Source organism: Podarcis muralis, chromosome 17 (assembly GCF_964188315.1).
Source record: "Podarcis muralis chromosome 17, rPodMur119.hap1.1, whole genome shotgun sequence".
NCBI lineage: Eukaryota > Metazoa > Chordata > Lepidosauria > Squamata > Lacertidae > Podarcis > Podarcis muralis.
The window spans coordinates 2,551,268-2,673,163 of NC_135671.1; the positions used below are offsets into that span (position 1 = coordinate 2,551,268).

General features: G+C 45.5%; 1 protein-coding gene across 1 annotated transcript; it reads right to left on the reverse strand.

Annotated features, from left to right (window-relative positions):
* Positions 1-20,452: 20,452 nt before the first annotated feature.
* TBX15 (T-box transcription factor 15) lies at positions 20,453-120,512 on the reverse strand. Its single transcript, XM_028712600.2, has 8 exons — positions 120,016-120,512; positions 76,810-77,023; positions 58,204-58,305; positions 55,199-55,370; positions 53,200-53,367; positions 50,963-51,027; positions 39,747-39,844; positions 20,453-23,565 (listed from the first exon to the last, which is right to left on the reverse strand). The coding sequence occupies exons 1-8, from the start codon at positions 120,218-120,220 to the stop codon at positions 22,781-22,783; spliced, it is 1,809 nt and encodes a 602-aa protein (XP_028568433.2). The 5' UTR covers positions 120,221-120,512; the 3' UTR covers positions 20,453-22,780.
* Between the last annotated feature and the right edge of the window lie 1,384 nt (positions 120,513-121,896).

Sequence of the window (121,896 nt, forward strand, 5' to 3'; positions counted from 1 at the left end):
AGGGTAAGGATTTGCTGAATCGATTATATAAATGGGAATACAAAAAGGGGAGGTGTGAGGATGTCAAGAAAATAAGCAAATGAGTTTATAGATATTGAAAACTGGATTTGTTTTTATTCTTAGCTATTTTGTTTTTTGTATTTTGTATGTATTTTCTAGGTTTTTTTATAATACTTGTATTTTTTTTTATTTCTCTCTATTTTCTATGTTTTCTTGTTATTTTTGTAACCCTTTGTTCTTATTTTTTATATTTTGTAAATTTATGTCTTTCCTTGAAAAAAAAGGTTAATAAATATCTTATAGCTGTTGGGGACTATTTCAAAAGCACAAACAACATCCCTTCCTCACACACACATCCCCATCCCTTCTGCCCATTACCCTGTCTCTACGTTCCTGTAGCTGTACCTCCGGATCTGCTTCCATTTCCCTTCATCTGGTGGCTTTCAGAATAATCTCATCCACCTGTTAGACCCGAGAATGTCATCTTGAATTTACAGCAGGGACTGGAAACAGGATGCTCCAGAAAAAGAATTTTAATTAAAGTCCTCTAATTGAATGCATACTTCTCAGCTAGGAAAAGCAGCTGGCGAGAGAGAGGGCCGGTGGCCTCGCCAACTCACCCACTGTGTGCATTTGCAAGAGAAGCTCTTGAAGCGGGCAGCAGAACAGCAGCTCCCAGAGAGGAAACTGCACGCATCCATCTCAAGTCTGTCAAAGTTCTCTGTCATATTCCCTGCCCTCCACCCCTCGCCGCCTTGCCATAGTCATTCCTGCAAGGGCAAGTCCTGTCTCACAAACATATTCGAGTTCTTTGAGAGTGTCAGCAAGCATATAGATAGAGGTGACCTGGTTGACATGCTGCGCTTGAACTTCCAAAAGGCTTTCAAAGTACCAAAGGCTCCCCAGAAAGTTTACCAGTCAAGGAATAAGAGGAGAGGCAGACCCTCCAAGCGTCCCTATTTTCCAGGGACAGTCCTGGATTTACAGGTTTCTGATTTGATCCCAGAATGTCCTGCTTTTCCTTGTTGTTGTTGTTTAGCTGTTTAGTCGTGTCCGACTCTTTGTGACCCCCTGGACCAGAGCACGCCAGGCACTCCTGTCTTCCACCGCCTCCCGCAGTTTGGTCAGGCTCATGTTTGTAGCTTCGAGAACACTATCCAACCATCTCATCCTCTGTCGTCCCCTTCTCCTTGTGCCCTCCATCTTTCCCAACATCAGGGTCTTTTCCAGGGAGTCTTCTCTTCTCATGAGGCAGCCAAAGTCTTGGAGCCTCAGCTTCAGGATCTGTCTTTCCAGTGAGCACTCAGGGCTGATTTCCTTCAGAATGGAGAGGTTTGATCTTCTTGCAGTCCATGGGACTCTCAAGAGTCTCCTCCAGCACCAGAATTCAAAAGCATCAATTCTTTGGCGATCAGCCTTCTTGATGGTCCAGCTTTCACTTCCATACATCACTACTGGTGCTTTTCCTTAGGACAAACCTATTTTCATAAGAGAAATGTTGGAGGGTATGGAGTTATGTGACACCCCCCCCCCCCCGAGTCAAGGAGATAAGTTACACTACAAGCTTTAGAAGACATCTGAAGGCAGCCCTGTATAGAGAAGTTTTTTTTAATGTTTAGTGTTTTAGTATGTTTTTATATAATGGCAACCTAGTTAGATGGGTGGGGTATAAATAATAAGAAGAATAAGAATCAGAATAATTAGAATAATTAGAATAGGAAATCCCTATTTCCATCAGAGAATGTTGGAGGGTCTGGAGAGGACCTCTCCTGGATCAGGAATTGGTTGTTGCAGGAAATTTAGGAATAAATGGACAGGTGTCATTTACAGAAACCCGGATGGCTTCTGTAAATCTGGAACTCTCACTGGAAAATAGGGTACTTGAAGGGTCTGAAATGCTCTGCACTTTACTAGTGCACCCCATTCGCATGCAACTATTTCTGGTTCTTCTGCAACTTCTTTTTAAACAGAATACTCATGGCAAAGATTCCCTCTGTGAGGTTCAACCGGTGTGGAAGTGAGCTGCAACTGTGCTCCATTTTCCCCAGACAGAAAGCCAGAATTGTATCCCTTGTGAACCAGGGCACAGAAGCTGCAGTACAAATATTCCCAATTCAGACTGTAGGCTGTCGCTGTACCATAAGAAACCACAGGTGCTGGGGTTCCGGTGAGAATTAAAGATCCAAAAACTTTAAAAGAAGCTTGATTGTCTGCCTAGGAAGAAAGCAGGGAAGGAAAGATTTTGACTAAAATGTGTATGACAAGGCCGTGCATTCCAGACAGCTTTTGTCTGAACAAAAAATCGTTTTTATGTGACTTTAAAAAAAGAAAGAAGCAAAAAACAAGAAAAATCTCTTAAGTTCAAAAGATCAAGTTGCATTTTCATTGATGTTGGACTTGTGAGAGCTGCTCCATCAATCACAGTTGCCTTAAAAAAAACCATTAATGGCCCCGAACGTTGGAGATTTCCATATGGTTTATCTTTGTAACATTGGGGCATTTTAGCTTGAAACAGCGTGTGAATCTGTCAGTGTCAGAACCAGATGCTCAGCTTCTCTTTATATATCCCTAATAATGGCCAGAGGGAACCCTCAGGTAAAATACAGATAGCCATTTCATGGCAGAAAGCCATCCCCAGGCAGACTGCTCACTCTTCCATCTAACTCAACACACGGCCTATTGAACTGCCCACTGTAAGAAGCGTCAACTGGTGCAGTGGAGGCTATAAATCAGCACATTGCTGGAGCTTTGAATCTTGCCTTGGCTCTGAACTCACTTAGCTTCTCTGAAGCAAACAACTCCCTCTCTCAGCTTCAGTCCCTCCTCCTACAACATGAGGGTCCTGATGCAGACCTGGTAGACAACAACCCTGTGAGGCACTTAAATGCATGTGGAGTGCTTTGGATATTTGGAAACGGTATATATTTAGCTAAATATTACCACCAGCTGGTTTTGAAATAGAGAGGAAGCTAGTTTCACATCCCCCTCAATTTCTCCTCCAGATTTTCACTTGTGTATTTTGATAGCCGCATCATTCCTGTTTGTTGTTGTTGTTTAGTCGTTTAGTTGTGTCTGACTCTTCGTGACCCCCTGGACCAGAGCACGCCAGGCACTCCTGTCTTCCACTGCCTCCCGCAGTTTGGTCAAACTCATGCTGGTGGCTTCGAGAACACTGTCCCACCATCTCGTCCTCTGGCATCCCCTTCTCCTTGTGCCCTCCATCTTTCCCAACATCAGGGTCTTTTCCAGGGAGTCTTCTCTTCTCATGAGGTGGCCAAAGTCTTGGAGCCTCAGCTTCAGGATCTGTCCTTCCAGTTAGCACTCAGGGCTGATTTCCTTCAGAATGGAGAGGTTTGATCTTCTTGCGTCCATGGGACTCTCAAGAGTCTCCTCCAGCACCAGAATTCAAAAGCATCCATTCTTCGGCGATCAGCCTTCTTGATGGTCCAGCTCTCACTTCCATACATCAGTACTGGGAATACCATAGCTTTTATTATACGGACCTTTGTTGGCAACTGATTTATAGCAACACGTTTTCTGATTCTAGGGTACCTGTTGAGCTAGGAAGTCTAACAAAGGGCTCATCCACACTGACCTTTCCTCCTCTCTTATTCAGGCATGGTCTCCACTTTAAAACTCAGTGTCTCGGGTCTATGGAACTTTGTTGTGATATGTGATTGTGGCAGCAAGACTTTTATATGCACAAAGATGGAAGGACCCATTATTGCCAACAATGGAAGAATGGCTGTGACAACTAATGGACTTAGCTGAGATGGCGAAGCTGACATGTTTAATCAGAGAAAAGTCAATGGAAGTCTTTCATGGACTTTTTGCAGGAAAAAGAAATAGTGACATTTGGATTTGAGGAGTGAAGATAATCCTTGTTTATAGAAAATGGCAAAAAAAGAAATTTGATATTAAGTTTTGCATTTTTCTCTATAAACCCTAATAAAATTTATTCGCCCCCCCCCCCAAAAAAGCTCAATGTCTGGGTGCCTTTTTTTTTACACTCTGGAGCTTTCTCCATGAAAACCCACTCTTTAAAGGGGAAAACTCAAATTGCCCCTTTAAAGGGGAAAAGTCAAATTTTTGTGGAAAACTCAAATGGCCATTTGCTACAAATCAGCTTTAAAGAGCAGTTTTTTTGTAGAGACATGAGCTTTAAAGTACAGATCATGCCTGGAAAAGCCCTCGGTCTGAGAACGGTGACTGGCCCAAGGTCACCAGCTGAGTTTCATGGCTAAGTAGAGATTTGAACCCTGGTCTCCTAGGTTCTAGTCTAGCTTTCTGGCCAGTACACCACACTGGTTGTCCCTGGGGTTTTGTGAGATAAGTCTCTTAGGAGGGCATTTTACTTCTGCCTCGATAACAAGTGGCCAATCTGGAAACATCTCAAATGCCCTATTTACTACTTCATGTATCACAACAGCACATATTTTCAAAATGTGAAACACATTTCATCATTGGAATTTTACCCTCCATAAGTGGTTTCATTTACCTAGGTTACTGCCCTACAAGGTCCCCAAAGCATTTTTCCTTTTTGTTAATTGCAGCTTGCCCAAGATCTATCCAAAATTTATTAGCACAATTATATATATTTTTTGCATTCTCGAAAGGTTCTCATTAACCTTTTAAAGTTCTTTGAGAATATCATTAAGCATGTGGATAACGGTGATCCAGTAGAAACTTGTTAGTACAGTGGTACCTCAGGTTACATAGCTTCAGGTTACAGACTCCGCTAACCCAGAAACATTACCTCGGGTTAAGAACTTTGCTTCAGGATGAGAACAGAAATCGTGCTCCGGCGGCACGGCAGCAACAGGAGGCTCCATTAGCTAAAGTGGTGCTTCAGGTCAAGAACAGTTTCAGGTTAAGAACAGCCCTTTTGTAGTTACAGTGGTACCTCGGGTTACATATGCTTCAGGTTACATACGCTTCAGGTTACAGACTCCGCTAACCCAGAAATAGTACCTTGGGTTAAGAACTTTGCTTCAGGATGAGAACAGAAATCGTGCTCCGGCGGCACGGCAGCAGCAGGAGGCTCCATTAGCTAAAGTGGTGCTTCAGGTCAAGAACAGTTTCAGGTTAAGAACAGACCTCCGGAACGAATTAAGTACTTAACCCGAGGTACCACTGTACTTGAACTTTCAAAAAGCATTTGAGAAAGATCCTCGCCAAGACTCCTGAGCATAGATGCCAACTCTATGGGGCTGAGGACAGCTCAGGACTCCCCCCCCCCCCTCAAAAATATATATATATGCAGGGACAGGGCTGAGCCCCACCCCCTCCCAATCTGGAGGGGCCTCCCTAGGACTCCCCTGCTTTGAGTATGACTTAGTTCTCTATAACCCAATGTTTCCTGCTGATCTTCACAATAAAGGAAATTTCGCCTCCTTTCAGTGTTGCTTTTTGAAAACACAAAAATATGACATCGCAAACAGTCACCATGGTGAAGAAAGGTGCGAGTAACACAGTCATATTAGAAAAGAAACATCCATTTGAGTGCCAAGATAAACAAGACATTAATGGGACAACTTATGATGATGTGACTAAAACCAACAATGGAGACCACCAAGGTCTCAAACTATTTCCCATGCCCAGACTGACAGTTCTCAAGAGACTGTTTTATCATTTGGCTTTTCCAAAATCCCTCACGCCTTCAGATTAATTCCCCTCCCACAAAAAACAAGCTGCTCTTTTGATAGCAGTACTGTATTTTTCACTCCATAAGACACGCTTTTCTCCTCCTGAAAAGTAAGGGGAAATGTTTGTGCGTCTTATGAAGCGAATGCTGCAAAGAGGAGGGACGTGTGAACGGCTCCTCTCCACTTTGCTGCTTTAAACTGAGCCACAGAGGAGGGAAGGAAGAGGAGCCATGGCTCCCGTCCGTCCCTCCTCCGCAGCTCGCTTTAAAGCAGCAAAGCGGACAGGAGTCGCCTGCTTTGCTGCTTTAAATAGTTTAGTACATCATTTGATTCAGAATATATTTTTTCCGTGTTTTCCTCCTCTAAAAACTAGGTGCGTCTTATGGTCAGGTGTGTCTTATGGAGTGAAAAATATGGTATTTGTGTTGCCAGTTATCTAAGTACCTTTCAGTACCACCTCCAGTTCTGTTTATATACTTCATATCCACATATGCATGGAAGTCAGTCATGAGTATCTGGACAATTTTGGGCATCTCTCTTTTTAAAAAATATATATTGATTTTTATTAAATTTTTCATTTTAACAATCCAATCAAATCACATTAAATATCCCAAATTATACAAATACATATCATATAGTCTGAATATACTGCCAAATTATAAATTTTTATTGGGACTTCCCATCCTTCAAGTTCGGGGGGGGGGGGCTCTGATCATCTTATATCTCTACTGTCTTGAGTTTCCAATAATTCCTTTAAATCTTCCTGTTGTTAACCTTCCTTCTTTCATGGCCTCTGAGCTGTTTCCACAGGCGAGTTGAAGTAAGCAATGATGTCCTTCTGTGTGAATTTTGTATGTTTGACTCTCCTATTGTTACAGCTTGTAAGCCTATTGTTGCAGTATATCCTCACACACTGGTGTTTATGCCAAATCAATCCAAAAGTCATTTCGCTCCTGGCAGACGCCATCTTCTCTCAGTTCTGATGAAATCAAATCTAGGCATTTGCTCATTAATTTTCCCAGACCGGTTGCATCAACATTAGCCTTTCCAGGGGAGATTTGCGAAATCGGACTTTTGGGGCATCTCTCAAGCCTACATTCCAACATGTTCGCACTCCTGTCTGAGCAATGTTTACACTGGCTTGGTCCATGTCCACAGAATGGAAGATGGCTGGATCCCCTTGGGATGTGCTCTGCAAAGAACTGGCTTCAGGCAGCAGGTCCGTTAGCAGACCAACTCTGCGTTACAAAGATGCCTACAAACATAACATGAAAGTTGATAACATCAACCCTGCAGTGTGGGAATTCCTTGCAGACGACCGCGGTGCCTGGAGACAGATAGTGTGCTGGTCCCGGGGGTAAGGTACCTTGGGTGTAGCAGAGTCCACACGAAGAGGGGCGAGGTCCGAGGCAGAGAGCCAGGCGGGGAACAGGAACGCTGGAACAGGAGGCTGTGCAGGGAACAGGAACACCGGATGGTCGGGAACAGGAAGCCGAGCAGGGAACAGGAGTACCGGATAGTCAGGAACAGGAAACCGAGCAGGGATCAGGAACACAGGAAGGTCCGAAGCCAACAACGACGTTGCTCCCGCAACCTGGGGCCGGGCTGACTGGGCTTTTATCCTCTTCTAAGGCCAGGGGCGGTCCCAGCCCCCAGGAGCCCCGCCTCCTCTGGCCTTAAGGCGAGCACTCCTCCTGGGGGCAACCAGTTCCCTTCGCCTCTCTGCTCTAAGCCTCTGCAGATCAGGAGAGGCCGAAGGGTTACTGGGCCCTGGAGGAGGCTCACCTGTGGCCACTGAGTCGTCAAGCCTCTCTGGGGCCAGAAGGGCTTCACCTGGGGCCAGCTCCTGATGCACTGCCACAGGTGCAGGCTCTTCAGCATCTAGGCCTTGCCCCAGTTCAGCCGGCCCTGGAGGCGGGGACTCCTGTGCAGGCTGGGATTCCTCTGTTTCATCCTCCGAATCGGAATCCCAGGCCATCACACCATCCCCCCTCCCAGGCCCCCCCCTCAACCGAGGGTCCGGACCCGGCTTGCTGGGGTACGTCGCATGGAACTCTCGGAGGCAGGCAGGTGCGTGGACGTTGGCCGCTGGTTCCCAGGAACGGTCCTCCGGTCCGTACCCCTTCCAGTCAATGAGATACTGCAGCATTCCCCTGCGGTATCGGGAGTCCAGGATGCGTTCCACCTCGTACTCAGGCTCTCCCCGAACCAACACTGGCTGCGGTCGGGGACGGTTCGGGTGGAACTCGTCGGGTGGGGCCACCGGACTCAAAAGGGACCTGTGGAAGACCGGGTGAACCTTCAGGGTTGCGGGTAACCGGAGACGAAATGCCACAGAAGAGACTTGGTCTACGATAGGGAACGGGCCGGTGAAGCGGGCGTCCAACTTCCGCGAAGGTCGAGAGGGGTGGAGGTGGCGAGTGGAGAGCCAAACCAGGTCACCGACGCGAAGTTCCGGCCCCACCTGGCGGTGGCGGTCGGCCTGGGCTTTGTACGCTTCCTTGGCCTGGTGCAGTTGCTCCACCAAAAGCTGTTGCTGGGACTGGAGCTCTTGAAGCCACTCCGTCACCGCCGGGACCGCGGATGTCGGCAGCACCTCTGGAAACAGCCGTGGATGATAACCATAACTGGCCTGGAACGGGGTCTGCTGGGTGGACGCATTCACCGCGTTATTGTAGGCGAACTCCGCCAATGCCAGGTGGTCGACCCAGTCATCCTGCTGGTAGCTGCAGTAACACCGGAGGTACTGCTCCAGCACCGCGTTCGCCCGTTCCGTCTGGCCATCGGTCTGTGGGTGGTAGGCTGATGAGAGACAGACCTCCGTCCCGAGGGTCTGGTGCAATGCTCGCCAGAACCGGGATGTGAACTGAACACCCCGGTCGGACACCACGCGCTCAGGTAGGCCATGCAGGCGGAAGACATGCTGAAGGTACAGCTGAGCAGTTTCCTTGGCTGTGGGTACCGATGGACAGGGAGCGCAGTGCACCATCTTGGTGAAATGGTCGGAGAAAACCAGAAGGCAGGTACAGCCACGAGACGAGGGTAAGTCCACTACAAAGTCCAACGAAACCGTGTGCCAAGGGCGCGGTGGAACTGGCAATGGCTGAAGTAGGCCGGGGGGTCGCCCGGTAGGTCCCTTGGCGCGCCGGCAGACATCACAACCAGCAACGTAGCGAGCCACGTCAGCCTTCAGGCGGGGCCACCAAAACTCTCGACTGACCAGATGGGTGGTCCGATACCGTCCAAAGTGCCCCGCTGCTGGGGCATCATGGGCCATCCGAAGAACCTCCAGCCGTAGTGGCCCTGGCGGGATGTACAGACGACCGTGGTGCAGCAGAAGGCCCTGATGCAGGACCAGCCCCGGATACTGTGGGCTGGACCCTTCAGCCAGCTCCCGGAGTCGTTCCTGGGCCCAAGCGTCGACCCACTGCTGTTCCTGCACCCGAACCTGCAGTGGCTGCGCCTCCTGGGTGGCCAGGAATGCAGCCGGAGGTAGGATCGTGGTGGGTTCTGCTTGCTGTACCGTGTCTGCGTTGTCTTCAGGTTTCCGGGACAGGGCATCCGCCTTCTGATTCTGAGAGCTAGGGATGTAGCGGATCCGGAACTGGAACCGGGAAAAGAACAACGCCCACCGGATCTGTCTTTGGTTCAGCTTGCGGGTGGTCTGGAGGTACTCCAGGTTCCGGTGGTCGGTTCTCACCTCCACCGGATGTCGTGCCCCCTCAAGATGGTGGCGCCAGACCTCAAAGGCTACCTTGATGGCCAGTAGTTCCCGCTCCCACACAGTATAGTTACGCTCCGCTGGTAGGAGCTGGCGGGAATAGAAGGCACAGGGTAAGAGTGGCGCTTCAGGACCAATCTGTTGAGACAAGATGGCACCGAGAGCCGTACTGGAAGCGTCGGTCTCCACCACAAAGGGTCGAGAGGGGTTCGGATGTTGTAAGATTGGTGCCCTCTGGAAACAGGCCTTCAACCCCTGAAACGCCTCCTCTGCCTCCTTGTCCCAGGAAAACGGCGTCTTTGGGCGCAGTAGCCGGGTCAACGGGGTGGTGCGATGAGCATCATCAGCGATGAAGGTCCGGTAGTAATTGGCGAACCCCAGGAAACGCTGTAGGTCCTTGCGGTTCCGGGGTGCCGCCCATTCTTGAACCGCTGTCACCTTCCCCGGGTCCATTTGCACCCCATCTGGAGAGAGCCGGTGACCAAGGAAGTCCACAGTCCGCTGATGGAACTCGCACTTGCTGAGCTTTGCGTACAAACGGTGCTCACGCAAGCGCTGCAGCACGGTCCGGACATGTCCCTCATGGCGAGCCGGGTCACGGGAGTAAATCAGTATGTCATCCAAATACACCACCACGTACTTGTCTAACAAGTCCTGAAACACGTGGTTGATGTAGCGTTGAAACACAGCAGGCGCGTTGCACAAACCGAAAGGCATAACCAAATATTCGAACTGCCCGTACCGGGTACCAAACGCTGTCTTCCACTCATCCCCGGCTCAGATCCGAATCAAGTTGTAGGCCCCCCGGAGGTCCAGCTTGGTGAACACCTGTGCCCCTTGCACCCGCTCCAGCAGCTCCGAGATAAGGGGCAAGGGGTACCGGTCTGGGACGGTAATTTTGTTCAGGGCTCGGTAATCATGGCAAGGGCGGAGTTCCCCACATTTCTTCTTAACAAAAAGCACTGGTGCCGCTGTAGGCGAGGTGGAAGGCCTAATGAACCCACGCTCCAGGTTCTTGCGCAAGAAGTCCTGCAAAGCCTCGCGCTCTGGCTCTGTTAGGGAATATAAGCGACTCACTGGTAAAGGCGCTCCGGGTTGGAGGTCTATGCCGCAGTCAAAAGGCCGATGCGGCGGCAGCTGGTCTGCCCCCCGTTCCTCGAACACGTCCTGGTAGTCCTGGTACACGGCTGGGAGCATGGGTGCTGCCTCCTCTGAGGGCGCGGCCGCCAGCGTTCCGGATTGAGCATGGGAAAGCTGGCCGGGGCTCCATCAAATTTCTCAGGCAAAGCCACTGGGTACTTGCCCGGAGCCGGGGCGTCGGCCCCAGGAGCCGGTAGGGCTTCCAAGCGTTGCTGAAGTGCCACAACCGCGTCACTGAGCTGCTGCACGGTGTGAGTCAAGGCCTGGTTCTCCTGGGCCAAAGCCACCAGTGCAGCCGCCTGTTCAGCCATGGCCTCTGGCTCTTCCCGAACGCACCCCTACGAAGGGGGAGTGCGGGTGTGGCGGGAGCAAACTGTGCTGGTCCCGGGGGTAAGGTACCTTGGGTGTAGCAGAGTCCACACGAAGAGGGGCGAGGTCCGAGGCAGAGAGCCAGGCGGGGAACAGGAACGCTGGAACAGGAGGCTGTGCAGGGAACAGGAACACCGGATGGTCGGGAACAGGAAGCCGAGCAGGGAACAGGAGTACCGGATAGTCAGGAACAGGAGACCGAGCAGGGATCAGGAACACAGGAAGGTCCGAAGCCAACAACGACGTTGCTCCCGCAACCTGGGGCCGGGCTGACTGGGCTTTTATCCTCTTCTAAGGCCAGGGGCGGTCCCAGCCCCCAGGAGCCCCGCCTCCTCTGGCCTTAAGGCGAGCACTCCTCCTGGGGGCAACCAGTTCCCTTCGCCTCTCTGCCCTAAGCCTCTGCAGATCAGGAGAGGCCGAAGGGTTACTGGGCCCTGGAGGAGGCTCACCTGTGGCCACTGAGTCGTCAAGCCTCTCTGGGGCCAGAAGGGCTTCACCTGGGGCCAGCTCCTGATGCACTGCCACAGGTGCAGGCTCTTCAGCATCTAGGCCTTGCCCCAGTTCAGCCGGCCCTGGAGGCGGGGACTCCTGTGCAGGCTGGGATTCCTCTGTTTCATCCTCCGAATCGGAATCCCAGGCCATCACAGATAGTCAGGTTGTGCATCCATAGCAGTGACCAAGAAGAGGAATGACCGCTGGGAGGAGTGCAGAGAGAAGAAAGGCCATGGTGCAGCTGCAGCAGCACAAATGCCTTCATCTGCCCCAGCTGCAACAACACATGTCTCTCCTCTATCTGTCTCTACAGCCACAGCAGGCACTGTAACTTCCCAACAGTTTGATTCCAACCTCAAAGGCACACTCCTTCCTTGTCTCCCGAGATAGACGGGTGACAACAATACGTTTGTTGTTTAGTCATTTAGTCGTGTCCGCCTCTTCGTGACCCCCTGGACCAGAGCACGCCAGGCCCTCCTGTCTTCCACTGCCTCCCGTAGTTTGGTCAAACTCATGCTGGTAGCTTCCAGAACACTGTCCCACCATCTCGTCCTCTGTCGTCTACTTCTTCTTGTGCCCTCAATCTTTCCCGACATCAGGGTCTTTTCCAGGGAGTCTTCTCTTCTCATGAGGTGGCCAAAGTCTTGGAGCCTCAGCTTCAGGATCTGTCCTTCCAGTGAGCACTCAGGGCTGATTTCCTTCAGAATGGAGAGGTTTGATATTCTTGCAGTCCATGGGACTCTCAAGAGTCTCCTCTAGCACCATAATTCAAAAGCATCAATTCTTTGGCGATCAGCCTTCTTGATGGTCCAGCTCTCACTTCCATACATCACTACTGGGAAAACCATAGCTTTAACTATGCGGACCTTTGTTGGCAAGGTGATGTCTCTACTTTTTAATACATACAAGATATGTATTAATACATAATAAATGCAACAATACATACGTAGCATATATTTAAGAGTTCTCACCTTGGTCTTACTCCCAGGTATGTATCTCTAGAGTTGTAACCTAAACCATTTAAGAATAAACAAGCATGTTTGTTGCGATATATATTTTTTTAATGGTGATGTTTTAATGTAGAATTGGCAGTCATTTCTCATGATTTTTTAATAACTAGCAACTTCATAATTACTGTATTTCCAGAGCAGAACCAATCAGCAGATTATTCCCCACTGGGTGTCCACTGGCAGTCTGAATGGGGAAGCAACTGAGCAGCAGGTGGTTCAGAAATGTTGCCATGGTGCCAATAATGTGGTAGGCTGTGCTGCTGTGGCTTTGACACTGCATAGCAAGCTAGCAAAGGAACAGCTGTACGAAAAGAATACTGCTCTGCCTGGACAGAGTCAACGGCGACTCTTTCGCTTGTCTTCACAAAGATTCTATTAAGCAACAACTTGTAACTAAGGAAGTTACATGTAAATACTTGTAAATAAGGAAGAATTGAGAATTCCTGTGGCACCTCGACCTGTAGCAGATGCCTCCTTGTACAGTGGTACCTCGGGTTACAGACACTTCAGGTTACAGACGCTTCAGGTTACAGACTCCGCTAACCCAGAAATAGTACCTCTGGTTAAGAACTTTGCTTCAGGATGAGAACAGAAATTGCGCTGCGGCAACAGGAGGCCCCATTAGCTAAAGTGGTACCTCAGGTTAAGAACAGTTTCAGGTTAAGAAAGGACCTTCAGAACGAATTAAGTTCTTAACCAGAGGTACCCCTGTATATGAAGCTGCCATCCTGAAATATATCAGTGTAACCCAGTTTAATCCAACTGAGTTACCCTGATATATTTCAGGATGGCAGCTTCTCATACAAATGAATTATTGCACCCCTCTGAGAACAGCAGCCCTGTGAGAGAAATAGGAGTCTCCTAACAACTCTGAGACAAGGGACGCGGGTGGCGCTGTGGGTAAAACCGCAGTGCCTAGGACTTGCCGATCGTATGGTCGGCGGTTCGAATCCCCGCGGCGGGGTGAGCTCCCATCGTTCGGTCCCAGCTCCTGCCCACCTAGCAGTTCGAAAGCACCCCTAAGTGCAAGTAGATAAATAGGTACCGCTTTATAGCAGGAAGGTAAACAGCGTTTCCGTGTGCTGCGCTGGTGCTGGCTCGCCAGAGCAGCTTCTTCACGCTTGCCACGTGACCCGGAAGTGTCTTCGGACAGCGCTGGCTCCCGGTCTCTTAAGCGAGATGAGCACGCAACCCCAGAGTCGGTCACGACTTGCCCGTACGGGCAGGGGTACCTTTACCTTTACCTTTAACAACTCTGAGAACCCTTGACAAGATACACTTCCCAACATTCTTTGGGGGAAGCCATGACTGTTTGGTTCAAATGTATAGTGCGGGTGAGCAGCAGAAGCCAACAGAACGTAACCAGAACCCATTTGAATGAGTATCATAGAACTGTAGAGTTGGAAATGACCCTCTGTGTGGGGCTACCTTTGAAGGTGACCCAGAAACTACAACTAATCCAGAATGCGGCAGCTAGACTGGTGACTGGGAGTGGCCACCAGGACCACATAACACCAGTCTTGAAAGACCTACATTGGCTCCCAGTACGTTTCCGAGAACAATTTTAAGTGTTGGTGTTGACCTTTAAAGCCCTAAACGGCCTCAGTCCTGTATACCTGAAGGAGCAGCTCCACCCCCATCGTTCAGCCCGGACACTGAGGTCCAGCGCCGAGGGCCTTCTGGCGGTTCCCTCATTGCGAGAAGCAAAGCTACAGGGAACCAGGCAGAGGGCCTTCTTGGTGGTGGCGCCCGCCCTGTGGAACGCCCTCCCATCAGATGTCAAAGCGATAAACAACTACCTGACATTCAGAAGACATCTTAAGGCAGCCCTGTTCAGGGAAGTTTTTAATGTGTGACATTTTAGTGTATTTTTGGTCTCTGTGGAAGCCGCCCAGAGTGGCTGGGGAAACCCAGCCAGATGGGCGGGGTACAAATAATAAATTATTATTATTATTATCTAGTCCAACCCCCTGCTATGCAGCTGTCCCCTGCAGGGATTGTACCTGCACCCTTGGCATTATCAGTACCACGCTCTAACCAACTGAACACTGTGTCTGCAAGTGTTAAAAATGGCTGAAAATACCAAGGACACACGGACACATGAGAATGAACACAAAATTTGGTAACTAGGTTCAGCTCCGCTCTGTTTGACATACAGTTGCATTTCTTCCTTTTCCCTTCTGTTCTTGTATTGTAAAAAAAAGGCAAAGGCAAAGGACCCCTGGACAGTTAAGTCCAGTCAAAGTTGACTATGGGGTTGCAGCGCTCATCTCGCTTTCAGGCCGAGGGAGCCGGCGTTTGTCCACGAACAGGTTTCTGGGTCATGTGGCCAGCAGGACTAAACCACTTCTGGCACAACGCAACACCATGACAGAAACCAGAGCGCACGGAAACGCCATTTACCTTCCCACCACAGCGGTACCAATTTATCTACTTGCACTGGCGTGCTTTCGAACTGCTAGGTTGGCAGGAGCTGGGACAGAGCGACGGGAGCTCGCTCTATCATGGGGATTTGAACCGCTGACCTTCCAACTGGCAAGTCCAAGAGGCTCAGTGGTCTAGACCACAGCGCCACCTGCATCCCTTATCTTGTAGAGTTACTTTGTCATCAGTTGATGTGACAAACCACTGAATGTTAAAGGGGAAGTAAAACTGGGTAGTTGTGAAGTGATGGGCAATTTATCAAAGGGTATTGCAGTACTATAAACGTTTATATATTAAGATATAATGGAGACAGTCAATGCTGCCGCTGATGCTTTTTTCTTCTTCTTTATCCTAAAATCTGTGGCTATGTTTGGAGAAAATGGCCAAGCTGCTTGTGAAGGCAGAGTTCACCTAGATGTATGGGGCTTGGTGGGAGCGCCATAGGCAGCTGTGGTTCACTGAAATCTTCATGGCTCCTGTTTCCTTTCCTAGCCTGGGAGAAGCATTAGAGCGAGATATTTAGACATCATAAATAATCATGTTCTATTTTAGCTGTTAAAATGCGGGGGGAAATGAATAATAGTAGCAGAAAACTGAATTTAAGAATCTCCCAGCGGTGCAATTGTAGCAGCAACTGATGAAGGGGAAATATAGATATTACAGCTGGGCGAATGGAGAGTATTTCTGGGCATTACACTCAACTTCAATTGAACTGCAACTGAAGATATACACTGACATATACAGTGAGGCTCAATGGAGTCTTTAGTCATGTTGCCTTGTCATGGAACAATTGAAGAGAGACCCCCCGGCCATTTCCCTGCACATACAGAATTGGTCCCTTGAGAACACTTTCCAGGATTTAGAACAACATAGTTCGAACTCCCCGGTGAAATTAGGAAATTAACTATCCAACAGACTAATAAACTTTGTTGCTATGGAGTTTCCCCCTGGAATTGAGCTTATAGTTGTTCTGCTGATGGTTGTTCTGCTGATGGGAAAGAAGATTCCACCTAAACATTAGGAAGAACTTCCTGACAGTAAGAGCTGACAGTAAGAGTGGAATTTGCTGCCAAGGAGTGTGGTAGAGTCTCCGTCTTTGGAGGTCTTTAAGCAGAGGCTTGACAACTATATGTCAGGAGTGCTCTGATGGTGTTTCCTGCTTGGCAGGGGGTTGGACTCGATGGCCCTTGTGGTCTCTTCCAACTCTATGATTCTATGATTCTATGATTCTATGATTCACACATTGGAAGCTGATATTGACCCTCAGCCACTGCAGTCAACAAGTTTCAGCGATGCCAGCCACACCATTTGAAAAGCCCTGACGATATCCGCATGACGATATCCGGACTGGCAACCAGAGCCTATTCCAGGATGACGGCGTTCATCTCTCAGATCGGGGAAACGACATTTGGCTTGCTGACATAACCAATAGTCTTAGGAATTGGTTGCAGCTGTGAGGGTATTGGCGGCGAGCCGTTTGGGCTCGGGTGGCGGCTAGGCATTGGAATATGTCATTGGTGCTTGGGAGGGCTAGGTGTGGCCATCGCCTACCCTTAAATTTTGGGTATTCCATTAAAGGAATCCGGCGGTCGTGGATCCTGTCCGATGCCTGTGTGGTGGGGGGCCATGGCACGACCCTCGGTGACATCAGGGGAGATCTTATAGTTGTATTAGCATCAACAGGCTCCCCCGACTGATGGTTAACCCCTCTTCAGGCTCACCCCTCTTCGAGTGGGTGGAGTGAAATCTTCCGTGGTCCAATGCCTAAGCCAATACCTTCTCACATGCTGTAATCAATAAAGTTGTGGCCTTTTCTTGCCCATTAACCTAATATACTGTGTCCACGTGTCTTCATTCCCCCAAGCGGGGAATTGGGTCATCAAATCGGGTCACTCTTAGAGAATATTGGGTCTCAGTGAAAAATAGAAGACCTGGTTCAGGACTCATAGACCGCAATATCTCAAGGACCGCCTCCCCCCATATGAACCAACCCAAACCCTATGACCAATATCATCATCATTTGAGTCCCTTCTTTGTATGCCTCCTCTGCAAGAGGCCTGGAGGGTAGGATCATGAAAATGGGTCTTTTCTGTGGTGGCTCCCTGCTTGTGGAATGCTCTCCCCATGAAGGCTCACCTGGCCCCTTCATTGCATATCTTTAGGCATCAGGCGAAAATGTTTCTCTATAGCCAAGTCTTTGGCTGATGGGCATTCTATGTCCTTTTAAATGTGTTTGTGAGAGGGAGGGTATTGTTTCGTTTTTGTTTTTATTATGCATTTTGTGTTCTCGTTTTGTATTTTTATGGTGCAAACCGCCCTGCGATCATTTATTGTTTCATTTTCTCTTCCTGCAAATGCACAATGCTTAGAAATGATTAAGCAGTATAAAAACGTCTTAAAATAAAAAAGGATGGTGCACACCACCCAGCAATGAAGTCTAGTCAGTATTACCATCCAGGAGCTGGCAGTGAAGTTGCAAGCAGCAGTTGCAGGGGGGGGAACGATTAACCCTTTCCTTGTGGACTTGTTTTTTGCTGCTAAAATCACACAGAGAGAGCAGGTTGATGTGTGTCATTCAAAATCCAGTAAGTCTATTGTTGGGGTGGCAGTATTCCCGTGGCAGTAGCTGCAAGACGTGGTTAGCATTGCAGAGGGTGAAAGGACGACGTGTGTTTGAGTGAGAACATTAGCAGCTGTCCTTTGGGATCCAGTGTCAAGGACCTGTGAGATGAGAAATGTCAAGCTGGGATCCAAGCAGGGACTGACTGGAAGTGACTGGGATGGCCAGGGCATGTGTAACTGCTGAAGACTTTGGGTAACTTAAACATGGCGGCTGTTGCATAGATTGGTTGATTGAATGAATAAGCAGCATGAGAAGGCAAAACCGAATATTAGCACAGAGAAGGTATCTTTATATCCATCCCTTTGTCACGATAAGTTTGTTCACAGCCCTTCTTATGAGCAATGATGCACCAAGTGGCCCCTTGAATTCATCTCTAGCAGCTACTTTCGTTTCCATCTACTGTGTGAAGCTACTGTGACAAAGGTTGGGCTTGAAGGATCTCTTTGGGCACTTGCCATTTTATCTCCTAGTTTCGGGTGCGTTGATTCAGCCTTCACTTGGTCTACTTTCTTTTTTGCTGGAATCCCTGTGATCCAATGGCTTATTTTAAATAGATAAAGCAGAATGCAGACTCAGTATCTCCAAACAGTCAAAACATGAGCTAGTTAGTACTGAGTGATACTGAGTGGATCAACTAGTTCAATTAAGGTTCAACTACTCCAGCCTTCTTTGCAAGAATCCCACCAGTACAAGTTCCCCTCCCAACCGGAGAATGATCTAATTTCTTCTCCTCCACCCACCCACCGTCCTAGGTGACACTCACTAAATGCTTCTATGTGGTGCTCTGACACGACATCCACTGAGGTCCAGCTCTGAGGGCCTTCTGGTAGTTCCCTCGCTGTGAGAAGTGAGGTTATGGGGAACCAGGCAGAGGGCCTTCTTGGCAGTGGCGCCCTCCCTGTGAAACACCCTCCCATCAGATGTCAAGGAGATATAGAACCACACAACTTTTAGAAGACATCTGAAGGCAGGTCCTGTATTAGGAAGTTTTTTATGTTTGATGTTTTTTTTATGTTTTTGTATGTGTTAGAAGCCGTCCAGAGTGGCTGTGAAAGATGGGTGAGGCATAAATAATAAAATTATTATTATTATTATTATTATTATTATTATTATTATTATTATTATTATTTATCCCGTGTAGGTACGGGCTGCATTTAGCTGGTGCAAACACATGGCAAGGATCACCAGTCTAGATTTCCATTCCAGAATTAGCACCACAACAAGACAGCGTGTGTGTCGATTATTTTATTTTCACCCTTTCTTCCTAACATTTTTACCCTTCTGTTGCATCCTTCACAGACACAGCTTCCCGGACATGGAATAGATTCCCAAAGAGAGGTTCCTATGGGGCTGGAGACATGTTGTCATAGCACCAAAACCTTCCATTCCTCTCCTTAATTCCTGATGGCTGGATTTGTGTGTGCTCTCTTTTTCATGTTAGCCAGTCATATTCTCAGAACCTCTTGGAAGTGCCACAGCAATCAGAAACCCATTTTGCGACTGTTTGGAAGAGGGCCTTTAAGGTGGTGGCACCCACCATGTGGAACAACCTTCCCTTGGAAATATGGAGTGAACTGACTGTTCTGTGCTTTCAGCATATCTGTTTGCTCAAGCATTTCTGGGCCATTTACATTGAATTGGCACAAACCACCAGCTATGGGGGATACTCTGCTGGAGTGGATATTGTCTTGTTATTCATGTTTGTATTTTGGCTTTATGCTGTTTTAAATGTCACCTGTTGCTTTATGATTTCTGTACACCACTTTGCAATTTTCTAAACAGTATGGATAAGTGCTTCAAAATATATAAAGTGCATGTTATAAACTTAGACCTTATTACCAAGTGCTCGGTCAATTATAATACAGTGGTACCTTGGTTCTTGAACGTAATCCATTCCGGAAGTCCGTTCGACTTCTGAAAAATGTTCAGAAACCAAGGCATGGCTTCCGATTGGTTGCAGGAGCTTCCTGCACTCAAGCGGAAGCTGCGTTGGACGTTCGGCTTCTGAAAAATGTTCAAAAACCAGAGCAATTACTTCTGGGTTTTCAGCATCCGGGAGCTGATTTGTTCGTCAACTAAGCCGTTCAAGAACCAAGCTTCCACTGTATAGATATTCAAATCCAAATATTCAGCAATCTTCTCTCTTACAAAGTATTTCAATTTAGATGCTGCTCTTATTTCTTTGAAAGCAGTTGCCTTAACTGATTTCCTGATTGCCCACCCCAACGCCAGCTTTCCTGTACTTTTTCAGACAAATGACTATGAATTTGCCCTGTCTGCTGGTCCATCCACCCAGTCATAGGAAGAATAGGTGCACTGTCAGCTCTCCTGTACTGTGAAATTAATAGGAACTGTGCAACTGCACATCTGCTAATGCACAGCTCCCATTCTTCATGCAGAAGATTGTCCCGGAAGAGAAAATATCATTTTAATGGCCTTTTCCAACCCTGTAAATTGCTCTGATCTGATGTTCTGTTACAAAGATAATTCTGCTTTATGGCTGGAATGGTGGCACTGTGGGTTAAACCACAGAGCCTAGGACTTGCCGATCTGAAGGTCAGCGGTTCGAATCCCCGCAACGGGGTGAGCTCCCATTGCTCAGTCCCTGCTCCTGCCGACCTAGCAGTTCGAAAGCACATCAAAGTGCAAGTAGATAAATAGGTACCACTCCGGCGGGAAGGTAAATGGCGTTTCTGTGCGCTGCTCTGGTTCGCCAGAAGCGGCTTAGCCCTGCTGGCCACATGACCCGGAAGCTGTACGTTGGCTCCCTCGGCCAATAAAGCGAGATGAGCGCCGCAACCCCAGAGTCGTCCACTGGACCTAACAGTCAGGGGTACCTTTACCTTTTATGCCCAGAGAAGGTCCATTTGAATGGTATGAAACCCACCCAACCATAGAGGTGTTTGACAGCTGTATTTAAAAGCTGTCTTTTAAAAAAATAAAAAGGGGAAGGGAGGATGAATTAGGCAAAACCATCCCAGCACTCTGGAACTGGACGCCTGCATGATTTCCAGACGGACAAAACACAAAAGGAACAAAGGTTTATTTTGCATTAGTTATGTGCTTGGCACCTACAAACAGAGTCCCCTGCAGAGGGCAAATCTTTATACATTTTCTTTCTTAATATATATTTTACATACCCATTTATTACCCTCTTTTAATATTCATAATATTGATTCCCCTCCCTCCCCCACACGATAGAGACATAAATACACTTATCTACAACACATCAAAACAAATCTCTATACTGCAATTTCTGTATTCTGTTGCTCGGCGTTTGGACTTCCACACGACTTTAAAACTTCTTAGCACGTGCTCAGCATCACTTGTTTGCTTACTTTTAAAAGAGCTGAAGGAAAAGGAAAACCAGAAGAGAACAGTACTTTAGAAAGAAAGAAAATTGGCCATGACTTGATGGTCCAATTGGCAAGCTGGACAGGGGATAAGAAGACTTTCCCCCGATGTTAATAACTAGCTTTCCCTGGTGCATGCAAGATGGCTGGGGTTAGGCTGCATACTTTCACAGAACAGGCCTAGCCTCTTACAGAACTTGTCATTCCACATTATCACTGTCTGGAGACTTCCTTCCCTTCCAGTTGACTCCTCTGAGTGATATATATTTTAAGCATGCCTTGCTATGGCTTTGCTAATGTTACTTAGGCTATCAATAGCTCAAAGGCACCGAACGTACGTACAATTACCGTATTTTTCCGTGTATAAGCAGTGCCTTTTGCATTAAAAAATAGGAAAAAATTGGGTGTCGTCTTATACACAAATAGTGAATGCAGAGGGGAGATGTGCAATTAATGGCAGCAGCAAGTAGAATCATAGAATCATAGAGTTGGAAAAGACCACAAGGGCCATCGAGTCCAACCCCCTGCCAAGCAGGAAACACCATCAGAGCACTCCTGACATATGGTTGTCAAGCCTCTGCTTAAAGACCTCCAAAGATGGAGACTCCACCACACTCCTTGGCAGCAAATTCCACTGTCGAACAGCTCTTACTGTCAGGAAGTTCTTCCTAATGTTTAGGTGGAATCTTCTTTCTTGTAGTTTGGATCCATTGCTCCGTGTCCGCTTCTCTGGAGCAGCAGAAAACAACCTTTCTCCCTCCTCTATATGACATCCTTTTATATATTTGAACATGGCTATCATATCACCCCTTAACCTCCTCTTCTCCAGGCTAAACATGCCCAGCTCCCTTAGCCGTTCCTCATAAGTAGGAGATTGGCAGCAGCGATTGGGTGGGTGATTGATGGCTGCAGCAAGGCCTGCTGGCGATTGGCTGTGGCAATTGGGCAGGCGATTGGCAGCTGCAGCAAGTGGGCAGGTGGACTGGTGGTGGTGGCGAGAGGGCAGAAAATTGGCAGCTGCGGTGAGGTGTGCAATCGGCAGTGGCTGTGGCAAGCAATCAGCAGTAGCGGGCAGGCAGGTGAGCGATTGGCAGAAGTGACCTCCCCCCCCCCACAAAAAAAGCTAAACAACTTAATTTCTTAATTTTGGGTTTAAAAAAATAGGGGCCGTCTTATACATGGGGGTGTTTTATACACGAAAAAATACGGTAAACTCCGTTTCCCCTTACGCAGCATTTTCAACACAGAATCTTGTGCAGCAGAGATCCTCTTTTTTTGCTACCAAGCATGTTTAACAGAGGCCTTTCCCTGCAAAGTTAAAGAAACCCTTTTTTAATGGTTTAAATCCTCCCTCGCCCTCTTTTCGATGGCACGCTTTCGTTAGGAAAATTATTGTCGTCTAGGGAGAGCGAAAGGCCCCCAACAGCAAGAACACCAAAAAAAATTACTCAAGGAAGAGAATGCCCACTTCAAACACAATGTTCTTTTCCTACAGTGGGTGAGAGAAAGCCGTAGATTCAACTTAATGACTGTAGATGACAAGATAGGGAAAGATGGTGATGTTACAACAAGGGCCTCTTACTGGCAGTGCAGATCTAGGAAACGAAGTCTTGTTGCTTGCAGCTGGGAAACAGAAGGAACAGCACACCCACACTGGACTTCCTCTGTTGTGAACAGTTCGCACCAAGTTCAGATAGTTAATGCATATACTATATAGGTCTCCCCACCCCACCCCAGGTTTTCCGCAAACAATGCCATTTTCTTTGTTTATTATTTTTTTTAAAATCCATTAGGAACAGAAGCCACTCAGTTACATGACGGTCTTGATTCCAGTCTGCTGCTATCAGGTTCTTTGGGATCTAGCTAAGGATGGCTTGTGTTTCCATTCATTGTTCACAAACAAGTCCTTTTTCAAAAGCTGAAAAGAAACAGGGATGAGATCTCCCATAGAAATGACGAGATCCTCGCTCACTGTCGACCAGGATGGTGGCTCCAAGCACCAGTTAAACCATGTGCACTGACATTTGTGAAGAGGACCCTGGGACAGCCCCGTATTGTCTATTATCGCAAGCATTGGCTGGGGGTTGGCTGTTGCCGGGAGGGCTGATCACATGCATCCCATGATCCATTCCCGTCGACAGGTATGGCCTCTCTCCAAAGGCCCCGTTGGAAGGCGAAGAGCAAAGTAAAGTGCTTTGGGTGTTGGCCAGTTTCTCGGGGCTTCCTGCCAACCTCGGAGAAGCTGGGAAATTGTATCCATACAAGTTGTAAGGGTTGTGAAGGGAAAAGGCATTGTAGGAGCTCTGCTGCATGTGGCCGCCGCTAAACATATGTGAGGAAGATGAAGTGGAGGCAGGGTTGCCAGCTTGCATGACGTACTGGAACTGCGAAGTCGGGAATGACCCCAGCTGGCCACCGTAAGCTTCCATCTTGCCGTTGCTGGGCAGCGAAGGAGGAGCCGGCATCCCTGAGATCAAAGATGGAGTCCGCTGAGGCATGAAGTTTTCAGAGGGCTGAGTGGCAGGCGCACCACCGCTCTGCAGCCGGTTGTATCCACTGTCGCCCAACCCTGGGTAGCTCTGCAGGGCGGCCATGTTGCTTCTTGCGCATGGAGGATAATCAGAGAGGTTTAGGTTGCACAGCTGGCTCTCCCGGCAGCCGACATTGAAAGAGTTGGGGGCCAAGTGGAAGGCCGGCGGTGAGCATGATGGAGAGAGAAGGTGAGAGGATGCAGAAGGCGAAGGTGTTCCTGTGCTGGATGTGGTTGGAGAAGTGCCTGTGCTGCCCCCTGGAAAACAAAAGCGACAACAAACATTTCTGAGGCAGAATGCAGAACAACCACCAAGCAGCAGCATCATGAATAAGGTCCATGAATAATCATAGTTTAGAGGTCCCGGGCCCTAAGGAAGCCAGATTATCCTCCACCAGGGCCAGGGCCTTCTCAGTGTTGGCTCCGACCTGGTGGAATGCTCTGTCCCATGAGACTAGGGCCCTGCAGGATTTAACTTCCTTCCGCAGGGCCTGTAAGACAGAGCTATTCTGCCTGGCTTTCAATTTGAACCTATCCTGATCTTTTATTCCCCTTCCTTCCTTCCCTCCCCTGGGAAAGACAGGTTGGAGTCTTGCCTGTTTGCTCTTGAGCAACCACACCAGCACCTGACAGGTTTGATGAGGTCCTCAGCTACTGAAGGCAATGGGGCCCTTTATATGTCCAACTTTCCTTTGTCAACAACAAATTGTCACTGTTTTTTGTGTTGAATATATGCTATATGGCAATTTATGGACCTCATGGGTATCTAAAGCCATTTGCACTTGTTGCTATGCAACCAGTCCATGCAGAATGTAGGCACCCTATATATAGAAATGAGCAAACCAGTGATATTTTATGGAGCAGGCTAGCAGACTTACATCATAGGAGCCTACACAACACAAAACACTGTTGCTGTATGTAGGTTTTATATATTTTGGAAATGTAATCCAGTTTTTTTTCCTTTGCTTTTTTGGGGGGGCCCCAAGAGAGTGGGGCCCTAAGCTATAGCTTGTTTAGCTTATACATAAATCCAACACTGTTTCTATCCTACTTTTGTTTACAATCTCTGGGGTCTTTTGCCAAATATGTGCTATCTGCAAGTGAAAAACACCTTTGATTAACAATGGACCCCATGGTTGCTTCCTTGTTACTCAGTTCTGGCTAGGGATGAGCAAGAAATCAATATAGCTGTCACCAAAAGTTGAATTTACACTTTATGAAACAGTACAAGAACTAGAAAACAGCCATCCTATGAAATTCACCCTTATCTGACATTTGATATGCAGTTAACCAACCAAAGTATGTTTACAGTAATGCACATATTAAAATGTGCATATACCTGCATATATTAGTTAAAATAAGACTCACAAAAATGCATTATATTAGGAGAAATTGCTTGTAAAAATGTGTACATTAGTCAAAACTGCATACAAAAATGTGCTTATTAGATGTGCACACTAAAATGCTGGAGAATTTTCATAAGGGTGTAAAAAGGAAAATTCATGAATTGCTCCAGAAATGTTAAGAACTGGATTTAAGGTTAGAAAAATGGGAGAATGAGAGAACCAAATGGACAAATTCTTCAAGCCCTTCTTCTGACCTCAATGTAAAATGAAGCAGATGGGTGGAAACAGATGTAGCATTTTAAGCATGATGTGAATTTTGGACACATCCTTGCTGCCGTGAAAACAAATGCCATGAAGACAATTAATGTGTTTAGAACTACTTCCACTACACTTATAAAATGACATCTGTCTTCACGTTCCTTCTTGTTATCCCGTATGACTTCCTCAAAAAGAACATTGATATAACTTGTCAGTTGACCAGTTCCCCATTGGCTTGTTGCAAGAAGGAGGCTTTGTGATGCATTCTCGCATTTCCAAGTTGAGTTTCTATTGAAGCTGCCCTCCGTCAGAAGAGAGCCCAGATTCTGACCACTTTGCAGTAGACCTGTATAGCATCCATACCTGTATGTTCATTATTTCTAATTTTGTAAAACAATAATTTTACAGCAGATAAGAAAAGGGACGGGGGAGATGACAAGGGAAGATAATGCAAATTCATTAGCCATAAACTTATATTAGGTAAAGGTAAAGGTACCCCTGCCTGTACGGGCCAGTCGTGTCCGACTCTGGGGTTGTGCGCCCATCTCACTTAAGAGGCCAGGGGCCAGCGCTGTCCAAAAACACTTCCGGGTCACGTGGCTAGCGTGACAAGCTGCATCTGGAGAGCCAGCGCAGCACATGGAAACGCTGTTTACCTTCCCGCTAGTAAGTGGTCCCTATTTATCTACTTGCACCCGGGGGTGCTTTCGAATTGCTAGGTTGGCAGGCGCTGGGACCGAACGATGGGAACGCACCCCGCCGCGGTGATTCAAACCGCCGACCTGACGATCGGCAAGTCCTAGGCGCTGAGGTTTTAACCACAGCGCCACCCGCGTCCCTAAACTTATATGAGTTTAACATCAATCTATATATAGCTGACACTGAAACTGCTCCCCCGAGGAATAGCCCCACTGATTCTATGTGACAGGTTCAAGTCTGGCTGGCAGACAGAAGTTCTGAATACTCTCCAGAAAGTGGGCTATGCTCCTCAAGCCCTTCTAAATTTGGGCCTGGGCCAAGCAAGATCTGTGGTCAAGCAAAGAATCATGGACACAGAGAGACAACAGGACTGCTTGAGGCCCCCCGATTATGTAATCGTAGAAAATGAGGGGTATGTTGCGGTCCCAGGAGCATACCTCTATTTTCTCGTATCAAGAAACATCAGAAGGGCCTATACTCTAGCCAGAAGCTCAGCCTTGCCCTTGCCGGTTTTGGAAGGAGCATTTGGAAAAGTTCTGTATGCTCAGAGACGTTGCGCCTGCCCATAAGGAGGCCCCAAACATTTCTTTTTTAGATGTCTCTTTTATGATGAGGTACGCAGAGATACCATTGACCCCCAGCTGGTGCGGCTTGCTGACCTTCCGGATAAGTCTAAACTCAATTTTCTCCTCTTAGGCAAAGACCACAAGACGACCTGGATGGTCGCCAGATTCTGCACGCAGATTTGCAGGCGCAGACCACCCCCAAACAAATTAGTCCGCTAGGAAAACAGTCAAAATCGGCCTCCAGGGTGTCAGGGCCAATTTGTATGGGAGCCCAAATTTATAGGTCTTTATGTGTATAGGCGCTTATCTTAGATTTTCATCTTTAAGCTGTTGTTGTACACTGCTTTACATGTATATTTTATTTTTGTGAAAGCTGTCCCAGTTGTGCTTTTTGAGCTGGTCTTTGACTGTAGTATTCACCGCACGCCACTGATAGCATTCTACTACATGTTTTGTTAGTGACATGTCAATTTCCCGCCCCCCCCCCCAGCATATTGATGTTGTATCTGGCTTTTGACATAATGGCAGGGGGAAATTGGCTTCATAATGATGTTTGTTAAAAATATTTTGCAGATGACTCTGGCAGATCAAAGACATGGATGAGAACCAGATTACTGCACGGAGGTAAGTGAAATGTTTTCTGCCTCTAATAAAGTCTCCGGTATATTATCTTGCATACAAGACCCAGCTAGCTTTCTATTCAAAACACTTGCACCTAAGATACTTCTAGTACCTCTGAATTTCTGAACTTTGTGACTTGTTGTCCTGTTAACCTGTCAAAAATAAAGAAGAAGAAGAAGAGGAGGAGGAGGAGGAGGAGGAGGATTTGATATCCCACTTTATCACTACCCGAAGGCGTCTCCAAGCGGCTCACATTCTCCTTTCCCTTCCTCCCCCACAACAAACACTCTGTGAGGTGAGTGGGGCTGAGAGACTTCAGAGAAGTGTGATTAGCCCAAGGTCACCCAGCAGCTGCATGTGGAGGAGCGGGGAAGCGAACCCAGTTCACCAGTTTACGAGTCCACCGCTCTTAACCACTACACCACACAGGATTAAGCCCTGAAGAAGCAAATTGAAAATGGGAAATGACATGTCTGTTCAGGAGCATCAAAAAATGAATCCATACTAAGGTGTTCTGTGAAGTGTTGGCCACAAATCATTTATTCAGTGAGCAAGGTATTCTTGGGCTGAACTAGTTTCTGAAAGTTATGGGAAAGACTAAGAGTTACTCATGGTGAAGGATGGAGGAGAAACTTGAATCTGTTCACATTTTAATGTGAGCTAATGTAATTCACAGTACCTAAAACAATACTTGAACCGAAAAACAACTATCCAAGACTTTTTTCAGCTGGACTTGCCACAACTCGGTTCCGGCACCTCTCAGCTGGGTGCCATTGTAAGAAAACGAGGAAGGCATTCGTGGTGAGTTCTGGCACCTCTTTTTCTAGAAAAATAGCCCTGCCGTTATCCTTCCACACTTCTCCAAATTTTGCGATGCAGTCCTCCAACCAAAAAAAACCATACAAAAATGAACAGAGGATGGAAAATAGCTTGTATTGTCCAAAATTGCATAGAAAAATGCGTATATTTGGGGAAATACGTACTAATATGCAGACTGTTTTTTTCACAAGGACTTGGTTTTTTTAAAAAATAAAATAAAAATCACAAACTGATGTGGAAATGTGGCAAACCAAACTTAATATTGGGGGGGGGGGTGTGAGGAACTGAAAGAAACCAACATTTTTAGAATGGTCTACTGCATGGGGGATGGAAGTGAGAGCTGGACCATAAAGAAGGCTGATCGCCGAAGAATGGATGCTTTTGAATTATGGTGCTGGAGGAGACTCTTGAGAGTCCCATGGACTGCAAGAAGATCAAACCTCTCCATTCTTAAGGAAATCAGCCCTGAGTGCTCACTGGAAGGACGGATCCTGAAGCTGAGGCTCCAAGACTTTGGCCACCTCATGAGAAGTGAAGACTCCCTAGAAAAGACCCTGATGTTGGGAAAGATGGAGGGCACAAGGAGAAGGGGGCGACAGAGGACGAGATGGTGGGACAGTGTTCTCGAAGAGACCAACATGAGTTTCACCAAACTGCGGGAGGCAGTGGAAGACAGGAGTGCCTGGCGTGTTCTGGTCCATGGGGTCACGAAGAGTCGGACACGACTAAATGACTAAACAACAACAACTGCCTGGGGCATACACTCAAACCACTGTTGCCTGTGTTCACAAGAGTTTGTGGGGTTCAGGGATGCTAGTCTGCTGGCTTTTTATCATTTCAGATCATGAAAATTACTGTATTTTTTGCTCTATAAGACTCACTTTTTCCCTCTTAAAAAGTAAGGGGAAATGTGTGTGTGTCTTATGGAGCGAATGCAGGCTGTGCAGCTATCCCAGAAGCCAGAACAGCAAGAGGGATTGCTGCTTTCGCTGCGCAGCGATCCCTCTTGCTGTTCTGGCTTCTGAGATTCAGATTTTTTTTTTTCATGTTTTCCTCCTCCAAAAACTAGGTGCGTCTTGTGGTCTGGTGCGTCTTATAGAGCGAAAAATACGGTATATATGTCAGAAGGAAAGCAGAAGTACAAAAGAAAGAAGCATGTACACTAGGGAGGATGCTGTGTCTGATCGTACCACTTACAAGTTATTGTCTACGTCAAACCTGAGATCCAGGAAAGGGAACTTCACAATGGGGAGTCCCATTCTGGACAATGCTAGAGAACCTCTAAGAAGAGCAAGAGACAGAGTTTCCCCTGTCCTTCTGCACACCAGTGGAAGTGCAAGAAATTACACTGCAACCATCCATGCCTTCTCCTCTAACCTCATCAAACCCAGCAGGTGCAATCCCATGTGACCAGAGGAATCAGCAAGGTTCACAAAAGCAGTAGCTGATGCTTATCAGTTCCCTTCAGGCTGACATTCCTCCATCAATTACCCACAGAATGCTGATTATTGGATTAGGAAGTCGCTGGCACTCAGCCCCCACATTTCCTGTACACACCGTCCATGGAATTTTCCACCAGATTACAGAAGGTCACAAATTGGAGCTATTACACATATAACCTGGGAATTATAAAACACTTGTGGAATACCCATCACTGTGACAGGCATATGTATGTGCAGAAGGAAGGCCAGCAATGGGCTTTGGAGAGCCAGCAGGGCAAAAGAATTAGACTTTGGCTAAAGATACTTGGCTCCAAGTCCTTGCTCGGCCCAGTATACCTCAACCCAGTATACCTGAAGGAGCACCTCCACCCCCATCATTCAGCCCAGACACTGAGGTCCAGCTCTGAGGGCCTTCTGGCAGTTCCCTCACTGCAAGAAGTGAAGCTACAGGGAGCCAGGCAGAGGGACTTCTCGGTAGTGGCACCTGCCCTGTGGAACACCCTCCCATCAGATGCCAAGGAAATAACTATCTGACTTTTAGAAGTAATCTGAAGGCAGCCCTGTTTAGGGAAGTTTTTAGATGTTTTATCGCATTATTATTATTATTATTATTATTATTATTATTATTATTACTCTGTTGGGAGCTGCCCAGAGTGGCTGGAGAAAACTAGCCAGATGGGTGTGGTATAAATAATAAATTATCATCATCAACATCATCATCATCATCATCAACATCATCATCATTGCTCAGTCCATGAAGCCCACAGTGTAAACGTGAGCCAGCCATGGTTTTCTCAGCCTGGACTACCTCCCAGGATTGTTATGAAGATAAAATTTGGGCAAGCCTTAAGGTGCGTTGATTTGGGCTCCTTGGAGGAAGAGCAGGATACAAATGTGACAGATGAAGATCCCCTGCTGGAGGCAAAACTACCCAATGTCTTGGTCCTACTCCCATCGCAATGTGAAAAGGGCTCAATGCACTCATGGATCCCACAGCGCTGGAGAACTAAACCTGCTTGGCACCAGCTGAGAATTACCTGAGGACAGTAATTTTTCTCAATCGTTTGTGCTTCAAAGTGAAGGATTCTAAACTAGTTGCTACACATTTGTAAGGCTGGGGCTGGGGTTAATGAGTTTTGGCAAACCCTCTGCCCACAGAGCCATTGCTAGCATCTCCTATCTGTGTTGTTTGAGAAAAAGAATTGTGTCTAGGAGCCAGCAACAGCTTCTGCACTCTTGGAAAATGACATAGTACAGAGTTACTGGAACTCTTCTCCCTCCCTAAATGTTCTTCATTAAAGTCAAGAAGCAGAGCCAAATATTTTTAATAATGAGAACCTGGATCGGGTTCAACTTGGTTTCAAAAATACCCCCAAAACATTTAAAGTGTTTAATAGTTTTTTGGCTCTCCCCAGTCCATAACATCTCATTGCCATGTGCATTTAATTAATCTCAAACCTGCTTCGTCCCAAGCTCAGTGTCGGTGACGTCATTCGTAAAGAGTTCAGCTCTTCCAGAGCCCTTATGTTTTGAAGTGTATCTCTATTATTTTGGCTGCTTTTTTTTAAAAGCTGGGTAGAGCCTGGTTATTGGTTTAAACCAGCTAGATGCTTCTTTTTCTGTAAAACAAACAGGATTCTACAGAAGGTCTTTTGCACCTGTCATTTTCCTGATCTCTTTCGGCCAGAGAGATGACAGCTTTCTTAGGAGAAAGATGCGATGTCCTGGTCTGGCAAAATGCCACTTACTTGTTCAGTAATGTTATTGATGAGCAAGCCTTTAAAAATCAAACAAGCAGTCGCACACAGAACATGATGTGCTGTTGTACACAAGTTAAAACCATTGCTCAGGGAACCTCGGCGTTCCTTGGAAGGTTTTTAGAGATGCCATAAGGAGAATATCATCAAGGAGCTGATGTTACAATCAATTTTAGTACAGGCGGCAATATTTAGACACGTCCAACTGATGAGCAATCGCCAATGTGGAGGTCCTTTTTGACCGGGAAGAAGACAGAATGGGGGCAGAACAGGGGGCGGAACAGGGCTGAAATGGAACCCCTCTGCAAAATAGTCCTCTCCTGTAGTCATAGGGTAGGCAGATTGGCATCTTAGAAACAAGGTTCTGGTTGTGTTTAGGGCTTAGAAATACTAAGTATTAAGTATTACTTGGTTCTGATTTAGTCCCCTGCTGCAACAACATTTAATCTATTATCAAATTCCCTGGTTGTCCCAAATTTACCTCTTTGTTTCAAAAAGTGTGGACAATAAAATCGTTTTAAAAAATAATAATGGACAAGCTATACCCACATGTCACTTCCTCACCACCATCATCCTTCGCTTCCGGTGTGCAGCCACTGGAGATTTTTAGATACGTTCTACATAAGTCACATTCTTATTTCACACAGGGAAACTGTGAGGTCCAAGAAATGTTGGCATCACTCTGGAAAATCCAAGAATGTCCAGAATCCTCTGCAGTGCTCTGCAGGGTGGGGTTCCACAGTAAGGTACAAGGTAAAGGTAAAGGACCCCTGGATGGCTAAGTCTAGTCAAAGGTGACTATGGGGTTGTGGGGCTCATCTCACTTTCAGGCTGAGGGAGCCGGCATTTGTCCACAGACAACTTTCCAGGTCATGTGGCCAGCATGACTAAACCACTTCTGGCGCAACAAAACACCGTGATGGAAACCAGAGCGTATGGAAATGCTGTTTACCTTCCCGCCACAGTGGTACCTATTTATCTACTTGCACTAGCGTGCTTTGAAACTGCTAGGTTGGCAGGAGCTGGGACAGAGCAACAGCCGCTCACTTCGTCACGGGGATTCAAACCACCAACCTTCCGATTGGCAAGTCCAAGAGGCTCAGTGGTTTAGACCACAGCACCACCCACGTCCCTTTTGGTTCCACAGTATATGGGCCACAACAGATGCATTCGGTCATAGGTGCCAACTCCCAGGCACCCACAAAATGCCCCATGAAGGAGCTGGACACCCAAAAATTAAGGCACCAGGGCCATGCACTGGGACTAAGCCGGCATTCCTGCTTTCAGTCCAACTCTTATTCATCCTGAGGAAAAACCTATTCTGGCATCTGCCCTTGGTAAATCACTGCCCACATTTTCTCCCCATTTTGCCTTCAGAGGAGATATTAGGATGCCTTTCAAAATGTCTGCTAATATAGCCAGGGAAGATTTTCAGATTTTTAGCCCTCTCCCCCCCCCCCCCAGTAACAGATCTGAGTAAGGAGACACATTTATTGTGGGTGGAGCTAACTTTTACTCAGAGAAAACCTATTGAAATTAGTAGACCTAATTTAGTCATGGCCATTAATTTCAGTGGGTATAATCTGAGTAGGCCTAGCATTAATTTTCAGCCCTTTTGTAGTTACAGTGGTACCTCGGGTTACATATGCTTCAGGTTACATACGCTTCAGGTTACAGACTCCGCTAACCCAGAAATAGTACCTCGGGTTAAGAACTTTGCTTCAGGATGAGAACGGAAATCGTGCTCTGGCGGTGCAGCGGCAGCAGGAGGCCCCATTAGCTGAAGTGGTGCTTCAGGTCAAGAACAGTTTCAGGTTAAGAACAGACCTCCGGAACGAATTAAGTACTTAACCCGAGCTACCACTGTACCTGTGTTTGCAGATAACGACAAAAACATGGATGGACAGGAGCAGCACTCCCTGTGAAGGAACAGCAGTGACGTTTTGGGGTCCTCCTAGAACTGATCCTGGAGTCTCTTCCACCAAAGGGACTTTCTAATGTGCAACACAAATAGCTTTACTGTAGCCCATTTTAATACGTATCATTTCTTACGCTTTGCTGCTACAGTAATAGGCTTTAGGAGTTTCACAGTTGTTGCTTTTAAAGTGGCGGTTGTGTTTCTTACTGTTTCAAGAAACCGTTTGCTGAATCTTACAATTACTTTGTCTGCCACTCTGAGCGCTTCTAGAAAATGAGAAAAATATAGACAATAAATAAATAAATAAATAAATAAATAAATAAATAAATAAAGGCTTGCGCAGGAGAATTTCTTAGTGAAATGGACGTGCCGAAATCTGTCGTCTGGGCTGTGCTTCTCACATTGTTTCACGGCATAATCCTGCTAATGTCCTCCTAAGCCCCTCTAGAAAGAAAGAAGCCAACTACAAAACAGTTATAATGACTGAGATCTTTGTGGGCTGGGATTTTCAGTTATGTAAAAAGAACAGAGGAAGGAAGGAAGGAAGGAAGGAAGGAAGGAAGGAAGGAAGGAAGGAAGGAAGGAAGGAAGGAATATTGCGTTAATCTCTCTCTCTCTTTTGGCAACAGCTTGCTTGTTTTTGTTTTTTGAAATCAGTTTTGACTTTCTCCCCTAATTCATAAACGGAAAACAACAATTATTTACAAGCTATTTGCAGGGATTACTTTGGACAACCTCTCCCCATACGCTGACCTGAACCCAGTGATCATCACCCCAGGCCTTAAGTGTGCCTCCTCTGCAAGAGGTCTGGAGAGTGACAACATGAGATTGGGCCTTTTCTGTGGTGGCTCCCTGCTTGTGGAATGCTCTCCCCAGGAAGGCTCCCCTGGTGCCTTCATTACATATATTTGGGCACCAGGCAAAAATGTTCCTCTTCTCCCAGGCCTTTGGCTGATTAAACAACCATTTGTAACCGAAAACCAATGAAACACATTTTATTTTTTTAAATGGCCTTTTAAACTGGGGGAGGGCTATTGTTTTTGTTTGTTACCATGTTATGCATTTTTGTGTTTTCATATTGTAAACTGCCCTGTGATCCTTGGGTGAAGGGAGGTATATAAATGTAATTAATAATAATAATTTATATTTGTTGGAGAGCCTGTAAAATGCTGACGAGTCCACAGATCAGCCCTAAACCTCTCTTGTTCAGCAACTCAGAAAGCACTGAGTTCACGTTGAGCACAGTGGTCATAAAAGTCCAGCTGAATTGTAAGGAAGTTAGTCACAAAGAACATCTTCCACATATGAGCAGGAGTCCAGGGGGCAAACATTGTGTTGAGCCTGATTCTAGTTGTTTAGCAATGGGCCACAGGTCTTCAGTCTGTTCCTTATAAGATTCAGATGGTTGTTTCCAGGGCTAGCAATGTGGGATAGCATTTTGTTGTTTAGTCATTTAGTCGTGTCTGCCTCTTCGTGACCCCCTGGACCAGAGCACGCCAGGCACTCCTGTCTTCCACTGCCTCCCGCAGTTTGGTCAGACTCATGTTTGTAGCTTCGAGAACATTATCCAACCATCTCGTCCTCTGTCGTCCCCTTCTCCTTGCGCCCTCCATCTTTCCCAACATCAGGGTCTTTTCCAGGGAGTCTTCTCTTCTCATGAGGTGGCCAAAGTACTGGAGCCTCAGCTTCAGGATCTGTCCTTCCAGTGAGCACTCAGGGCTGATTTCCTTCAGAATGGAGAGGTTTGATCTTCTTGCAGTCCATGGGACTCTCAAGAGTCTCCTCCAGCACCAGAATTCAAAAGCATCCATTCTTCGGCGATCAGCCTTCTTGATGGTCCAGCTCTCACTTCCATACATCACTACTGGGAAAACCAGAGCTTTAACTATACGGACCTTTGTTGGCAAAGGTGGGCTAGCATAGGCAGCATTGTTAAATTGCTCTTAGCTGTTGGTTCTACTGGGTTCAACGTTTTACATATCTGGAAAAATGCAAAGCCGCCTGTCTCTTCCAGGGTGTCAAATCCTTATGCCTTTAAAACTTCCTGTTTTGCTTGAGCTTAGCTATCCTTGAGGGTCTCTTAGGAAAGCTGCACACAAAATGAAGACCATAAAAGCTGTAGGTGTAAAGTCATTTATGACTTTGGCAAATGGGTCCTGAACTAGGGACAAATTTTAGTTGATGCCATCCTGCATGAGCAGCCAAGGCAACAGTTGGTAGTAAGTCCGCAGGGAGCTCACCGGTCACATGGTCTTGGCTCGCTTCCTGGTTTTTCAACTGCCAAATTGCATTTAAAGAAGCTAAAAATACATGAAATATTTTCCTTTCCTTATATTACTTGACTGTGTCAGCAGTTGCTGCGGTTGATATGAACATGTCATTTGATAGCCACTGGGGCAGAAGGTTATCAGTGCAGCTATGGATTCAAGGCCTAGTGGTCCATCTAATCACTGGAGCAGAAAATGCCACATTTGGCCTGATAATCCAAGGATGCTCACAAGCAAATGTGTGGCTAAAACATGCCCCAGGCTCTGAGTCAAAGCCTTTAGGCACAGGGCTACCTTCCACAGTCTTATAGTAGCTACATGGGATGAGGGCGTTGTGTGACCTGATCTCCCAACATTTTATTTTAAAAACAGCTATGGGGCATTCTGAATTTGATCAGGGCAAATATATTGAGGAGGCGTGTCAAATTTTTACTCCCATGCCATTATAAAGTTCTATATTGACACCACCACCCCTCTAGAAAAAGAAAGAAAGAAAGAAGACTGCTATTAGCCTGGCCACACATGTAAGTTGTAGAAAGTACTATTTAATTACAACGTTTTGACTAAGGGTATCAATCAAACAGAACAGAACAGATATTCCAGTCCTAGGCGGTTGAAATATACTGGGAGTTGAGTTTGAATTTCATGCTCTTTATTCAACTCGTAGTAGCAATGAATGAAACTTTCCCCAAAACGTCTGCTATATATACATTATTTGCCCAATGGGCCCCGTGTGATTGGCTAATTACGGGCTGCTCCTGTAGGCCAATCAGGTTGTGGATTCACTTCCTCCAGAAGCCTGATTGGCTGCTCCTGCAGGCCAATCAGGTTGCTGATTCACTTCATCCAGCAGCCTGATTGGCTGCTCCTGCAGGCCAATCAGGTTGCTGATTCACTTCCACCAGGAGCTGGATTGGGTGGCTCCTGCGGACCAATCAGACTGCTGCTTTCTGGATCCTATTGTTCTAGGATTCAGCTCAGTACATAACAGGGGCAAATCACTAAAATCCATGGTCCCTGAGGTCTTTGCATGTAGCATTAATGGAACATAATCAGCAACAGAGATTGTATGTTTTTGGGTTTGGTGTTAAATTCTTGAAAGAGCTTTGGAGTGCGTGAGAGAGAATTTTCAGCAGCACCCAGGAAATACCTCTGAAATTTTGATAGGTGCAGTGCTTTTTTTCTGGGGGGGGGGGTGCAGGGGGACGCCTACCCCTAAACATTTTGTGAATCTTTGCACTTTTGTCCATTTACTGTATTTATTTTCCCCAATTTGAACAATAAAATGGAGGTTTTCTTGGGTCAAAATGAGAGTACCCCTAAACATTTTTTTTTTGGGGGGGAGCACTGGATGGGTCACAAATCTGACAAAACAGAATGATACAGAAGTTTCCTTTTCATGCATTTAAATAAACTGTGGACTGAGGAAGCAGTAGTTAAATTATATCAGAACAGTAGGGGCCATGGGACTTAATGTACCTCAGAAACACTTGCTGACTCCTCCCAATTTTATCCAAATCGTGAATCACCCTCAGCCACCAATAGCCTTCGAACACGGGAGCTAAGAAGAGGTCACAAAATGTAATGGTCCCCTTTGCCCACCCAACCCTCACAGTTCAATCACTATGGATGAAGTGGGGGACTAGCTATTCTACTTATTTATTTCATAAAATTTATACACCGCTTTATTTTATTTTTTAAGAAAATAATAATTCAAAGCAGTTTACAAAAAGATAAAACAAGAAAATCAAGAACAATTTACAAGAGTACTTTAAAACACACAAAAGTTAAAAAAAAATACTTCAAGAGATTAAAATTACCTCAACCTTTTAAGCACCTGGGTAAGGTAAAGGTAAAGGGACCCCTGACCATTAGGTCCAGTCGTGACCGACTCTGGGGTTGCGGCGCTCATCTCTCTTTATTGGCCGAGGGAGCCGGCGTACAGCTTCCGAGTCATGTGGCCAGCATGACTAAGCCTCTTCTGGCGAACCAGAGCAGTGCATGGAAACACCGTTTACCTTCCCGCCAGAGCGGTACCTATTTATCTACTTGCACTTTGACGTGCTTTCGAACTGCTAGGTTGGCAGGAGCAGGGACCGAGCAACGGGAGCTCACCCCGTCGTGGGGATTCGAACCGCCGACCTTCTGATCAGCAAGTCCTAGGCTCTGTGGTTTAACCCACAGCGCCACCCACACCTGGGTAGGCTCGCCTAAACAATAATGTTTTTAGCAGGTGCCAAAAGCGTGTGCAGTGAAGGTTCCTGCTTGTTATCAATAGGCAGGGAGTTCCAGCTGGTTTAATAGCCATTCCTTCTCTCCCAGTAAATTCTTCCAATGAAATTTAGCACAAGAGAGCGGGTTGTTGTTGTTTTTTAAAGCATGGTTTCCATTAGGTTTCCTGCCACTGTTCAACTTTGGTTGCTGATGTTTATGCTGCATATTTGTTTCTATTTGTTTTATCTTTCATTTTGTTTTTTAGCTAATGGTTTTTGTGTGATTGTGAGGCGCCCCGCAGGGCAGAAAGGCAGGGCATAATCTTTTATCTAGACAAACTCTGAGAGGTCTAGTTCCATACAAGGAGCCATGGCTCTCTTCTAGAGAATTCTTAACACCTACATCAAACTGCCATTTCTAGGATTTCTTCAAGGGAAACCATGATAACTAGGCTGGTATGGAACTGACAGAAGTTTATGGCATAAATATGCCTTATATTTATTGACAAGGGAAGGCAGAAAAACAGTACAGCTCTTCTCTGCTTTCTTGGTCACTGCCCAGGAGGCAATCCTTGGCTCTGGGGCAGAACCTCCTGGTGATCCCTCAAAAGACCACCCTTGGGCATAGTTGCCTGGGAGAATGCAAACCACAGTGGGGATATTGTGACAAGCACACTGGAAATGTTGCCACTTTCCCCAGGAAAAAATAACAGCGGAGGTTTATTTCAGCCCTGGCCTTTGCTAAAGGCAGGGATCGTCTATCAGGGCTCCATGTTCCTTGGCAGGGACAAGGAGATGGAAAAAGCAGCAGGGAAGCAGTGCGGGAACAGTAAACTTAACAAATGAGGAGCTTTGTCTCAACTGGCAGATGAACAAGGGAAGAAATAAGGAAGGCGGAAGAGAGCAAGAAGTCAGCCACATACAAGAAAACCCAATGCTGAACTGAAAATGCATTGACGTTCCCACCACCACCATTACGTTGACCAGACACCTTTCATTGTAAGTTCATTTAAGTAGACATCCTCTATCAGGAAGAAACCGTATATTGATTCAGACCATGGGCTCCTGCAGCCTAGCATTGTCTGTTCCAGGGATAGGGAACCTCTGGCCCTCCAGATATTGTCAAGCTACAACTCCCAGGTATGGGGTGCTAGGGGAGGGGTAGTATCTGATGGGGGACATGTCATGCTCCTTCTGGGGTAGCTTGCCCACCTTTGGTCCCTACCTGCACTCAGATCTCACCTGTGGGTCCTAAAAGCTGTCGGCATTTGACAGGGGCCACACCCCAGAAACAGCTTTGACTGGCCAGATAAACCAGGTGAGGGTAGCCAATGGGGCTCAACCCCTCAGTGAGTTAGGGACTTCCCCCTGCATGCGAAGACGGGCTCTGACGGATTGAGCGGACAAAACCAATAGTGGACTCAAGAAGAGTTTGGATTTGGTATCCCGCTTTATCACCACCTGAAGGAGTCTCAAAGCGGCTAACATTCTCCTTTCCCTTTCTTCCCCACAACAAACACTCTGTGAGGTGAGTGGGGCTGAGAAACTTTAGAGAAGTGTGACTAGCCCAAGGTCACCCAGCAGCTGCATGTGGAGGAGCGGAGACGCGAACCCGGTTCCCCAGATTACGAGTCTATCGCTCTTAACCACTACACCACACTGGCTCTCAATGGTCAAGAAGGCAGTTTCTGCACGTGTTGTAGTGGGAACTGGGGGGCAGATGGGGCTCGTCAACCTGGGAAGGTAGCCCATTGAGAAAAAGGACCCTGAACCTCTGCCATCTTGTGGGATATTTTCAGGAGAAGAAAAGGCTAAGGAGTAAACCCTACACAAATCCAGAGTGGAGTCCCTAGGATGGCTGGAAGACACCTTGTACACCTCCTTCCAGAAAATCCTGCAGCCAAGCTGGTGACAAACGCATTGCTCTGCTTTGCTTTGGACCACATCAGTGAGGCCGAGAGGGAGGTCTTGTCACGTGGGCAGCCCATACACACTGCCCAGGCTTGCGCCCTGGGGAGGCCACTTCAATTTGTCTTCACCCTTTGAGGAGCACTCTATTGTCTCTCAAGACACATGGACGCCAACAACAAAGTGTTGTTGGCGTCCAACAACATCTGGAGGGATCCAGGTTCCCCCAGCCCTGTCCTACTCCAACTGGCTGCAATTCTCCCAAGTTTTCAGGCAAAGAGGCCTTTCCTAGGCCTTTTGTCTGAAATCTTGCTTAAGTGGGAGGTTCAGCTTGGGATCTTCCAAACTCAAAGCACATGTGCTGCCCTCTCCCATACAGTAGGGGTGTTAGCCCAAATATGAACTACCCCATACAGAGGGCTTTGCAATGGCTATAAAGTGCCCCTGTTACGAAACCTCCCCTGTTTCTGAAACTAGTAGCTGAACTTTTTCTGGTTTATATCTCTGCACGGCTGTCAAGAGTCCCAGGACTATCAGGGATTCAGCTGGATACCATATGCCCATTAGAGCGGCTCTGCAGTTGCTTCATTGCCACCATTCTGGTGCCCATTATAAAATGGCTCACCTTGTTGTTTTTGCATGGTGGTGAAATCTTCAAAGGTGAGCGTGCGCACGGGAGGCCTCCAGAATGCATATGTTTCCATAATGGCCTCCAGGCCAGTTCTGTGAAATGAAAACAGAGGGAGAGAGACAAGAGAGACAGACACAGAGAGAGAAATGTCAGTGAGCAGGTATAGCCACTTTAATAAATGAGATTATTTCAGCTTTATTGTTCTCTCTGTCAACAGAAACTTTCTGAATTGCTATGTTGTGCACACCTGTGCTTTCTTATTTTATTTTTAATATCACCCATGTTTTTAACGATACAGGTTTCCCCCTTCATATTTTCCTGTTGGCTTCTAAATCATCCACTCCTTTGTGAGAAGCGGCTTTAGTGATTAATTTGGCACTGCCTCTTTGATCAGAAAAAACTGATCTTTCCAAGCTGTGCCTCAGACTCTGAACTGGGAAAACCTCTGGAAGGGACATGAATAAATAAAAATTAAACAGCCCATGCAGAAAGTGAAGCAGAAGGTGATGAGCCGGAGGCCACATTCAAGGCCTTGTAGCAGAGCTGGAGTCCAAACTCAGAGTTGGCTTAACACAGCCTTCATTATTTTCCGCAAAGCTAAAGGAGGACTGGGGAAAGGAACAGCAAGAGAAGTGAAGAAGGATCAGGGGAGACCAGTTAACCTTCCTCCATTACTCGCTCATCCCTCTTTTGTTTTATTTCCTATCGCTGGCCTGCTTTCTTATGGCTCATTAAATTTGAGAACCTGCTCATGTTCCATTTCTGCAGCCCTTGGGTCCCTAGAGACTCTTAAGGGAGCTTGTGTTGCTGCAGCTAAAAAGGTTTCCTGAACATGCATGCCATTGCTCAGTTGACTTTCCAAAGTCACCCCGGAAGTGTGGATCTTTAAAATATATAGCGCCTGGCAAAACTCTGCATTGTAATAGCAAGTTTGAGAGATGAGAAGTTGCTGTACAGTGTTTATTAGCTGCTAAGCTGCTGAGTGTAAGAACAGAAGATGTTTCCACCTTGCAGTCTCACAACAGCACAGGCTATAGCCCCACAAAAAACCCCAAACCTTTCTGGTTAACGTGAAATCCACAGGAGTCGCACAAGGCTGAAGTTGACACAACAATGTGAACTTGCATTGTTAACGCTAACACAGTCCAGAAAGAAACTTTAAACAGAGCTGCTTCACACATTGGAAAACCAGAAATAATGTTTATTAGCAGTGTGGGGAAAATATGGCTTAAGAACCTCCTTTGGATAAGGGGCCTCTTCGCTTCGGATCACTTAAAACAAGCTCCACCTTGCTTCAGATCCAGGGCAGGGGCTTACTTCAGATTTCCAAACCTTAACTATAGCAAGGGAATAAGCATACAGATATAATGCAGTCCAAGAAAACATTTGGACAAGAGCACAAGGTCGGGGAATGTTGGACTGAAACGTCTCCTCTGTTGGAGACACTAATGTTTCTGGAAATTCCAGAAAGGGATTTTCAGTTGTGCTCAGAACCTATTTGTGAGCATCTAGTTGGCCACTGTGAGAACAGGATGGGCCTGATCCAGCAATGCTCCTCTTTTTGACAACTCACTTCAGACCCTACCACCAAGGGTACTTTAAAGTTAACCTCAGGTATCCATGTTTTCATGGACCTCAGTTACTCTCAAGCAGTAGTAGACCTTGTGGTGGGATGGAGCAGGGCAAGGGCACATTTGGGGCTGAGTAGATATCTCCTGAGAAATCTCTATTTGGGACAAGAAGCTACAGTTAGAACTGGATATGGAACAACTGATTGGTTCAAAATTGGGAAAGGAGTACGACAAGGCTGTATATTGTCTCCCTGCTTATTTAACTTATATGCAGAATTCATCATGCGAAAGGCTGGGCTGGATGAATCCCAAGCCGGAATTAAGATTGCCGGAAGAAATATCAACAACCTCAGATATGCAGATGACACAACCTTGATGGCAGAAAGTGAGGAGGAATTAAAGAACCTTTTATTGAGGGCGAAAGAGGAGAGCACAAAATATGGCCTGAAGCTCAACATCAAAAAAACGAAGATCATGGCCACTGGTCCCATCACCTCCTGGCAAATAGAAGGGGAAGAAATGGAGGCAGTGAGAGATTTTACTTTCTTGGGTTTCATGATCACTGCAGATGGTGACAGCAGTCACGAAACTAAAAGCCGCCTGCTTCTTGGGAGAAAAGCAATGACAAACCTAGACAGCATCTTAAAAAGTAGAGACATCACCTTGCCCACAAAGGTCCGTATAGTTAAAGCTATGGTTTTCCCAGTAGTGATGTATGGAAGTGAAAGCTGGACCATAAAGAAGGCTGGTCACCGAAGAATTGATGCTTTTGAATTCTGGTGCTGGGGGAGACTCTTGAGAGTCCCATGGACTGCAAGAAGATCAAACCCCTCCATTCTTAAGGAAATCAGCCCTGAGTGCTCACTGGAAGGACAGATCATGAAGCTGAGACTCCAATACTTTGGCCACCTCATGAGAAGAGAAGACTCTCTGGGAAAGACCCTGATGTTGGGAAAGATGGAGGGCACAAGGAGAAGGGGACGACAGAGGATGAGATGGTTGGATAGTGTTCTCGAAGCTACAAACATGAGTCTGACCAAACTGCGGGAGGCAGTGGAAGACAGGAGGGCCTGGTGTGCTCTGGTCCAGGGGGTCACAAAGAGTCGGACACGACTAAGCGACTAAACAACAACATCCATGTTTTCATGGACCTCTGTCACTCTCAAGCAGTAGTGGACCTTGTGGTGGGATGGAGCAGGGCAAGGGCACGTTTGGGGCTTAGTAGATGCACCAGCAGAACCAATTGGGTGCTTCCACTCATCCCAGACCTCACTGCTGCCCCGCCTTGGCAAACTCCAGGGTCACCGGTCTCAGGAAGATGGCTCCATGGCTCTACCATGCCAAATGGGCTGCTGCTGCATGGAGAATGAGTTTCACAAGATGATATCAGACTTCGATGAAATGGTTGCAGATTTGAATTCCTACCCAACACTGAATCTCTTATGCATGACCTGGTCCAAGCGGACTGCCTGCCTGTCCGCTCCGGTTTCCTATTTTCTGCCCTCCCCCCAGTCCTATTGCGGACTAATGTTGTCTGTTCAATCACAAACTCTCATTTTTCTTTCTGTCATTAATGATGGACTGGAAGGAGAAAGAGGGAAACTGTATAGGCCCCATTTCATTTTTTAAAAACCTAGCCTCTTCAATAGGTCTTCAGAATTTACTGTCTCTTGTTTGATTTTCTTTGGGGTTTTTAGGGGGGGGGGTTTAGTGCCATTACATTTTATTAATAGGTAATATATTAAATGACCCCATTGTTCCCCCAAAATGGGAAAAGATGTTCCACGTATCTCTTTGTTTCAGTAACTCTTTCCATATGGCCCGCCTCCCCCCACCGCATCTGTGTTTTTGCTGTCTTCTGAGTGCTCTTGCAAGAAGCCCATTCCTTGGCATCTGGAATATCTTGCTACATTTTGCACCCCACCTAGCTGATCTGAAAAGCTTTCCCCACCCCCAGCGTACACCGCCAATCTCAGTTGTCAGAAAGCAACTGCATATCTCAAAGTTTCGCTTCTCATTTGGGAACGCCAAACCTTCACTGATGGAAAGTAGCGTCTCTCCAAGGCAAAGGGGCCAGGAGAGCAATCTGTCAAAGATTTGTTGCGAAAGTTGGGGAGGATTTGTTTTGTTTTGGCATATGTCGTAGAGCGTTTTCCAAATAAATTTGGGATTTTACATGAAATTAAGAATACACTTTGATAAAACACACATAGACTTTGTACCTTTCAGCTTAACACTTACAATACCAATTGAATAATCACAATATCCAGCATTCACAGTTCTCACAGAAGCAAGTCAAGGATAAAGGTAAAGGTAAAGGGACCCCTGACCATTAGGTCCAGTCGTGACCGACTCTGGGGTTGCAGCGCTCATCTTGCTTTATTGGCTGAGGGAGCCGGCGTACAGCTTCTGGGTCATGTGGCCAGCAGGACTAAGCTGCTTCTGGCGAACCACAGCAGCGCACAGAAATGCCGTTTACCTTCCCGCTGGAGCGGTACCTATTTATCTACTTGGACTTTGACGTGCTTTTGAACTGCTAGGTTGGCAGGAGCAGGGACCGAGCAATGAGAGCTCACCCCGTCGTGGGGATTCGAACCGCCAACCTTCTGATCAGCAAGCCCTAGGCTCTGTGGTTTAACCCACAGTGCCACCCGCGTCCTAAGTCAAGAATAGAGAGCTGCTTTATTTTTAAGCACTTATACAGAGAAGTTAGCTGGTGTAATATTTTTCTGCTTTTATTTGCAAAGTGTCCCTAATGGGGGAATGGCAGCAGAGGCAACAGTGAGGTGGAACAAATTAGGGGAGCTGAGCAGGACTGGGGTTAGAAGATGAACATTGTTAGGGAAGGGGCTAGAAAAGAGCACCCTAATAACTGTATTTTAAAACCAGATAGATGAATGACAACTCTCTGTAAGGGTTCAGAGCCTTATTTCTTCTGGTCTTTACATTCATCTCTCTAGAGACATTAAACAAAATGCATCAGAGCAAATGAGGGGTGTAAAAATCCCCAAAACAAAAACAAACTCCATTTCTGTTTCTCAAGACGCAGGCAAAAAGGGGGGCTATTGTTATTGTTATTATCAGTGCTTTTTTCTATAAAAAATGTTTAGGGGTACTCTCATTTCCCTACTCATATTGAAATACCGCCCCTCAATGAGGCCGAACTTAGATTCCCAAAATGTTTAGGGGTATGGTGATGATGATGATTAGGGTATGAAATATTCAAGGCACATTGAATGCATTTTGTAGAATTATTGCCTTACTTAGCTTGTGCCATGTTGATTACTCACCAACTGTAGCCTGTAGTTCACACTGGCTACCTAGTGCCTCATTATTTTGTAACTACTCATTTAACGAGAGAACCTGGGTTCAAATTTCTCCCCTAGCATATTAAATCCAGCCAAGCTGTGGCATTATCTATACTAGAGATATCTGGTAGAGATAATACCAGAGCTTGGCTGGATTTAATACGCTAGAAGAGAAATCTGAACCTCCGGTTCTCTCTTGTTCTCTCTCCCTCCATCTCTCCCTCCCTCCAGGTCAAGCACCCCAGCGAACCACTACACCACACTAGGTTAAGTTTGTTTTGTGGAGTAGTACATTTCGGCTGGTGTTCCCAAGCCACCAATTAATTCAGCCAGGTTTTATAGGGTTGTGCAGGGTTCTACCCAGAAAAAAGGGGGAGGGTTGAGGGTTGGTAGAATTTATGAGCAAATAAAAACCATGGCTTTAATCCAGTGTGCAGTTAAGCGTGCTTAAGCCCGTTGACACCAATGGGAACCGGCATGCCTAACTCGGTGTTGGAGCCTGCCCCATAGGTTTCTAAACGGACAGCAAACTATGCTTTTAATGGCAACGTTACACCGTGTGAATGCTGCAGTAGCTAATAAAAAGAAACAAAACCTGGAGACTGCGGGGGAGAGAAGGCCTCCATTATCCCAGGATAAAGTGTGGGGGAGAGACACGGTTTCTAAAAGGAAAGGCTTGGTGAAAGAGGATACCAATATTGTAATCCTTTTTGATTGTTTGCTACTCGTTTTTCAGCCCTAGGGGGAGTTTTGAACAAAGGAAAGTTTGTAACGGAAGGCAAAAGTCATGGGTGCACCCCCAGAGTGGGGAAGGATAGCTGTTGATCCCCCTCAGATGAGACGCAGTCCCCAGATTCCGAGCTTGCTTGCTTCAAATAATAATAATAATAATAATAATAATAATAATAATAATAATAATAATAATAATAATAATAATAGTTTTTGCCCTTGTAATTATGGATATTTATTGCCACTTTTCCTTTGTGGTGGCTCTCCACAACCCCATTTTACCCTCACAACAACAACCCCCGTGAGGTAACTTAGCTGATCAAAGACTAGAGATTTTAATAGCCAGCATTTTGGTTGTTGAAAAATTGCTTTAGTGTTTGATCAGTTGAAACTTTAGTAATAATAATAAAAATTTATTATTTATACCCCACCCATCTGGCTGGGTTTCCCCAGCCACTCTGGGTGGCTTCCAACAGAATATTACAAACACGATAAAACGTCAAACATTAAAAACTTCTCTAGACAGGGTCTTCTAGAAGTCAGATACTATAGCTGTTTATTTCCTTGACATCTGATGGGAGGGCGGTGATTCCACAGGGCGGGTGGCTATGTTTTTAAAAAACAACAACTTTTTTTTATAAAACTGAGATGGCTCAGTCAGTAGAACATGATGCTCTTAATCTCAAGGTCATGGGTTCAAGCTGCAAGCTGGTCAAAAGATTCCTGCATTGCAGGCGACTGGACCAGATGACTCTCACAGTCCCTTCCAGCTCTATGATTCCATGATTACATCTCCCTATTATTACAGGATGAGAGCCCAGAAGTCACATATTCAGTCGGCAGATTTTGCGCTGCCATGATAGATATTCAATGAAGAATGCTATGCTACAATTCAATCCTATTTGCCCATATTGTTAGATCTGCACTTCTGAAGCCAGCCCACCCCATATAGCTGTGTTAATCAATCTTTAAATTTCTTCTAATTTTTTACTCACCCATTACCTATGCTTAATTAAGTATTCTGTGTATATGTTTAAATCTACGTTTGGTTCTTGCTCCCATTTATTTAACAATTATTCGCTTAGATTCATACTGTTATGCTATTTATTTAGATGTTTTGCTTATGCTGGTCTGTGACTGTAATAAAGTACTTGAACTTGAACAAGTAATTTGGGCGCTTGTGTTTTCAATGCCTTCTGTGTAATTGGCACCACTGTTTATACACCAATGCACAACTCTTTCTGCTGTCCACACAACAATATTTATGATCACTTTTTTGATGTTTACTGGCTTTCTGTCTATGTATCTTTCATGTTACTTGTAAACTGCCTTGTGAGGATTTGTATCCAGAAAGGACGGACATATATAATTACAATGAGGGAGAGTGTGTGTGTACATGCATGTACACACACACACACATACTAGTGTTGCCATATTTTGAAGAGCAAAAAGGAGGACACATTTGCCGTCTTCTGCTTTTGACTATGGATCACTATGACGACTCTCATTTTACATACCCTGATACACACACTGTATGGCGATGGTGAGAAACATATAATAGTAGTAAAAAAAAAAATCTGAGTGAATTGAGAATAATCACAGAGCCCCCTGCTGGTTCTGTACAAGGCTATCTATGACGCTGAAAATTGTGGCGAAAGAAAGAAGACAAGAGTAATTCAAAGTACACAGTGGGGTTATATACGCTTGAAATGTATATCAATTTTATAGCAATTAAGCTGTCATGGCTCTCCCACTGCCTCCCAAAATCCTGGGAACTGTAGTATGTCCTCCATTTGAGAGCCTTGCCATGCTCTTGGCTGATTTGATTGACATCCTACGCTTTTTTAAAATGGGGTGGTGGAGGAAGGGGAGTAATGGGTTATTGTTTTTAGTTTAATTATATATTTTGTGGTTTTATATTTTGATTTTGTTCTGTGAACGGCCCTGAGACCTCAGGGTATAGGGCAGTATTTGTATTCAATAAATCATCATCATAATAATGCTCCCCCGCTATAGTCCCCCGATTCTACAGGTGAGGGAATGGCTGTTGAACAAAATTAATGTCTATGTAATGCAATAGAAAACCTCTTCAGGACAGCTTTATTCTGCCTTTCCCTTTAGCCCCTCCACCCAATTTCTCCGCAGAAGGCCTTCAGGAATTACAGCATCTCGTTGGCTGAAGCCTGCAACAAAATCTTGGCAGGATCTTCGTTAACGCTCACAACTATTTGTGTGGCTTTCCTGCAATAAGCCCCCCAGGGCAGCTTTCTTAAATGTGTAATACCTTAAAGATTTCAGTTCCGTTTGACGTCAGCAGAAAGCTGCGCTGAGCTCTCCGCAGCCACAGCCGTGTAGCAATTTCCTGCCCTATACCTAATGTTAATGAGCCACAAGTTTCTGTGATTCCCAGAGTTTTGTTTGGGGGGGGGGGGAGTCCAACCGCACGAGGCCAAAACCTTGTGGATGTCTCATTCAGATGCTGGACTTCGGCCCCCCAGCCACATGTTCATGGACCACTCATCACTCACAAGCACCTTCAGACCTGCTGGATGCAGTTAATTTATTTACACAAACTTCCTTGGCCCTTCCCAATTTTCCCCAAACAAGGCTCTTGAATCTCTCAGTCCTCCTGAGACCCGTGCTTCATCAGGGAAGGGACAAATCCCTCCAGCCCACCCTAGAAATTATTTTCAGAAATGACTAATTTCCCAGATGCGTGGGAAGTTCATCCAAACTCCAGACTCAGTTCAGATTGGACTCCTAGGCCTAATAGTGATTATATCATCATCGTACACCAGAACTGTGGGATGTAATCGACTGGGAGCAGTCAAGTACAACATTCCTTGTTTTGCTAGAGTGGACATGCAAGGGAATGTTTGGTCCAGCCTGTCGAAACTTCCTGTTCCTCTTGGCCTGGAGCATCCTTCCTTGCATGGGACTAGTGGGTGGACGTGACCCTTCCAGACCTGATGAAAGTCCAAGGCATGCTGCCACTCTCTCTTTTCCATCTTCCTTTCATCCTGTCAACTTCCTGGAATGAACTGCTGGCTGCCAGCCAAGCAGTCCCCCAGGTTATCTCCCATATGGGGTAAACCTGTTTGTACAGGTTTGTAAATTTAAGCCTAAGGGCTGCCTTCGGGATCACACTGTGCTCTGCCTGATCGTGAGTAAACTTTCTTTTTATTGCTTATGAATAAGATTGTGGTGTCTTTATTATTTTAGGAGGGATTCAAGGGGTCTTACCAGGAAAATATTAGAACACATTTCAATCTGGACAAGCCAAACTGAATTGCGTATTGTCTTAAGAAACTCACACGAGTTTGCAACTAGTTTTCTGCTGTGTAAAGGGGAATGCACTCTGCTAAATAAAGGAACTTGCTAGCATAAGTTAGAAAGGATATTGATAAACAATATATCCTCTCCTGCCACCCTGAACATTCCCACAAGAACCAACTGATTAAGCCTTCCTTGGCCTTCAGACTATGACTTTCCTTGACGCCAACTCTCATATTGTGTTGCGCTACTTGCTAGAAGCATCTTAAAATGCAGAGACATCACCTTGCAAACAAAGGTCCGTATAGTAAAAGCTCTGGTTTTCCCAGTAGTGATGTATGGAAGTGAGAGCTGGACCATAAAGAAGGCTGATCGCTGAAGAATTGATGCTTTTGAATTATGGTGCTGGAGGAGACTCCTGAGAGTCCCATGGACTGCAAGAAGATCCAACCTCTCCATTCTGAAGGAAATCAGCCCTGAGTGCTTACTGGAAGGACAGATCCTGAAGCTGAGGCTCCAATACTTTGGCCACCTCATGAGAAGAGACGACTCCCTGGAAAAGACCCTGATGTTGGGAAAGATGGAGGGCACAAGGAGAAGGGGACGACGGAGGACGAGATGGTGGGACAGTGTTCTCAAAGCCACTAATATGAGTTTGACCAAACTGCAGGAGGCATTGGAAGACAGGAGTGCCTGGCGTGCTCTGGTCCAGGGGGTCACAAAGAGGCGGACACCACTAAACGACTAAACAACAACAACTTGCTAGAAGGCAGCAAGGAGAGCTGCATCCATGGCAATGCAGGTTTCATTGTGTACCAAGTCCTGGAGGCCTCTTATGAGCCTGGAGCCTGGAGGGTCTGGTCCAGAATTGATCCCTGGGAGACGATGCCTAAAATGCCAGAGTTGGACCTCCCCCCACAACACACACGCTTCAAGCTTTTCCACCATCTGCAATGTTCACTGGATCAGAAATCCAAAAGAACTACCAAACCACCCAGACTTGCCCAAATAAGAGAGGAAACCTGGCACCCTCCAGATGTTTGGGTCTGCAGTTCACATCAGTCCCAGTCAGCAGGGCCTATGGGATTTGTAGTCCAAAACGTCTGAAGTTAGGGAAGGGTTATCCTCTGGTCTTGATAGCAGAAAGACCACACACATTTATGAGCCTACAAGATTCTAAGCAGCGAGGCTGCAGTCATTCTGCTCCCACTAGTGGGGTGGATGGCATAAGTCTCCCGCTTGGACTACTGCAACACGCTCCACGTGGGGCTACCTTTGAAGGTGACCCGGAAACTGCAATTAATCCAGAATGCGGCAGCTAGACTGGTGACTGGGAGTGGCCACCAGGACCACATAACACCGGTTCTGAGAGATCTGCATTGGCTCCCAGTAGGTTTCCGAGCACAATTCAAAGTGTTGGTGCTGACCTTTAAAGCCCTAAACGGCCTCGGTCCTGTATACCTGAAGGAGCGTCTCCACCCCCATCGTTCAGCCTGAGATCCAGTGCCGAGGGAAGTGAGGTTACAGGGAACCAGACAGAGGGCCTTCTCAGTAGTGGTGCCCGCCCTGTGGAACGCCCTCCCTTCAGATGTGAAGGAAATAAGCAGCTATCCTATCTTTAAAAGACATCTGAAGACAGCCCTGTTCAGGGAAGTTTTTAATATTTAACACTGTACTGTTTTTAACACTTGATTGGGAGCCGCCCAGAGTGGCTGGGGAAACTCAGCCAGATGGGCGGGGTATAAATAATAAATTATTAGTAGTAGTAGTATGGTGAAGAGGAAAGCAATCACTGGGCTAGGAAATCAGTGCCTGTTTCAAAAAGCGTTGTGAAGAACTAGAACTATCAAGCTTGGGCAACCTGATCAGAATCACCCACTGAAACCAGGGCAATTAAAGCAGCACGACAGCCTATATCTGTTCTGTACACTGCCCTCCCCAAAGCATATAACCTGGTCCAGTGATTCATGCACATAGCATTGGCGATGAACAAGGATCTGAGAGGGGGATCGCCCGGCAGATTTATTTATTTCATAACATTCATATATTGCTTGATTGTAAAAGAGCAGAGCAAAGCAGAGGGTAAGTGTCATTAGATTTGATATCAGTCACGTCTTGGGGAGGAGCGAATGTGACTGGTACAAATAAAACTGACCACAGCCATGTTTGAAGATGCAAGTGAATCCATCTGCTGCCCCAGATGCTGATTCCAGGGTCTTTCAACTACATAAGGCACCACATTGTGCCTGGGGGACCTGCTCCAGCACCGTGGCCAGAGAAGGATGATACAATAAAGGAAATCAGGGGTGATTAAAGGGACTCCTCTTACCTGTTTCTTCCAGAATCCCTGAACCCTTTTGCAAATGGATTCCGGTCAATTTTTAATCGTGTAATCTGTAACAGAATGTAAATTAACTTAGATTCTTTGGAGAATATTTCATTCCTGAACACTTTGCATAACTTTGATCATTCCACAATTACTCTTCTTTTCATTGGTGCTTCATGCCATTTCACACTGCCCCCCAGTTAAACAGTTTGCAGTTGAGTTAGGGGCATGCGCAATGAATTTATTGCTTCCATAAATGGTAAATTAACAGTTCTATGTCACTGTAAATTCTGGGTTGCATTCAATTGCATTTTACTCAGAATTAAATTACACACACACACACCTTGTATTGTATATTGTGTGTGGTGTGTGCGTGTATTTGTTTCTTCAACTTGTGTATTTGTTTCTTCAACTTGATCAGCTATCGCTGATCAATACCCCTTGCTCTTCCTAAAATCCCATGTCGCTTATTCTGTGAGACCTTTAGGCATCCCTGCCACCTTCATCTACAGCACTGTTTCCCAAACTTGGGTCTCCAGCTGTTTTTTGGACTACAACTCCCATCATCCCTAGCTAGCAGGACCAGTGGTCAGTGATGATGGGAACTGTAGTCCAAAAACAGCTGGAAACCCAAGTTTGGGAAACACTGATCTATAGCTAAAATGAAGACTGCATTTGCTCACACCTAACCATATTTCTCCTTCCCTCCGCTCCTTTTATCATTTCTCCTTGATATGCTGTGTCGGCTTTTAGGAGGTTATGTTGCTATAAAAATAGTAAATCTCAGAAAAGCATTCTATCTTCAAAGCTGCAATTGGTGTTTCTAGATTTCCATCTCTCTCATATCTTTGTAATTTTTTTTCCAACTACAGTGAGCTCAAGAAAGCAGCAAAGTACACTCAGTCCTTCGCACGTCAGCTGTTTCTGGGAGAATGGCAAAGTTCACAGACGGCAATTCCTACTTTAGCCTGTCCTGTTCAGGAATTTGCTGAACAATGCCCGATGGCATTAAAACTGGAACCAGCATACATTACTTTGTAGGATCTATAGTACAGGGCAAAGAGTTTTGATCTTGTCAGGGGACCGAGTAAAGAAAACAGATTGTGCTTTCATATGCTTTAAGCTACATACTATGTAATGACACTGTGCATCTTACATTGCAGCTGGTTGACCTCACAAGAGAGAGATTTCATGAAGGATTTGGGAAAAGAAAACAGATACCCATTATGAAGAAAGCCTGCTCTCAACCCGTGAACACTTCTCCGTGTTTTCCTGAGTTCCTAACGCGAACAATTTTTTAATAGCTGTGTAAGTAGCTTAAAGTCATAAAGTCGCAGAAAGGGTTTCTTTGTCTTCTGCAAAATTCAGCGTGTATTTACGATTTTGAGATTTGAAATATGTAGTCAAAACGCTGTTGGGCTATCTTGACATTAATGTTAGGTCGGTTCCTACTGGAATTCTTCCAAAGACTTAATATTTCCATATCAACAGCCTGTAAACTCAACTGTCCATGTTGCAAATCTCCTTCTGTTCCTGATTTATGACAAATTCTGTTCCTCTGTGGAATTTGTGTGTGGGGTTTTTTTTTTCCACAAGTTGGGTTACACCACCTGTCCTTTTCTTTCAAAGCTAACTTATGCTGTCATTTTCGCTTGCTCTGCTGACTTATTGCTGAGACCACCATTCCGCTCCTGCATTGTAACAGTACTTGGCTTGTTGTGACATTTTTGCTGATAGATTTGTTTATAAATGTATTAATTTAGTGGGCCATAGTTTGGCACAAAGGGACGCGGGTGGCGCTGTGGGTAAAACCTCAGCGCCTAGGGCTTGCCGATCGCATGGTCGGCGGTTCGAATCCCCGTGGCAGGGTGAGCGCCCGTCTTTCGGTCCCACCTCCTGCCCACCTAGCAGTTTGAAAGCACCCTTAAAAGTGCAAGTAGATAAATAGGTACAGCTCCGGTGGGAAGGTAAATGATGTTTCTGTGTGCTGCACTGGTGCCGGCTCGCCAGAGCAGCTTCATCACGCTGGCCACATGACCCGGAAGTGTCTGCGGACAGCGCTGGCCCCCGGCCTCTTAAGTGAGATGGGCGCACAACCCTAGAGTCGGACACGACTGGCCCATATGGGCAGGGGTACCTTTACCTTTACAAAGGCACAGACAGCATAGCTTTCATTTAAGAGCAGATCGAAACCTGTTCGGCGGTTAACAGATGGGCTGCTAGAGCATCTTTTTCATTACCTGCTGGTTCTGATAAGCAGTGACGGTGGTAAAGACAGTCTCTGGGAAGTTGAAGGTTTTCACCCCATCACCTGTGGGGACTGGCTTCGTGGGAGACAGGTCGCTGCTGAAGTCTTTGCGGATAACATGGACGCGGGGCTGATACTTGTGCATTGAGTGCAGGATTATCTTTGGGAAAACAGAGGAAAGGCAAGGGAGATTTACTTGAAATGCACCTTTCTAAAAATTTCAGAGCTGGTATTTGGGGATGGGTACTGAACAAATGACTCCCAAACTAGTAGCCTGATAAGGATAGAATTATACTACAGTGGTACTTTGGGTTACATACGCTTCAGGTTACATACACTTCAGGTTACAGACTCCGCAAACCCAGAAATAGTGCTTCAGGTTAAGAACTTTGCTTCAGGATGAGAACAGAAATCGTGCTCTGGCGGTGTGGCGGCAGCAGGAGGCCCCATTAGCTAAAGTGGTGCTTCAGGTTAAGAACAGTTTCAGATTAAGAACGGACCTCCGGAATGAATTAAGTACTTAACCCGAGGTACCACGGTATAATAATGATGATAATAATAATACCCTGAGCAATCTGGCTGGGTTGCCCCAACCACTCTAGGCAGCTTCCAACACATATAAAAACATAGTAAAATATCAAACATTAAAAACTTCCTGATACAGGACGGCCACCTTCAGATGTCTTCTAAACGTCAGATAGTTGTTTATTTCCTTGACATCTGATGGGAGGGCGTTCCACAGGGTGGGCACCAATACTGAGAAGGCCCTCTGCCTTCTTGCAGTGAGAGAACCTCCAGAAGGCCCTCAGAGGTGGACCTCAGCATCCAGGCTGAATGATGGGGGTGGATACGCTTTAAAGGTCAGCACCAACACTTGGAATTGTGCTCAGAAACATACTGAGAGGCTGCGTAGATCTTTTAGAACCAGTGTTTTATGTTCCCTACAGTCACTCCCAGTCCCCAGTGGAGCTACAGTGGTACCTCTGGATGCAAACAGGATCCGTTCCGGAGCCCCGTTCGCATCCTGAAGTGAACGTAACATGCAACTGCACGTCTGCACATGCACGAGTCGTGTTTCTCCACTTCTGCGCATGCGCGTGACATCATTTTGAGAGTCTGCGCATGCACAAGCGGCAAAACCCGGAAGTAAAGCATTCCGTTTCTTCCAGGTTGCCGCGGAGCGCAACCCGAAAATGCTTAACCTGAAGCGTATTCCTCCCGAGGTATGACTGTAGTCCCTAAACCTTCTTACCGTTGGCTGCCAGTGTCCAGGGTGGGACAGCATGCACACACTGGGCAGGGGGACACCAGCCCAGTCCTCACTGCCAGAATGACCCCACCCCCACTGGAGCAAAGCAGGGCTTCCCTGAGCCGCCTTCTCACCCATGCAGGGGGGAGTCCAACCGGCTGACATGACCCTTGGTGGCTGGAAAGGAGCACTGGGCTAGGCCTGCATGGGGGCACCCCCCCCACACACACACACACTGTGCCCCTGCCTTCCTATGGCCCTGGCAGGAAGAGCAGAAACTGCACCTTGAAGGCAGTGGCGGAGCAAACTGATTGGGCACCTGGGGTGTACCCTGCGTCCAGGGGCGGGGCCAGCCGGGGCAGGACACTCCATGGGGCTTTTGAGGAGTTTGCCTGCCTCCTCCCACTCAGCCGCCCTACAGCTGAGGGGGAGGCAGCGGGGGGACCATTTGGGGCAGCACAGAGCCTGCGGGCACCCAAGTCACCGCGTCACTCTCAGGAGAGACGCATGGCTCAGGCACGCTGCCGGCCCCGCGGTGAGTCCGTCCGGCATTTTGTTACCCCCCTCAGTGGTGACACCCGGGGCGACCCGCCCCCTCCGCACCCCCCTTCCTCTGCCCCTGCTTGGAGGAAGGGCTTTGAGCTAAGGAATACATCCCTGTAGTGTGTGGTGCCCAGAGCTGAAAGGGGCAGGTCTGAAGCAAAAGGATGGTGAAAAGGGAATGTGCTTCTTAATAACTTACATGGCCTTGGTCGTCTAGCTCGTTGTTGGTCAGTTTGAGTTTATCAAAACTGACAACCTGCCGCATCCAGGTGTCCCCAGATGCCAGCGAGTCGGGGTGAATATAAACCCTTGGGGGCACAGGGGAGTCTGCGTTGCCCGCTACCATCCACTTGGAGCTGTGATACACATACCTGCGAGAGAAGAGGATGTGAGAAAGGAGGCTTTATTATTCAAAGTGCAGACACAGACAACACCTGTAGGCCCCCTCCCCTTAAGAGCTTTCCTTCTGCACTCACCCAACAGCGTTCAGGCTCAGATTATACGCACAGGAAGGAAACCATGTGCTTCATCTTTAATGGAAACCAGATGATACCTGGAACCAGTTCCTCCCTTTTGCATCTCTATTAATCCTCTTTTCCAATTACTGTCCCTAGAAAACTTTGCACATGGGACAGACTAATTGGTTAACCCTACTAATCCACAGATGAAAGCCTTTAGAGATATAATAGGAATATTTCATTACTTGCAGATGACTCTTCTAACACACTCTGCACCTGCAAATGCCATTTGCTTCTCAGTTTACACTGCGGAGGTCCCATGATTTCATCTCTAAAAACCCTTAGTTGAGACTCCATTTCTGTGTGCTGCAACACTGTCCATGAACATTTTAGTGTCCACCCTGTTCTCTTGATCGTAATCTGCTTCAACTGTTTTTAATATAGTATATTTAAATTGTTCTAACCCGCCCTGAGATCTCATGGTGAAGGGCGAGTAAAAATATATATAACTGATGAAGAGGATAGCAAGCTGAAAGTTTTCTATTCAGTGAAAGTTACTAACATCAGAATCCGCACCCAAAATCTGCTGGAATGAGAGAGTTTGGAATTGGCAGGTCTTGGGCTTTCCCAGTTGAGCCAGAGCTCAGCCAAGCTTACACCAGAGTGAGACCCTCACCCCAGCTGTGCTGGAGATACACTGGTCTAAATATACAACTTGGCTCAATGACAACTCAGCCAATGGAACTTAAGTCAGCATAACTTATGCTGGTGTAACTCCCCAAAAAGGGGGCGTGGCTGGGATGGGACCAGGAGAGAGTTACGCCTATTCCATACTCCTGATCAGAGTATGAAATCAAATCAAATCAAAATCTTTGCCAGCATAAGGTAAAAGCACCTACATACATAAGTAAAGGTAAAGGTAAAGGGACCCCTAACCATTAGGTCCAGTCGTGCCCGACTCCGGGGTTGTGGCGCTCATCTCGCTTTATTGGCCGAGGGAGCTGGTGTACAGCTTCCGGGTCATGTGGCCAGCATGACTAAGCCGCTTCTGACGAACCAGAGCAGCGCACGGAAATGCTGTTTACCTTCCCGCCGGAGCGGTACCTATTTATCTACTTGCACTTTTGACGTGCTTTTGAACTGCTAGGTTGGCAGGAGCAGGGACCGAGCAACGGGAGCTCACCCCGTCGCGGGGTTTTGAACCGCCGACCTTCTGATCGGCAAGTCCTAGGCTCTGTGGTTTAACCCACAGCGCCACCTGAGAGCATGCTAAATAAGCAACAGGGCAATTATAAAGGTAGGGGGTACACATACCCGTTCTCTCAATTATGAGAGTCCAGAATAAAATCAAAGCATGTAAGGTACATAAATCAAACGAAATATAAACTTTGTAGGGGTGAACCTTCAGTTGTGTGGCACACACCTTCCTCCAATATATGTCAATCATAGCAGCACAATATCTGGCAACGGGGTATGTTATATCAGGGTTTACATCTTGGAGCAGTAAAGAGACAGAGAACTGCTCTGTGTACCCTGGGAATTTGTGTATTATTGGCAAAATGAAGCTGGCACGTATATTTGTATAATACTGGCGGGTGGGGGGGGGGGACATATTCAATTGTTTCTGTTTGCTCAGAGCCACACGGGAGGAGAATGAAATAGGAGTTACTTACAGCAAGGTAATCAGTGCTTTTTTCTAAAAAAATAAATAAATATTTAGAGGTACTCTCATTTTCCTACTCATATTGAAATACTGCCCCTCAATGATTCACAGAATGTTTAGGGGTATGTGTACCCCTGTGTCCTCCCATAAAAAAAGCACTGAAGTGTCAGGGACTGGGCAGAGGAGGAATGGTGGAGGAGGAAGAGGAAGACAGTATAGATTTATAACAGGGGTTTGAAGAAGGTTGCAGCTCAGAGGCAGAGGAGAGGGAAAGTTGGGAAATCATGGGAGAGCCAGAGGAACACCTGGGTGACATGTTGTCATTAGAAAGCATCCCAGACCCTCCATCTCCCAGAATCTGGTGAGTCTTAAAAGTAGGAGCTCAAAGAGCTCAAAGACAGAGGACAATTAGTGGCACCCACAGAGGAGGTGATGAGGAAGTGGGAGAGATGGGGTGTGGAGATTCACTCAGGACAACGCCATTATCCAAGAGGCCGGGTTCCATAGCCTCTCTCTGTAAAGATTTAAATAAAAAAGGACTGTAAGAAGCTTTTCCTTGTCTTTATACTTTCCCGGGCAACCAGCTGGGAGCTGCTGACAGCATCCTGATAGTAAGTTAAGACAACCTAAGGTCTGCCAGTTCCCTATAGCTAGAATTGTGTGTGTCAGGTCTACATTACTGGACCTAATGCTCCCATGGGCCCAAATTTATATGGCTGTAAGTCTATCTATTCTATTATTATTATTATTATTATTATTATTATTATTATTATTATTATTGCTTTTTCTGGGGGGACGCAGGGGTACACATACCCCTAAACATTTTTAAAGAAAAAAAGCACTGGTGATGGTGGTGAGTTTATATACGTGTGTGTGAGAGAGAGAGAGTGTGTGTGTGTGTGTGTGTGCGCACTATTTTTTAACCAGGTGTGTTATGGCACACTCCAATTCACATCCAAGCATCTCTCTTCTCTTTTAAAAAACAATTGGGTCTGGCGCTGAGCTTTCTCTCTTGCTCGCTCAGGCTCTCTGGTTCTCAATGGAGCACTTAGTTAATAGTTCCCATTCTTTAGCAGCTCTTACCTGTACCTCTTGTTATCCACAGGCACAATGTCCATGGCGATGTAATACTGCTGATGGGGGTCCAGTCCGGTAATCTTCACTCTCATTGCAGGAAACATTCTCCTAGAAATATGAAAGTTGAAAAGGAAGAAGGAAAGTGGTCAACGTAGTCATCCTGATGAGCCGAAGAGAGCTGCTCTGTTGAGAAAGAACTGTGCAGGGGCCTACAGATTATGGCTGGGCTTGGTGACAAAGTATTACTTTCTACCAGCAAGCTGTGAAGTTCATTCCCCTCTATAAAGTGCCTCTTAATTCACACACTTGCCCCATGTGAATTGTCTTTTTGTGTGCCCATACTTTGTGGCTGAGAGTTCTGCCTACAGAAAGTGGCAGGAAATCCTCAGAACTGAGACTCTTGACAGCGTTAGGTAAGAAGAGCACTCTATTTAAGCATCACACTTAAGAAGGAGGTCCTTAGCTCAGTGATAGAGCACATGTCAGGGTGGAGGGGGGGAAATCCATTTAAAACTGAATCTATCAAATTCCAAAATACCATGAGACTCTTAATCTCAGCTTTGTGGGTTCAAGTCCCACATTGGGCAAAAGATTCCAGCATTGCAGGGGCTTTGACTAGATGACCCTTGTGGTTCCTTCCAACATCAAACATTAAAAACTTCCCTAAACAGGACTGCCTTCGGATGTCTTCTAAAAGTCAGATAGTTGTTCATTTCCTTGACATCTGATGGGAGGGCGTGCCACTACCAAGAAAGCCTTCTGCCTGGTTCCCTATAACCTCACTTCTCACAGTGAGGGAACTGCCAGAAGGTCCTCAGAGCTGGATCTCAGTGTCCGGGCAGAACGATGGGGTTGGAGATGCTCTTTCAGGTATGCAGGGCCAAAGCCGTTTAGGGCTTTAAAGGTCAGCACCAACACTTTGAATTGTGCTTGGAAACGTAAAAAGCACAACAAAACATCAAACATTAAAAGCTTCCCAATACAGGGCTTCCTTCAGATGTCTTCTAATAGTTGTGTAGTTCTTTATCTCCTTGACATCTGATGCTATGATTTTTATGATTCTATAAGACCCAAAACACAGCCACCCTCCAAAAATTCACATTTATCCAAATTTTGTGATGCAGTTCCCCAACTAATCATAGAATTGCAGAGTTGAAAGGGACCCAAAGGATCATCTAGTCATATACCTTGCAAGGCAGTAATCTCAACTAAGGCACCCATCACATAAATGCATTTGCTAGGGGGTAAGTGTGCAGAAAAATTAGTACAGTAGTGCCTCCACTTACGTAACCCTCTGGTTACATAACCTTCAGGATGCGAAAGCAGCAAACCTGGAAGTATTTTCCAGGTTTTGCCACGCGCGCATGCGCAGAAGCAGTCTACCACCATGCGCACATGCGCAGAAGCAGTCCTCAGGTTGTGGAAGCCTCAGGATCCGACCAGACCTCCAGAACAGATCCCATCCGCAACCGGAGGCACCACTGTATATTGGTGAAAATAGTGTACAAAATTATATCATATTAGAAGAAAATGCTTGCAAAAAAAAGTGTACATCTGTCAAAACTGGCAACAAAAGTTTGTTTATTAGGAGAGATTTGCACTAAAATGCTGAATAATTTTCATGAGGATTTCTTTTAAAAAATCACAAGTTCCTGCAGAAATCTTGAGGAACAGACGGTGACAATTATACAAAGCTAGATGAACCAGTTGTCTGAATTGGTATAAAGTAACTATCTAAGCTTCTATGTTCTTTATCAACACGACAAAGTGTTGCACTATTTTGGCAATGTGCTACCTATCTCTTCAGTAACTAAATGTAACTAACCTGAATTTGGAATGGCTAATTTCCTCCTGGAATGTTTTATGTCAAGTTGCACATTTTTTAAAAAGTTCTGCGACACAGAGCCTGAACAAGGTCTTCCACTGTGGATATAAATTTGTAGAAACACTGCCCAACAAATTCCGTTTTGCTGCACAAAGCCTTTCTTAGCTACGAGTTTATAAATCCACCGCATATTAAATAATAACCATCCATCCCCACATGGTGTCAATATAACTCAGACAAGACTAGTCATGCTTCAGTCAAAAGGCAGGAAATTACCTTCATACAGAGCACAACAAACATCAAGAAAGTGAACCACAGGCTTCAGGTCATATCACACATGATACGCTTGTGTGATGATGGAATTGCACGTGAACCTCTCAGAAAAAAACATGTACCCATTTTAGAGATGGGGGTACATACCACCCAAGCCTGAAATGACAATTCACATGGTTTTATATAGCCTTCTCTATCATGCACAGACAGGCATCATACAACCAGCGATAAAACTCATATACTCTCCTATCAAATGCTGGGGACAAACAGGATGCCTTTTGCACCGACCACTTTTAAGAATGTCAAAGGCATTTGGCTGGCCTGCTACAGAGGCATTTGGAGACATTTTATTGTTCTACAATAATAATAATTTATTATTTATACCCCGCCAATCTGGCTGGGTTTCCCCAGCCACTCTGGGCAGCTGCCAATAGAATATTAAAAACACGATAAAAACTTCCCTAAACAGGGCTGCCTTCAGGTGTCTTATAAAAGTCAGATAGTTGTTCATTTCCTTCACATCTGATGGGATGGCGATACACAGGGCAGGCACCGCTACCAAGAAGGCCCTCTGCCTGGATCCCTGTAACCTCACTTCTTGCAGTGAGGGAACCGCCAGAAGGTCCTCAGCGCTGGATCTCAGTGTCCGGCTGAATGATGGGGGTGGAGATGCTCCTTCAGGTATGCAGGGCCAAAGCCATTTAGGGCTTTAAAGGTCAGCACCAACACTTTGAATTATGCCCGGAAATGTAAAAAGCATAACAAAACATCGAACATTAAAAGCTTCCCGATACAGGGCTTCCATCAGATGTCTTCTAATAGTTGTGTAGTTCTTTATCTCCTTGACATCCGATGGGAGGGCGTTCCACAGGGAGGGTAGGACTATTGGGAAGAACACACCCCCATGTTTCCCCTAATTCATTGTCCAAATGAATTCATCCTAAATTAACCCTCAGTCCACTCATTTCCTGTGTGCAAATAAATCACCCCCCATCTCTTTCTCTCCCCCAGGATCATGCCATACACACACACACACACACACACACACACACACACACACACACAGTTTCTCCTCAGTTCTTTGCCCAAACATACATGCAGCTACTCCAGTAGTGACCCTCTGATTAATATATATTTTATAATAAATATAATATGAAAACATCTGTGTCTGTAACATCAGTTCCACCCCCCCCCAATAATTACCCCTGTTCATCAATCACCACATCATTCCCTCCCCATAAATTAAATTAAATTGAGGCTGCAATCCTTCCTTCCCCACCCGCCCAGCACCAATAAAAAGTGTTTAATTTCTCTGAAAAATCAATCTGCACATCATTTAAAGAGGAAGGGGAAAGGCAGGATTGTAAAGATGACAGAGGAAGGAGTCTGCTAAAACGTTGAAAACTGTTGCTCTGCGTCCAGCGTCAAGGGACACAAAGGGACTCTTGGCATAGAAAACTCCTCAAGCAAACATGCCAATAAACTCTCGCCTCCACTCACTCGCTCATTCCAAGTTTTTGCAGAATCTCCAGAATGAAACGGGGAAGCAAAGAAGCGACGCTTTGGGATCTGTTAATGCAGGTGGGTGCTCAGGTCACACCTGGGGCTAGGAATGCTGCATTAGGGCATGCTGAATTTTTCAAAATCAAAAAATTAGGGGTGCTAAAATGTTGTAAGAGACTTGGGAATTCAAAAATATTTTGGTTAAATTAATATTGTTTAGTTTTGTTTGATAAGGAAAATGTGTGTAGAATTGCATAGAAATCATTTCAAATGGTTGCCAAGTACTTGCAATTATATTATAGATTAATATTATTTTTATTTATTAATGTTATTTAGAATTAGCCTGACCTTTTCAGAAGGCAAAATTAAAATTCTTTGGTTTTCCGAAATCAGTTTGTGTGCTTCTTCCTCATATGTAGGCTTACCAAGTTAAATACAAAAAATGATAGCAGATTTGAATCCCACACACCTAACGACGTATTTTCAAGACCCCCCTTACTGAAGAAATTTGCCAAAATTAAGTTTCACTCCCTAAAATGGCACACCCTAATGTCATAATAGACTCTTGAGAGTCCCATGGACTGTAAGAAGATCAGACCTCTCCATTCTGAAGGAAATCAGCCCTGAGTGCTCACTGGAAGGACAGATCCTGAAGCTGAGGCTCCAAGACTTTGGCCACCTCATGAGAAGAGAAGACTCCCTGGAAAAGACCCTGATGTTGGGAAAGATGGAGGGCACAAGGAGAAGGGGACGACGGAGGACGAGATGGTGGGACAGTGTTCTCGATGCTACCAGGATGAGTTTGACCAAACTGCGGGAGGCAGTGGAAGACAGGAGGGCCTGGCGTGCTCTGGTCCAGGGGGTCATGAAGAGTCGGACACGACTAAACGACTAAACAACAACAATGTCATAATACCAGGGACAACTAACATGGTGTTCTCCAGGTGCTGCAAATACAGCTTGCCCCCAACCATTGACGAGGACAACTGCCACCCCTTACGTATCGATTACGCATCCGGCCCCGGGCCTTAGGTTGCCTACCCCTGGGTTAGGAGAACAAATGACACATGCTGTGCACCATTCTTTTTTCTCTGAAGGACTGATGCGCCCAGTCTAATTCACGCATCAAATTTTCTTCAGTGCTGCCATCCCACTGATGGCCACCTGACACCAATTTCTATTTATAATGACATTATTTTCCTATTGCCACCCTGGTATGTTACCAAATGGAGACCGTAGCCCTGTTTTATGAACAAAGAATATTCGCTGCTGGGGTCATCGAAGAGATTATAACTCCTCCTCCGGCCGCACTGGAATCCTGCCAATTCAGTGTTGTTATATAACGGAAGCAAGAAATGATTTTCAGTGGTGGCCGCAATGCCTTCCGCTCAAACGTAATAAGCGGGAAAAATACTTCCTATTTATATAGCATTTAGTATGCTTTACACAGATTACCTCAGGAATCCTCACTGCACTATTTATATATCGGTGCTGTAAATTGGGAGAGGGGCTGAAGAGGAAAATGGCAGCTTACTTGAGGCCACCTGGTGACTGTATAGCTGAGGTGAGGTTTCAGCTGCGGCCTTGACTCTTAGCCAGCATTCTTGTGCTAGCTAGATGGAACCTCCATATTCCGAAGCATTCTACCACCAAATAACAGCTACTCAGGACAAAACCATGTATTTACTTATAGGCATCCCCAAGGCCTCCTGGTGACTATAGTTGGAAACATTAATATTGGATGCAATGGACATTGGGCCCAAATTCAGCAAACCTCTTGTGTTCTTACCAACATTTGGTCAACATGCTTCTATCTTGGGCTATCTTGGGTCATATGAACAACCTCACAGCAATACATCAGAGCAACAAGGCAAATGAACACTCATAGAAGACAAACCAGTGACCTTATTTCCCTCAGTGTGTTCACGATAGTTATTTCTAATACTGTACAAAAAGAATTAAAATGATGTGAATTCCCCTGCCAACCTCTCCGTCTCTTCCTTCACCACACAAAGGCAACAAACAAAATCAGTAGGTACTGTAAAAGAAAATTAAAAGCAAAGAAAGAAACCCATGCCAACTAAAACAATACCCCTAACCTCAATAAAACAATCAACAAACAGGCTAAAATCTGACACACAACCACCACAATGGTGGTGCCAGAGTGTGCCAATACCCATATCCCTACCCCAACAAACCAATCATGTTGTTAACAACACTGACAACATTGCTTATAAACCTTATACCCAACACAAGTGTCACAAAGGCACTTAACACCATCTCACTGACCATTCCCCTATCGCAAATGACAGTCAGGATGTCCTGTTCTTAAACAAGGTCCTCCATGCCAGCTGAGACCCAGGACCAACGGGTTGGAAGCCAGGTGATCCAAATAACCCCAAGCAAACACTTATATAACAACATATAGGCTACTTTCTGTAATCTACCCCCCACTCTTTAACCCAAATCTAATTCTGATCCCCCTCTTCCCCCACCCATCACACTTTATGCCAACACAACAAAATAGGTTGGATAGACAATATAAGGTGAGAGACACAGGACAACCCTGACGGGTTGGTAGGGAATCATCCTATAAAGTAGACAAGCAGAATGGCTTGCTTAAAAGCAATTACATTAAACGTGAGGGGTTTGGGAAACCCTATCAAAAGAAAATGCAACACCTCGTATGTAAACACCATGAAACCACACATTGCCTTCCTACAAGAAATACGCAATTCACCTAAAGGAAGCAAACTCCTGAGCAAACCCAGCTTCAGTCAACAATGGTTTGCACCTGACTCTGGAACGGCTCGCGGAATAGCTATAATACGCAGTAGAGACCTGAATTTCAAAGCCACAACAGCGCTAAAAGACAAGAGAGGCAGATTCTTTTTCGCTAAAGGGATAATAGACGGCAAAAGCAAACTGACAGTGGAAGCTATGACCAGGAGAAGAACAAATATGGATAAGCAGCGGTTAACATACAGTGAAATTTTAGATTTTATAGGACAGGAACGAAGACTGAGAAATTTCGAGGAATTAAGAAATCTGGTTACGGATTGGCTACAGGTACGTCAGATTAATGAATTGTTTAAGATAGATAGGGAAAATGGTTTTGCAGGACAAAAGTCTCAAAGACGTATTAGATACAAATATAAAAGTAGTATAAAAAATGTTCATACTGCTGTTGGAGTGGGAAACTAAAGAGGAATTTGTGAAATCAAACATGATTAAGTGGGCACAAGATGTGGGTCACAATATTGATTATGAATTATGGGAAAAGTTGTGGGAAAGAAATATGAATTTCATGGCATATTATGCGATAAAAGAAAATATGATAAAAATGACTCACAGATGGTATTTAACACCCACCAGATTGGCGAAAAGGTCTGAAAAAGAGTAAGGTATATGTTGGAAGTGCGATGAAAATGGGGGATCCTTTTTCCACATGTGGTGGTCCTGTAAAGTAATTAAGGAATATTGGGAAATTATATATAATGAATTTTAAAAGATACTTTAAAAAACTTACCCCAAAACACCGCCACCGCAGCTAGAACCTTATTGGCACAAAGCTGGAGAGCAAGTATAGTACCCACTAAGGAAGAATGGCAGTGTAAAATGTTTGAATATGCTGAACTGGCTGGTCTGACAAAGAGGATAAGAAAAAACAAAGATAAGTAATACAAGGAAGAATAGATAATTTTTATTGAATATTTTAAGAACCAGTATAAACAAATACATAGCTTAGCAGGTCTTGAGTAAATCCAGCAGTTGAAACAGATAGAGTTTTTAATAGATAACAAATTGGATGATTAAAAAGATGTAGATTACACAGAGTAGTAGGAAAGCAATGGAACCAGGACAAGAGTGGAAGGTCATATGGTATATGTATACATGCTGTATTTGGTACAAAGTTGTAAGTGGGACGGGGGACGGGGTGTAGAGTATGCTTTCTGTTCCTGTTTTTGAAAATGCAAAGAAAAAAAGAAAAGCTAAGGTAAAGGTAAAGGGACCCCTGACCATTAGATCCAGTCGTGACCGACTCTGGGGTTGCGGCACTCATCTTGCTTTATTGACCAAGGGAGCCGGCATACAGCTTCCGGGTCATGTGGCCAGCATGACTAAGCCGCTTCTGGCGAACCAGAGCAGCGCACGGAAACGCCCTTTACCTTCCCGCCGGAGTGGTACCTATTTATCTACTTGCACTTTGACGTGCTTTCGAACTGCTAGGTTGGCAGGAGCTGGGACCGAGCAACGGGAGCTCACCCCGTCGCGGGGATTCAAACCGCCGACCTTCTGATCAGCAAATCCTAGGCTCTGTGGTTTAACCCACAGCGCAACCCACGTCCCTACAAGACAAGCTAGGGGACATCAAAATGCCCTGGCTAACACACCACCAATTACATGCCTTCTTAAACAATCCAGTAGTAAAATCAGCAGCAACAAAACTTCCTCCTAACAACAAAGGGACATGGCAAGGGGATGGTATGCACAATATACAAAATACTGCTCCAAAATCCCACAAACCCCATCGACGTAATCAAAAAACAATGGGAGGATGACATATGAAATTAACCCCACCCAATGGACTAGAATGTGGTCCAAACCCCACTTTAAATCCATCTCAGCTAAAAGAAAAGAATTCACCCTGAAACTCACTTACAGATGGTACCTAACACCACAGAAACTAGCGCTGATATGCCCAGGAGCCTCACCAAAAGGCTGGAGAGGATGCATTTCCACAGGCACATACCTCCACATGTGGTGGGAATGTCCCAAAATCCAACTCTTCTGGACATCAGTCATACAAGAAAGAAGCAAAATAACTAAACAAGTCTTAGAAGTCACCCCAGAACTGGCCCTATTGAACATCTTCCAAGGGAATAATACCCACTCACATTATAAAGAGTTCATAACCAACCTACCGGTACTCTCAGCAACCAGAAGCATAATAGCCAGACAGTGGAGAGACCTGTCAGGAGTAAACATGGACCAATGATATCAAATACTATGTGAAACAGTCTCACTAGAAAAACTAACCAACAAACTGAAGCTGACATGGGGACAAATAGAAGAAGATGCCTTCACCCCGGTATGGTTCCCCTTTATCACATACATAGCCCAACAAGACAACAACAAGAATCCGACAGCATACGAATCAATATGGCTAACCTGATCCAAAAACCCACCCTCTCACACACTCCGACACATAAACAAATCTCACTACAGCCAACCAAAGACAACCAACCACACCCTAGGCCACCCCCAACCTCTCTCACTGTTATGTACTGAAGTTCTCACCCTGGGCCAGCAGGGGGATACTGTAGATAGTTTTCACTCAGGTCCACATATGCAAATAAGGGATTGAAAGTGACGTTCAGTGATTGGATAGTTACAGAAAATGGTTACTGTTGCGTTCTAGTGGAGCTCTATATAAGCAGGCTGGCTGAACCCTTCAGTTCAGTTCTGTTCTGGCCTGTGAATAAACAAGAGCTGTTTGAAGAATCGCTGTGTCATTTGATATGTTCACCCACAACTTAACACTCACCACCAAGGAAATATAAGAAGCGAATAGAAAGAGAAACTCACACAAGTGACGCTGACACAAAACCCCACACATACAACTAAGCAGAAAAATAGAAGCATTATGTAACTGACCTGTAGAAAACACAACTTGAAAAAAGAGACAATGCACATATTTCTGTAAACTAAGAAATCTTTAATGAAAAATATATATTTTTTTAAAAAATAATGTGAATGTTCCCACAAACAACATCAATTTTTTTTTTTACTTGTATTAAACTAAACCTTGGGAGATCTGTGCAGGAGTTATATTTATGGGGGGGTTATAGTCCCTCCCAGGGACACGGGTGGCACTGTGGGTAAAAGCCTCAGCGCCTAGGGCTTGCCGATCGAAAGGTCGGTGGTTCGAATCCCCACGGCGGGGTGCGCTCCCGTTGTTCGGTCCCAGCGCCTGCCAACCTAGCAGTTCGAAAGCACCCCCGGGTGCAAGTAGATAAATAGGGACCGCTTACTAGCGGGAAGGTAAACGGCGTTTCCGTGTGCGGCTCTGGCTCGCTAGAGCAGCGATGTCACACTGGCCATGTGACCTGGAAGTGTCTCCGGACAGCGCTGGCCCCCGGCCTCTTGAGTGAGATGGGCGCACAACCCTAGAGTCTGTCAAGACTGGCCCGTACAGGCAGGGGTACCTTTACCTTTTACCTTATAGTCACCTCCCAATGCCACCTTTACCCCAATAGCTGCTTCTCCCATCTTCTTGACAATGCATACCCTCCTCTCATCCCTTTCTTAGTTCATTTACAGCCTGATTCAGCTCTTTGGTGCCAATGGTTTATATCTCATTCATCCCCAAAACAGCAACCTTTTTATATAGCCAGTTGTATTTGACTAGGGCCTGTGGACAAACAAAGATTATGGGCAGTAACCTCAAAAGCTTTGTTTGCCTTCTATGGTCTCAGCACCTAGGTAAATCTAACTGGCTACATGATAACCTCAGTCATAGGAGCAAACTCAAGGGGGCCCAAGTCCCTTTGGCCCCCCCTAAAATATTTGAGGGGGCCGGGGAGCCCAAAAATTGATGGGTATTGCCATTCAAATAGTGTGTGCGTGCCACATCACGTAATCAATCATGAGGTTGTGGCTTACCTGCCCCCTCAAAAAAATATTTTATTCAAGTTGGCACGCCTGACCTCAGTATTTAAAGAGGGAAGGTGGCTGGGGGTTTCCAACGTACTGAAGCCATAGCTGATTGGGACAGCAAATAACAGGAAACAGATGCAAAACACCGTCATCAACAAACCATTTGAGTGGGGTTCAGGAAAAAGATTGCCACACTCCAAATCTCTTTTTCACCAGGGGTATAGACCCCTATCCCCCCCAAAAATGTTGTGCAGTACTAGTTTTAAAGGACATGATTAAAGGACATAATGATATGTTCTGATGTCATTGATCACAATTTGTTGTTGTTGTTTAGTCGTTTAGTCATGTCCGACTCTTCGTGACCCCCTGGACCAGAGCACGCCAGGCACTCCTGTCTTCCACTGCCTCCCACAATTTAGTCAAACTCATGCTGGTAGCTTCGAGAACACTGTCCAACCATCTCATCCCCTTCTCCTTGTGCCCTCCATCTTTCCCAACACCAGGGTCTTTTCCAGGGAGTCTTCTCTTCCCATGAGGTGGCCAAAGTCTTAGAGCCTCAGCTTCAGGATCTGTCCTTCCAGTGAGCACTCAGGGCTGATTTCCTTCAGAATGGAGAGGTTTGATCTTCTTGCAGTCCATGGGACTCTCAAGAGTCTCCTACAGCACCATAATTTCTTCCCATTCTATTGATCACAATAGTCTTTTCTATTGGGCTCTTTAAAAATGGTTGGTTGTGGGTTGGAAATAAGCACTGTGGAAAAGTTCTTTCCAAACCAGTTCAGAATGGCACAGAAGGAATTGTCCGTGGAACATTTGCGATCTATTGCTCCACCTAGCTGTCGCTTCTTCCATTTCATCACCTTAAAGTCTGCATTTTTTAAGCATGAGGTATCTGGCGGCATTTGCAGCTTCCTTGCTTTTTAAGCAGCATTCGCAGGAGCACAAGGAAACATTGCTGTGGCCAGAAAGGCTCTGGGTAGTTAAAGCTAAGAGCATAAAACTGTCGGGGGGGGGGGGAGAAGAGGAACCTTTCCAAAACCCCATATTGAGGGAGAGGATTTGTCTATTTGATGAGGTTAGCTTCATAGCCGGACATAGTCTTTAGGCAAGATAAATTACTATGGAGTGGCTTGGGGGGCCTTGCCTCATTTCCACCACACCGGCTTGTTAAACCTGCCAAGTCAAATGGGTAGAGGAAGTTGCAATTTACAGCCAAGGTCTCCCTAATTGGAGAGAGGAGGCTGGGGAACAGCTAAAGGATGTATCAGGTTTCCGGGGCCTGATCCAGAAGTAGCCCTAATAGACAAGGTGAAGCAAGACTGAAGGTGGCAGAGTCAGACAGGTCTCAGCCATGAGAGGCAGCCCAGCAGAAAATCCTCCAGCACTGTAATATATAGACATCATGGCACTGATAGCCTTATTCTCCATTAATATGCCTTTTGAAGCTGTCCAACTTAACTATATCTTGCGGCAACGATTTCCATATCTTAACCACGATCTGTTGTGAAGAAGCGCTTCATTTTGTCTCTCCTCAACGTCTCACTTTCAGCTTTATTGAATGACCTAGCTGCTAGAATTAAGCAAGAGGGAAGGTGATGGACTATTTGGAGTTAGCTGACCTGACTGGAAGAATCCACGAGCAGAAAGGAGTTTCAAGAGGACTGGAGGAAATTCGAGGACTATTTGAATAAATATTGTAATATAAAAAATTAGAAATTACTTGAAAGAAACACATAGGCCTAGGATTAAATTAAGTTATAATTAAATAAATGGGATTTAGAATGTTAAGAAAAGTGAATAAGATGGACTATAATTGGAAATAGTTTTAGTTTAATAATGATATTGGAAAGCTGTTACCTTTAATTACAAGGAAACTCAGAAGGGAGGGATTTGAGGAAGTCAACCAGGATGTTTAAAAGGTTGGATTTGTGAAGAATTAAGTTTGTTGTTATTGTTTATCTGTTTATTGTTTCCCCCCTTTCTTTCCCTTTTATCCTTTCTTCTTTTTTCTTTTTTTTCTGCTTTTGTGTATCATTTTGCTTTGTGGTTTGTGTTATCACAGTGGAAAATCTAATAAAATTTTATTTTTTTAAAAAAAAGAATTAAGCAAGAGGGAGAAAAACTTATCTCTATTCACTTTTTCTTTTTCTTTCTCTCTCTCTCTTTGCCAATTAATTTTTATTAAGTTTTCTTTAAAAAAAATAGTAATAAACAGATTAACAAATTTAGCAAATATCAGATTAACAATTCTAAAATTAAAATTAATTTCCAATTTAATATATCCTTAGAAGTTGACTTCCCACCCTTAGCTCCAGGGTGTTTCTATCTCTACCCATTTTCTCTATACACAGTGATGTGAACAATCTTCCCTTTTTAATAAACTGAAAAGCCCGGGGCATTGTAACCTTTTCTCATCGAGAAGTTGTTCCAGACCCCTTAATAATGTTGGTGGTCCTTTTCTGAACCTTTTACAGCTGTCCAAAATCCTTGCAGTGGGGCAACTGTAACTGCATTGGACGCCTGCCTACAGATAGCTCCATGTGTCAAGGCATGGCTCAAAGGACCCCTTCATGGGAGAAGAATTGTTTGCGGACTTCAAACTCAGACTACCTAGGTAAAAGGTAAAGGTGAAGGAACCCTGGAAGGTTAAGTCCAGTCAAATTCGAGGGGCACAAGGGAACTGGTGGAAGATGCAGCTGCTGCCCAGGCTTGGGGTGGACACCTCAGCAGGTCCTCAGTGGTGTTAGCCCCTAACATTGTCAGATTTAAAAAGGTAAAAGGTAAAGGACCCCTGAACGGTAAAGTCCAGTCAAATATGACTATGGGGTTGCGGTGCTCATCTCACTTTCAAGCCGAGGGAGCCAGCATTTGTCCACAGACAGCTTTCCAGGTCATGTGGCCAGCATGACTAAACTGCTTCTGGTGCAACGGGACACCGTGACGGAAACCGGAGTGCAGGAAACGCCGTTTACCTTTCCGCCACAGCAGTATCTATTTATCTACTTGCACTGGTGTGCTTTCGAACTGCTAGGTTGGCAGAAGCTGAGACAGAGCAACAGGAGCTCACCCTGTTGTGTGGATTTGAACTGCTGACCTTACGATCGGCAAGCCCAAGGGGCTCAGTGGTTTAGACCCTTATATTACCCATGCCAGGATGGTGCACAAATGTTTCTCCACAGACCTCCAACAGTGTGAGGGGCTCCTTGGATGCATTTTGCTGGAGCTGGGAGGTTTTCATGAAATTTGCTTTGTCAAAATGAGCCCTCCAATCAGTGCTGGATTTACGTATAAGCTAAACAAGCTATAGGGCCCCCAAAAAATTTAAAGGAAAAAAACCTGGATGTGCATTTCCAAAATATAAGATAAAAAAACAAATAAAATAAAACCAACATACGGCAACAGTATTTTGTGTTGTGTAGGCTCCTATTTGTTATGTGCAAATGGCTTTAGATACCTATTAGGTCCATAAATTACCATGTAGCATATATCCAACACAAAAAAATAGTGACAATTTGTTGTTGACAAAGGACAGCTGGGCATATAAGGGGTCCCATTACCTTCAGTTGCTTAGGGCATCATTAAACCTAAATCCGGCCCTGACTCCAATATTTCATTTCACATGAATGTTTTACCCGAGAAATAAGAAACAGAAATGGCATGTAAGCATAATGGAGTCTTGGGTACTGATTTCCTCTCTCCCTACGCAAGAGCAGCTCCCCTGCTCAGAGACCTGTGTCTGCAAAGTGTCTACAAACGGCAAGAGATACAACCTAAGTAATGCAACAAGTCCTACAAATCCATCAGGCCTGCCTTGCCTGAAAGTGGGTGAGATGCCAAAGAGTTTCGTGGATGCAGAAAGCATCAGGCGCAAGACACCAGAAGCGGCTGCTAGGAGCCAGCTGGTCCTGGAGCCTGGGATCACCACTATACAGAATCCCAAGAGACTTTTAAGCACTGCAGTACAGATTTCTGAGGGGAGAACGGAGCCAGCTGCAATCATAGTTCAAAGGATGGGAAACCAGTTTTTTTAAAAAAAAACCTGACCTAAGTGAAGTCATGGGAGATTTGCCATAGATGTCAATTGGTTAAGATTTTCAGGCTAAGACAGGGTAACCTCCATGTAGCCAGTGTGAGCAGTCTACAGAAACAACTGTGCAAGTTCCGTGCAAAAGCACAATGGCTTTGCTCCCAGCACACAGAAACACCATTACATTCCATACTAGCAGCATGGAACACAGCACAAGTATGCAGTTAAAAGAGTTTAGAATAGTAGGGCCTCATACAACCCTACCTGTACTCAAGTCTTATATTTATCTCATCTCATTTATCGACTACTCGTCATTAGAAAAAGAAAGAAAACCAGAGTAACAAAGCAACAACGTACAACAATATCCCAACGACAAACAGGAAAGGACATTAAAATCCCTAAATTGGAATTCTTAATCATAATCAGAAGAACAGCAGCCACTATAACACACTCCAAAATCACCATTCAACAATAATATAACACAGCCTGCTTCTTATATGGAAACATCAGGAGGTCGCCAAGTCTTGGGTGGGTAGGTCTTGTGCAAGAACTAACAACTCAATAGGGTGATGTGTAAAAGGTAAAGGTAAAGGTACCCCTGCCCGTACGGGCCAGTCTTGCCAGACTCTAGGGTTGTGCGCTCATCTCACTCTATAGGCCGGGAGCCAGCGCTGTCCGCAGACACTTCCGGGTCACGTGGCCAGCGTGACAAGCTGCATCTGGCGAGCCAGCGCAGCACACGGAACGCCGTTTACCTTCCCGCTGGTAAGCGGTCCCTATTTATCTACTTGCACCTGGGGGTGCTTTCGAACTGCTAGGTTGGCAGGCGCTGGGACCGAACGACGGGAGCGCACCCTGCTGCGGGGATTCGAACCGCCGACCGTGTGATCGGCAAGTCCTAGGCGCTGAGGTTTTACCCACAGCGCCACCCGCGTCCCGTTAGAGCGATGTGTAGACACACTCAAAGTTTCATCCAGCTCATTCAACGGAACCTGGGTGAGCATCATGAAACTGCATTCAGATGCACTCCCAACACTCACATCCATTGCACACATGTGCAACAGCTTGCTTTTATGTGTAGATCACACTCATTGGATCAGGAGGTGACGGTTTTAAAGCCAGACCAAAATGCTGCAATGAATTCCCTAAGCTTAAAGTCACACCATGACGTTTCTATTCTACCATTTCTGCCCATGAGCTCAGAGTGGTGGTATAATGTCGGCCTCTGTCCTCTCTTGTTCCATCTTCACAACAAACCTGTGTGGCTGAGAAATGTCTTGAATGTACTGTCAATCAATTTATTTGGGGTAAGAGAAGGAGGGGGAAAATTATCTCTCTCTACATCATACTAATTCATCTTTATATTTAACCAGAACATACTTTTTTGCTTCACTGAGCTACTGATGCTCAGTTTCATTTTAAAAGAGACCCTGCCCAGTACATACTGTATATACTGATTTCAAAAAAGTTATATATCACTTGACTGTAAAAAAACAAACCTCAAAGCGGTCACTTTTTTACACAACAAGTTAGGAACCTGATGTCCTGTGTATAGGCTTCATAGTGGAATATATAGAATCACGTTTTGTTTTTCCCCCATTCCTGTTGCTTAAATAGTTGTTGGTTTTTTTTAGGTGTCATTTGTCGTACTGTTTAAAAAAACCAACATCTTTTTAAAAGCACAATTGAGAAGTTCCCTGGGAAAAGGGATTGATCGTTAAACCACTCTAGGGCTTGTAGCTCTAGGATGGAGTAAGGAGTGTCCTAACAACTCACAGCACCCTTAACAAACTGCCCTGAGTGGTGTGATGCTGCTTTAAATTTATAGTTCAGATAGCTTGAAGCATCTGCATATCCCATAAAGCCCTCTGCCAGCAAACAGGCACAGAGTCACCTGGCCACAGTGATCCATGCGACGGTCACCTCCAGGCTTGACTACTGTAACTCACTCTACGTGTGGCTGCCCTTGAAGCTGACCCAGAAACTCCAGCAGGTACAGAATGCTGCAGCGAGGCTCCTCACGGGATCTCTGCCATGGGAGCATATTCACCCAGTGCTTTTCCAGCTGCAGTGGCTCCAGTGGAGTACAGGGTCAGATTTAAGGTGCTGCTTTTGACCTTTCAAGCCCTTCACAGCCTAGGACCCTCGTACCTACGGGACCGCCTCTTCTGGTATGCCCCACGGAGAGCCTCAAGGTCCTTAAATAACAACACCCTAGTGGTCCCAGGCCCTAAGGAAGTTAGATTAGCTTCAACCAGAGCCAGGGCCTTTTCAACTCTGGCCCCGGCCTGGTGGAACGCTCTGCCTCATGAGACCAGGGCCCTGCAGGATCTGATCTCTTTCCGCAGGACCTGTAAGACAGAGTTGTTCCACCTGACCTTTGGCTTGGAGCCAATTTGATTCCCTCCCTCCCTCTCTTTCTTTTTTCTTTTCCTTCTCCTCCTGCGAGGAGGCTATATTTTAATATTTTAATGTTTCAATATTTTAATGTTGTATTTTAATTTTGTTTTTAAGTTGTAATCATTCAACTTGTTTTTACTGTATTATTGTTTGTAAGCCGCTCTGAGCCCGGCCTTGGCTGGGGAGGGCGGGGTATAAATAAAAATTATTATTATTATTATTATTAAAGCCTATTTGCAAATCTACAACTGAGTTGAAGGAGTATTTCCTCACTGAATGTGATATGATTCCGTAAATGTGAGAACAGTGGCTGCCAAACATCCATTGTTTGTTTCCAGTGATCTGTGTAATTAGGAACCATGTACGGTCTAAAACAAATGACAAACGTTAGATTATTACCTGTACTCATGGGGAAAAGGAGAGTCTTGAGACAGGTAAGAATTGGCTTCAAAGATATGGATTGTTGAAACTTCTCCAAACCCATTGGGTTCATCTGGAGCAGTAGCTCAGTGTCACGTGGACCATAATACAGGCCACAAACATATCTTACACTTGGTTCCTATTATGAAATTCAGGGAATTAAAGGAGAGCAAAGAAAAAAGATAACGGAAAACAAACAGTGGGGGGAAAGAGGCTGAATCTCTTCCCCCCAACTTTCCTTCCTGTTAAGTGACTGAACACTATTACAGCCTGGTGAGTCCTTTCTCTGTCCAAGGTGCTGATTATTTGCAAAAATGAAAATTAATTGGAATTAAAATGGGAACTGGCTGGAATATGCAACACCAGTTTGAAAGACCATCGGGTGCCTCTGAAGGTATCACCAGCCAATTGCTTTTAATGGATCTTTTAATATTATTATTTTAACGCTGAAGTTCTACAAGCTTCCAAATGTCGTGAGTTTTTTGGTATTTGCATATATAGATTACCATTTGAAATGTTTTAAAATCAGCACTAAAGGTTTCATGCTGGCCAGTGGTAAGGCACCAGTACTAATAATATATATTTTGGAGGGAGCAGCTTATTGTTTTGCTCTTGTTCTTATTATGCTTTTTTTGTTTTTGTCTTGTGTTTTTAGGCTGTGAGCTGCCCTGAGATCTACAGATGGCAGGAAGTACAAAATTATTATTATTAATATTATTATTTAGTGTTATTCTTTTTAACAATCACCCTTTGAATGAAAATACACATACCTATACAGGCATACACACCTAAACATGTACCCATATGGCAACAGTTGCTTTGGTATGGCCATCGCTAGGATTAAGAGATGAAATATTAAAGGTTTTATGTACAATGATGGCTCATATTTCCTACGTACAGTCAAACCTCAGTTCTCAAATGGTTCCATTTCGGTTCCCAAACTCTGAAAACCTGGAAGTAAATGCTCCGGTTTTCAAACGTTTTTAGGAACCCGAATGTCCGATGTGGCTTCCATTTAAAGCAGGCATAGGCAAACTTGGCCCTCCAGATGTTTTGGGACTACAACTCCCATCATCCCTAGCTAACAGGACCAGTAATCAGGGATGATGGGAGTTGTGGTCCCAAAACATCTGGAGGGCCGAGTTTGCCTATGCCTGGTTTAGAGTTTCCCTGTTGAATTGAGGCTTCCGCTTTCAGTTTTCAAATGTTTGGTTAGTCAAACAGTCTTCTGGAATGAATTACATTCGAAAACCGAGGTTCTGCTGTATCTCTGTTGTGAAACATACTGCCAGGCGGGGCTGCCTCCAGAGCAGCATGGATGTAAAGCTAAGGCATGGACATTATGTTAAGGGAAAAGTCCCGTTCCAAGCCTCAACCCTTGTCAGTCTTGGGAAATGAGTTTGTGACAAAGCACGAACGATACCGTGACAACCTTTCTATTTCATCAAGTCCATTTCACATTGAAACTCAGAAGTCTTGTGCTGAGGGGATGCCTTCATCTTACCTGCCTGCTTTAGTGATGATCATTTCTGTGCCAATATCATGGAACCTTTTCCAGAGGTCAGCACACTGCAATTCCACCTGGATCTCCTCCATGGATGAGGTAGGAGGTGGTTGAGAGATGGGGCCGCCGGATGTGAGGTCAGAGTGTGTGTCAAATGAGCAGGATGTCCTCTCAGCCAATGCTTCAGTGTCTGAACCCGTACTCTGCTCTGAATCTAAACAAATGAGAGGGAACACCACATCAAACTATCAGTTGCTAAAATTCCCCACAGAAGGAAGGCATAAAGAAAAGTCAGCATAAGGATTATTTTTTAAAAAATAATAATAAAATAAAGAAAGACGAGTGAAACGGCATCTCTTTTATTATATGCATGCTATTGTTGTGATTTACAGTCTGGTTTCTGGTTTTCTGTTCCTAACATGACATCTGGAATTTTCGTTAAGTTTTAAAGCAGCTGTGTGAAATTGCCCACAATATAAAATATAAATAGCAAGAAATGTATTCAGGATGCACAATAATGGAGCACTCCAACTGGAGATGGGAGGAAAAGAAAGAAAGAAAATTCACTCAACACCAGAGAAATAATGTTCTGGTTACTCATATGTCCTGCCACATATGTTGCTCTTGCAGTTAGGTATTTTTAGACAAAACGCTTGTTTTCCTTCTTTTTAGTATCTCAGAAATAATGGGTGTTGCTTTTGGTTTTGGGTTTTTTTTGGCAGAGCTTTCTTTGCAAATATATGTTATTTGTTCCTCTATTATAATTTCTGGAACAATGATTTTTTTTCCCCTTGAGAAAATAACCACATTGCACTAAAGCTGCAGAAGGAAGGATGGCGAACATATGGGAAGAATTATTGGGAAAGTAATTGTTATTTCAAGGGACACCTAGGTTTTTGCAGGGGTCTTGGGATATAAAAGTCTGGCTAACAAAGGAGGGGGAAACAGAACAATGGGGCTGAACCAAAGAAATGGCTTGTGCCAAACCATTTTCAAAAACTGCTCTGCAAACACCGAATGTTGGTGGAGGCCATGGCCATGTTGTGAATATTTCCATGGCCTTCTGAGGTTTGGTGAGCTGGAAGACAGCACAGGGCCTTCTTGGTCATGGCCCTCTGGTTGGTAAATCCCTTTTCTAGAGATGCCCAGCTGCTTCCCTCTATTAAGGCTTTCAAGTGAGCCATAAGAGCTAGTTTTATTTCGCCAAACATTTGGCATGATGTGACTCTCTCCATAATGTGATGTTATTGGATTCCATTATAGGGACGCGGGTGGCGCTGTGGGTTAAACCACAGAGCCTAGGACTTGCTGATCAGAAGGTCAGCGGTTCGAAACCCCACGACGGGGTGAGCTCCCGTTGCTTGGTCCCAGCTCCTGCCAACCTAGCAGTTCGGAAGCACGTCAAAGTGCAAGTAGATAAATAGGTACCGCTCCGGCGGGAAGGTAAACGGCGTTTCCGTGCGCTGCTCTGGTTCGCCAGAAGTGGCTTAGTCATGCTGGCCACATGACCTGGAAGCTGAACGCCGACTCCCTCGGCCAATAAAGTGAGATGAGCACCGCAATCCCAGAGTCACCCACGACTGGACCTAGTGGTCAGGGGTCCCTTTACCTTTACTTATAGTGCTATTTGCTACTTCTTGAGGGAAGTTTTTAATGTATGACATATTAGTGTATGTTTGGTATTTGTAGAAGCCATCCAGAGTGGCTGGGGAAACCCAGCCAGATGTGCGGGGTACAAATAATAAATTATTATTATTATTATTATTATCATTATTATTATTGATGTGATCGTTTCCACATTCGTCTTGCAGTTTCATTTTTTATTATTGTGAGTTGCCTTGTGAACCGAAAGGTGGAATACATGGTTTTATACTTGTAAACCGCCCTGAAAGTATTATTGGATGGTATACAAGTGTAATAAATTAATATAGGATATGCTCTAAGCAATATCACTGGCCCCTCCCTAGGATTTTCATTTTGATAAAACGTTAAGCCTCCAGTCCTTTTACTTATAAATAAAAACAGGCAAGCAGTATTCAGTTTTTTTCCCCTTTTATTGGTTGTTTGCACAGATAGGAAGGAGAACTTCAGCAATGTATTGCTAGTGCAAGGAAATGATTTTGCACCAGCCTAGAGAATTTGTACACATTAAACACATTAAACAAAAATCTGATTATCAAGGACACCAGTATGAAATGACACATCCCATACTGCATGCTTAATATGTTTCATTAACTTAACTATTGATTGTGTTGAAAAACATGAGAACAAACCATCTAACAAGCATTATCGGTGTCACTATAACAAGAATACAAATATACAAGCAACCAAAATGCATGACTCTCATACAGAATATATTGGAGTCACAAGTGCAGGAAATGTAAGCAGTTCATACCAATTGAAAGATGTCCCAGGGATTAGAGAATATTACTTGGCTTTTATACAGAGTGTTCAAAACACTTCACAAAGAATGCAAAAAATGAGAAGCTAGTTTTCAAAATAATAATAGTAATATAATAATAATTTATTATTTGTACCCCGCCCATCTGGCTGGGTTTCCCCAGCCACTTCCACAAAGACCAAAAACACACTAAGATGTCACACATTAAAAACTTCCCCAAAAGTGAAATTGACATGTTTAATCAGATAAAAGTCATTTTCTTTAACATTTGTTAAAGACTGGAAAGCTCACATAGACTTTTTGCATGAAAAAGAAAAAGAAATGATGATATATGGATTTGAGGATTGAAGACAATGTTTGTTTATTGAAAGTGAATATTGTTTTTATATAGTGGACAAATGAAGAATAGGAAGTTCTTTATTTTCCCAATCTTATTTTTCTATGTTTCTCTTTTAACCTCTTTTCTACTCTTCATTCTTTCTTCCTCTTTCTCTATTTTTCTCTCCCTCCCTCCCTTTTTGTGTATTTATTGCATCTAGATAAAAGCCTTGGTTTGGTTTTTAATAAGGGAAAAGATATTAAGTTTTGTATTTTTCTCTATAAACCTTAATTAAAAAATTTATTATTATTATTATTATTAAAAAAGGAAGATGTCCCAAGGATTAGAGTGGGCCTTACTTCCAAAGAATAGTATTTGTCTTTTATATAGAGCAGGGATGTCCAACCAGTAGATCACGATATACCGGTAGATCCCCAGCTGATCCTGGTAGATTGCGGGATCGTTATCATGTACAAAAAGTTATGGGAGGAAAGCTAAAAAAACCTCTGTGCAATCCTCCCCCAAAAAAGCTCAACAATGCAATCCACCCACCCCACGCACGCTCCTCCCCCCCTCCAAAGACAATGGGTAGATCACTGCCAGTTTTTTTATACTGGGAGTAGATCACCGTCTCTTGGGAGTTGGACATGCCTGCTATAGAGCATTCAAGATACTTCACAAAGAATGCAAAAAGGTAGAAGCTAGTTCTCAAAAGTGACACCCATTAATGTTTACTGTAGCTCAACACATTTCGGATCTACAGTTTCTTCTTGAGGAGCAAGCCTAGACTTTCTTTCTTTTTTTAATATATTTTTTATTAATTTTTACATAAAATTTCCACCAAAAAACCATACAACATATTTTCTCATCTTATTCAATGTTTTCAACTTCTACCAACCACATCTGAAGATTTTCCAACCTTTATCACTTAATCTGCATTTCATTAATTTCACTATTGCTTTTAATAGTCCTTCACTAATAGTTCTCTTTGTACTTTTCTCTGCAATATTTCACATAGTCCTCCTTACAAAATTTCTTGCATGATCTGTTGATTACAATTGCTTTTCAGATAGTTCACTTATTTACTCCAGTCCTCTGAGAATCTCTGATCCCGCAGGTTTCGAATCCTTCCTGTCATCTTGTCTAATTCTGCATAGTCCATAAACCTAGACTTTCTGAAGCAGATCACACAAACTCTGCTTCTTGCCCATCTGGCTCCAAAAGGAGCCTGCTTCAGAAGCTCTAAGTCTGCATTTGAAGAAAGAAACCTATAATAAACCTCCATCGCTGGCACTTTGGAGAACTGGTTGCTCTCTTTTTGCATTCTGCGGGGTTTCTGTGCCAACCACCTGACCTGTTTGGATTGTCAGAACACTTCAGATAGCTTATAAGGCCATAACCTTTGCAATAGCTCGGGCTGGTAGGTTAGGATTATTGTGAATGGAGACTAAGACGGAGAGGTTATAGCCTGCCTAATGCCAGCCTTACAAGTTCATGGGAGAATGAATGGAGTTTCCGCTGGGGATTCCCTCATTTGTAGCTTAATCTCTTAGGCACTATGCCAGCGCAACTATAATGTGCTCAAGACTGCCATGATTCAGCCACATCTAATTTATCAAATAGTTTTCATTCGTAACAGCAGCTTTCCGTAGTAAACCTACAATCAGAGAAGACTGAACGAGAGACAGGCAGACATGGGTGTGACTGAAATATACTACACAGTTGCTTGCTTAAAAACTGCTATCAAAAGCCATTTCCAAGTCATGGGGTTCGAGAAGGCAAAATGATTTTTTTGTCATTTGACAGAAAATGTTCTGCTGATGAAACATCACCTAATTATTCTGGATTTTTAAGCAACCTCTCTGCCTAAGAAAAAATGGACTCCTATATTGTTTCTCATGAGAAAAGGAATCCAACAAATTATTTCTGTCAGTTGGGTCAAAGACATAGATTTCCCTCTATGTCTCTATATAGGCTGTTCTAATGTTTACATTATGCATTCTAACACTCTTGGGCTCCTATAGATGCATGAACCCGTGCAATATTAGGGCAAAGCCCATGGCAGTTCATGTGTTAAATTTACACTGAATTCCCAATGCAAACCTGCATCCAAAATAAGGGCCCAAGCCCTCCACACAGAATTAAATGCACACAGATGTCAATCCCCATAGGAAGTCAACTGAGCCTTTCCCACCCTCCCAGTTTGCCAGCCCTCAGCTGGGCACATATGTTGAGCACACTGCAATATGCCTCACAACAGGTGTCCAGTGGCACAGAGCATGTTTCTCCCTTGCCGAAACTCCCTTTTGGGGGAAGGGTGGTTTCAAAGTCTTCAGTGGAACTGAAGACATCTCTTCGGAGAGGCTTTGCAGCGTGCCATTTACAGCTGCCAAAAACCAGTTCAATCAATAAGATGAACTTTAACAGGGAGAAATGTAAAGTATTGCACTTGGGCAAAAAAATGAGAGGCACAAATGCAAGATGGGTGACACCTGGCTTGAGAGCAGTACATGTGAAAAGGATCTAGGAGTCTTGGTTGACCACAAACTTGACATGAGCCAACAGTGTGACGCGGCAGCTAAAAAAGCCAATGCAATTCTGGGCTGCATCAATAGGAGTATAGCATCTAGATCAAGGGAAGTAATAGTGCCACTGTATTCTGCTCTGGTCAGACCTCACCTGGAGTACTGTATCCAGTTCTGGGCACCACAGTTCAAGGAGGACACTGACAAACTGGAACGTGTCCAGAGGAGGGCAACCAAAATGGTCAAAGGCCTGGAAACGATGCCTTATGAGGAACGGCTAAGGGAGCTGGGCATGTTTAGCCTGGAGAAGAGGAGGTTAAGGGGTGATATGATAGCCATGTTCAAATATATAAAAGGATGTCACATAGAGGAGGGAGAAAGGTTGTTTTCTGCTGCTCTAGAGAAGCGGACACGGAGCAATGGATCCAAACTACAAGAAAGAAGATTCCACCTAAACATTAGGAAGAACTTCCTGACAGTAAGAGCTGTTCGACAGTGGAATTTGCTGCCAAGGAGTGTGGTGGAGTCTCCGTCTTTGGAGGTCTTTAAGCAGAGGCTTGACAACCATATGTCAGGAGTGCTCTGATGGTGTTTCCTGCTTGGCAGGGGGTTGGACTCGATGGCCCTTGTGGTCTTTTCCAACTCTATGATTCTATGATAGCTTAAAAAAAGCAAAAACCCTACAGATATACTGACAGTTGGCTCCTGCACTTTGGTATCTGTCCTATCAACCAACCCCTGGCTCTGTCAATAGGTCAGCCTTCCACCAACCTGGTTTCTTCCAGATCTTTTGGACTACAGTTCCCATCAGCCTCAGCCAGCACAGTCATATTGGTTGGGGCTGGTGGAAGCTGTAGTTCAAAGCATTTGGAAGAGACTACGTTGTGGAAGGCTGATCGCTTCTCCTGCTTCCACCTCCATCATCTGCCAAAGTCAAGGATGGAGATAAGATTAATTCTGTGGCCTGGCATTTGGCAACTTAATGTTTCCATAAAGGAAATGAGGGAACTTCCTTCAACTTGTCATTATTTTCCGCTCTTATGATGGTTTGACAGATGCCAACAATTATAAAGTTTCCATAATGGTAAGGAGTAAAGCCTCCTGAAAGCATTGCAACTGCACATAACTTTAATTTCCCATTACTTCCTGTTTCCCATCATCCCTTCCTGTTCTCTCTTGCGTCTCATCTTTGCCTAGATCAGGGGTCTGCAACCCGCGGCTCCGGAGCCGCATGTGGCTCTTTTACACCCTTGGCCGCGGCTCCGGGGTGGATACTAGCGAGGGGAGGAGGCACATTGTGCGCCCCAATACTCCCCACTGTGGTGGGCGCTGTACTGGCTGTGACGTCGCATGGGGGCGGTGCGTGCGTTAGTCACGCACCGTCCCAATGTCACCTTCCCGCCCGCTGTCAGATCGGACATTAAGGTAAGAAACAATATATGCAGTGTTATATTTGTTTTAAATGTTGCAATGGTTTTGCGGCTCCCAGTTTTTTTTCTTCGGAAATGGGTCCAAGTGGCTCTTTTTGTCTTAAAGGTTGCAGACCCCTGGCCTAGATAGTCAGCCTTTGGGCAAGGGCTTTTTATTAATTGAATTTAGGATTTATCATTTGTTTTTCAGCTCAAATGAGCATTCAGAGTGGGTAATGATATGGCCAACAAGGAGAAAAACCAAACCCCATTAAAACAGCCCAAAGCAAAAGACAAATGGAATCAGCAGCATTATCTTAACAGCAGGGAGAATGATGCAAAGCCGGCAGAACTCTCTAAATTATGAAGGCTAAAAGCCTGGCTCAAAAGAAAAAATCTTAGTAAATGATTCAAGAATCTGAAGATCTAGAAGATCTTGAGTGGGAATGAATCCTATCACTGCAGGACCAAAACAGAAAATGGCTCAATGCTTGAGGACAATCTGGCTTCTGTAAGAGGAGTTATCCAAAGGAGGTGTAGCCTTATTGGAGTTTACCGACTGGGTCTGCGTTGCTCCCGGACAGGAGGAAGGAAGTCAAATGACACCGAGGTTGGTTCAAAGAAAGAGTTTATTCTGCTCTCCGGATAGCAGAAGGCACTTGCGTGGTCAGTCCACAGCAAGTCCAAAGGAATAAGGAATTTCATGCAGTATATATATCCTCCAGGCACCCTCTCCCTCCTTCCCTAGGAATCCAACCACGTCAGCCTATGTACGCAGGTTGACATCACATATGTTCCTGCTCTGGTATTCTTAACCATAAAAGGGTATTCCTTCCTGTACTTCTGACCATAAAAGGATCTTCCTTCCTGTACTTCTGACCATAAAAGGAGCTTCCTGTTCCTACTCTTATCTTGGAGCAAGAGGTCACCATCTCCGAGAACACACTCTGGTGCTGTTCCTAGACTAGGTCTGTGCGTCTTTTGTGGTCAGGATATACGATAAGGCACAGACGTGTCTTCTCTGTTCTACTGGTACAGTGAAGGCCATACTTGCCGTCACAAACTGATAAAGGAGAGGGCTCTGAGCATTTGTTTATACAGCTGAGCCTTTTGGCTCAAGAGCTCAAGTTTATGCATTTTAGAAATGCTAAGAAGAAAGGGGGGGTCAGTTTTAAACTGACTGCACAGAAACCCATTCCTTCAGAGGGAGCTGCTGTATGTCTCTTCACCAGCTGCTAACCAGCCAGTCTTTTCCACTCAGGTACTTAAAGCAAGTCCCTCAGTGATGTGCCAGGTTTGAGTAATACAGAAGAGCACAGGAGCCTCTCGTTCTCCAAGTCTGTCAGATGTCAAGGAGCTGTCAAGTGAGCCCAGGTCAGGCACAGGGCAGGGAAGCATGGGAGACATGGAACACAATTAGCTTTTCATTAACAGAAAATAACAACATAGTAGGTCCTCTTTTGATTCCTCCCACATGGACAAAGGCTGTGTTGAGGGGGCAAGCTCTGGGCCTGTATGGCCCATTGCTCAGCAACGTTCAGGACACTTCTTGAGTAGAGTGTCAGAGGGAAAGGAGAGCCAGCAGGACTGGGATTGTCCTGCTGCTGTTTAGCAGGGTCAACCTCTGACTCCTCTCTGTCTGAGTCTTCACTCATACTGTGACTCTCAGCCTCTAACCCTGTACTGGAAGACCACCTCCTCTTGACCCTGCTTGACTGCTCAACCGCCCCTGCTTCTAGCACCTCCCAGCTCGCCCCTTCCCCAGATTGCTCCTCCATGTCCCACCACCATGATCCAGTCTCTAAGCCATCATCTTCTGTGCCCTCCCTGAGGGGATCTTGGGCAAGTGGCTCCCACCAGTCTTCCTCATCCAACCAGCCCCTGTATCAGAAATTTGTTGTTTAGTCATCTTAGTCGTGTTCGACTCTCCCTCATACTTTCATTGTGTGTTTCTTTTGTATTAATATTGAGGTTGTTCACCACTTTTGGGGAAACCTTCGGGCTAAAAAGCAATATAAGTTGTACCATACCACAGCTGGACGTCACACATCTACACAGGGGGGGAGATGAGACTTCAGCCATTCTGGGTTCAGGCCTCTGCAGGGTGGAAGTGGCTTTGAAGCAAGAAAGCTGAATTTGTCCAGCTTTCCCTGCTGCCACAGCAGGATTGCAGCTACAACCAGCATAATTTAAAGGGGGGTGGGTTGCTCTGAAAGTGTTGCATCTGTAGCCTGAACCCACAACTCACATGCTGACAAAACAATTGTGACAAGGCTCGTTCACCTCAACTACCAGTGCCTTCCCACCACACACACATGCCAAAAGCACAAAGGGATGCTCTCGCCACTCAAGAGCACAACTTGGTGTTTGTTGCTTCGCAAGTTATATTTGCAAAGATATTAGCCCCTACAGTTGCATTTCACATCACAAGGACATCACCATCTTACAAATCTAGCTGTTTCTCTCATGTCACACACAACAATGTATTAGCAATGCCCTTGCATGACCTTCTGCAAAATAATGCAATGCCTTGGAAGAGTTTCAAATTGCAGTCACAACAAGCTCCCTTTCAACTGTTCGACACAATGTTGTGTTTGTAAAGATATGTATTAAAAAATTGCCACTAGGGGAGTATCGAGATTCTGGACAACTGTTCTGAGCATCTACTGTTGGGAAGTTTTCTAACACTGAATCTGCTTGCATTAACACTTCTGTAGCACTCTGGATTCCCACCCACACCCCAAGTTAAAAGTTCATCCTCAATATGATTCTTCAGAGCCATCTTTTCTACAAGCTTGCCAGGAGATCAACGCAGTCCAGGAAAAGGCTTGCTGCAAGAGGCACAGGCGTGAGCCAGCTGAAAGACACATCTGCTCTGTTCTCTTACAAAGCTTCCTTTCCCCAACCATGAAATCTCAATGGAACTGAACATACCTCGCAGGACAGGCTTTGCAGCACACTGTGAGCAATTTACAGCTGCCAAATCCATATCAATCAAATCCCAGGGGAGATTCTTCCTTCTTCAAACCAAGCAAGTTAAAAGGGGGGTGGGGTGAAGGAAACTGCCATCAAACTCAAACACACACATACCCCAAGTAAATTTCTACAGCTGGAACAACTTCATATGCTACCCTTAAAAATTCCAAGCTAGCAAATACATAGTGGGCAAAATTTCAACACAAACGACTGGAAATCCCTTAAGGTATCTCTCAGTTTGCCAGTTTGCACTGTTTTGATTTGTATAGCTGCCATGACTGCAAGCTCTAGCACTGCAGAATGGCAGCAAGAGGTGGGTGTGGGAATGAAACTGGCCACAACTTTATCGGATACTTAATACAGCTATGAATGCAAAAACTGGGACCAAGTTGTTTGTCTCTGCTTGGAATTACCAAAGGAAACGGCTCAGCTATCCAACAGCAAAGGTCCATTGGGAGCCATGGTTCAAGCCTGAGCCATCTTACTATGATGGAGCCTTGTGCCTTATTAAAGGGAAAGGTAAAGGATCCCTGGACGGTTAAGTCCAGTCAAAGGCGGCTATGGGGTGCGGCACTCATCTCTGCTTTCAGGCCGAGGGAGCTGCCGTTTGTCCACAGACAGCTTTCTGAGTCATGTGGCCAACATAACTAAATCGCTTCTGGCACGACAGAACACTGTGACGGAAGCCAGAGTGCACAGAAACACCATTTACCTTCCCACCACAGTGGTCCCTATTTATCTACTTGCACTGGTGTGTTTTCAAACTGCTAGGTTGGCAGGAGCTGGGACCGAGCAACAGGAGCTCACTCTGTTGGGATTCGAACCACTGACCTTCCGATCAGCAAGCCCAAGAGGCTCAGTGGTTTAGACCACAGCGCCACCCCTGTCCCTTTTACCCTTTCACCTTTCACCATGCCTTACTACAGCCTTCCCAACCTGGTACCCTCCAGCATGGCTGTGCTGGCTGGGGCTGAGAGTTGCCATTCCAAACATCTGGAGGGCTTAAATATACAAGAAGAGTCTGCTAGAACTGTCCAGCCACCCATCCAGTCCAGTCTTCTTCTCTTACAATGGCCAGCGCCCATGGGAAGTTTGCAAGCAGAACCTGAGTGCAACAGCACTTTTTCTACTTGCGATTCTCAGCAACTGGTGGTCAGGGACATACTACCTCCTAAGGTGGAGGTAGCACCTATCCCTTGTGGGTAGAAGCCATTGGCAGCCTTATCCGCCATGAATTTGTCTAATCCTCTTTTAAAGCCTTCTGACTTGGCGGCCACCACTGCCCCCTGGTGGAATCACACAATCCCTCAATGCCCAAAGTGGAGGCTGTGTTTAAAAGCCTAGCACTTCATATCTGCGGTTTTGAAAGAGGAAGACTATGGCTTATAGGTGATCTATATACATATACAGTAGCTGCTTGCTTTTCAGAAGGTTCCTCCATTCCTGAACATCAGGAACAATGGTGACTTAGGCAGTGAGAAGTATATTATTTATATTTTTTTCACGCAAAGGCGTTGGGTGGCAATTTATTCGGAGTGGCAACTTGTTTAAAGTATAGCTATTAGGACCACTGGAAAACATTTCCCTCCCAATTATTCCCTCCCAATCCCTCCCAATCTCAATTATTCTCCGGTTGGCCTCTGTTATTTTCTCCTACCAATAGGGAACCCACTTAGGGACTCTATACAGGTTCTTGTGTACCCCATAAGGGAAATGAGTAGTTTTTTCTTACAACAATTGCAAAACAAATAATGTTATTAATGGGGGAGGGAGCAGTGTTTAAATTTTCATTCTGTTTTCTTTAGGCAGGAGATTTTTGACTTTGCACCCAGCTGTGGGTTTGGCTGCTTTGTTAGTTTGCTTTATCTTTCCGAGAGAAGTGGGTCCTGCTCTTGCCCACGCTGCCCTCTTCCTCCTCCTCTTCCTCCTCCTCCTCCAGCAGGCACAGATGGAAAGACCAGGGGAGACGCAGCAGGGCACTTGGCTTCTCTGCATCTTGCAGTGTTTATAGGCTTGACGTGACTTTTCCAGCAAAAGTTGACGTGGGCACACACACCACATGCCCACCTCCCTTTTCCCTTTCATCCAAACCGTACACCAGAAGTTTCTGCTTTCAATATCCTTGTGCATTTTTTTTTTTTTAACGGGCTCACGGGGGTGGAAAAAATCAATACCCAGGGAAGTAACGCCAACCCAATAGGAGATGCGGAGTTTCCCTATTAAATTACCAGCTTCAGACTCTGGCGATCAGAAGTGATTTCCTCTTTGAAGGAGTTCCTGCCACTTTCGAGCCCATTTCTTCCCACCGAGACTCCGGCTCTGAACCTCAAAGGGCTTCTCCCAAAGTATCCCCTATTCCTGACACTTGGGAATGTGGAGTTCTTGGAGGATATGAGTCTTAACAGCAAGCAGCAAGTTTCCTGCCTGTGCAACAGATCTCTGCCTCATGCTTCTCTCCCTCCCTTCCTCCCTCCTTCCCTCCCTCTCTGCATGGTGCCTTCCTTGCCCTGACAGGAAAAAGAGATGGTGAAAGTCCTACAGCAGTGCTCAGAAAACACCTTCCTTTGCTCTTTTACCCAGAGAGCCACGTGGGGCATGTGCAGAGCAAGGTGACCACCCAAAGCCTTTGCAGTGGAAACCAAGATCCTTTATCTGATCAACAGCACCTGGCCAGACTCAGTTTTTAGGCTTTGATGTTGACCCAAGTGGAACTGCAAGAGTTAAATAATCCCATGAGTGCATTGTGAGGACTTGTTTTTATTATTTTATCAAGGAAGAAAGCATCTAGCAGGGACCACTTGTTTTCTCCTGCCCAAGCCCCATTGGAAGGAACAGCAGCTGCATAAGGATACGGAAGCAGAGCCACACAATTTAGATGCCACTGTTGCCACTCCCAAAAAAGAAAAGGAAAGTGTTAAGATGTGGGTGAACATATCAGACGACACAGCGATTCTCCAAACAGCTCTTGTTTATTCACAGGTCAGAACAGAACTGAACTGAAGGGTTCAGCCAGCCTGCTTATATAGAGCTCCACTAAAACGCAACAGTAACCATTTTCTGTAACTATCCAATCACTGAACGTCACTTTTGATCTCTTATTTGCATATGTGGACCTGACTAAAAACTGTCTACAGTATCCTCCTGCTGGCCCAGGGTGAGAACTTCAGTACATAACAAAAAGAAAGCTGAACAGTGATTATTAATTGGCTTGTGCAAAACTGAAAGAACAACTATAGTGTCCCTAAATCTCAAAGGCCCTAATTCAAGGAGGAAAAGAATATCAGTGTCTGATAGGCATGATGGCTATATTGGCTGCATACTGTCTGCGAGATGGGAGTGGCAGCTGGACCCAGCACTGAGGTCTGTTTTGGGGGGGGACACCCCATGGATCCAGAGAGCAGGTATGGACTTCAATAATATGGTGTCCTGAGCAAGGACAAAATTGCCCCCCCACAAAAAAACCCTCTTATTTTCACAATAATTCCTTTTGTTACAGTTGCTTTTTTATGAATCTTCTCAAAATTATTTATTATTATTATTATTATTATTATTATTGGGCCCCTCCACTCGGCACTGTAGAGAGATCCATAGATCCAGACAGAACAGGCACACCTACTACTCATTTAGCAGTGGGGGGGTGGGGGGTCCCCAAAACCTTCCTAAATCTTTGGAGGGGGGCCCAAACATTTGTACGTTCCTCTCTAACTCTAAGGGTTAAAGGATTTCCACAGCGGTCTGAAACTAACGTCGCAAACATCTCATGAAAACAATGAAACAGCAGAGCAATTCGTGACAACACCGATGTTAAACCCACTTAAAATCTCTGCCAATAAAATAAACGGTATCGAAACACCTGAGCAAATCAAAAGGCTTGACGTGGCACCGAAAAGACAACAGTCTCCTGGGACACAAAGGGAAGTCCAGCGTGAACTATCAGTGGAGGCCAGCCCATTTAGGGCAAGTGGGGCACTGTCCCAACATCCTCCAAACCCACCTGCCTCCTTTCTGACAACCAGTCCAAAAAGCTGCCCTGGCAATCTACTTCCTCCTCTAGTCTCAGTTTTGCCCTTGCAAAACTCAGCAGGGAGGAGGATGGGGGCAAAAACAGAATCAGCTGGATCCGCCAGTCCTTTACATTGGCTCCTCCTACGGTTGAGCTCCTCGGCTTCCACCTAACCAGTTATTTATTTATGAGATATATTGCCTCCCCTTCGCCCAAAGGTTTGTTGTTGTTGTTTAGTCGTTTAGTCATGTCCGACTCTTCGTGACCCCCTGGACCAGAGCACGCCAGGCACTCCTGTCTTCCACTGCCTCCTGTAGTTTGGTCAAACTCATGCTGGTAGCTTCGAGAACACTGTCCAGCCATCTCGTCCTCTGTCATCCCCTTCTCCTTGTGCCCTCCATATTTTTCTTTACAGCATTGGACTTTCCTTTCGCTTCCAGGCATATCCGCAACTGAGCGTCCTTTCGGCTTTGGCCCAGCTGCTCCATCAGCTCTGAATCTACTTGTAATTGTCCTCCGCTCTTCCTCAGTAGCATGTTGGACGCCTTCCGACCTGAGGGGCTCATCTTCCAGCGTCATATCTTTTATATGCCTGTTGTCTTTGTCCATGGAGTTTTCTTGGCAGGGATACTGGAGTGGCTTGCCGGTTCCTCCTCCAGGTGGATCACGTTTGGTCAAAACTCTCCACTATGACGTGTCCATCTTGGGTGCCCTGCACAGCATAGTTCATAGCTTCTCTGAGTTATTCAAGCCCCTTCACCACAGCAAGGCAGTGATCCATGAAGGGGTCACCCAAAGGTAGGGTTGCCATATTTCAAGAAGTGACCGCTCCTTTTTTCTTTTTGCTAGGGTTGTTGAGCTTCTTATGCAACAAACAAACAAACAAAGTTTTTGAGCTATTTATTAGGAAATTCACCATATCCACATGCCCATGTTTCCCTGGACAGTTTTGCCGATTTTCGGAAATTACGCATGGACGCTATTTCTGACGGACGGATCACATATATGTGCAAAAAATTCCAGACGTATGGCAGCCCTACCCAAAGGCCCCAGGGCAGTATAAATAGGACAATGAAACCACAATGAAATCACTAGAGAGACTACCCCTGAGACATAGCTCAGTTGGCAGAGCATGAGATTCTTAACCTCGAGGTCGTGGGTTCAAGTCCCACCTGCTTTGCAGGTAGTTGGATTAGATTATCCTTGTGGTCCCTTCCAACTCAACAATTCTATGATTCTATGATCACCAGCATTGAAATATATATAGTAGCCATGTGCAATCTTAAAAGCATTTGTCAAGAGGCTTGCAGATCTTGGTTTGGAGAAGAAAAAGCCAAGATAGAGAGGGAGTTCATTTACCGTATGTTTTGCTCTATAAGACTCACTTTTTCCCTATTAAAAAGTAAGGGTGTGTGTGTGCGCGTCTTATGGAGTGAATGCAGGCTGCGCAGCTATCCCAGAAGCCAGAACAGCAAGAGGGATTGCTGCTTTCGCTGCGCAGCGATCCCTCTTGCTGTTCTGGCTTCTGAGATTCAGAATATTTTTTTTTCTTGTTTTCCTCCTCCAAAAACTAGGTGCGTCTTGTGGTCTGGTGCGTCTTATAGAGCGAAAAATACGGCACTTCATGTATTAATGCAAGCCTCCCTAATTTGTGCTTCAAACATAAAATAGTTCATCACTTACACAAAGGAGTCATTTTTCCTTGGAGGTACAGCCCAAATTTTAAAAATCACCATATACATTTAACACGGGGCGGTGACATTAAATTTCAGGTGCTTTCAGCCTGACTGGGCGAACAGGTGCAAAGTCTGTTGTCTGAAATCTGCCAGGCAGTATAGTCTCATAACAATTCCAACTGCAGCCTCCAGAAACTGGTTTTGGCTCAGGTTTAAAAAAAGGAGCAGCAGCAGGGGTTAGCCATAACATGCAATAAAAAGTGGGTAAACATAGATGACACTTCAAAGTACTGAGCTGGGAGGCTGCTCAGCAGGAAGAGGAAAGGAAAAAGTCTATAAATATCAGTTGCACTGGACGCTCGAAAGAGGAAATTGTGATTCGGCTCCAGCCAATAGAAAATACGCACACCCTGGGGTCACTTGGATAAGTGAGAATCACATGCGGAATGGACAAAAGGGAAACAGGAGAATGTTGAATCCTTGTCCTAAAAGGCCCAGGAGGTTTAATAAAGCCTAATCTGACTGCTTCATTTGAGGAGCACAAGATGAATTTGTCTGTCCTAGAAGGGCAAGACATCTTTCCAATGGCCTGGCCTCTCAGTGGCTGGGAGAGAGCCTCCATTTTCCAGCTTGTTATATTTTAAAGGTAAAGGGACCCCTGACCGTTAGGTTCAGTCGTGGCTGACTCTGGGGTTGCGGCACTCATCCCGCTTTATTGGCCGAGGGAGCCAGCATCCAGCTTCCGGGTCATGTGGCCAGCAGGACTAAGCCACTTCTGGCGAACCAGAGCAGCACACGGAAATGCCGTTTACCTTCCCGCCGGAGTGGTGCCTATTTATCTACTTGCAATTTGACGTGCTTTCGAACTGCTAGGTTGGCAGGAGCTGGGACCAAGCAATGGGAGCTCACCCCGTCACGGGGATTCGAACCGCCGACCTTCTGATCAGCAAGTCCTAGGCTCACAGCGCCACCCACGTCCCTGTTATATTTTAGAGAGTAGAAACTCTGGATACATTGGGGGAACCTGAATCAGTGCCAGCCCAAGACACTTGGGCACCTGAAGCGAACCACAAAATAGCGCATACATCCTGTCAGGGAAGAAGGGGCGACTGAAGACCTACATTAGGAGCAAGGGAGTGGAGTAAAGACAGGGCTGGATTTAGGTGTGATGAGGCCCTAAGCTACTGAAGGTAATGGAGCCCTTTACATGTCCAGCTGTCTTTGTCAACAACGAATTGTCGCTGTTTTTTGTGTTGAATATATGCTATATGGTAATTTATGGACCAAATAGGTATCTAAAGCCATTTGCACATGTTGCCGTGCAACCAGTCCATGCAGAATGTAGGCACCCTATGCATCCCATTTGTGGTCGGGATCTGTTCCGGAGCTCCAGTCGGATCCTGAGGTTTTCTGCAACCTCAGTTTCTGCGCATGCGCGCATGGTGGTAGACCGCTTCTGCGCATGCGCACACGACGAAACCCAGAAAAATACTTCCAGGTTTGCCACGTATGTATCCCGTAGGATACGTACATAAGTACATAAGTAGAGGTACCACTGTATATAAAAATGAGCATTACTTACATTATAGGAGCCTACACAACACAAAACACTGTTGCTGTATGTAGGTTTTATTTTGTTTTTTATCTTATATTTTGGAAATGTACATCCAGTTTTTTTTTCCTTTAATTTTTTTTGGGGCCCCCAAGAGAGTGGGGCCCTAAGCTATGGCTTGTTTAGCTTATATGTAAATCTGGCACTGGATAAAGATCTACATAGGGAACAAGGGAGGGAATCGAAGGTCATCACAGGGGAGAGGGAGGGGCCTACTCAATTTTGGGGGCAACCTGGCGCCTCTGCTTCAGGGTGGTGGCACTGGAGGGTCATAGACAGGGATGTGTTGAAATATAAGAGAGGAGAGATAAGGGAGAACTAGAAAAATAGTACTAGGGCAATCAGAGAGGAAGGCATGTGCAAACTCAACCGGCTTGGTACATTTTTGAACATTTATGCATAGCTGACCCTTCGGCGTGGGGTCTAAATATGCATTTTCTTCTTAAAACGCTTCAGGTACGTTAGCTAAATGGAGGTTAATTCTATTAAAAACATTTTAAGGCCACAGTGTTATTTTAACTGCTTATAGTGGTACACCCGGTATAAATTTAACCTTGAAAACAAACATTTTAATATGGGAATCTGTGACTCATGATGGCTTTTGCATACACGTGAGCTCATGCCAGGAGCACGCAAGGAGCACAGGAAACGCTCCCCTAGGCTGCATGCTGTTGCTTCACCAACAAATTATCGTTGGGATTCTCAGAGTCGCATGAGCTCTGCTGCAGCCCAAAAGCAGGAATGTTGGTGCCTGGGCATAAAAGCCAAATGGCAAGAAATCCCTGCATTGATAAATATATACAACATATATAATAAATTGATAATGTATCACTCCTTAAAGGTAAAGGGACCCCTGATCATTAGGTCCAGTCGTGACCGACTCTGGGGTTGCGACGCTCATCTCGCTCTATGGGCCGAGAGCCGGCGTACAGCTTCCGGGTCATGTGGCCAGCATGACTAAGCCACTTCTGGCGAACCAGAGCAGCACACAGAAACGCCGTTTACCTTCCCGCCGGAGTGGTACCTATTTATCTACTTGCACTTCACATGCTTTCGAACTGCTAGGTTGGCAGGAGCAGGGACCGAGCAACGGGAGCTCACCCCGTTGTGGGGATTCGAACCACCGACCTTCCAGTCAGCAAGCCCTAGGTTCTGTGATTTAGACCGCTGCACTACCGCCTGAGCCAAGCCACTTTCTCCTGCCTAAGGGAAAAGCCAACTCATAAAGCTACATGAGGCAAGACTGCGCGCCAAAAATACCTGCAGGAGCCAAGACAATGCTAGAAGCAGCTTTGAGCTCTGGCGGGAAAGGTCTTTAACAAGGTGAAATCTCCAGCTATGCAAATTCTTTCTGGGCCTACAGGTCTCTTTAGATTGCATACTTCTGCAGTTGTGTCAATGGGAAGTATTGGATAATAATAGTAATAATAATAATAATTTTTTATTTATTTATTTTTCTATATTGGATAGAATTTGCTATAGCCCTCAGCCTATCAGGAGGATAAATCTCTGACCAATCGTCCCGGCTATTACTTTTCTATAAAACTGGTTGACTTTATTATTATTATTATTATTATTATTATTATTATTATTATTATTCTTTTGGAACTAATGGAACCGCCCCATTATTGCAATTTTTAAATTTTTTTTTTACCCATCCTTCAATTAACTGTTGCCCAGAAGAAGAAAAATACTTTAAAAGTGCTAGAACAGCTTATTGCTTTCATAATAGCTGGCAGAATTTACGTTCCTCTTTTAGTCATTCTGATTTTTTCTGCTGTTGAACTGCATAGTTAAATAGTAGATTTGGGAATTCAAAGTCATTCCCTGCCTGCTTAGGTTTTCTAGCACATTTGGTTGAATGTTTTGTCATCTGTCCCTTGGGCAAAAGGATTCCCAAATGCTTTGCCACTTTAGGGCTCGTCTACACTTCTGCTTGCGCTGCGCTTAGAAAGCATGGGTCCGAGCAGTTTTCCCCTTGCCCTGCTCCTTTCCAAGGGAAACCCCAATCTAGCCATAGATCGGAAGAAATGGCAATCTGGGGAAAACCCAAATCACTGTTTTCTCTGGCTGAGCACTAAAGAGCAGTTTCCCCAGGCAGGGGAAGCAGTGAGAGAAAAAGAAGTGTGGATAAGGTCTTGGTTAAAATGTTGACCCCAAGGAATCCAGGAACTTCCCCTCTCTGCGGGAGCCACTACCAAGAAGGCCCTCTACCGGGTTCCTTGTAGCCTCACTTCTCGCAGGGAGGGAACCACCACAAGGCCCTAAGTGTTTGATCTCAGTGTCTGGGCAGAACAATGGGGGTGGAGACGCTCCTTCAGGTATACTGGGCTGAGGCTGTTTAGGGCTTTAAAGGTCAGCACCAACACTTTGAATTGTGCTCAGAAATGAGCAAAGATCAGAAAGAGAAACAAATCCAGTTCAGAAAGACATTTATTCATTGATTCATTCATTTACTTATGTGCTTAAAATGTTTTTATGTCACCTCTCACCGAATGGAGCAATGGCAGAAGTCCCAAGGCAGAGTACAATTAATACAGTTGTAACAGGTTTTTTATTTCAAAGAAGCCGGTAAAAAATAATCCACAAATACCAAAATTCATTGCATATCTACAACAACAAAAAAACATCAGAACACAGCTCAGTAACAAGCAGACATCATCCTCACATCAGCCCAAACATCTGGTAGAGTTTCCCAAGTTGTTTCATGTAGAAGGGAGACAGAAAGGAACCTGGACAGCAATAGCACCACGTTCTGAGACTTCAAATCCACAAAAACTGGAACCAGCCCTCATCCAGGCAACTGCTCTGGAGAGATACTAGGCTAGGTGATACTGAAAGCCACTGAGAAGTCCAGGGGAATTAGCAGAGTGGCACTCTCCCAAATCCATTACACTGGGCTAGTCATTCATCAGGCTGTTTCCATCCCAAAACCAGGCATGAAGCTGAACTGGAATGGATCAAAACCACCTGCAACATCACAGACTACCTGGAGCTTAGAAGAACCACAAACTCCAACAGCTTGCCCCCAAATGCTGGGGTAGTTATCAGAAACCAGGAGATAGGAATTAAGTTACTTCAAGCTACCGGGGTTCATACCTTCACTCCCAGAGGCCTTGGCCACCTTCAAGGTCCAAATGTCCAGTCCTACCTGATTTTACAAACTGTAATGGACAAGGTTCCACCACCTTAGTTCCAGCCTGTTTCTAGCACTGATGTGAACAGCCCTGGTTTATTTTTGGATAATTTCCTTTGCACATACTCTCCTTTAGAAATGAAGTGGTCATTTCCCACTTGCATTGCAAAATGTATCCTGGACTCCTCTTCTTATTCAGTACAATCTGATATATTTGGTGTTGAGATTGGGATATAGTGAGATCCTATCAGAATCAAGGCCCAGCAAGCTCAAACTCACTTGGAGCTTGCTCCTAAGTTGCTGCAATTTCCCCTAGGACTAAGTCTTACTGAAGTCAATGGGACATACTTCTGAGTAGACATTTATAGGATTGACCGATCAGTCTTATCAAATCCCACTGGGTGTTAGGATAATGTGAAGCTTCTCGCTTACAGTCCAGCTGCTCATGTGTCCGGGCATCAGATCAGAGAATCCGGAATAGGAAAGAAATGTTTCCCAAATTACAGAAAGACCTCACTGGAAATATTTTTAGCAAAAATTCACAGCAAGACGCATCTTCCTCAACATTTCCAGCTCATAATTTTGTGAAAAATCTAACCATTTGAAGACCAAAACCTTACATAGAGATGTTTTAACCTTCCTGGATACTATTTCCTGGAGACTCATATTAACCACGCACATTTTACAGTATTATTCTGGTTGTTGTTTTTCTTTTAATGCAAGCCAATCACGCAATTGGGGTAAATCTGAGTTGGTGATGCTGTTTATGTTTGTACCGTCCTCTTATGCTGCTCTGATCCATTTCAACAGTACGAATGAGTACGATCAGCCAGGAAGTTCTCCTGTGCAAGCAAACAAAATCCATCGAAAATGAACAGTAGTCGGGCAAGAGCTTCTTGGTGGATTGGGCCCCTTGTCTCTTGTTTATTTCATAGAGGAGGGGAGGGGTGAGCTTCCAAATGTGCAGTGGAGTCCAAAGCAGCGAGGGGAGTGCAAAGAAGCAAACATGGATCTTCTGGTTGTAAAAAGATTAATATGTTTTCCATACGCTTCACTCCCTAGCCGTATTTTCCACATGTGTTAAAGATCAGTGCCAGCATCTCTCTCTCTGCTGCCGAAATGGCACGCCACATAAAATAGCTACAACTGCTAGGACAGAAAAGAACCCTAGGAGCCAAAATTGATGGCTTGCTGCCATTCAAATCTCGTCGTCATTTAACCTTTCCCTGTTCCTAACCTGGAGAGAGATGCAGAACACATCATAACTTCCTCTCAGTTCTCCGTTGTTCGTGCATTAAATGGTGGTGGAGGTGGGGGCAGGTAGCAAGGGGAGAGGCCAAAAGGAAATTTCCTGGGTTCTTCAGAAGACCACAAGCTTAGAGAGCCAGTGAGGTGTAGTGGTTAAGAGCGGTAGTCTCGTAATCTGGGGAACCGGGTTCGCGTCTCCGCTCCTCCACCTGCAGCTGCTGGGTGACCTTGGGCCAGTCACACTTCTCTGAAGTCTCTCAGCCCCACTCACCTCACAGAGTGTTTGTTGTGGGGGAGGAAGGGAAAGGAGAATGTGAGCCGCTTTGAGACTCCTTCGGGTAGTGATAAATCGGGATAACAAATCCAAACTCTTCTTCTTGTTGTTGTTGTTGCATTTCCTTCTGTCAATGGGATCTAGCACAGTCTGAAGAAGTTTTATGCCAATGCAGACCTTTGTGGATTCAGTGACACCACAGGTTCCAAACACTGTTAAAATGCGCAGCTTTTCATAGAGCTGTAGGAATGGGAAGTGATTCTGAGAGTCGTCTAGTACAACCTCCTGCAACGAAATGTTACTGCAGACTTTTTGTCCGAGAATAACTTAGTGTGACGGCTACTGTAGTATTATAAAAGCAGCAGAGACAGGAAGCATCAAACTAGGCAAGATTAAAGGTAGAGGGACCCCTGACCATTAGGCCCAGTCGTGACCGACTCTGGGGTTGCGGTGCTCATTTCGCTTTATTGGGAGCCGGCGTACAGCTTCCGGGTCATGTGGCCAGCATGACTAAGCCGCTTCTGGCGAACCAGAGCAGCGCACGGAAACGCCGTTTACCTTCCCGCCGGAGTGGTACCTATTCATCTATTTGCACTTTGACATGCTTTCGAACTGCTAGGTTGGCAGGAGCAGGGACCAAGCAACGGGAGCTCACCCCCTCGCGGGGATTCGAACCGCCGACCTTCTGATCGGCAAGTCCTAGGCTCTGTGGTTTAACCCAAAGCGCCACCCGCATCCCTTAGGCAAGATTATGTGCCTCCTATTGGTTGGGTGGGTTGAGTTAACTGTAGTCTTATGAGGCAGGTTGGACTGGGCTGCAGAAAGATGGATTTAACTCTTTCCTGATCTAAGTGGATCCCACAGCTGCTATTTGCCCAGTGGGGGAAAACTTAAAGGTGTCAGAAGGGTCAAGAGTTTGCTCTAACATAACTATTTTAAAAACTGCTTTCTCACAAAAGAAACATATTTTTACAACCCTGTGTTTTCTAACTATTAGTTAGTGCCCTTCCAGACTCATCCTCCATGGCCTATCTGAATGTGAAACACTTTCACAAGCAATTAGAAAAGGCACACACATGATTTTCTTTTCATTTGTACTGCCATCAGCCACACTGGCACAACCATTTTTTGAACAATCTTGCAAAGTTATCCGGCAAAGGAGAACTTGTTACTGGTGGCAGCAAAAAGACCAAAATCAGCAGGTGGGAAGTTCTGCTTTGCAAATCGTATGGAAATGGCAAGGTTTTTGCACAGAGCCCACTCATTTGAATGAGTCGAGCAAAGGAGAAATTCTAACTGGGCTCCTTGTGCCTAAAACCTTGGCACAGCTTTATTAAAAGGCTGGCCATTCAAAGACTCCCCGCCATACATACGCACACACTGCCCAAAACTGAAGCACATTCCTAAATATATTTGGAAGGCTGACTGGATCAGATTAGATATTCTTGTGACTGTGAAGGGTGACACACACACACACACACAAACAGTGTTAGGCAGAGGTGTAGCTGGGGGGGGGGGGCTGGTCAGGATTTTTGCCCAGGATTTGTGTGTGTCAGACCCTCAAAGTGTCCCTATTTTCCAGAGACATCCCTTATTTAGAGAACTGATACAACACATTGCATAAATTACTTACATAACTTCAAATTCATGACTAATCACTAAATTAGAGAAACATATTAGCGACTATAGCTTAAAACGCTGAGTGCTGAGTTTGTAACTAAAATGGGTTATTCAAGCCTTTATTTGGAAACCTGTGCAATCTGTTACCTTCTAACTTTGGTTTAATATTATTTTATTACGTTTCATTACAGAATTGTACATGGAGATGAGTTAGGAACCCAGGCTTCCAACCAGCCACTCAGAATTTTATAAGCATTATAAAGACCAGTCCTGTTGAACCCCATGTAGAAGAAAAGAAATCTGAAGAGTGAAACAACAGAGGTACGACTGGGAGGAAAGAAGCTGTTTGGCGCCAAACAGAAAAGAATTCTTTTGCATATCCTGGAAAGACCAGCACACAGAAAATCCCTACCCCAAAACCTTTTGATTGCTATTTCTACTTATAGAATGAAATAAAAGTGCTTTAAGAATTTAGACCCATGTGTTGTTTTAATGACTTATTTCAAAAGTTTTCCAGATCTGTCAGACACATAGGCATGGACTATTTCATTTCTTACTTTAATAGCACTTGCGAGTAAAACTCTAGTTATTGTGCCTGTTTAAAATATTGCAAAGCTTCGCTGTAATAAAACTGGTGCTGGAGAGCTCAATGCGGCACATGCACCTGAACTGCCAAGCTAAAGACATAGAGAATGAGAAATGAGTTATGCAATGCTGCCAGGGCACAGTGGAGTCAGTCTTGCAAATAGACGGGGATCAGGTCCAATGGGGTGCTGGGTGTCAGTGTGAGGCAAAAAGAGGAGAGAAGTGAGGTCAAGTGCAGGCACAGATCAAGTCTGAGAGATGGCAGTCAAGGGACAAGAGACAGGCAACATAAACTAAGGGAGGCAGGAATCCAATTCTGAAAGATAGCAGCTGACAGGTCAGAAGAACAAGTAACCAGTGGTGTAACATGGGAGGGCCACAAGGACAGTTGCCCCAGGCACAAAACTGTTAGGGGCACAAAATTTCCCCTTATTAGTCTTAGCTAGCAGGAGATTGCCAAAAGCGATCACATTATAAAAGGTAAAGGGACCCCTGACCATTAGGTCCAGTCGTGGCCGACTCTGGGGTTGCGGCGCTCATCTCGCTTTATTGGCCAAGGGAGCCGGCGTACAGCTTCATGTGGCCAGCATGACTAAACCGCTTCTGGCGAACCAGAGCAGCGCACGGAAACGCCGTTTACCTTCCCACCGGAGTGGTACCTATTTATCTACTTGCACTTTGATGTGCTTTCAAACTGCTAGGTTAGCAGGAGCATGGACCGAGCAACGGGAGCTCACCCTGTCGCAGGGATGGGCAGTGGCTAATTACACACAGTACTGAATGCTCATACCCATTTCAGTTTTACCTTTTAGGATCCACACTGCTAATTAGAAACGGTCAGAGAAGACATTCTCCCCACTAAGTGAGTCAGTAGAGTTGAAACCAACATTCAGAAACAGCCAACAGACTTATTTGCATGGTTTATTATGCTGATGACATTCCTAGCAATGCTGAATGAAAGCGGGCTCCAGTGTGAAAACTGAATGTGAAAACAGCATGGAATACTCAACTCTACCTCTCCCGCAGCAAAGAAGGGTCTCCTCACCAATCAGCGAGCAAGAACACCAGCAAGACCAGGGATGAACAGGCTCAGAGTATATTGATCAGACGCTCTACTCCCTTCCACTCAGTTCTCTTCAAAACTCTTATTACCTGCTTCTCCCTCCAGACTTGTTAATGCCTAGTTCTCCCTGAGGTAGCCTACCTGCATCTAGCCTGCACAACTACACGGGGAAGCTTCACACAGAAGCATAGAACAGTGGAGTTGGAAGGGACCCCACGGGGTCATGTAGCTCCACCCCCTACAATTAAGGTATCCCTGACAAATGGCCACCCAACCCATTTTAAACCCTACAGTGAAAACCCTCACCTTCCAAGGAAACTGATACCACTACTGGACAGCTCTTACTGTCATGATGTTCTTCCCTTTGGAGCAAGAGAAAACAAGCTAGCTCCATCTTCCATGTGACAGCCCTTCAGATATTGGAAGATGGCTTTCATATCACCTCTCGGTCTTCTCTTCTCCAAACTAAACACGCCCAACTCCCTCAACCGTTCCTCATAAAGCCTGGTTTTCAGACCCTTTATCATCCTCTGTACACATTCCAGCTTATCAATATCCTTTTCTGTGCAGTAAAAACTTGCATGGCAAGAGGAAAGAGGCCTGGCTTGGCCTTCTCTCTAAGCTAGGAAAAGGTCTTTTCTGTGCCAGTAGAATAGTCTCCCCCTAGAGATAAGTCATGTGCCAGCATACAATTCCAGTGCATGCAAAACAATAACAATAACAGCAACAACAACAATAGTAACAGCAACAACTTCAAGAACAGCCTTTGCTGGCTATTGACAACAGGCATTGCAGACATTCTTAGAACATTCACTGACTGCTTCTTTGTTCATCTGTATTGTGTTGAAGTGAGAGCTGGACCATAAAGAAGGCTGATCGCCGAAGAATTGATGCTTTTGAATTATGGTGCTGGAGAAGACTCTTGAGAGTCCCATGGACTGCAAGAAGATCAAACGCATCCATTCTGAAGGAAATCAGCCCTGAGTGCTCACTGGAAGGACAGATCGTAAAGCTGAGGCTCCAGTACTTTGGCCACCTCATGAGAAGAGAAGACTCCCTGGAGAAGACACTGATGCTGGGAAAGATGGAGGGCACAAGGAGAAGGGGGCGACAGAGGATGAGATGGTTGGATAGTGTTTTCGAGGTTACCAGCATGAGTCTGACCAAACTGCGGGAAGTAGTGGAGGACAGAGGTGCCTGGCGTGCTCTGGTCCATGGGGTCACGAAGAGTCGGACACGACTGAACGACTAAACAACAAAATTGTGTTTTGTAAATGCAATTGTGTTTTGTATTGTATTTTAATGACATTAGTGTATGCCACCTTAAGATGCCTGTATAGCAGGCAGTATACAATTATTTTAATTTATAAACAAATAAAGGGATAGTTTTCTATGTGCAGGGAACATTTTGTATAGATGAGCAATCCAGACAAGAGAGAAATGCATTTTAACCAATTGTCTACTACACAGGTCGGCAACCAAAGGCCCATGGGCCACAAGCGGCCCATTGGGGTCATTTAACAGGCCCCCAAGCTGCCCCCAAACTGAGCCGCCCACTCAGCGAGTCCCCGCCTGCTGCGCTAAACCGGTACAGTGCAGCGCGGGGCCTCGCTTCCACGGCACCAGAAATCGCGTCTGTGCATACGCAGGTGCCAGAAATTGCGAGCATGCGCGCTCACACACACACGATCCAGCCCACGGAGGGATCTCCGCTGGAGTGAACCAGCCCAGGTGAGGTAAACCTTGCTGACCCCTGGTCTACTAGATAACCCTGTTAATAATTAAATAAAGAGAAGGCTTAGGAGCTGAAGGAGCAGAGCAATGCAGAAATTGAGAGGGAATTAAGAATCTACGTCCCCCATTTTTTCTTCATGAGGCAAGCCCCCAGTTGGTTTACAAGTTGTGGTAGCTGGAAAAAATGTTTCCATAATAAAGGTGAACATTTGCTTATAAATAACCAGAGCTCACATTGGTCCACTCCTGGTTTTATCTAGAAATCTATTCTAGAAATAATTTTATAGTTATAACAGGCAGGATGTTGAGGGAGGGCAGAAACTCTACACACAAACACACTTTGCACTTCTCCGTAGATGTCAGGGATGTTGGTTAGGTTTTGTCATTCTACGCGGCAATGCAGTCTTCCCCTCCGCACAAGCACACGCCACATAGTAATGAAAGGCAGGCAAGCAGTTGTAGCAATTTAGAAGAAAGGGGCAATTATTTTGAAAGGAGAAAAGTTCCTTGGAAGAGCTTTGTTAAAAATGCAAAAAAAAGTGCATTTTGGTTGGCTGAAGAAGGGCAAGGATGCATGTTCACTCAGAAGAAAGCACCGCTGAGTCCAACACAGCTTATGCCAGCTAAATATGCTTACATGCCCAGAATCTGGATTCATTATAAGTTCTGATTAAAAAGAAATAAACCCAAATATAGCTTTTCCAGACTCCATGGGCAGAGAGTTTCAGTGATCAAGTCTGGAAAAACTGCATCTGTGGGCTGCACCCAGGCTTCCTATGAGTGAAGTTCCAGTAACAGGATACTGGAGGAAGGGAGAGATTATTGTTGCGGAATCCGCCTTCCCTCTGCAAAAGCAACTTCAGAGTGTGATGGGGAGCTTCTGGAACATCCTGGGGGTGGGATAGCACTGGAGGCTGCAGGAGAGGGAAAGGAAAACTGCAAAAATGATGCCCGCCCGCTCTAGCAGGAGGAGCCTATGATGAATCAGAGACTCATCCAGAGACCCGTGAAAACGTATGCCATAAAACACTGTACTGTCGGGCTGCTTGAAAAACAGATCATTCTTCCAGTAAAAAATTAATTGGGTAGGAAATTAAATAGGCATTTTATTGGCCAGAACCCAGAATGTTGGGTTTCGTTCCCAGAAAAATGCTGCTTAATTATTATTATCTTAGGAAGGCAATGTGTAGTTTCGTGGTGTTTACATACGAGGTGATGCATCTTCTTTTGATTGGGTTTCCCAACCCCATCACGTTTAGTGAATTGTCTTTTAATTATTATTCCAATGTCCTTCGGGTTATCTATTATTTCTATTATTATCTTAAGGCAATATAAAGCATAGCATTGTTGCTTCTAATAGCAAACTCAGGTGGCGAATGCTGACAGGATGGAAGACAAAATGGACCACAATGATGCTTGACATGATTTGTGGACCATTGACTGAAAAGCAGCACACAGGTATTTCTTATCTTGCAGCATTCGTAAGTTGCAAGCTGACTGTGAGATCCCTTTCCTACAACTGCAAAGTGATCAATCCACCAAGAAGTTATCCTTCTGTCTATACTTAAGTTCTGCTATCTGCCAAAACCCTTGGAAAGTAGCATGCTACAAATTTAAACAATTGAAAGAAAGGACGATATGAGACAGGCAAGCTGCGGAGTGAGCTGGGGCTAATTCACACACAACCCAGTAGTGGTTTATGAGAACACAGTTGCATGCAATAGGGATATCTAATTGCCCCACAGAGATATTAAGTGCATGCAATGGTGGGTCCTTTATTTTTTTTCTACTCACCTCACACACTTCTAGATACTGTTTGCTCCATCTTGTGGCCAGATTAATTTCCATGCAATTGCACAAATTCATAAAATCATGACTTATATGCTAAACATTGACTTGGCTGTGAGATGAAGACATTTATTTTATTATTAGGTGATTATTATTTTTTAAAAACCCCACCTTTCATCAAGTAGCTATTAGGATAGTGCACAAAATAAAATGTTTGGATGCTTTACTGCATGGCTAGAATTTGGATTTCACTGTGTGCTTAGGGTTGGATCTACCTGAGTCCTACTCAGAGCAGAGAACCACTGAAATCAATACACTTAAGTAAGTTGTCCATTGATTTCAATGGGTCTGTACTGAATATGATGGGCACAATCTGCACTATACATTTAAAGCGGTATTATACCGGTTTAAATAGTCATGGCTTCACCTGAAGAATCCTGGGAAATGGAGTTTGTTAAGTCCACTGAGTTGTTAAAGTAAAGGTAAAGGTACCCCTGCCTGTACGGGCCAGTCTTGACAGACTCTGGGGTTGGTGCGCCCATCTCACTTAAGAGGCCGGGGGCCAGCGCTGTCCGCAGACACTTCCGGGTCACGTGGCCAGCGTGACAAAGCTGCTCTGGCGAGCCAGCGCAGCACACGGAAACGCCGTTTACCTTCCCGCTTGTAAGCGGTCCCTATTTATCTACTTGCACCCGGGGGTGCTTTCGAACTGCTAGGTTGGCAGGAGCAGGGGCCGAGCAACGGGAGCGCACCCCGCCGCGGGGATTCGAACCGCCGACCTTTCGATCAGGAAGCCCTAGGCGCTGAGGCTTTTACCCACAGCGCCACCCGCGTCCCCCACTGAGTTGTTAGGAGACCCTTATTCCAAGAACAACAGTCAATTCTTGTTCCCAGGTAAATCTGGGATCTGTAGCTCTGTGGGGGAAATAGGGGTCTCCTAACAGCTCTCAGTGTCCTTGACAAACTACAGTTCCCAGGAAACTTCGGAGAAAGTCATGATAATTGTTTAAATGTAAAGTGTGGATGGAGCCTAAGCTGGAGACAACTCTTGGGGCTGATTATTTTTTTTTAATCATGTGAATTAACATAATTTCATGTACTTTGAGTTAATTGCTAGGTCCCAAGGAATATAGATACAACATAATTTACGTATTTAATGTGCCAGCTTGTTGACTACTAATATGTTCTATTATTCTGTAAAAGCATGTCTTGTTTGATTATGGATAGCAGTCCAAAGGCCATATTCTCTCTGCAGCCATTTGAGTGGGGTCAAGAAACGACAAGAATTCATGATTCAATTCAAATCACAAATTCAAATTCACAATCGGTGTGCTTATCTGACTTACATTAAAAAATAAATTCCAGAATGCAATCTGCACTAAAAACAAAACACTTGTTAATACAACGTGTCTGCATTACAGATGTGTCATTAGTATTGTTATTATTATTTTAAAAAATCCATTTTGGATACTAATGGAACCGGTCCTTTCCTTTGCACTGTGGCAACTTCCAAAATATTTACTAGAATTAGAAATTGGAATACAGAAAGGGGAGGTATGAGGAGGTCGGGAAAGTAAGGTATAAGAAAATAAGGGATTGAAATTATACTTCTTGTTGTCTGTGTTTTGTTTGTATTTTTGTTCTTTTTTATTTTTTTATATAACTTTTTGGAAACTTCAATAAATATCTTTTTTAAAAAAACAACAAAATATTTGCTAGAGTTAGAAAAACATTGGTATAGTTCGATATACTGCATTCTAGCACAAGACCACTTATGCATGCATATACACAGACAAAATGAAAAAATGTGAATCGACTTAAATTCATCTTAATCTGTAGTTTTTGCAGCTTAATAGAGAACCCAGCACAAATTCTACAGTAACCTATGGAAGCAGGCCTATATTGGAAAACTTGCAACTGAAAACAAGTAGTGGTGATTGTTTTACATTGTAAGCTGTTTCAAACCCTTAGAAATATGAATACAATCAAGCAGCGTAAACTTTCTAATGCAGAACAGAAACCTGTAAACATAAGACAGGGACAGAGAAATGTTACTATCCTAAAGACTAAAATATAAATCCTAAAGAGCTGAACTCTTCAAACTCCTAATGCAATAAATTCTTACTCACTCAAACCAGTGCTTTAGGGGGCTTCAGGAACAGGCTGCAAAGTAATAAAGCATTTTGTGGCGTTTTTGAGGCTGTCCCCTCCTTTTTCTCCCTCCCAGCTTTTCCATCTGAAAAAAACATCAGTTTCGCCAAAGACAGATATGAATAGGGCCGGGTGCCGCTTCTCGAAGAGGCCAAGTTGTGTTGATATTTGATATAATAACTCCGGCCCAAGTGGGGAAAGGGAGCCGTGATAGATGATTTGTAAGTCAATCTTTGACTTTTGCTTGTAATCAAACCTCTTTGGATTTGCTTAGAAATCACAGTCCAGACAGGAATGTCTTCTGAATCCCACTTCTTCCTGCTCCTACAGATGTAATAAAATTATATTGTGCGGAAACCGGCGGGGGGGGGGGGGTGGTATTTAAAATGCATGTAATCTTTCTAAATGAAGACATCAGTTGACACCTCTTGCAGCCTTGAGTGCATTTGTAGGATTGTCCCACACGCACAAAAGAAAAACTTATTACTTGCATCCTTATGGCAATCCAAAAATCTACAACAGAATGAGGTAACAGAAGAATGGACTGCAGGTGGAGAGGGGTGGATCACAATTTTTAAAGCTTCACTACGATAAAGAAATAAAACCCCGCTGCAAATAGAAATCTGGTATTTAGCAGGCAAAATCCTGGGCTACACCAGTGTATTATCACTATTTATAGGTTTTTTTAAGCAGGGAAAGTGGCCCCCCTCTGGGTGGTGTTGCTGGAAGCATTCTACAGCCACATTCTCACCTGCTTCACACCTCATTCTGCTACATGCGCAGACCCTGCCTAGTTCTCCTCCATATAAAAGGAATTTCAGAGGCCTAGAAGTGAGGATTCCCCAGGACAATGAGATACAGATTCTTTTGGAGACACACAACAAAAACCCACCCCCTCCCCACGCTTCCTCCATTCTCAAGACTCAGAGGTCAAAGTTGAATGAACCTGACCAAATCCAGGGCGCATGCCTAGGCCGCTATACCGATTCACATCTGGGCAGCTCCAGATGTGTTTATCTGCCATGTAATTTTGTAGCAGCCACAGTCTCTGCCCAATCTGTGGGTTGCTGTGGAAATCAAGCAGGAAGCTATGTGTGTCACTCTCAGTTCCTCAAAGGAAGGACAGGGCACACAAGCCATAAACGAACTAATACTTAGGGGGCAATTTGGCCAAATTTAAATACTTTTCATTTCCAGTTATTTCAATGGGACAGAAAATGATTTGCTTGTGTCATTAGTTAGCTAACATTCAGGGAAATACTTCCTGTAGTTGGTGTTGACAGTCCTTTCAATAACCATGGTAGTATTTGCAACAGAAAATGTTTGCTTCCATATATACAATGTACCCTCAGAGAGCGGAGCTTTCATTTTAATTTCCAATGGGCAGACCTTTCCCTATTTGATAGTCTTATCAGGTTCAGATAATCAAATGCATTAGGTTAATGAACAAGAATAGATCAGATTAATGACAAGCCTTTAGAGAGCACAAATATAACGGCCTCGGTCCAGTATATCTGAAGGAGCGTCTCCTCCCCCATCATTCTGCCCGGACACTGAGGTCCAGTTCCGAGGGCCTTCTGGTGGTTCCCTCACTGCGAGAGGCCAAGTTACAGGGAACCAGGCAGAGGGCCTTCTCGGTAGTGGCACCCGCCCTGTGGAACGCCCTCCCATCAGATGTCAAAGCGATAAACAACTACCTGACATTCAGAAGACATCTGAAGGCAGCCCTGTTCAGGGAAGTTTTTAATATGTGACATTTTAGTTTATTTTTCATCTTTGTTGGAAGCCGCCCAGAGTAGCTGGGGAAACCCAGCCAGATGGGCAGGGTACAAATAATAAATTATTATTATTATTAATAATAATAATAATTTTAGAAGTCTGGAAGGGCTTGGCTGATTTTAAAAGAAAATACATTGGCTAATGTTACTGAACAAATGAACTTTGAAAATATCAGTAGCAAGTAGCAAATAGGAAATAGGAAATGGAACTATTACAGGGAGTTGGAAGTGGCAAAAGGCACACTCCCCTGGCATTTTCTTCTAAGCATCTCACATTAAAATGAGCAGGGCTTGCACTAAGAACATCACTGTTCTTTTCCACAAGCTTTATTAATTTCAGTGGGACTTGTGCATGAGAACTCAGTTGGGGATCATGCCCAGAGCATTGGTGTTAATGTGTTCAGATCCTTTCAATGACACTTGGTTGCTTCTTAGGCGGTTTTGCATGAGAAATAAGCATATGAAACATACTATTGAATGTTGGGCTTCATAATGACATAGTTGATCACATACTGTATTAATTAGAGGTGTGCTTGCACGTCAGACAAACCCCAAACCAAAGTGTGCCACAACGAAAAGATACAGGATTCGTGTGAACTGAAATGAATGTCTTTCAAAGGATTCCAGGGCTAATCGGGTTGTTCCTGGAGCTTTGGGACAGATTTAGAGGGACTCTGAAACACAGAAAGTGTGTCTGTATAAACTGATACACACACCAAGATCCACATATTAGTAGCATGACAGGAGAGGGAAAACGGAAAGTAAGGGGTGCAGTTTTGTGGCTAAGAGCTTGAGTTTTCAACCAGAGAATAATTTTACCAGGACTCCACTTTCTGCTTCTAATCATTCTGCTTTTGGGAGGGATGCAGAAGGACTTTGTGGAGGACCGGTTCAGCCATGAGACAAGGTGAGGTTATTGCCTCAGGCAGCAGGATCCACAAGGGCTGCTGCCTCCTTGGCAATCACCCATCCATGCCGCCTCTCCAGGGGCCTCTCAGCATATATCAGGCGCTGTCAGTCTCTTCCACCCTAGGGAGGAAATGACAGGGGTTGCCCTCTGGGGTCTCCTGGGGGTCTGTCCCCACTCAGCATTATTCAAAGCTAGGCCCCTTTCTCCCCTGAGATGGCATTTGATTCCCACTTCAGCTGTAGGGTAAGAGTGATTTGATTTCCTCCTCCTTGTTCCCAGTGTAGCTATTTATTCCCCCCCCCCATTCCTGATGTAGATCTTTAAATACAAATTGCCCCTCCCAAAGTGGGGGAAACAAATTCATTTTCCCCCAAACAACCCCCCCTTGCACATAATCCTTGGTAGCTGTCTGTCCGAAACTTGACAGTCTTCACTCCCTCGGGAAGAGAAACTGTGTCTGAAAATATAATCCAATTTTGCTAATGAATCAAAAAGTTATAGGGCTGCCTTTTAAATATATCTATATAGGTAAAGGGACCCCTGACCATTAGGGTCCAGTCGTGACTGACTCTGGGGTTGTGGCGCTTATCTCGCTTTACTGGCCAAGGGAGCCGGCGTACAGCTTCCGGGTCATGTGGCCAGCATGACTAAGCCGCTTCTGATGAACCAGAGCAGCACACAGAAACACCATTTACCTTCCCACTGGAGTGGTACCTATTTATCTACTTGCACTTTGACGTGCTTTTGAACTGCTAGGTTGGCAGGAGCAGGGACCGAGCAACGGGAGCTCACCCCGTCATTGCGGGGATTCGAACCACCAACCTTCTGATCAGCAAGTCCTACCTAGTCTATAAATCCCTGGACCTGTCTGAGACTCAATAGGCTTCTTACCCACAGAAAGGGCTACTTTGCCTTCAAATTTCATTCAATTCTGACAAAGAGAGGTCTGACCGCAGTAATATTTTAAACTCCTATATGTCTTTATGGTCAGATTCTTATTTTTCCAGATTCTTATTTTTATACTACAAATACATGTTCAGCTGTGTGGCAGTTGTACAAACCCCGAACAAAGCTCCTTATATATCCCAGACTATTAAATGTTTCTTCAGAAAATAAAAAGCTAACTCGCTCAGCCTTCCTTGGGTTTATTTCCAGAATGGGTCACCAAAAACATTTTTTAAAAGCAAACCTGTTCAAAATAAGAAGCTGCCAAAGTTATATGAATCAGCCCTACTCTGAGTGAATCATTTAACTAGATGTGCATCTCAACGCACATGAGGGGTATTTAATTCATATTAAGCGTCTAATACAACTTCATTTAAAACCTAATAAATGATTATTACAATCTCCTCATAAGTTTGGTGTTTCCCCCCCCCCAAAAAAAAAAAACTTTGGAAAAATCAGCCAAACGTACTTGAGACCAAGGAAGTCAAATAGATTCCTTATAATGTCATCAGAGCTAACTAATCATCATGGGAGACAGTCCAGTTAAAACATGTCATCCTTGATCTGCAGTTCATGAGTTAATTGGCTAATCTGCTGATTAATTGAATTAGTGCTTTCAGCTCCGATTCCTCTACAGCCTCCCAAAATGGGTATTGGTGTGCAATGGGGGAGGGAAGGGAAGGGGGGGGAGAGAACTGTGCTGAGGGCAACTTGACTTCCCAGATCGAATGTGCTGGAGATTCTTCCTTGTTTCCCTTCCCCATGGGAGCAATAAACAAACAGACAAATAGGCTCTGAGCACTGTTCGGCAGCCACCCTAACCACCTGCTACGCCTCAAACAGCCTCCAGCTTGGGATCAGGAGAAGAGTCAGAGGCCAAGCCGAATGGCAGTCAACTTTATAAATATCCCTCCCACAGCTGCTGAAGCTGAGGTGTCAAGCTGAAGAGCAAGAGAGATTAATTTGGGCACATCTTGTAGTATTATGAGGATTGCTTAGACAGTCGTCTAGGGTTACACACAAGCACACACACACTTTTATATTACAACTCCCACACAGGGCCGAGAAGGCTTTTGAAAGGTTGAAGGGAGGCAGTCTGACAGAGAGAGCCGTTATATATTAATTACACTGAAATAAAACTGGCTGCTTTTCGGGATTGGACTGCATGTCAAACAGGGACCCTAGATAATCAAATCATTGGGCAAGTTCGTTGTTCCAATGATTTGAGGGTGACATCTGCAGAAACAGGAGCAATGATGTGAGCTAAGCTAAAAGCTACTCGGCCTTCACAAGCTATTCCTGGGTTTGGCAAAGGAAAGGGAGTGGTCTGACCCTCCTATCCCTGAGAGTGCTTAAACCAGAGGTTTCTTCCCCCCAATTACGATGCTGTGGCTTGGGGTTTGATTGAGACCAAACGGCTGGAAATCTCACTAAATAAATTCCTAACAACTTTGCCTGGAACACCCACAGCATGTATCAGAGGAGAAGTGAGACTTACGCCGATAAAATGGTGCGCTTTTAGGTCTTTCTGTATATGTTATTTTAAACTTTTCTGGAACAAGGCAGTGATATTAGCAGCAGTTACTGGAAAGTCAAATAGGGAAAGGGGGCGTTAAAATTAGGAGCACTGGGCATTAACCCCCCAGAATTTAAGATACTGAAGCCTAGATCAATCAAAACATTGGTTACATAAGAGATTAAAGCGTTTTCTCCCTAGTTTAGATATGGAGTCGAGTCAAACCACAGCGTTTTCACTATACCCTCACCCTACAAAACCTAGTCATGCTTTAGAAAGTTATTTTGATAAAATCATAGAATTGCAGAGTTGGGAGAGACCACGAGGGTCATTTAGTCAAACGCTCTGCAATGCAGGAATCTTTTGCCCAGCGTACAATCGGGTCAGTGACTGAAATAAACTGATTCATTCATTCATTTGCCCAGCGTAGGGCTCAAACCAACAACCCAGAGATTAAGAGTCACATTCATTACCTACTGAGTCCCTTTATTAATTTGCCATCTTAGATTGACCCTACCATTAGACAGCCTCAGACACAGCTGATGACCGTGGGGGTGGAGACGACGTTGTTGCTGTTGTTTCACTTTTCCTAAGAAATTCAAAGCAAAAAGGCAGCAAGTTCTTCATTACTTATTTTTTCTTCTTGTATTTAACTGCTAGAATGGCAGAGAGGTATCTGTGGAACTTTCCTGCCTCAGGACCAGAATACCGTGGTTAGCCTTGCCGTATATTGCACCTCGCCTTGAGGAGAGGGGAGCCATTGTTGCTCTGCTTCCAGCTGTGGGAGCTGGTGCCCATTGGGACTGATAGGGCAGAAGGCAGGGATGTCAGCAGTAGGTGGCGCAAGAGCCAATGACAAGAGCAAGCTCAGCCAATGAGAGGCAGAGCCACCAAGTTCTAGCTTTGACTCCTGTCTCTTTCCTGCTGAGGGCAACACTGAGACTAACCAGGAGGAAGTTGGTAGGAAGGCCATGCTCTAGGCCAGTTGTAAGTAAGACGGCAGTTAGGTGAGGGCTGGCTGAAGGCAGATTAAGGTTGGTGGCCCCATTCACCATAATGGACCAGCATCCACTGGCTTCAGGTACCAATTCAGGCACCATTCAGGCTCCAAGTAATGGCTTAACAGTGTCCTGATCACTGTTCTTGGAAAATTCCAGTTGAACAACATATACCTGAAGGAGCATCTCCACCCCCATCATTCACCCCCATCACTGAGATCCAGCTCCGAGGGCCTTCTGATGGTTCCCTCACCGTGAGAAGTAAGCTTACAGGGAAGCAGGCAGAAGACCTTCTCCATAGTGGCACCCACCCTGCGGAACACCGTCCCATCACATGTTAAGTAAATAAACATCTATCTGACTTTTAGAAGACATCTGAAGGCAGCCCTGTTTAGGGAGGTTTTTAATGTTTCATGTTTTATCATGTTTTAATATTCTTTTGGGAGCTTCCTAGAGTGGCTGGGGAAACCCAGCCAGATGGGTGGGGTATAAACATATTATTATTATTATTATTATTATTATTATTATTATTATTATTATTATTATTATTTTTATTCTGTGGGGCCAGTGAAATTTAAACAGTGTTTCATTATGTGTTCCATTGCACCATCTGTATTAAACCTGAAGACCTTAGCTGATTTTTTTTAATTTTACAAAGTTTGGTTGTTTTTTTAAAATAAAAAATAAAATCAGAAGAAATGTGCCACAAAGCGAATCTCAAAATTTGCAATGGCTGCTCAGAAACTGAGGCCAAAAAAAAAGAGCCTCCATATTCTTGCTAGACTGCAGACATATTCATTTGAACCATACTTCCTTTGTTTGACATTTTATCATTATGACCTTTTGGTTAAACTATAAAATTAAACTTGACCTACAGCTCTCTCAGGAAAACCATTATGCCACAGAGAGATGCTGCCCAGCAATAAGACCTCTTCATCGAACAACTTCACAATGAAGTTGAGAAATGCCAGTAGAACACTAAAGAAACCAAAAAAATAAGGTGAACTCACAATGAATAAATAAGTAAAACCTTTGTTGAGCAAAGAAGAGGAAGTTTAATTTTCTTCTGTTCTTTCTGATTATTGGACCTAAAAGTACAACTACTAAAACTATATTAACAAAAACAGATGGACTAGTTGGTAGTTCTCTGGTTTATGTAAACCTCCTCTCTGAGTTATCATCAACATAAAAGAGATAAAAGGGAACCATATTAGAAGAAAATCTTCCCGTTTGCCTTGCCCTGACCTCTAGGGGGGTTATTTCAATGCACACTGTGACGGCCAGCACCATTTACACAGTCCACATTTTATGATGGACAGCTGTGCATAACAAACTCACAGCCTGCTCTGCAACCCAGATAAACTGAAGCTTCTTGGGCTGCGGCTGATTAAGACGTGATCCTAGGCAAAGGCGCTAGGAAGCAAGACGGGGACCCGATAACCATAAATATGGATAGGATCAACTACAGGTCCTAGCTGGCAACTTTGACCCCCAACATATAACTGGTGAGCACAGCCAACTAACTCCAACTGAGTTTATTCCAAAACGGCGTGGTGAAGGTTGTGGGAATATAATTCTGCTCAAATTTTGGCACTTTTGCCGGGCTCGGAAACAGGTTAGCAAACAGTTACTTGGCACAGAAAGCAGTAACTATCCACCCAGTTAAGGAAACATGCTTAGATTCAAGTTTTGTGCCTCTGATCTAAATGTGTTTAGGGGCGCATAGTCCAGAGATGGATACTTCCAAGTCAGCGGGCCAAGCACGAAGCCATACCTTCATTGAGCTTAATGAAAATAAACACAGCATTTGGGGATTCGTTTGAAATCCCACCAATTTCCATTCCAGCAGCCTGACAATTTGCATGCGTCTGGAAGAAAATCTCGTTGATTTCAATGAAACTTTCGGGATAATTATGGGGAGGATTGCACAACTATAAAGCATCTAAACTGCTCACCTGAAGGGGGTTGTAGTTTGGGCTGTATTGCCACAGATTCCTCGGAGCCGATCCCAAACTAAGGGATTAGGGTTCCTCTCTGAGAAAGAAAATCTGGGAACGGGGTAGGATCCTGAGGAGTGTGTGGAGACCTCCTGCTGCCACAATTAAAAAGGGCTAAATTCTCTCTCGAAGAGGACCCCCACTGGCTTACCCTGGAGGGGGGCTGTTCCTTCACTTGCCCCACCATCCCAGTCTGACTCGGGAATAACGTCTCCTTCCTTTTCACAAACTTTTTCCCTGCGCGCCCACTTTTAGAAGGGGCCGACGACGCCGTGTTCTACTCAATGTTCTACTGCCACTGTCAGATCGGTGTCCCCAAACCCACCCAGATCGTTGCATACACCAGTCGAGGACATAAACTATGTGTGAAAAATCTCTGCACCTAGGACACGTGTGCGGCGCTGAGGGCGGGGGGAGGAGGAGAAGGAGAAGGTCGTAAGCTCATGGGGGAAAACACACCATCACATAGGTGGCATGTGGCTGAGAGATTAATAGAAAGTGGAATCGCTGTGAAAAACGGTACCCACCCTCCCACCATCACTACCCCGAAAAATGCAAGGAAGGACACGCAAGATCATATATAGTTTTGCTTCCAGGTTTGTTTGTTCTCTGAAAAGACTTCTGAACCCTTAGTTTCTGCTGGCATCTCTCCTTGCAGCGTCGGCTGTGTACAGAACGACTGGGAAGATGCTTAGCGCGTCAGAATCTTTAAAAATGTCTCGATATTTTTTTAAAAAATATCCCTCCAGACTCTCCAGTGTTATTTTATTTTTAAGGAAAAAGACCCCGAGAAGCAAGAACAATTTTCTCTTTTTCCAAGGCTGTGCCTCGGATTAACCGAATGGCGCATCCTACCCGAAAGGGTTTCTGCTTCAGCTAAACTAGTCGCTTTCACCCGAGCGAAATTGGCAGGCCGGGTTAGGCAGAAATCCAGACAAACCGAGGAGCCAGCCAAACTTCTTCCAAACTGGACTCGCCCTTTTAGGTAAAGAGGATCATCCGCCGTCCCAGTGTGCCCCCCGCCACACACACACACACACACACAGAGAGAGAGAGAGAGAGAGAGAGAGAGAGAGAGAGAGAGAGAGAGAGAGAGAGAGAGAGAGAGAGAGTTCTCGGCCGGCGCAAGTTTGGCGCAAACGCCCCGCGCGTTTTGCAGCGGCAAGAGCCGGGAAACAGAGGACTTGTCGGGTTTACTGGTCGAGGGGAAAGCCCACGCGGGAGGAGAAATACCTATCATGACGGGGTGTAGCGGGAGAAAAGACGGGGTGCGAAGTTGGAGCCGTGTTTTAGGTTTCTTCAAGGACGCGTTTCGGTTGGGCGGCTCGGCAACAGCACCAAAGCTCTTAAAGAACTTTTAACTATGATCCGGTGTTTTTTAGAGGACGGCTGCAAATATAACGAACGCTGAATTTGAGGCCTGGCGCAGAGCGCAGATCGTGGCCCGCTGCGTACAAACAAGAGGAAACCAGCCACGCTTCTTGTGTACAGAGCGGGTTTCGTTAAAAAGCAACAGCCAGGTCTCGCCTTGTGCTTCTTATCGCTGCAGCGAGATCCCCGCCACACACCCCATTCTTGGTTTAAGTAAGCAAGTACTGTGCTTCCCTCCCGCCGCCCACATTGTTGGCGTCAGAAATAAATGTCCATAATGATCGCGATAATCTCGGGATCTAGGCGGCTGTTGCAATGGGCTCTTTCCCCTAACGATTTGCCTTTTGTGATTTTTTTGGGGGGTAACTATTATCTTCTTGCTGCAGCCAGTCCCTGTTTCTGTTCTGGTTTGGTGCTTTGCGCAAAAGCCCCTCGCCTCGACCTCGCGTTTCCCTTCGCAATTCTCCTTTTCCGACCCTCATCCCGGGGGATTCCTTCGAAACGAATCCGCTGGGAGCGGGGGTGGAGCAGGGATCGCCGTCGGTCCTGCTAAATTGAAAAACATCTCGCTTCTACGGGACTGCAATCAGTTGAACAATGTGCGCCCTCCTCCGAGAGGTGTGGGGGGGAGTAAAGCGGTGGGGGTTTTTTTTGGAGGGGTGGGGAAGGAATCCCCCAGATAGATCTCTCTATATTCTTTACTTTGTGTAAGAACTTTCGAAACCCAAGTGTGGATTCCCGGATTCGCGGCCCCTCCAGAAAATCAATTTTCGCCTCCGGGATCCCAAACGCCTTTCTTCGCAAGGTCTCTTTCCGACGGTTCCTAGAAGCGCTTATAGAAGGGCTATTAAATGCGGAGACTTGGAAGGCTATAACGAGGAGCAAGGAAGTTGCTGTCCCGCCCGCACCCGTTATTCTCTAATTATTTCCGAGGCAGACCATAATTAAGACATTTGTAATTAAGACGAGCCTTCCAATTTATTTTTTACAAAATCACCCCACTTGAAGTAGAAATAATAAGAGAGGGAAGGAGTTCGATTCACAGCAGAGGGGGCCCTCGGAAAACAGCGCTGGGAGACGGGCCTTGTCCTACTGAGTTAAAATAATTCACCCGTGAAGCAAAGTGGGAAAGGCCCGCGGACTGCAAATCGGACTGAAAGCCACTATATTTCAGAGACTGATAGACCGGGCAGTTCTCCTGCGCAAAGCTCCACTGACTGCTCGAGGAAGTGGCTGGAAAACGTCCCAAGGAATTGCGCTTTTCCGAGACTGGACGGCAAAATCCAAAAATCATGTCGAATCCAAGCTCGCTGTCCCCCGACGGGGCTTCGGCTACAGCGGAGAGGTCAGAATAGGGATTTCGTTTTGTTTTTTAATCATCATCGCATTGAGGGGAAGTATACGAAGCGGGAAAAGGACTTGCAAAAAGGACTTCGATCCTTGGCTACGTGGAAATCTAAGCCCCGCTGGAGGCTCGACGGCACTTTGAAGCGGGCGCTCGCTCGATCCTCCCAGCAAGGGACTGACTTCGAGCGGTCAGTTTCATGAAACAACCCACCGGTAATTCTGGCCTGTATTTATACTCCTAGACAGACGAATTGACTTAAGGTTTTAACCCAAAGAAAAGGGACTTCGCTTTTACTGCAACAGGAAAAAATTACGCTTTGGAAAATTACAGATTTTCAGCTCTTTCCTACTTTTGAAGTCCTTATTTTTTTAAAAAATAATATTTACAGTAATTAAAAAACCGTCTTTCGAATTATAACTGAAGTGATTTGACACATACAGCCAAACAGGGGGGGAAACGGATTTCCATCAAATGACGTTTTTAAACCCATTCTCGCAATAGTGTCATTGGAAGACACAATATAATTTACAGGAAGCACTGCTTAAAACGGGAAACGGTTAAAAAGCTGAAAATTCAAAACGATCACCTGGGATGTCATGTAATTATTTGTGGAGGCTGCGATCCCACGCATACACGTAAGGCTCCATGAACTACATGGGACTTACTTCTGAGTAAGGCTGCTTAGGCTCATATATATACATACGGATCACAAATGCAGCTATAGATACAGCTATAAATAAATATAGTAGATATATGGCATGCGTCCTGAAAGACCAGGATGAGGAAGAGGAACCGACGTGAAGAAGTAGATAAGTCTTTGCTAACTCTACACCGAGCCCCCCTGGAGCCGTGGGGAAGGAGAGGCGGCTCCGGTCCTAGCAAGAGCCCGGTCCGTCCATCCTCGCTGCCGGGCTCCGCGGGCCAAGGACTCTGGAGAGGAGCCGCTTGAACGAAAATAGTCTCCAAGCTGGGTTGCCAATTGCGGCGCCTCTTTCCCGCAGGACCCGCAGCCCAGCTCTCGCCCGCGGCCCAAGGCCTGATCCTGTTGAGTCCCTGAGTGAACTTCCCCCGACTTCTCCGCGCTCGGAGTCCCGAGTCTCCATTCCGGGATATGTTCGCGGTAGGAGCGCGCGAGGAGGCGCCCCTTCCCCAGATCCCTCCCAGGCCCGGCAGTGGCGAGCTGGCAAGGAGCCTGCGTCGCCCACCCAGCGCCGCTTGGCTTGGCCCTTCGGGGGGCGCTCTTTCGATGCCAGGGGAGGCTTGACTTGATGCCTTTGGCTATTAATAGCCACCAGCCGGTCTATTCCTGTCCTGGAGTGGCGAAGGGGCTGCCTGGCAGCAAGAGGAAGGCAAGGAGTGGGGAGGCCGAGTCCCTGGGGACGCCCGGGCCAGGGTTCAAGAGATACAGTTTCCCCGACGGCTATTAAAAACCACAAGCAACATTGAGGCGATGCCTGCATTTCAAGGGGTCGGACGAGACGGCCCTGTGGGTCGCTTCCAACGCTACCATTCTGCGGGGAGGCTGTGCTAAATTAACCTTTCCGAAAGATGTATCCGTCGGCTGCAGCCTGAACGGTTTCCACCAGAAACCTCCAAAAATCCGGTCATTATTCCGGGGCCCCTCCAGCAACACCTGTCGGCGGAAGGTCAAGCCTCCGCAGGCCACAACGAACGCCTGTCTCGTTGGACGGGCTCCGGCCTCGCATTTGGCCACGGCTTCCGCGTGCCAAGAGGACTCTCCAGCCGCCCCAAGGCGCGTCCGCGGACCCTTTCCTTCCTTCTTTCTCCCCCTCCCCAAATCCAACCCCATCCAGGCCACTCACCGTTGGCGTTGAGGTCCAGGCACTGGGCGGGGTCGTCGGCGTCCGGCAGCTGCCCGTCGGGGCTGAGGCTGTCCATGGACAAATCCAGGCCTTTGTCGTCCCAGTCGCGGAGCTTCCTCTTCTTGTGCGAGCCGATGAGGGCCTCCACGGAGAAGGCGTGCGCTCGCGAGCTGAGGGCCACTGCCGAGCGCCTCCTCTCGCTCATTTTAGCCGCCCGACGGGGTGAGTGCGTGCCTGGCGAGTCCCGCGGCCCGAGGGGCAGGCACGCCGCCAGCCGCCCAAGCGCTGGCCGGAGGGAGGGCGACGCTGGCTAGCTGGCTGGTTCGCGAGGCTGGGCCCCAGCAAGAGGCAAGCGGAGAGGCCGCCTCGACGTGAGAGCGCCCGGCGCCCGCCTGGACGCTACATGGATCCGCGGAGCAGCGCAGACGACCCACCGACCGCCCGGATCGCCGGCGCCGCTCAGAGTCGCGGCGCTTGCAGGCTGCGCTTCATTCTTTCCTTTCTCTCCCCCCCCCCCCTCCTTTCCCTCCCTCTGATTGATCCAAACTTCTGGGGAACTTTCTTCTCTCCCCCCCCCCAACACCCCCGACGACACCGCCAGGCTGTGCGCGCCTGTCAGGAGAGAGCCGCAAAGCCCCTGCCCAATGGGAAAGCGCGCAGGCCGGGGACCTCGGCGCCCCGGAGCCAATGAGGAGGGGGCGGGCCAAGCGCCCGGGCTGCTTCTCCCAGCTTGGCTCCTCCTGGGCAGCTGCGCGCGGAATTAACCCTTTGCTGGACGGGAGCCGAGCAGCACTCCCTCCCCTCCGCCAGCACGCAGCCACTCTCCCTTCTCCCCCTCCAAAAACAAGCCGAGAGGGCGCCCAACCCCCCACCCTGCCCCAGATGCTAGCCCCCACCTACCCACCCTCATCCCTGGCATCTTGCATAAGATTCTCCCCCACCCGCTCCCCCCAAATATGCGAAGCTGCTCGGAGAAAAATCGACAACGCCGACGACGGCAGGAGGGATCGTTTTCCACTTCTGCAAACGCTACCTTTTCCTTCAAGCGAATTACGGCCGCGAGGGTTGGGGGAGCAGCAGCGAGGTTTCTAAAATGTACTAACCAATATATATACATATCTCCTTGAAAATGAAGTCCGTTATGAGGGTTTGGCAGTTCCACGGCGAAGTCCTGTTTAAGCAGCCTGATCCGGAATTCCGCCCGAGTGCAAAGTTTTGTGCGCGCGCGAATAGCTTCTTTGGGCGTTATTGGATGAGATTTAAACTGGTTTCAATCCAGGCAAACTTCGATGTTGGTAGGTTCATGGGTGGACGGGAGGAGGGACTGTCCGTAAAAACCTTCGGCCTTAGAAAACTCTTTCAGGTGTGCGTCCAAAATGCATAATCACAACGACCGAATCAAAAATCAACAGAGGCACAATATATTTCTATATCACGGTATAAGGGCCACGACTATTCGATGTTTCCTATCCTATATCCTATCCTAAACATATTTCCTACGCCTCTTTACATCTAATAATGTATGGCATGTATTGACCATACTAATAACCCATCCGCATAATTCTGATTATCGCTCTGCAAGACTTACAGGCCACATTCCCACGGACTCAAAGAGGTTTACTGGGGATGGGGGAAGAAAGAGCACTGTAAACGGCAACAAAAAGGTGGATGCGATAAAAGACGTGGGCAGGATCTAGCCCAAGGTAACAGCCACTTTTAAGTTGACCTCAGAGTCAAGGCCGTCGTGAAGGCTGCGATTCTAAACTCTCTAACTTGGGAATGCCTCCCGACGAAATCAGCGCACAGGAGCGGGCAGTAAAAATCTGTCCCGGTGAAATCAAGGCAGGCTGCGATCCTGCGCATTTCCCCTCGAAAAAAACC

Coding starts and splice junctions, on each gene's coding strand:
- TBX15 (XM_028712600.2), bottom strand. CDS start 120,220: ATGAGCGAGAGGAGGCGCTCGGCAGTGGCCCTCAGCTCGCGAGCGCAC. Junction 55,371..58,203: donor GTGGATAACAAGAGGTACAG/GTAAGAGCTGCT, acceptor CTTCTCTCGCAG/GTATGTGTATCACAGCTCCA. Junction 39,845..50,962: donor AGGGATTCTGGAAGAAACAG/GTAAGAGGAGTC, acceptor TTCATTTCACAG/AACTGGCCTGGAGGCCATTA.